Source organism: Aphidius gifuensis, linkage group LG1 (assembly GCF_014905175.1).
Source record: "Aphidius gifuensis isolate YNYX2018 linkage group LG1, ASM1490517v1, whole genome shotgun sequence".
Taxonomy (NCBI): Eukaryota; Metazoa; Arthropoda; class Insecta; order Hymenoptera; family Braconidae; genus Aphidius; species Aphidius gifuensis.
This window is the reverse complement of record NC_057788.1, coordinates 17,704,549-17,823,185: the sequence shown is the minus strand read 5'-3', so window position 1 is coordinate 17,823,185 and position 118,637 is coordinate 17,704,549. Positions and strand designations below refer to the sequence as shown.

Below are 118,637 nucleotides of genomic sequence, written 5' to 3'. Positions count from 1 at the left end.
AAAACAATCAAAATAATATTATGAACTCATTTTGTTATTACTACTGATGTGCATATACCGGTATTTTATTTTTGATACCAAATACGGTACAAAATACGGTATTGATACGGTAATTTACCATTCAATACCGTATCAATAATCTGTATGTAAAAATACGGTATCAGTGAAATTTTCGATACCAATACCGTATTTACAACTATAGAGATGTTACTCATGGTATTGAAAAATAAAAAATATATGAACATAACTTGATTTTATTGTATAAATAAAAATAAATACATACGAAGTTATAGATGATAAATAAATTCAATAAATAAATTCAGTAAATAAATTATATAGCAAAATTAAAATATAAAAAAAAAAAAATATTTGTCCTTAAAAAAATAAGGTTTTTTTAAATAAAAAAAGTTAGTATTATTGGAAGAAGTATTTATATTAATAAATTTTCATTACACTTAAAAAGTTTCTTTGTTATTATATCGGCTTTTAAAATAATAATGTCAATGTGGAATGTGCAATATAATAAAAACAGCTGAGCAATTGACATTTGACAATAAAACAAAATATCAAATATGGCCGCTATTAATGACCAGTGCCACGGTTGATAATTTAGAAATTATATGAAAAAAAAAAAAAAAAAAAAAAAAATTTTTTTTTGCTGGTACCAAAAACAGAAAATACCGTATTTTCACCTATATAGTTGTAAAAATACCGTATCGAAAATTTTACTCGTATTTTACGGTATTTACATGGAAAAATCGGTAAAAGGCATATTGGTATATGGTATTTCAATTTGATACCAAATACCGTATTTTACCGTATTTAATACCGGTAAAATACCAAATACCGTATCAGTCGACATCACTAGTTATTACAAAATTAAAGTTTTAATAAATAACAATAAATTTTGAAACGACAACGAACAACAACAACAATCGTCATTTCGTCAATCAACAATATTTATTGGGGCATTGATACAGTGATGATATAGATAGGCACCTGTATTGAGATTTTGTGCCTTTGTAGTTCTTTAAACAACCGTACGTCGCTAGCGCCATAAGTGAGCCGTAAGTGAGACCAAGTGAGACGGAACTGAGCCGAGACGACCATCGAACACAGCTACATATCCAGTTTTATTATATTTCAGCACCCGCAGTCCAACTCACAGGGCAAATTTTTTACAATTTAGGGCTTTTTTTTGCCGGTGATGGCGCTTGTCACATTTTTTTTATATAGATTTCACATACAAAAGCTCTGCAAGCGCCGCCAGTAGAGAAAAAAAGCCCTAATTTGTAATGCCCTGTGAATTGGACTGCCGTATTCACAGGGCAAATTTTATACAATTTAGGGCGTTTTTTTCCCACTGATGGCGCTTATAAAATTTTTTTTATATGGATTTTACATATAAAAGCTCCACAAGCGCCACCGGTGGATGAAAAAAGCCCTAAATTGTAATGCCCCGTGAATACGGGTGCAGTGGTGCTGGTAAGCTCCGCCTTTTTTGGTTAAAAATGATTTTTTACCGGTTAAAAATCTGGTTAAAAATGCTAAAAAAAATAAAACAACGGTAAATTAACAATCCTATATCAGTCATAAAAAAAATAGCCACGCTTGAAAAATAATCCTTTGAATTGATTGACAATCCTTTGAAGCAGGAAGCTGATAATCAGTAATAACATTGATTTAAACCGCATTATAGCTTTGAAAGGTTGATATCAGTTGATATACTTGTATTACCAAAAATCAGTGTTGGGTAGGTAAGATACCTTGGTATCTTACATGTGTAAAATACCATGTAAGATACCGTATCTTACATCATCGGTTTCATACATCGAGGTATCTTACATCGCGTTCCCAGCGCCTCTTACGAATAAAAGTGGAACCTTTTCTTTTTATTCGATAAATACATGTAATTCATTTATTAAATAAATAAAAATTCCAAATGCTAGAAGTTATATGAAAGATGTAGCAGGAATTAATGTTGCTCAAGAAAGAATTCTTTGGCAACTGTAATTTCTTAGCTCCATCTTTTCCTTAGCTACTATTTGTCCTTGGGATTTTTGTTTTTTTAAAAAATTAAAATTAAAAACATTACCCTTACATAATTTTTTGGCAACATTAATTTCTTAGCTACATCTTTTTCTTAGCTACTGCTTTTCCTTGGACATTTTAATTTATTTAATAAATAAAATTACATGCATTTTATTTTTTAAATAAATAAAAATCCCAAGGAAAAATAGTAGCTAAGGAAAAGATGGAGCTAAGGAATTACAGTTGCCAAAGAAATTCTTTTTCAAGCAACATTAATTCCTTAGCTACATCTTTCCCTTAGCTACTGTTTTTTCTTGGACATTTCTATCTTTTAAAAATAAACTGACATGTATATTATTTATTTAATAAATAGAAAATGTCCGAGGAAAAGCAGTCGCTAAGAAAAAGATGGAGCTAAGGAATTAATGTTGCCAAAAAATTATGTTTCAAGCAACATTAATTCCTTAAAACTGGTTTTCCTTGATTTTATATATATTTATATAACAAATAAATTACATGTACCAATATATATCGAGCAATAAGAACTAATTGTCGAGTTGACAGTCAATAAGAATGTTCAAAATGGCGTCAGAGGTATCTTACAGTTTCTTACAGTATCTTACAGTATCTTACTGTAAGTGTATGAAATCTCAAAAATTGACCATTTACCCATCACTGCCAAAAATAAGTATACAGAATAAGAAAGCAGACAACGTGTTTATATACACGCACCTTACGATTATTAAAATAATAATAATTTCCAATTATAATTGTAATAAGTTTTGGTAATGCTGATTCGTATCTATATCAATTTTAAATTCCATGTACTTAAAATTTCATGTATAGAAAAAAACATCTTATAATATATAGAAAAATATATATAGATATATATTAAATTTTGCTATTTAGTTTACGTAATGGCTGCATTCGGTGGATTTGTTGAATTTTTCCAAAAAGGAAAAGTCAATGTAAGAGAAATCAATTTTATAAAGCTATTTTTCTTTTATGGAATATGAAATTTTTTTTATGAATTTAACAATTTTTTACAAATCTTTTGGCAGACTTTCAGACCGAACAAAAAGTTTGCCCATGGAACATTGCGTTATTCATTGTACAAACAAGCCCAGGCATCACTCAATTCTGGTATTAATTTACGTGATGCAGTAAAATTGCCACCCGGTGAAGACCTCAATGATTGGATTGCAGTGCATGGTATATTCTTCGTTTTATTTTAATCTGGATTCATTTGAAAAAAAAAAAAAAAATTGACTATATATATAATATTTAGTTGTAGATTTCTTCAACCGAATAAATCTTATTTGTGGCACAATTTCTGAATACTGTGACTCGACGAGTTGCCCAACAATGAGTGGAGGAGCTAGGTTTGAGTACCTTTGGGCTGACGGTGCCAAGTACAAAAAACCAACAGCTTTACCAGCACCGCAATATGTCAGTTTACTTCTTGATTGGATCGAGTCACAAATTAACAATGAGAATATTTTTCCAGTGTCAACAAATGTACCATTTCCAAAGACATTCATACCATTGAGTAGAAAAATATTGACACGGTTATTTCGTGTGTTTGTTCATGTTTATATTCATCATTTCGATCGAATAGTTGCTATTGGAGCAGTAAGTTTTGATAAACTCAATAACAAATGATTAGTTTTTTTAAACTCATGTACTTTATGTAGAATTTACTAATGACTTTTTCGTATTTTTGATAGGAAGCTCATGTCAACACCTGTTACAAACATTTTTACTATTTTGTAACGGAATTCGAGTTAATTAACATAAAGGAATTAGAACCACTGAAAGAAATGACACTACGAGTATGCAAAGACAATCCAACAAGTAATTCGCAACAGGGATCTAATGGCCAGAGGTAGTTGGCATCGACCTATCATTTTTCATCTTAGATTATAAAAAACTTAATAGCTGTTGCAACATTTTCATTGTTTTTTTTTTTTAATTTTAAATATAGTTTCGCTTATTTATTGTTCTCCCGTTACCTTAAATTGTCTCATCTTTTTTTCTAGTCATCTGGATTATCTACTCGCTACATTTAAAAAAAGAATAAACACATAAGCATTATTATATACCTATATAATTTATATTTACAGAAAAATTTGTGTAAACGAGATATACTTATACCTATATTTTTTCTTTTATTTTAAATGAATTCTTTTTTCCTGACTTTTTAAATCTTTAACTTTTCGAAGAAATGTAATTTTTTGGATTATTTAACCATCGAGTCTGAATTTTATAAATTTTGAGTGATTAGTAATTGAATTAGTCCTAATTTAAATTTCAAATAGAAGAATAACGAAAGACAAATATTCGTTTTATATGTTGAGGTTTTATTGACTAATTTATTATATTTCATGTGGATACTTAAACACGTATCCAATACATTCCGCTTCGGATTAGATTGTAATCAGGAAGATTTTCAACTGGTCCAACAGCAGCAACAACTGGACAATGATCGTAAATGTATTTCATACCAACATCGTGAATTGTTTTAGCTGTGACACTCTGAAAATTAAAAAAAATGTACATTGTTATTAAATCTGTCATTTCATCCTTAAAATAATAACTTCATGTGAAATTGTTTGTGAACATAAATGACATGTTAAATCTTACTTCTATTCTAGCTTCAAGTTCATGGAGTGGAATTCTTCTATCATAACATAACATTTGTCTACCAATATCTTCACAAATGGCTGTGGTACCATCAAGCTGTAAGAGCATATTTGTTTTCAGGATATTTTTAGCTCTGTTCACTTCTTTTTCAGTAACTGATGTACATAATTTCATCCATTCATTTTGAATAACGGCAACCATGTCTTCAAGTTGCATTGGATCACTAACAAAGTAAACACCCCAAAGACCAGTGTCTTTATAACATGTGTTAAAACTTTGATAACTATGGCAAAGGCCAGCATCAGCAGATGCTCTAGCAAGGTTTGTGGCATTGTTGGCACCACCACCTTGGCTACGATCCCAAGCACCCATCAATGTATTAGCAATCATGAGTGGTATGTTATCAGCGCTTGTCCAACCAGCACCTTCAACAGCAAGTGCAACATGTGCGAGTGGAATCGAATCATCACGTACACGTATTTCAGATCCAGTATAACGACAAGGTTGTACAAGGGGTGGAATTTCATCGTAATGTGGTCCTTTCATTTTACCAAAGTGTTTATCAGCGAGTTCAACAAGTTGATTGTGATCAACACCTCCAGCGCCAGCCAGGACAAATCTCGGTGGACCATAATTTGATTTAACATAATCAACAAGGTGGTTCTTTGTAATTGATTTAATATTTTTTGTTGGTCCAAGAATTGTACGACCAAGTGGTGTGCCTTGATATGCAATTGAATGAAGATGATCAAATACAACTTCTTGAAGATTTGTTTCTACTTCTTGCATTTCACGTAATATTACGCCACGTTCTCTCTCAATTTCGGATTCACCAAGTTTTGAATTTTGTATAATATCACTCAAAATTTCAATGGCTTTTGGGACATCTTGTGATAAACATTTTGCATAAAAAACTGTTTGTTCTCGACTTGTGTAAGCATTTAAATGAGCACCTATATTTTCGATTTCCAATTCAAGATCAGTTTGAGAACGTTTTGCAGTTCCCTGAAATTGAATAACAATAATAATAATAATAATAATTTTGAATACAATAGCTTGCAGATGAAGAAAATCTAGATTTTAATTATTATTTACCTTAAATGCCATGTGTTCCATAAAGTGGGCGACACCATTGTTGTCATCATTTTCACAACGGCTCCCAGCATCAATCCACAGGCCAACAGTTGCTGTCGCAGCACCACTATCTTCACTTGCAATTCTCATTCCGCAGTCGAGGGTTGATGTCTTGGTTGGTGGTTGATTTATGAGTGTCTCTTTTAAAGATGTTACAGTGGCAAAACATTCTCGACGTGACTACAAATAATATATACTCCAAATTGATTAATAAATTTATTAATTTGATCAGTAGAGTTTAACAAGTACCATATCAACTAAAATTGATGAGTATTACGTAAGAATTGAATAATATTTATTCATCATAAGAATCATGATAACTTAATAAATTATAAAACTTTAGATTACTAATTAATTTTATGAATTATTAAATACCTTTAAAAGATTTGTTTTGTTAGTATATAAACGCAATGCAGCACCAAACTTCAACAGTCGAGTCGCCATTTTAAATGAACTGAGATTATTGCTCTCAACCAGTTAGCCACCATTAACCACTCAATCAGCTACATATATAAGGTTGCCTCAGCACCCGTATTCAGAGGATGTTCTCATTAGGGCTTTTTTTTTCCGATGGCGGCGCTTGTGAACTTTTTATATAGATTTTACTGGATTTTACATAGAAAAGCTTCACAAGTGCCACCATCGGAAACTGCTAACAGAGCATCCTCTGAAACTCAACACCATATTCACAGGGCATTACAATTTAGGGCTTTTTTCATCCAGCGGTGGCGCTTGTGGAGCTTTTATATTGTTTTATATGTAAAATCTATATAAAAAAAATTTTATAAGCGCCATCAGTGGCAAAAAAAAGCCCTAAATTGTATAAAATTTGCCCTGTGAATACGGGTGCAGGTGCAGGCCTCAGCAGTCAGTGATGGGTAATTCGACGATTTTCGGGGTATCATACAATCATACGTATGATACGTATCATACTACATCAAACCATATATTTAATACTACTCTACTACTACTCTACTACTACTACTCAACCGGTAAAAAATCATTTTTAACCAAAAAAGGCGGAGCTTACCAGCACCACTGAAATATAATAAAACTGGAAGGTGAACTCCTAGCAGTGTTGGGTAGGTAAGATACCTTGGTATCTTACATGTGTAAGATACCATGTAAAATACTGTATCTTACATCATTGGTTTCATACATCGAGGTATCTTACATTGCGTTCCCAGCGCCTTCTACGATAAAAGTGGAACCTTCGTGCTACAATTTTTTTTTATTCGATAAATACATGTAATTCATTTATAAAATAAATAAAAAATTTAAAAACAAGCAGTAGCTAAGGAAAAGATGTAGCTAAGGAATTAATGTTGCTTAAAAAAGAATTTCTTTGGCAACTGTAGCTCCATCTTTTCCTTAGCTACTATTTTTCCTTGGGATTTTTATTTATTTAAAAAATTAGTTATTTAAAATTAAAGCAACATTAATTCCTTAAAACATAATTTTTTGGCAACATTAATTTCTTAGCTACATCTTTTTCTTAGCTACTGCTTTTCCTTGGACATTGTAATTTATTTAATAAATAAAATCACATGCATTTTATTTATTAAATAAATAAAAATCCCAAAGAAAAATAGTAGCTAAGGAAAAGTTGGAGCTAAGGAATTACAGTTGCCCAAGAAATTCTTTTATAAGCAACATTAATTCCTTAGCTACATCTTTCCCTTAGCTACTGCTTTTTCTTGGACATTTCCATCTTTTAAAAATAAAATGACATGTATATTATTTATTTAATAAATAGAAAATGTCCGAGGAAAAGCAGTAGCTAAGGAAAGGATGGAGCTAAGAAATTAATGTTGCCAAAAAATCATGTTTCAAGCAACATTAATTCCTTAAAACTGGTTTTCCTTGATATTATATATATTTATATAACAAATAAATTACATGTACCAATATATATCGAGCAATAAGAACTAATTGTCGAGTCGACAGTCAATAAGAATGTTCAAAATGGCGTCAGAGGTATCTTACAGTTTCTTACAGTATCTTACAGTATCTTACTGTAAGTGTATGAAACCTCAAAAATCGACCATTTACCCATCACTGACTCCTAGCTTAGCCATTAGGTGCGTTCTTTCACTTGCGGGAGCCTGCGGGTATTGCCACCTCTAGCGATCCCTCTCTACTCTTTTTCCCTTTCTTTTTCTAACTTGCGTGAAATTTCGTTATTGCGCTTCCAATTCCACGCAAATCAGAAGAAAAAAGGGAAAAAAAGTAGAGAGGGATCGTTAGAGGTGGGGATACCCGCAGGCTCCCGCTAGCGAAAGAACGCACCTAATAGGTGTGTTCGTTCACTATTCACATCGAGCGTATGCACGGAGCGTACGCAAGGAAGCGCTAGAGTTTTGCGGTCATTTGAAGAAACTTTAGTAACTAAAATTTACTAAAACATTCGTTATTTTCAGTCATTGTGTTTATTTTGTTAATTTAATAATTTTTTCTCAGACGCAAGAACAAATTACCAATTAATAATAATGAAAGAGAGCGAAAGAACTGGAAAAAACGAATAGCAATAAATAAATAGTAAATTTTAGTTGCTAAAGTTTCTTCAAATGACCGCAAAACGCTAGCGCTTCCTTGCATACGCTCCGTGCATACGCTCGGTGTGAAAAGTGAACGAACACACCTAATTTAGGTCTTTTTTTTGCCACTGATGGCGCTTATAAAATTTTTTTTTATATAGATCATGGAGGTAAATATTCACCATATATTTAATAGTACAATATAATCGCCTATGCTTTCCCATAAGTGGAACGCTGGTTCCTCAAACGGTGCAGACAATCTCTCTGTCGCAGTCCTTGGAAGATTTAGGCAATGACAAGAGTGGGGATTCGGCAGAACGCGGCTTGCATGCATGCGCAATGAATTTGTGTGCGTATTATTTCTGAGTTTAAACATATGATGCATATAATATTACTATTAACATGTTTCCTTATTTTTAAAATATTCCTTTAAAATATTGATAAATAAACGTAATTAATAAAAATGAATTCGGTCAGACTATTGTTTATACACAGCTAATCTCGCGTATGAGAAAACCTGTATATGTGTTGAGCTATTCCGAGTTCTGCCGAATCCCCACTCTTGTCATTGCTTAAATCTTCCAAGGACTGAGACAGAGAGATTGTCTGCACGGTTTGAAGAACCAGCAATCCAATTCACAGGGCAAACTTTTTACAATTTAGGGTTTTTTTTTGCCGGTGATGGCGCTTGTCAAATTTTTTTTATATTGATTTCACATACAAAAGCTGTACAAGCGCCGCCAGTGGAGGAAAAAAGCCCTAAATTGTAATGCCCTGTGAATTGGACTGCTGCAAAATCGAGCTCCATGCGCAATATAGTAGTATTAAATATATGATATTCACCTCCATGATATAGATCAAGAAGACTAGAAATACAGGACAAACTTGCCTCAAAAAACCGTATCGCTATGTGATCGCCGCATAATAATTGAGGGGCGCTAGTAGTACCCCAGTAACGTGCGCGGCTTGTATCTCTTTTTTTTTACAATGCGCATAATCAACTTATTACAACATAATTGGGTTTGAATAAAACGTTAAAACCAACATTTTTTTAATGTTTTTTAAAATCAAACTATTGTGTCGAATGGTTGATGAATTATTTAGACCGTGATTTATAATTTACTTGGGTTTATCGTTCTCTTAGATACATTTGCCATAATTAATAAATTAAAAAGCTGTTGGCAAATGGTTCTTAAGAAAGGATGTTGACAAATAAATTAATTCGTAGTTTTTTCGCATAATTTCCTTCAATTAATTAGTAATTTTTAATAATCCTGAGAGCTGTATAATGCTCTATTTAGAGTTGATACCAGAGTATGTTTGTATTATGCGCATTGTAAAAAAAAAGAGATACAAGTGACGCACGTTACCGGGGTGCTACCATATATTTAATACTACTATATTGCGCATCGCCTATGCTTTCCCATAAGTGGAACGCTGGTTCCTCAAACGGTGTGCAGACAATCTCTCTGTCGCAGTCCTTGGAAGATTTAGGCAATGGCAAGAGTGGGGATTCGGCTTCCATACATGCGCAATGAATTTGTGTGCGTATTATTTCTGTATATGTGTTGAGCTATTCCGAGTTCTGCCGAATCCCCACTCTTGTCATTGCCTAAATCTTCCAAGGACTGCGACAGAGAGATTGTCTGCACCGTTTGAGGAACCAGCAAAATCGAGCCCCATGCGCAATATAGTAGTATTAAATATATGGGTGCTACTAGCGCCCCTCAATTATGCGGCGATCACATAGCGATACGGTTTTCATATACAGGCGAGATAGGGAGTAAGTCCTCCTGCAGTCCAATTCACAGGGCAAATTTTTTACAATTTAGGGCTTCTTTTTGCCGGTAATGGCGCTTGTCAAATTTTTTTTATATAGATTTCACATACAAAAGCTCTACAAGCGCCACCAGTAGAGGAAAAAAGCCCTAAATTGTAATGCCCTGTGAATTGGACTGCTGTATATCTAGTCTTCTTGATATAGATTTTACATATAAAAGCTTCACAAGCGCCGCCAGTGGAAGAAAAGAGCCCTGAATTACAATTTAGGGCTTTTTTCATCCACCAGTGGTGCTTGTGGAGCTTTTATATGTAAAATCTATATAAAAAAGATTTTATAAGCGCCGTCAGTGGCAAAAAAAAGACCTAAATTGTATAAAATTTGCCCTGTGAATACGGCAGCTGGGTATCTTCAAGATTTTTTCCCGGAGTATTATAATAATTATTGTTAATTATAATTAATTATCACATGCAATTTTGGTACTGACTCATAAATCATAAAAAGATGAAAGAATATCTTACAACATTTTGTTTCATTTAGCAAAAAATATTAGTTAAATTCTATTTAGTTTAGTGTGGATAAAAAAAAAAAAAATAAAGTACTCGGTACTCGATAGTCGATATACCGGGGGTGCATTCCTTTAATAAAAAATTTTTTTTTGTTTTGCAATTTCGCTCTGTAATACCGACTCAAAACAAGAAGCAGAAACAACGACAAAAGTGATAAATTTCTCTATGCAATATTCCAGGCTTTACAGTTTACGATAATGTGTGGTACGAGCTATGTGACAAAAACAAACAATCACAACAAGTCAATTTTCTATTTATTTCAGTTTGATATAAACATTGAACAGTTATCCATCTAATAATTGGAAGCCAAAAAAAATAATGTCATGTGCCAGTACTGCCACTACAAGAAACAGCCTTTTCCTATAAAATTTTGGCCGGTATTACAGGGCGAAATGGCAAAACGAAAAAAAATTCTTTATTAAAGGAATGCACCCCGGTAGTTTTTTGAGCCGATATACCGAGTACCCGGTATTCTCGCAAAACCACGCGAAACTATTCGATTCATTTTATACCGAGTACTTTTCGTTGAATATCGAAGACCACTAGTCTAGGGGTGCGTTCCGTGGCTATCCAGTCCGTACGAACTTCAAAATGGCGACGAAAAAAATTAAAATCCTAATAATGTTAAAAGTTACTATGATACATCACTATAGCCAGAGAGAAGGCCAGAGATTTATAAAAATTTAAAATATTAAGTATTACTGTTACGTACCAAGTTGAAAAATTAAAATTTAACTATGAAATAACAAGAAAAAGAAAGAATATGTAAAATCAAAATTAAATAACCAAATAATCATAGAATAATTAAAATAAATCAACTTGGTATTTCACGTTAAAATTAAAAATCCTCTTATTTTGTTATTCCCTACAGGGTAACGGGTTAGGAGGGAATGTGTATGATTGTAGATGTACCTTGATGTAAGAATAATCCGAAACAATTGTTGAGAGCGTGTCAATTTGGATGGTCGCCTGTTGATGTTTGTAGTCTCGAATAATCCAAACGGTAAAATAAACTCGAAGCACAGAAAACAACACCCCGGAGAAATGTCACAGTCAATAATTTTTATATAGGATTAGGGAAGGTTAAATAACACAGGAAATAATAATTTATCACAAATATTAATTAATTTTAAATTCACTCGAAAAATGTTATTTATTTAAAACGTAAAAGTTCAATTGATTTAATTTTAATTTTAATTTTTAATTTTTAATTTAGTTTCAATGATTTGAATAGAACGAAAGTTGTCACAAGAGTGACGCTCCTTAATATTAAAAATAAAATTATTCCCATAAAATTTAATTATTAGGTAGGGATGAAAAGTGGTACCATAGTTGAACCAATGAAATGCAATGGTTCCCATGGTAGTCAGCATATTCAATTTGTTTAAACATTTAATAAATAATTATTTAGCAACTTCAACGGATGTGGCATCTCGCGTTGCAGAGGTGACTTTGAAAACTGCTTACCGAAATTTGTATAAAAAGAAAGAAAAAATAAATTGTTTGTAAAAATGCAAAATTTGAATTTAATTCCGTGTGAAATTATAAGAAAAATAAAAAGAAAAATTTTATTGCTTGCTCGGCATCCGTTGAATTTAATAAATTATTATTTATTATTGGTTATTAATTATAACTTATACCAAGACGTAACAATTACTATTTTTTTTAGGTTTAAGTTGGCAAAGTTTCTATTTAGTTATTTCAAATCTGTCAAATAAATTTGCTAATGTCAAATTTGATCAGGGGTACGTTCCAAAACCTCCGTTCTGTTCGGTATATCAAGATGGCGGACTTTTGTACCTATCTTAATTGCTGGGTAGAATCGCCGCCATCTTGATATACCGAACCGAACGGAGCCCTGGTGAAAATATTTCTCCGAATTTTTCTGAATTTCTCTGTGATTACTCCGAATTTCTCCGCGGTAACTCCGAATTTCTCCGCGATTACTCCGAATTTCTCCCGAATTGACCCATGCGGAGAAATGAGTGGAAAAATTTTCTCCTCGTTGTTGATTTCGGAAGAATTTCTCTGTGATAATTTTTTTTTTTTCACACGTTTCTCCGCGTACTCTTATCGCGGAAAAATATTTCCGAACGTTTCTCCGCGTATTCTCATCGTGGAAAAATATTTCCGAACGTTCCCAAGTCGATTCGGAGAAAATTCGGAAAAAAATTTTGATACCTTTCTCCACTCATTTCTCCGCATGGGTCAATTTGGGAGAAATTCGGAGTAATCGCGGAGAAATTCAGGAGAAATCGCGGAGAAATATTTTCACTAGGGAGGTTTTGGAACGTACCCCAGATTGTTTTTAAATAAAAAAAATCAGATCTACCACAACAAATGATCAAGAGATTTCCAAACTCCGCCATTTTGAAGTTTGTACGGACTGGATAGCCACGGAACGCACACTAGAGGTCAAGGCGTTTGCCCGGTATTAGAGATGTGAGTCGATACGGTACCGTATTTAATACGGTATTAAATACCGTATTAATACCGTATTAATACCGAGCGTCAAATACGATACAGATACCGAAATACCGATGTTCCCATGTAAAAATACGGTATCTGTCATTTGATACTAAAATACACCTCTCTAGATGTAAAAATACGGTATCAATACGGTATCAAAAATTTGTACATCTTGGCGCTAATGGGCAGTGGGCAGTGGCGCATGGCATCAGCCACTTTGGAAACAATTATTATTATTTATTTTTTTTTTTTTTGATGAAAAAACCCAAAGAAATAGGATAAATGATACAATATAGGTAATAACTTAATTAAATAATTTATAAATATAATTGTTCATAAATTACACTAGTAATTTTTATTATAAAATTTATTCGTATATTTGATTAATTTTAGGACACTGAATTATTTAATTTCCAATAATTAAATCTAAATTAAAAATATACTGTGGCATAAGCAAGCGAGGTTAGTTTATATTTTTTTGTTTGTTTATTGTCTGTAAATAATTATGTTATTAATTTTAATAATTAATTATTTAGACTTGATAATTAAATAATTAATTCGCTTCATTTATTTTGATACTAAAAATGTTTGAAGTTCGGTACAAAAAAGATGGCGGACAGTAAAATTGACACTAGCGCCACTCAATGTTGAACTTTTGATACCGTATTTTTGACATCTATAGGGGTGTATTTGGTATTAATACGGTATCGTATCAAAAATTCAGTTTGATACCGTATTTTAACATACAGAAGCAGAACACCCATTTGGTATTAAATACGGTGATACCGTATCAATACCGTATTGAACCGTGTTTCTGGTTTTTTTCATAATAGGCATATATGTAATACTATAATATATGTAGTATTACAGGGATGTGCGATATCGATATTATCGGATATCGCGATATCAAAATACGATATCGTTATCGAACCGATATTTTGGCGAAGTAATATCGGATATTCGATAATATCGAGGTAAATTGATTTTACCAACTGTTAACAAAAAAATGGTCCGTCCATTTTTAAATTCAAAATTGATTACTAATAATTATAGAAACTATTGAAATTAAATCGTAAGTTAATTAATAAATTGATACGTTTACTTGGTTTTTCATGAAATAACTCGGATATTGCTATTACTTATTATTGAATTATTCATTTATTCATTTAATCATTGCAGATAAATTGGCGCATTAATAACAAATTATGGAAAAATTATAATAAAATTTTTTACAATGTAATTTTTTTTATTAATTATAAGACCAGAAAAGAATAATTAGATTTTCTATTTATTAATAATATTTTATCATACGATACTCAGAAAATATAATAATGAAAATGTGTAATTATTAATCAACATTTTATTGAACCATGACTATGCAATAATGAATACACGATTCCTCAATTTTTTTACTACTGATTATAGTTTCCAATGATTTTAGTTTTCAATTGTCAACTGTTTATTTAAAACTCATAAGTCCAAACTCATAAATTCACAGCTAATTAAATTAATATGTTTGAATATTCTTCGATCTTTGATTGGCTGTGGTCATTCAAGCCGCCATTAAAATTTGTTGGTAAGTAGTTTTCCAGTCGGTATATCAACCGATATTTTCGTGACGATATTCCGAAAGTGATATCGAATATCCGATATTTGACGCTTATCCATATCGAATAAATATATCGTCGATATCGGGTACAAATATCGGGTCCTCCGATATATCGTCTGATATCGCACATCCCTAGTATTACATATATGATAATAGGTGACTGGGCACACTTTGACATCGATAAGTTTGAAATTTCCAATCATTTTGTCAATTATTTCTGATGTAATAATTTTCATTGGTCAATTTATTTTATTTCTAAATGTAACCTGGTTTTGATCTTGCATAATTGCATATTATGAAATGTTTTGAAGTATGTATACAAGGCTACAGAAATTTAATTCCTTTCACTTTTATTCAGAATAATAATTAAAATATTTATGTTTTGACATATTGGTTATTTTTATTGTGAGACTTCTTGTTTCTAATTGAGTTTATAAAAATTACCACATAAACTATACCTATACCTATTTTTTTTTTTACTCTTTACCAGTAGTTAACGTAGTTAATCAATGAGATTATAATTTATTATAGCAAAAATACTTTGTAAAGTAGTTGAATAATTTGCTATAGAATCTTTGCTTCTTTTCACCGTAGATAAATATTTGGCAACTTTAAAAATTATATCCGCGCGTTACTACTTCAATTATCTAATAAAGTGATATCGAAAATATCTTATCACCTTCTGTGCCTTATCAATGCTTATCAATAAACACTAGTGTGATTTTTTCCAAGACAATTATTTTTAAGACTTATAAATTTTATTGTCTTCAATTTACTCTGAAAAAAATTAAGAAATAATAATTATAAAGACTAGCTCAGAAATGGGTGGGAAAAACTGTAAATCGTACTCTATTAAAGATAGAAGACACAAAAATGAAGCTAATATATCGAGTGAGTAACCAACAATTTTTTTGAATAACTTATGAATTGATAAAAATAGTTTGATTATTAATTGATTATTAATCAAATGTTTTTTCAAACATATGTTTTTTTTTTTTTTTTTTTCTATATAAACAATTTGGATTAAAATTACATGTTTTATGTACAGTACCCAGTGCGATTGCGCGTAACCAACCTGTTGTCAAAGCTTGTTATGTTCATCTGTATAGACTCTTTAAGAGTAATTAAATAAAATTAAAAAAATGACGGGATAAATTTATGGAATAAAATATTCTGAAACCTAAAAAGCTGTATTTGTTTTAAATAGAAATAACAAGTAATCATCTTTATTAAAATAATATGTTTGATATTAAAAATATATTTGTAATTAATCAATAATATATTCCAGGTAAACAAGAAAAAATGGAGGAAGTTATAGTCGAGGGTGTAGTGTGTAAAGTAGAGGACATTAACGAGAACGAAATGAAGCTTCTTCCTATAGGTGATCAAGGTCAAAAGATTCTGCTCATCAAACAAAACGGAGAACTTCATGCAATAGGAACAAAATGTACTCATTATGGTGCTCTTTTACACACTGGTGCTCTTGGTGAAGGACGTGTACGTTGTCCTTGGCATGGAGCATGTTTCAATATAAAAACTGGTGATATTGAAGATTTTCCAGGTCTTGACTCTCTTCCTTGTTACAAGGTATCAGTTGATAATGGTCAAGTCAAGGTTCAGGCTAAGCAAAAAGATTTAGCTGCCAATAAAAAAATCAAAGAATTTGTCACCTGTCAAATAGATAATTCCAAAGTCGCTGTTGTTGTTGGTGGTGGACCAGCTGGTGCAACATGTGTTGATAATCTTCGCCAAGAAGGGTTCACTGGTCGAATTGTTTTAATTTGTAAAGAACCAGTGTTGCCTTATGACCGAGTCAAGGTATCAAAAATTATGGATTTTGATATTGAAAAAAGTCTTTTAAGACCACAGTTTTTTTATGATGAGCGTAAAATTGAAACAAAGCTTAATGTTGAAGCCACTGAATTAATACCATCTAAAAAAATAATTAAATTAAGCAATGGAGAAAACTTAAAATATGATCATGTTTTTTTGGCAACTGGAAGCAAAGCAAGAACTTTGTCAATACCTGGGTCAAATTTACAAAATATATTTGTCTCAAGAAATTATGATGATGCACAAACAACATTTAAAAAACTATCTAAAGATAAAAATGTTGTTATTTTAGGTTTGAGTTTCATTGGAATGGAAGTTGCTGCTTATTGTGTCGGCAAGGTTAAATCTGTCACAATTGTTGGAAATGACAGTGTTCCATTAAAACCAGTTTTTGGTTTAGAAATTGGTGAAAGAGCAAAACAAGGACACGAAGCTAAAGGTGTTCAATTTATTTTTAATCAGACTATCGCAAAATTACTTTCAAGTGATGAAAAACAAGTCAGCCATGTCGAGCTTACTGATGGAACAGTTTTGCCAGCTGATATTGTTGTTTTGGGTATTGGTGCAATATTTTATACTGATTGGTTAAAGAGTTCTGGTATCGAGATGTTAGAAAACGGTGCCATTGTCGTCGACAAGTATTTAAAGACAAATATTGACAATGTGTATGCGGGAGGAGACATTGCTTATGCTCCAGTTTTCTCATCAAACAATGAAAGTAAGACAATCGGGCACTTTGCCCTTGCTCAATATCATGGTCAAATCGCAGCATCGAATATTTGTGGAAAAAATACAGAACTGAGAACAGTACCATTCTTTTGGTCAGCATTATTAGGAAATAATTATAGATACGCGGGTAAATCGAACAAAATTTTTTTTAAAAAGTCGATCATCAATAAATTTGTTTCCGGATAATTAAAAAGCTTGTTTTTTTTTTAGGTTCTGGACAAGCTGAAAAAATAAAAATATATGGATCCCTCGAAAGTTTTAAGTTTTTTGCTTATCACATCAATAACGGAAAAGTGGTTGCAATGAGCAGTGTTGGAACTGATCCAATTGTGTCTGACTTTGCTAACTATCTTTACGAAGGAAAAACTTTGACTGAAAAAGAAATTGAACATAATCCAATCGGCTGGATGAAGAACAAACCTTTGGCTGTTCTCAAGATAATTTCTAAAAACGAGTAAAAGTTATCAAGTTTTCATAATTTCAAGTTGAAACTTCAATATATTTATTTTGATATGATTTCTTTTTCTTTTTGTTGCCCTGGATAAAAAACCATAGACAACTTCTAACAAAAATAATTTTGATCATTTTTCTTAATTTTATATGTTATTATTGAATACTCTAAGAGCCAGCCATAAGCGTTCAACATTCGGGCCAGGTCAACAATTATTGTAAGTCCATCAAACGATTAGACAAGAAACGGATGTATTTAAATTTTCCAAAAAATCAGTCAAATATGTCCAGGATTGTTGAAATGTTCGTATTATGTCCGTCCTTAAATCCAACATATAGTATTTATTTCAACACTAATATATTATTGCGTTTGTATAATTGATAAAAATTAGTTATTATTTTTTCACTATTGTTGATAATGTCTATTGAAACTATAGTATAAAAGAGAGAATTCATTTATTATGGCGTTATTTATAAAAAAATTTTATTTGTTAATTAAATTTTACTTTATAACTGAAAATAATCGAATAAAAACTTACAAGATTAATTTTTATTATCGATATATAATTTTCTAAATAGTCGATACATAAGCTTGAAGTTATTTTATATAAAAAAATTTTTCATCAATAAACAGGAGTGCCGAAAGTATGGAATTTATTTGTTTTTCTGTATATACATATGTATGACTGACTATAAATTTTTTTTTTTTATCCTCCACAACAAAGTTAATTTAAAAATCATAGCTTGGTAGCTTGACCAGACCAAGTCTTTATCAGTCTTTATGACCACGACAAAAACAAAAGTCACGAAATGAGAATGTTTCTGAACGGACTCCAAGGGTGAATATTTAAATAGCATGAGACATGTACTTGCCTTGAACGATTTCCGAGCGTGTTTTCTTTACATAATCGTTGTCATGGTTACTAGTTCTTGACATTTATTATTATTTATATAAAAATATACCTATTCTTCATTATATTATTCTTCCAATTTAAATTTATTCTTGATATTTGTCAAATAATTATATCATTTTGGAATAATCATGTTTAGTCGAAGTCAGTCAGTTGAAAAGTATCACAATAATAGTGAAGAAGAAATTCGAAATGAAGATGATAATTACTCATATAGTGACGAGTCAATCTGGAACGATGACTTTGATGAACAATCAGCGATGACAAATATTACAGCGAGATCATCACTGATCACTGATGTAACTTCCTCTTTTGTCTCTGATCAATCAACGAAAATACCGGAAAGACCAGTAAGATGTTTTTTGTCCCCTGTATCTCGAGATAGCTCTAGTTGTAATCAACGTCGAAAAAATATGAGCTTTACAAACACAGAAACTATGAGAATTGAAAGGGACAATCAATTACTTTTGAGAAAAATAATGGAACAGCAAAAAAATTCTAAATGTGTGTTAAGTCAAACGAATCTTAGACCCAGTAGTTCGGGAATTAATAGAAGTAGGCTGCAGAAAAAAATTGAAGAAGACAATTTGGTATTTGAGAATAATTATTAATCATATGTTAACATTCATCGTTAATTTTAATTGCTTAATTTTTTTTTTTTTTAAGGATCTGCTGAGGAGAATTCAAAATGTTAAATCTAGTTCACTGTCAGGAAAAAAAAAAAAAAGATCTGTTGGACAAATGTTAAATGTATAAAAACAATAAATCTGATAAAAATATTGACAAAAAAATTCACTTGGCGTTTTAAAATCAATAAATAATTTATTTATTTATCAGCTTTTGGGTTTTATTTTAACACAAGAAATAACAGTCTTACACAGTAGGTACATAACTACGAGTAATCAAGATCAATAGTTTCGGGTGGATAACTTGTTCACATTTTATTTTTGTGTTATTTCAAACAATGCATCAGTAGCAGTTAAAATTGTTTGCACATTTTAAATTCCAATTTATTACAATTTCTTTATAGGCTGTACTTTTAAATTAATAAAACCAATTATCAATATTTTTATACAATGTATGAAAAAATAACAACTTGAATAAATATTCAAAAAAATTATTAAATAGATTTGAACAATAAAATTTATTAATCAATGTGATTTAAATAATTAAGAAGAAAAAAAAAATTCATTATACGTGTGTGCGGAAAACTAAATAACTTTTTTTAAAAAAAAAAATTCAAGAAATAATTCATTCTTTATTAAAATTATGTTACGAACATAATTTATTTTGTCATTTACGTATATAATTTTAAATTTAAATACTTTTTTTTTTGCCTTTTTTTACTTCTGCTTTGTAATACATCAAGTACCTAAAATCAAATATGTGATTATCACAACCGTCACTTTTTTTTTTTTTTGTTAAGAAAAAAAAACAAAAAAAAATTATTCTTATCACAATCATTTAATTATTACTTTTTGATAAAAAAAAATATTTTTATTGTTTTTGCGATGTATCAACTGGATTCCATATACTGCTGAGTGATTTGAATGGATCAAAACCAGATGGTTCCTGGGTATTTTCATCAGTTTGTTGCATTAATGATGTTTGTAATGGCGTTATGGGTTGGGACGGTGTTTCCCAAGGGGCAGCTGCCCAAACTCCACCAGTATTGACACCCCAAACACCACTGCGTTCTTCGCCAACAGCCCCTCTAGCATAAGAGCTGTCCCAATTTGTCTCAGCCCAATTATTATCCTTGAACGTATCCGATGAGTCAAGCAGTTTATCAACAACTTTATACGTCGTTTGTTCATGAAGGTAATCTTTTTTTTCTGGTAAATAATTCGTATTTGATACCTTATCATTCAAACATTGGCAGTTTATTTGATCATCAAAAGTCTCAAGTTCAATCATCGGTTCATTTGTTTCGAGCAAATCATCATACGGTACTAACTCCCGCTCATAATTTGACTCAAATGAATTTGCAAAAAAACTTGGCGACATTTGATGATGATGATACTGACGTTGATAATTATTAGGATATTGATTCTGATGCCTGTGAGCCAATGCCATGCTATCATGTTGTTTATAAACATCTAGTGTATCTTGTGAATGATTAGCAAATTGTTGAGCAGTAAATTTTGTTGATAAACTTGAATATTCAACAATTGGTTTATAAATTATTGGAGTTTTATTATCGTTGTCAGAGAACTGATTTGTATCATGATATATTTGGTGATCTTGACTTGTGTCCTGTTTGATTAATGATGAACAAGCTGTCAGTGAAAATGGTGGTGATGTATTATCTGAATTTCGAGCAACAACGTCACTGAACTTTGCACGACTCTCACTCCAACGCGATGATGAAGATGATGATGATGATGATGATGATGATGATGATGATGATGATGATGATGATGATGATGATGATGATGATGATGATGATGATGATGATGATGATGATGATGATGATGATGATGATGATGATGATGGTGGTGGTGGAAGTGGAGGTGGTGGTGGAGGTGGTGGAAAAAGCAATGTATGAGATAATAAAGATGATACTCTTGTAGTTGGTTTTAAAATTCCTGGTTTTTGTTCAATTCCAATTGATTTTATGGGAGTTTTATCGATTTTTATTAATTTTTTATACTCTACTTTATCTTTTTTTGGTGAATTTTTTGTTTTGGGTGATTTTGTTGTCACAAAATTCTCGGAATTTTTTATTTTAGTTATTGGTGATGACATTGTTATTGTTGTTGTTGGTGATGTTGATGTTCTTGATATTGTCGTTATTTGATATAATTTATTTGTATTTCTTTTCCATCTATATAAATTTTCATGTCGTTCTTTTTGATCCTCATCATCATCGCTATCACTCTCATAAATATCGCGAAAATCAATTGTATTGTCAACTGCTTTTATTTGTTTGTTTCCAGATAACTTAATATTCATTTTTGTATCAACTTTTAAATGATCATAATCTTTGCTATTTAGTTGGTCTTTATAATTTGATGATGATTCAGTTGTTGTTGATTTATCTTCTTCAGAATATTGCAGTTTTTGACTAGTATTATCATATTTTTTGTAAGATGAGTTATTATTAATATTACTATTATTATCATTATTATTATTATTATTATTATTATTACTTTGTTGTAATGTTAATTTACGGATCTTGTCTTTTGTTATATCAATTACAATATTACTTCCATTGTCATCTTTTTTATTATGTGTATTGTTATTTTTACATACAATTAGACTAGATTTTATTATTGAGTTTGTCATTTTATTATCAAACTCATGACTATCATTTTTATCATAATCTATTTGTTTTTTCTTTTTTTTTTGTATTATTTCATTCGTATAATCAAAACAATTATTATCAATTTGTTTAATAATATTAAAATTTTTTATTTCCATATCAATTTTAAATTTTTTTTCTTCTTCAATTGTCCAATCAGGTATTATAGTGTTCTTATGATCTTTATCATTTTTATTAATTTTTTTAACATTCAATAAATTCCAATCCGGTTCATCTTTTTTCTTTATTTTTTCATCAAGATTATTTTTATTGCTATCTTTAACTGTATTAACTTGCATTGCTAGTTGTCTCAAGTCCAATTGTTGTACTGGACTTGATCGTGGATCAAGTGCTATTTTTAAGACTTGATTTGTGTCTGTTAATGACATCATAATTAGTATTATACCTAATAAAGCAATGATTGCTATTGAAAATAATTTTATATTAGCTTCCCATGGATGTTTATTTAATATAACTGAACATTTTTCAATAATCTTTGGTGGTATTATTGTTAATAATGTCATTTTTACGAGACCATTATCATCAAAATCTGTTTCTGTTTTATTTAGTTTTAAACTAGTCGATATCCAAAGTTCACGTGTAACTTGTGACATAGTAAAATCTGGAGTAAATGCAATATATATATTTTTCGTTGCATTTGGATTTAGTTTAAATGAGTCACAATTAATAATATGAAAACCATATCCTTCACACAATAATCCATTTATATAAAAATTATTAAAATCAATTGGTAATTCACCAGTATTTTTAGCAATAAATGATTTTTTAACAGTTAAGTTTGTATTTTTTATTTTACGTAATTTATTATTACGTTCACAATTTTTCAAATTTTTTTCTGTTAATTCAAATGATAATGGCACTGGTGAGCCTGGATTTTTATCGTCAAATTCAAATTTGGCATAAACACCACGACCTTCAAGACCTACAACTTCAAGAATTGTTAAATTATTACGAATATATAGAACTCCAGATGATGATAATGGCTTAAATGGTGTATAAAGTAATTTAACAATTTTAGTTTCACCAGGTTTTAAAAATATTGGCAATGAATCAACTGCTGTCACAGTATCCCATATTTTATCAAATAATTTTCTTTCTTCATCATCATCTAGTTGAATTTTAAATTCACTATCAACTGTTGCCGAACAATCATTACACATTAATTTAAATCTATCTGGTAGTGATTGATAAAGACGTTGACCTTGGGGATAGTTTATATCCATAACAAGTTGTATCAATAATGGCTTTGTACTTGGATTGAATAATTTTATATTTTTAACTGATGTATTTCCAACTTGTGTCAATGGAAATTTTATCAATGTGCGATTTTTTTTATTGTTCGATATTAATGATGGCCAGTATGGTTTTATGTTGACTGAAAATTTATGTCCTCGTACTTCAGTTGTATCAAGTCGCATTGTGATGTTCCATACAATGCCCCCAGCTGTTGAATTAAGAAATGTTGAGTATCTTGCGTTTAAAAGATTTAAGTCAGAATCACGTGTGTGAGAAGGTAAATTGAATGTATGTAGCCATTGATTGCCGGATGAATCATTTAAAGAAAGGCCAAGATAGCAGTGTTCATTGCAAGTAACAGAAGGATCGATTCTGATTGAGCCGATGATATTATCACCTTTGGAAATTCTTGGTAATGCTAATTCATCAGCAGGTATATACGTTATTCTTTTGTCTTGATTAACAGGTGATACAAATTTAACTTCCATTGAACGTGAAAATGTCGAATGTATTTTAATTTGTTGCATGCATATTGAACCAGGGAAACAATCCGTAAATATCAATTTTTTTAAAGATATTTTACCATGTGCAACACGCATATAAACTGGAACAATTAAACGTTCATAATTCGTACGCACAAATACATCACCAACAATTGTATCATCTTCAATAATTTGTGTTTTAACTTTAATTTTAAATATTGCTAAATAACCTGGTTTTATACTTTGATTACCAGAATAACTGCATATAGTTATGTTTTTAATTTCTTTCTCAATGTATTTTGATGGTGTATTTTGACATCCCATTAATTCAATAACAGCACCAGGCATATTAACACCCCAACCATGCAATTCAATATTTATTGGATTCGTATTTTCAAGAGCAAATATTGCTTCATTTTCAGTACCACTACTTACTGTACCAAAATTCATTGTACCGCGGTTATTCTCATATTCATCGGGTATTATTTTTTTAACTTTACCATCATAACGTAATAATGGTATATCTGTTGTTGATATGTTTGTATGAATTAAAATTGATGACTGTAATTTACTATTATCATTTAATTTATCTGAATTAATATGAAGTGTAAATATTGTTAAATCTTCATTTGGCTTTAGTACTTTTGGAATAAAATTTTTTATTGTAAAAAATTCTATAGCATTATCAGATAGTGTTACATTTGTTAATGCAAGTGATTGTTTAAAACGATTTTTAACTGTAAAATTACGTGGTTCATTTGAGTGAGGTGAACAATAGTGAGCGAATGTTGTATTAATTTCAAGACCACCTTGTATAACTTGAACAATCCAAGGAATTGATAATTTTTGACTTGAACCACCTGGACCAATTCCTTTAATTAATAATTTTCCTTTAAAATGTTGAAGATCAAGACCCTCTTTCCAATCATAAATCAATGTGCCAACTGAAATTGGTTTTTCTGTATCACCTGCTATTGATATTGTTTGAAATTCAATTTTTAATGCTTTTGATACAGGTGTACTTATTATATTGACAATTTTAATTGGTTTTTTTGCTGAATTTCGCATGAGGATTGGATAACGAAGTGGTGGCTGAAGAGAACCACCCATACCAAGATTTATCGATGCTGAATTACCACCCCAATGTAATCCAGCATTGTGACTAACTTCAACTTCAACAGCAACAACCATTAATTCATCACTGTTGTTAACTTTAAATCTTACATATGCTGTGTGATTTTTTTCAGCGTGTGCATTTAAGTGTAATTTTATTATTGGCTTTGTTTGATAAGGAGGTATTTCCCATAATTCACGTGAGCCTTCAGCTTCACCTGATGGTAACTCTAAATGAAATTCACCACCACTGCTGTAAACTTCTGTCACCTACACCAAAATAATAATAATAATAATTTTAAATTAAATAAAAGCATACGAAAATATACATAAATAAATTAATGTCATTTTAATTTTAAATCCAATTCATGAGACAAAATAATTTTTTATTATGAACTTGTTTTTTTACCTGCATTGATTCAGGGTGAGGATTGTGAATGTAAATGAGAGGTGTAAATGATGCATTAAGAGGCAGCTTAACTCCAACAACGGGATGAAGTCTATAAGGACTATTTACACTGGATCCTTTGACCTGAAAGAATCAATTTAAAAATATATTATTAAAGTTCAAGTTTACGTATAAAAATATACAATCCAATGAAATGGAATCCTATGTGATCCAAATTATTATATCAAAGTAAATTTATGAATAAATGTATATTACCAAAATTCATTTCAGAAATTTAATAATGATTCAAAACAAATTTCATTTTTAATTTTTACATAATAATAACATTAGCGACAATAACAAATTGGAAAAAAAAAACAAAAAATTATTGATCAAATTTTGAATTTAATTATTATAAAAACTTCTATCGTATTTTAGTAAATATTTAAAAAATAAATCTAAATGAGTTTTTTAGATGAAAAATTGTTGACATCAAAAACTTTTTGTTTGACGAGTGATGTGTCTTACAATACATTTGTTATCAGTATATGACATGATAGCAAGTATTTTCAAATTAAAAAAAAAACCAGTGGTTTATTTATCTGACTTTTTTACCTGATACTTAAGTATTCCATCTGAAGTATGAATAAAAAGATGACTGTTGATTTCACCTTCATCTCTGCCAAGGAAAACAACGGTAAACGTTGTGTTTCCGAGTGGTGGAATGACCTTGAACCAAGGTATTAAATTAAATTATCAAAAAATGTTTTTTTTTTTTTTAACTCAAATAATTTATAAACTTATACTTTGTCTTGAAAAAATGATGAATGAAAGTGTTGAGTACTTCCTGATATCGATGTCAAATGCACAGTTCGGTTTCTATCATTATTAATCAGTGTTACTATTTCCTGATGAGGAACTCCGAGTTGTCTGATGTTAAAAAAAAAAAATAATAAATTGTAAAGAAATATGAAATATATCAAAATAAAAAAATGTATAATTTATTTATTACCTTTCTTTGAAGTCTAAAATACGTGGTTCAAAATGTATGTAAGATATTGAATCTCGGATATTTTTATCGTCTAATATTGAATCCCTTGAATACAATAGCAAAAAATTTGAATTATATAATACAATTATTAATATTTGAAATATATTTAGTCATTATATTTTAAGTTTAAAAATAGGAAAGGTAAAAAAAGATGATTATAAAGTTAAGATTAAAAAAAAACTGTATGTATTAGTTAAAAGCAAAGAAAAAAAAATGATAAAAATAAATTTTAAAGCAAATACCCTGAAGCAGTTTATCATTAGACAACAATCAAAAAAAAAAATTTATATTATATTACTTCGTCACCAACTGATTAGAAAATACGCAGTTTCAGCTTAAATAAACGAAATTATTAATTTGTTTTCAAAAAAGAATAACGAAAAAATTAACTTTCCTATTTTTAAAACTCACCCATGGTGTTTATTTATTATGTTCTTACCCAGTTCTATGCACTGAACTGCTAAAATCCTATTTAAAAAAAATATAAATTCATCAATAATGTTTTGGATCAAGAATTTTTTTTTTAATTATTCATTAAAAATCAACTGACCTTGTGCATTGTTATTGGCATGTTTTCTAGTAGATACTGCACCTCGCTATCATCCTGAACAAAAACTAAAAAATAATAATAATAACAAATAATTAAAACTCATTGCCAAATAACAAATAATTTAGATTTTATTTTTGACCTTCAAATTCACAATTTATAAGTCCGAAAAAAAAAAAAAGTAAAAAAAGTCACGGAGTGAAATCTTGATTATGACATAATCTGTTATTTATTTATTTTATTAGAAAAATATATATATATATATATATTGTCTTTCAATACAAAGGACAAAATGTATCTAGAAAATAAAAAAAACACTCTAAAACCACATGATTATGCAAAATAAATAAAAAAAAAATGGAGCATTAACTTGTAAAATAAGTCGAATAAAATAAAAAGTACTTATTTGAATATTTAAAAAAAAATAAAAAACTTACCATTGTTATGACCGTGAAAGGATGGTCTACTTTGCATAGGTGAATCAAAAAATATTAACAAAAACAAGTAACAGCATATTCTGGTTCCAATCATAATATTATTGCTTATTATCTTGAATAAGTTGAATAACTGAAAACATTTAAAATATAATTTTTTTAGTCAAGAACTTATCATTTAATCCCCGTGAAAAAATATAATGTTTAAGCAGTATTTGGCCATTGCTTAAGTTATAACTGGAGGTTTGTAGTAGTGGTAAAGATGGTAATGTGAAGAGGTTTCGGGAGGGAGGTAGATGATAAAAAAAATATAAATATACCATATATATATACCTATATATATCTATATCTATGACGTGACATGTGGGGTTAAAGAGGATGAGGGGAATGATTAATGATTATTATATGTATATTGATATTATGTGTATCAGAATTTTTGCAATATCGATTATTTTTCTATTGAACAATCCATAATAGTTTTTAAATCATTGAAGAACAACACCAGATGTTATTAATTAATAATTTTTCAAACTAACCACAATACGTCATTATTTGAATGTCTAATTAATTCACATAATAAATATACACATTTTTCAACTTTTCATCACAATATTTTGATGCATGATAATTTTCAATGATTTTTTTGTACACGTACATACATAAATACATGCATACATACGTCATAAGGTGTATTCTTTCATGGCGGATTTTCTGGCGGATTTCCACCTCCACTGCATGTCCCTTCTTTTTTTTATCCCTTCTTTGAACGTTGAACGTTAAGAAGGGGAGCTCAAGCGCTCAAAGTAGGAGTAAAAAAAAGAAGGGACATGTAGTGGAGGTGGGAATCCGCCAGAAAATCCGCCATGAAAAAATATCCCTACGGCTTACTCAAGAAGACTATCAAAGACTATGTAGAAACCATATATGTAATACTACATATATGGTAGAAACATTAGGTGCGTTCTTTGACTTGCGGGAGCCTGCGGGTATCCCCACCTCTAGCGATCCCTCTCTACTCTTTTTCCCTTTCTTTTTCTAACTTGCGTGAAATTTCGTTACTGCGCTTCCAATTCCACGCAAATCAGAAGAAAAAAGGGAAAAAAAGTAGAGAGGGATCGTTAGAGGTGGGGATACCCGCAGGCTCCCGCTAGCGAAAGAACGCACCTCTAGTCTTTTTGGGCCTACTACTACGTTATTATTATTATATTTTTGTTCTCATTTGTTCTCTCTCTCGAGTCTCGCTGTCTCTCGCGCGCCATTGGTAATGCTGGTGTTTATATTACTGACGTATGTTGCTGACTAACCTGCGACGCGCGCACATTTGGAGGGAACTCTAACAGGAAGTTTCTTTGTAGGATATATGTAAAATTTTTTTTTTTTTCTTTCTCTAAATCTCTATTGTGCCCGTGCCCGTCTGTGCCCGACTGCCCGTCGTATCAACTATCAGCACTTATTTTGCACAACATTCCTGTTTGGTATCGACGAACGTTAGTCGGAAGAATTAAAATTTATAATAAAATACTACTTAATTTGAAATAATAAGGTAAATTATTAATTTTATATTTTGATACTTATACATTATGAAATTTTATTTGGGATTAACAAATGTTTGTCGTGATATTAACATTAATTTATTAGAGCTTAACATGTTAAAAAACGTGACTGAAGTATTCTCCATGTGCATGAAAAGTCAGGTTATAAAATTTTTTTTTCTTTTGTATTATTTGTTTCTTGATTTTTTTATTTATCTTTTTACAAGTCTACTTTTATTTTTGAATTGATTGTCTAAATTACACAGATTTATAAATAATTCATGTTCAACTTTTAAAATATTACAATTTTTCGTGTACAAAAAAAAGAGCTTTGAAGTGGCTTTAATATTTTTTAAAATGAGATGAAAAAAACATAGTTTCGCGTTTATAATTACCTTTTTCAAGCTCTTCTACCTTCCAAAGTATTCATTATTTATTTATGTTTGTTTTTTAATTGGTTTTTTTTTTTTTTCGGTTTATTTCTGTTCGATTTGCCCTTGTTGTTTCTTTACCCTGATGGTCAAATAGTGCCATGACAGATCCAGAAAGAGCAGACAGCAGTGACATGGAATCAATTGAAGATGATGATTCAAAGGTTCCCATGTACAATCCATCAGAAGTACTTGCTGCTTTGCGAAATCGTTTTCGTATGGCTGCAGAAATGGAGGTAATTGAAAATTTAATGTAAAAAATAGTATATTCAAATATTATCTAATTATTAAAAAAAAATGAATTAATATTTTTTATTTAATTTACAGAATCTTTCAGAACCAGTAAAACGCAAAATTAAAGCATTAAAGCAACTTCAACTCGTCTCTGTTAATCTCGAGGCAAAATTCTACGAAGAAGTACATGCATTGGAGGCAAAATATCATCAAATGAATGCAAGTGTTTACGATAAAAGAAGTAAAATAGTTGCTGGTGTCTATGAGCCAACAGATGAAGAGTGCGAATGGAAGAGCGATGATGAAGATGAGGAGGAAAAACTCACTGATGATCTCCAAAAAAAAGTCAAGGTTACAGATGGTAAAGTTGAAGAACAAAACAAAGATACTAAGGGTATTCCCGATTTCTGGTTAACCATATTCAGAAATGTTGGTATGCTTGCTGAAATGATTCAGGAACATGATGAACCAATTCTTAAACATCTTTATGATATCCAAGTAATATTCTTGGAAGGCTTAAACCCAATGGTAATTTTACTTTTATCAATTCTTGATAATGCTTTTGTGTATAAATATTTAAATGTAATTATTATTTTTTAATTAACGGATTGCGTTTTTTTTTTTTGAAGGGCTTTGTTCTTGAGTTTCACTTTGAGCCAAATGAATATTTTTCAAACTCAGTTCTTACCAAGGAATATTTTATGAAATGTACACCCGAGGAAGATGATCCGTTTGGTTTTGAGGGACCTGAAATATACAAGAGTGTTGGTTGTACAATTGATTGGAAAAAAGGGAAAAATGTAACAGTTAAAACAATCAAGAAAAATCAAAAACACAAGTCACGTGGTGCAATGCGTTCAGTTACCAAGGTTGTACAAAATGACTCATTCTTCAACTTTTTTACTCCACCAGTTGGTAAGTATTTTATTATTAACAATTTGATTTTAGAATTGACTTGAGCAATATTTTTAGCATGTCACTAATGATATTATTTAAAATTGATCGGATGTTAAATGCCAAATGAGATCGTTAAACTTTGGGTATAATCTGAATGTTGATTATATAATTAACCTATTTTTTTCAAATCTATATCTTCCAATCAATAACGCCTGATTTAAAAGAGTATTTTTTTTTTTTTTTTCTACTTTCAATTTTTAAAATTTACACTTTTTTAAATTTTCAGTTCCAGAAGACCCAGAAGCTGAACTTGATGAAGATCTCCAGGCTTTAATGACAAGTGACTTCGAAATTGGTCATTATATTCGTGAACGAATCGTTCCACGTGCTGTCTTGTACTTTACTGGTAATTATTGTTATTTTAAATATCAATTCGAAAAATAAATTAAATTCATTGAAAACTGTACCATTGATGTTTAATTTTTCTGGTTACTTCAGGTGAAGGTCTCGAAGATGAAGGTGACGAATTCGAAGATGAAGAGGATGATGAAGATGAGGAAAATTCTGATGAAGACATCGATGAAGAAGATAATGAAGTTCCAACTGGTGGACAAAAAAAAAATGTACAAAAAAAAATATCTGCTGATGGGCAAGAGTGTAAACAACAGTAAAACGAACAAATAAACTGCATTTATCTCCAATTTCAATCAACACAAGAGAATTATATGAAAAAATTATCATTCTGAAAATCCAATTTTAACATGACTTACATAATATTTTATTCATATTAAAAACTATTGAATAAAAATCAATTAAAAAAAAATTAGAAAAAAAAAAAATTATGGCAGCCAGCCTAAGCATCGTTACAAATTATCTTTATTCTTATGATCAGGTTCAGTCAAGAAACACCAACTATTTCTTGCATGTTTTTTCTAATGAATTGCTTATCAAAATATTTTGTTGATTTGTTTCTTACAATAAATTATCAGTTTTATCATTTGTACTATTGGCTTTTATTTGAAGATTTATTAAGAAATATCTAACGGAGCACTAAAATGCAGAGAAAGTTATAAGGTTCATATCTAATTAGCCTAGGTTTGGTGAATCTAGAATAAACTATTATACTTATTCTATAGAAGTTTTTTTGGAGAATATTGGAGTAAAGTTGAAGTTCTTTTAGAGTTGATGGTTTAATTATCACCAATTAATTAAAATTTATAGGTGCAGGCAGTTCAGACTTTTTTAATTGAATTTTTTTTTTTTTTTTGGAGTCAAGGTAATTTGAAAAATTAGAATAAACAATAAAATCTCATTGAGGGTTGTCCAATTGAGGTACAATTCGGCTAAATTAAAAATGGTGTCAATGCTATGAAATTTATAAAATAGATAATTGAGATAGTAATACACCTTTTTATTAAAAAAAACGTTTTTTTGTGATAATGCTTTCTTTTTTTTAATTAATATTTCAAGTTGCCGTTATTTTTAGATGTTAAGCATATACTCTTGCTGATCGAACCTGATCGAATTGTTCCTTAAGGGATTACCATCACCAATCAAAAACGCAGATAGAGCCTTGAAATTTTTTGAGCAGATTAATGAAATAATAATACATACGCTCAAATTTTTTGATAATTTTCTTGTAGCTAATTACTTAGTAATTAATTACTAAAGTAGGCTACTTTTTTGAAGGTTATACATAGGTTCTTATGGAGAGTCCGGTTTAGTTTTTAGAAACCTGGTTAGCAATTTTATGGAAAACGCAGATAGCTTTTTCAAAAACTACAGATAGATAGAGGAAACAATAAGGAAAGTTTTGATATAAAAATTAATAGGGCTTTGAGACCTTTTTATTTTACAATAAATAAAAATAAATTTTTGTCTTTGTCTAAATACTCAAGTTGAAGTGAGAAACAAGATTTTCTCTTTCTTTTTTATCTCGTTCGCACTCATAGAAATATTATGTTTCTAAATTTCATACGCAAGAGGTCGACCTAGAGATCTCTAGATATGCGGGGGTAATCCCTTAATAGGTGCTTTCTTTTGTGTTTTTATTTTTTTTCACTTTAATGCGCATGAACATGCACATGCGCATATTATGCAAACATGAGAAGAGAACAGTGGCGTCGAACAAATAATTCTTAAAAAATAAGAATTAAAACATGGTTGATCCAGCTCCTTATGTCCTACGCTGTTGCAATCTGACTTTTTGCCGACTGCGCATTCAACTGCGCATGCGCGAAAATAAACAGGAAAAAAAATAAACACCCAAAAGAAAGCACCTAATATTGAGAGTAGGAATGCGCAATGGTCAGGAATCATAATCGGCGTGTAGCAATAATTTAAAGGCATGTGGCCATTAGGTGCTTTCTTTTGTGTATTTATTTTTTTTATCCTAATGCGCATGACCATGCACATGCGCAAGTGGTGCAAACTTAAGGAGAGAACAGTAGCGTCGAGCAAATAATTCTTAAAAAATAAGAATTAAAACATAGCCGATCCAACCCCTCATGTCTTACGCAGTTGCAAACTGACTTTTTGCTGATTGCGCATTCAACTGCGCATGCCAAAAATAAATAGGAAAAAAAATAAAAGGTGCTTTCTTTTGTGTATTTATTTTTTTTCACTTCAATGCGCATGACCATGCACATGCGCATATTATGCAAACATGAGAAGAGAACAGTGGCGTCGAACAAATAATTTTCAAAAAATAAGAATTAAAACATAGCGGATCCAGCCTCTTATGTCCTACGCTGTTGCAAACTGACTTTTTGCTGACTGCGCATTCAATTGCGCATGCGCAAAAATAAACACGAAAAGAAATAAATACACAAAAGAAAGCACCTACTAGCATAGTTTTACGACCAAGTTCTATGCCATAGCACTTGTGTCACTATATCTCACTAGAAATTTACCAGAAAATGGCCGCCGAGGACTATGTTGAAAAAATGCTGCAGCATTTTCAGCATAGAACTGCTAACTTCACACTAGTTTTTTTTTTTGATACAGCCAACATTAAAACAATACAACAACAATAGTTAGCGTTGTTAATAAATTTGTTTGTTTATATTTACACATGTATAGTACATACCTATATATAATGATTGACTGTCAAAATATCAAATTGTCAACAAATAAGAAAGGTTATATTTTTATTTATCTATTATGTGTTTGTAAGCAAGTTGGTACAGCTGAAACAATTTCCAGAAACGATAAAAACGCCGCCCTATAGCCGTTATATGTGAATTTTTTCTTCCATAGTACTATGGCATAGAACTTGGTCGAAAAACTATGCTAGTGGTCACAAGCCTTAAAAGTTAATAGCTGTGTTCGATGGTCGTCTCGGCTCAGTTCCGTCTCACTTACGGCAGTCCAATTCACAGGGCATTACAATTTAGGGCTTTTTTCCTCCACTGGCGGCGCTTGTGGAGCTTTTGTATGTGAAATCTATATAAAAAAAATTTAACAAGCGCCATCAGCGGCCAAAAAAAGCCCTAAATTGTATAAAATTTGCCCTGTGAATTGGACTGCAGCTCACTTATGGCGCTAGCGACGTACGGTTGTTTGAAGAACTACAAAGGAACAAAATCTCAATACAGGTGCCTATCTATATCATCACTGTAAATAAACAATATTTATTGGGGCATTAATACAGTGATGATATAGATAAGCACCTGTATTGAGATTTTGTGCCTTTGTAGTTCTTCAAACAACCGTACGTCGCTAGCGCCATAAGTGAGCCGTAAGTGAGACGGAACTGAGCCGAGACGACCATCGAACACAGCTAATGTTATCAGTGTCTCGCGCGCGATCTGTAGTCTTCTATGAATGCTTCGACCACTAGATGACGCTTTATAACTATTCTCCTGTTGAGTTAATGCCTCTTATTGATACAAACCGAGGTCTATTAATTTTGTCGACCAAGGAAGCATTGAAGGCCTGAAGCAGTCACAATCTCTTTCATTTCACGTGTTGTCATCGTACAGGATACTATGGTGTGTATTATTTTTTCTCAATTTTTAATCCAAATTTTGAAATTAAATCCTAACTACTGTGCATTTAATACTTATTATTTTGAGTTTGTAATTGTTTCTAATTAACATTTAATAATTTCAGGCCGCTCACAAGACGTTGATTATTAAACGTAAGCTTGCTAAAAAGCTTAAGCAAAATCGTCCGATACCACAATGGGTTAGAATGAGAACAGGCAATACTATCAGGTACGATAATCACTATTAATTTAATATATTAATATTTTATAAAAAAAACAATGAATTTTCTTTGTTTTACTCTTTAATATTACTGCTACAAGTGTGGTCATTTTTCCAAAACTATATTGTTTATTTTGAGGTTATGTTTGTGTTATTTTTTTAAAATTGTATCTAGTGCAAAGACTGGAAATACTTTATTTCTTAATTCGGTGATATCAATACTAACTAATATTTCCGTGTCCTTCAGGTATAACGCCAAAAGACGTCACTGGAGAAGAACCAAGTTGAAGTTGTAAGGAGTAAAAACATTTCACAACCGAACATGCGGTCACCATCATCCTGATGCTGCTCAATTGTCGAATAATTTGAACAATGTTTGATATCTTACTTCTAATAAAAAAAAACTCAGAATGAATATAAAATTTGTTTTACATTTATTTATTTAAGATATTTATTAATAGTGTACAATTTATTAATTAACAGTAAATAAGTCTTATATTGAATTAGCAATTTTTCGTTCTCGCTGTTTGGTAATCCAATCTTCGAGCAGTTGATCTTTCGTCTTGGGTTCAGGACCAAAGTAGTGCTTGGGTGGCTGGCCTTCTTCCAAACGAACAAAATAATGAACATAACGATAACTAATTCGTCCCATTCTACCTTTAGCATGTTTTCTTATTCCTTTTACTACTTTTCCTTTGCCAACAAATGATTCAGCTGTAACAGTTATTTGTTTTAAAATCATCTAATTATTTTATCAGGAATTTTGAATTTAAAATCAGGATTTGCTTTCCAAAGATGAGTGACGTACAAACGTTTTAGAGAGTACTTTATGGCGGTTCAAAAAACCAAATTCATAATTAATTTTTCTGGGGCTTATTGGTTAACAAGTTAATTATATAAACAATGATGTTTTACTTACCAACCCAGAGATTGCTTTTGAATTCAACATTGTGCTGTTCTACAGCCATTTTTTGAGCTTCCAGAATTGTTTCTTTAGCAGCAACGGCACCTTTTTTTAAACAATGACTCAATTGTTTAATAGCTTCATCAACTGAAAGTCCACGAACCAGCACTGAGACGTACCACATTGTTTTTGGACTGTATTTGATGTTTGTCTTCATGTGACATACAAACTGAAATAAAAATTAATTTAAATTAATATTCGCAATTCAAAACATAGAAAATAATTATGTATATTGGATGAATATAGAATATTTTTCATCTACTAACTGCTGGTCTAGGCTTTTCACTAAGTTCTTGAGGTGGATAAATTTTTTCATTATATGTAAGCCATTTAGAAGGACCTTCTTTTTTCTCTTCTTCTAGATCTGAAAGCTTTGAAGATGTATGGAAATTTGCTCCAGGTATTGAAAATCTTGTCAGATTTGTTGGATTTGAACTAAAGCTGCACCCTGTCAATACACTTTGCCAACATCTTCTGATACACTGCATTTTTATTTATGAGTAGACTAAAAAAAAACAAAAAAATGTTAATTTCACTTTAATATACAAGCTAGAACTTTCCTTCTAAATCACTAATTACCCAATGAGTTTTATCAATATGAACCTCGGTTGGCGAAATTTGTTTATATTTGTATTTCTTCAATTCTGTCTTATGTTATGTCAATGAACGTACAATTAATCAATGTAAAATTTTATAACCTCAAGTTTCAGCCTGCACTGGCCTCCACTGTAGTGGTCTTCGATTTTTGCCGATGTATCGACAAGCCGATTTTAAATCGGAAAGTATCGAGTACTTTTACTCGATACTTTTTTTGGACCGATGTATCTATACTCGATACTTTTTTTCAAGAATCGGATAAAAAAATCAGGTGTATTGAGCCAAGAAAAATTATGGAATCACACAGTTAATTTTTTTTATTTTGGATTTCTTTTTCTATTTTTATTTGTTTGTAAACCATGGTTCTATTATATTAGAAAAAAAAATTTGTGTTTTCACCATTTTTCACTAGAGTGATGATGTCTTTACCTACCGAGTAACGTATGGCCTACCGCAGCCTACCATAAGATGGCATTTTTTTAATTTGATAAACAAATCAATAAATAATTATATAAATAAATAAAATTCTTTTATTTTTTCAAATATTCCTTATTTTCCAATAAATAAATAGTTTTAAAAAAAAATATATATTATGATCAAATAATAATTTATTCAGAAAAAAAAAAAAATTTAGGGCCGCAGACAGAGTCTGGATTTTTTGAATTTTCAACTTTTTCAAGTTTTTTTTTTTTAATGGGTAGAAATATTTCTTTGAAGAATTATAATATGCAAAAAAATCCTATTGGGAGTTCTTCAATTTATTATTAAAAAATATTATAACTTTTTAATTGTTGCTATGCGCTGATTAATCATTTCGGTCCATTGCGCATCCCTACTCCCAAATTCTCCCCCCATGCACTCTATCATCTTTTATGTTCTCTATCGTATTCCTGGTTTTTAAAGATTAAATTATAAAACAATAAATTTATATTCAAAAACTTTTTTTATTCTAAATCAAAATTTTGGAGTAATTTGGAGTAATTGTAAAAATAATGCTGTCACTTTTTCAACCCAGTTTAAAAAATCTCATAGAAACCACGAAAAAGCGTCAAATACACATCAAATGCTCATAGAATAATAATAATATCTATGAGCATTTGATGTGTATTTGACCCTTTTTCGCGGTTTCTATGAATTTTTTTTAACTGGGAATGTATTTACGTTGGGATTTGAGAGTGGGGATGCGCAATGGACCGGAATGATTAATCAGCGCATAGCAACAATTGAAAAGTTATATTTTTTAATAATAAATTGAAGAACTCTCAGTGGGATTTTTTTGCATATTATAATTCTCCAAAGAAATATCTACCAATTAAAAAAAAAAAACTTGAAAAAGTTGAAAATTAAAAAAATCCAGGCTGCCTGCGTCCCTAAATCCTAATTATTTGATATATTCATTAAACTATCAACTCCCAAAGAAAATTAACTTCACTCCAATATTCTCCAATAAAACTCCAAAAGAATCCATATAATAGTTTATTCTGATTCCATCAACCCCAGGCTCATTAGATGTGAACCTATAAATGATTAAATTATTATTGCGATAAAATGGCAAATAAAACACTGAAGTTCGCCATCTTGAAATACCTAACAGATTTTGATCGTACCCATGAATCGTACCCCTGTTGGTATGTAAGTTTTTCAGTCAGTTATTCAGATTTCAGAATAATATTCAGAATGATCGTTACCTTGAAAATGATATCGAATATCCGATATTTGACGTCTACTGATATCGAATAAAAATATATCGGTTAAGAATATCGGGTCCTCCGATATACCAGCTGATATGGATACCAATGGATACCGCACATCCCAAGACCCAAACTCTGCTGCTACCGTATACCTATACTTTATTACTTTTCGATTACGAAAAATGATACGCTTGGTGAATCATTTGGAAAAAATTCTAGATGTATCTAAAGTGTTCAAGCGATACATCAGCAAAAATTTTGAATACCATGAGGAAGTTGTTATGGCAATGAAAACTAAAAAACCTATTGTAGCTCTGGAATCAACTATCATAACACATGGTATGCCATATCCTGACAATCTTAATACTGCCATTGAAGTCGAAAACATTGTGAGAACACGGGTAATAACAATAAATTTTCTACATTAATTTCACAAGTATTTTGATTTAACAATTTATGATTCAGGGAGCAGTTCCAGCAACGATAGGAATTATAAATGGTCAAATTCACGTAGGATTGAATAAAACACAAATACAAAATTTAGCTGAAGAGTCTTGTGGTCCAAAGAGTGCAATAAAATGTTCACAGAGAGATATTTGCAGTCTAGTTGCTGGAAAATTACATGGAGGTACAACTGTTGGAGGAACAGTGACAATAGCACATTTGGCTGGAATATCGGTGATGGCCACAGGTGGAATTGGCGGAGTTCATCGAGGTGTAGAACAAACATTTGATATTAGCTCTGATCTAGTGGTTTTGGGAAAAACGCCAGTTGCTGTTATCTGTGCTGGAGTCAAGGCAATTCTCGATATTCCTAAGACTCTCGAATTTTTGGTAAATGCCAATTTAGTACATTGGGAACACACATCAATTCAAACACAATTTTATTAATTGGATTTGGAATTTATTTTTTGTTTATTGTCTGGTACCAATATCCCTAAAATTTATTATATTTTTTTCGACTTATATATTACAAAAAATCCCATCATTTTGAAAATGTCAAATAAAACCAAGACATTGACCATCATAATTTCACAGAGTTATGTCAATGACTGTTATTTAACTTGTATGTGTATGATATATTTTTTTATCAATTTCTGTTTATTTGATAAAAGATATTTATATGTATTATACATAGGAAACTCTGAGTGTTCCTGTGATATCAATTGGCGAAGATGACACATTTCCAGCATTTTATAGTCGTAGAACATCAGATTCAATTAAATCACCAAGCAGCATACTGACAACAGATGAAGCTGCTGAATGTATTCGAGCTCAAAGAAGTTTAGGAATTAATTCTGGCCTTATTTTTGCTGTTCCACTCCCAGAATCCGTAGCACTTGATTCAAGTGAAATTGAAAAATTTATTGACATGGCTATTCGAGAGTGTGATGATAAATGTATTCGAGGAAAAAGTGTCACACCTTATTTACTTAAAAGACTTACTGACTTGACTGAAGGAAGATCCTTAACAGCAAGTAAATATCACAATGTTTTAGTTATCATTTTTAATTTTGTTTATCTTTATGATATTCAAAAGTATAATAACGATGTGAACTGAATTATTCAATTTATTTTTTTTAACTTTTCTAGATAAGGTTTTAATAAAAAATAATGCTGCTGTGGCTGCTGATATTGCTGTGAAATTATCAAAACTATCTGAAGAAAAATTTACAAATGTTTTGACGTCATCCAGAGAAGAACAATTATTGGGTTTTCCAGTTGTTATTGGCGGGGTGACAGAAGACACAACATTGGCTGTTGAGGAGCCAGCAATCCAGGTAATGTTAATAAAAAAATTTCTTTTCTTTCAAATTTTTTCGTATTAATGTCGTAATAATATGGATAATAATGACGATCATAATGAACTAAATTTTTTTAAGATGAGAGTAATTTTAATACTAAATCTCATTTGCACTCATTATATACGTATTAAATAGGTGTTTATTTTTTTGAATGCTTTTTTTTTTTCAATTACATTCGTCTTATTTTAAGTAAATATTTATGCATATTTTTTTTTTTCACATGATACTTAAAGTAAGCGCTTTAGCAAAGTACATTGTTTTAATTTTTATTATGTCTTTTATCGTGGCTGAATTTTTTACTTTTCAATTCTTCAGTATATTTTTTTCATTTCGGTTTTTTTAATACATCTTATTGATGACCATTTTATTATAATTTTCATGATTTCTAAATATCTATTTTTTATATCTTACAAAAAGCAAAGCAATAAGGATATAGGAAAACAGTCTCGATAGTTTCTATTATTGGTTTTATTCATTTCTCTTTTTTTGTTTATTCCATTTTTGTATTCTTATATATTTTTCTTTTTTTTTTTTATCGTTATTAAATTATTTTTAATTATGTCACAAAAATACACGAACCAGCATGACGTTATTTGATTATAATTTTTTTATCGTTTACTTTATGCCCTAGATGGAAATATTTTCTTGTATTTCTCTAGTTTTTTTTAATAACTAATCCGCCTTTTTCGTATTTTTCCGCAATTGACTGAATTTGAAACTTCTCAGATAGATCAATTTCGGTGTAATACGAAATATCAAAAAAATTCAGATAAATAAAGCAAAAAAAGCGGAAAACGAAGTAAATACGGAGAAATATTTCCATTAGGGACGTTGAATTTTGTTTTTTATTGATTTTTTTATTCTTCGCGACAGTATTTTTTCTTTATTTTTCTTTTTAAGCAGGCACTATTCAAAGCTTCTATTTTATTTTCATCATTTTACCAAAGTTTTCATCATTATTATCTTATTGTAATATATCTATATATATATTGTTTTTTTCTTTCTTTTGTATACATTATACAATATTACTTATTATTTCTACAAAGTTAATTACAAATATTGTCTAAAACGACTTAATTTTTTTTCTTTCATAATGATTTACATTTTCATTTATTTCTAATAACTTATTTTATGAATCGGCGATTTTTCTATCTATATTTATTTCATTTTCAAAATGGTGTTTTTATTTATTAATAAATTTGTCAATATTTATATTTTATTGAAGATAAGGAGTTTCAAAAAAATGCCTTATAAACTTGTCTGATTTTTTCAAAGATTATCTGTTAGAACTGCAGATGATCGTTCATGTGAAATGACGATGACAACAATAAATATGCACACAATTTCTTTTATTAATAATATTTTCGTTCTTTTAATTCTTAAAAATTAGGGCATGCTGTTAGATCGACACATTTAAAATTGACACGGGCTAGTTAAACACATAAAATTTTCACGAATAAAAAAGACACAAATTAATTAGATACAATTTAAAACGACACAAATTAAATTCACACGTATTAATCGGACACATAATATTTTAAATATTTTATAAGACACACAAAAATATTACTCTTATAATTAGACACAAAATAATTCGACACAAAATAATTAATAAAAAATATAATAGACACATATAAATTATTATTAGACACATAAAAATACGACAATAATAAATTAGACACATTAAAAATAGAAACATTGAAGATAGACACATAATTAATCGACACGTAATAATCGGACACATTAAAATAAAAAACTTCAAAGAACGACACAATAAATTAGACACTATTTAAAACGACACAAATTAAATTGACATGTATTAATCGGACACATAATATTTTAATTATTTTATAAGACACATAAAAATATTATACTCATAGTTAGACACAAAATAATTCGACATGTATAATTAATAAAAAATATAATAGACACATATTAATTAATATTTGACACATAAAAATACGACAAAAATTAATTAGACACATAAATATAAAAATATCAAAGTTAGACACATAATATATTGACATGTTTTAATCGGACACATTAAAATAAAAGAACGACACAAATAAAATAAAATTTTAATAGTCGGACACATAGATTAGTTTGAGTCCCACATAGACAAATTCGTCTATTACAGTGTGTCGATAATACAGAAAAAAAATGAGAGATGGCACTGAATGTGTTTTTCTCTTTTTAAATGGTCAACGTTTTAAAAATTGAATTGATTTAATTAGATTACATAATTAATTGCAAAAATAATTAAATAACATAATTGAAAGACAAAGAATATGTGATATTTAATTATGTTATCTAATTAAATCAATTCAATTTTTAAAACGTTGACCATTTAAAAAGAGAAAAACACATTCAGTGCCATCTCTCATTTTTTTTCTGTATTATCGACACACTGTAATAGACGAATTTGTCTATGTGGGACTCAAACTAATCTATGTGTCCGACTATTACAATTTTATTTTATTTGTGTCGTTCTTTTATTTTAATGTGTCCGATTAAAACATGTCAATATATTATGTGTCTAACTTTGATATTTTTATATTTATGTGTCTAATTAATTTTTGTCGTATTTTTATGTGTCAAATATTAATTAATATGTGTCTATTATATTTTTTATTAATTATTTTGTGTCGAATTATTTTGTGTCTAACTATGAGTATAATATTTTTATGTGTCTTATAAAAATAATATTATGTGTCCGATTAATACATGTAAATTTAATTTGTGTCGTTTTAAATAGTGTCTAATTTATTGTGTCGTTCTTTGAAGTTTTTTATTTTAATGTGTCCGATTATTACGTGTCGATTTATTTTGTGTCTATCTTCAATGTTTCTATTTTTAATGTGTCTAATTTATTTTTGTCGTATTTTTATGTGTCTAATATTAATTAATATGTGTCTATTATATTTGTTATAAATTATTTTGTGTCGAATTAATTTGTGTCTAATTATGAGTTCAATATTTTTATGTGTCTAATAAAATAATTAAAATATTATGTGTCCGATTAATACGTGTGAATTTAATTTGTGTCGTTCTAAATTGTATCTAATTAATTTGTGTCTTTTTTATTTGTGAAAATTTTATGTGTCTAACTAGCCCGTGTCAATTTTAAATGTGTCGATCTAACAGCATGCCAAAATTAGTTTGCTTTATTTTTTGTAGAAATTTTTTGTCATGATAAATCACATCTTCCCTGTTGACCGAAATTCGTTGACTCATTTTTTTCATATTATTTTTACGCGTTTTTTGTGCGTTTTTTATACCAATTTTTATCATTTTGCATTGTCATAATTATTTATTTTTTTCGATATACATTGTTTATATTTTTTCAAAAATATTATCGAGCTACACTTATTAATTTGCATCAACTTACAATATTTATATTATGTAAAGTTAATAAAAAAAAAAAAGCCTATAGTTAGAAATATAATAACTCCATTTATTATTTGTTCATTTTGTCAAACTGGGCCCCAAGTTATATATAAAAAACTTAATTTTGCCTGACCTTTTATCGTACGAAACACAAGTTATTATTATTGAATTTCATAAAAACCCAGTTTGCATATTTTCAAGTTATAATATGAGGTCAAATGTGTTGCGTGAGCCGAAATAAATTGTTTTTTTTTTCACCTCATTTCTTTAGTTTTAAGTTATTGTAGTTTTTAAATTCTGATCGTAGAAAATTAATGTAAGATCAAATTTGACCACAACAAAAAAAAGTATATAATTTACTCTAAGTATCCTGATGGCAAAAATAATAACAATATAATTTTATTATTTTTTTCTTTGTTCTCGATAATTGTTTGCAGCACAGACTATAGAGAGGTGCGTGTTGAAGATAACAGCAAAATCATGAATTTTAAATAATAATAAATATAATATTATCATTGTATTGGAAATGAACACACAACTATAGTTCACTCAAGTTTGACAACAAAAGTTAATGAATATTTATGATTTATTGTTATAGTCATGATGTCTCGACATGAAAAAATTTTCATGATAATATTTTATTAGTAATGTTTTATTTAGTGTTCTAAATTGTTTTCTGAACAAGCGAGTGGTAATTAGTCTGTATGACGTTTGACAGTTACTGGCTTCTTCAAGTTTTTTTTTTTTCAATGTTAATGTTTTGCATGTTGAGTTAATTTGGACAATAATAAGAGCAATTAAGTTTTAAATATTACAAACAAACGGCACTTAACATCCATTTTGAGGATCACCCAAATTATTTACATTTTTTTTAACTGGCTTTTAATCACAATTCTGTAACTTCAATATATTTCTTAATTTTTTTTTGTTACTCTGACTTGACAATAACATTGGCATAGATCTTAATGACTTAAGTTATTTTCTGCTTACGGAGTTATTAACTATCAAGTATATATTTATGTAATATATACTTTAGAATTTAGATATTTTTCATACTACAATAATAAAAATAATAATATATAGGTATATATATATATATTTGTAAATTGTAAATATATATATTTACAATTAAAAAATAAAAAACTATAAATTGAAATAAATGCAGGAAAAAAAAGCCGACATATTCAGTCTTTATCTTTCAATCTTACTAGTTTTACAGATAAATTATCATTATTTGTTTACTTATAACCAGAGAAAAATTCATACCATAATAAGCTTACTTATAAAACACAGCAACCCCGACTGGTTTATTAGATTTGTATAAAAAACGACTCGACCTTCGTCGCCACGTTCTCCATAGTCAGGTTCGCCTATTTTGTGGAATGATTTTAATTCCTGCTGGTGGACTACCACCATTTGACATCAAATAACGTCGATTAAATTCACGCATTTCATAATTATTGTTGCCAGCATTTTTCTCATTTTGTGAATTTATTGTATAGTTACGTTGAATTGATGGTGGTGTTGTTGTTGATTCTTCGAGGATTAGTGCACAATGGCTATTTGTATCACTGTCAGCACCTGCATCTTGTTGGAGATTGCTCGTGAACAAAAGAGGATGTTTTCCATTGTAATCTTGTTCGTATGGCTGTGCCAACACTGGCATATTATTTCCTGTAAATGACAAAATTATAAGTACAAATAATATAAATTATTATTATTTTTTATTTATCAGTTATTAATCATGCTCTAATGAAGAAAATAATTTTTGACTAAAAAAAAATGGTTCTTTTTTTAAATTGTATTACTGTAATGAATATTGTCGTCGCGTTTCATGCTCAAAATATATAAAAATTCTACTTAAAAAAAAATTAAAAAATGTATCAATTTTATACTTTAACGGTACATAATAAATAGTTTTTATCGTCCAAGTTCAAATTTTTCACAACTAAAAATTTATAATAGTTTATTATAACTTAGAGTGTTATCATTTATCACAGATAAATCATAATTAAAGTGGTAAAATGAAATAAACATTACTCTAGAAATAAAAAAAAAAAGTTATTGATAAAAAATTGATAAAAAAAAATCCTCTGGTGAAAATATTTCTCTATATTACTTCAGAAAATCCGTTCCAGGTCAATTTCTAAAAAATACGGACGAAAGCGCATTTATTATAGCCTATTAATAGAGTTATACGAAATAATACAAAGCTAATATAGAGAAAACATTTTCACCTCAGTCAAAAAGGATCAGAAAGAAGGATATGTTGTTAACTAACCAGCGTAAAAAAAAAAATACACACAGTTACGATGATACCATTTTTTATAATTGAAAAAAAAAATCATTGTTTTTTTTATATAAAAAGAAAAATAAAAAACCGGAAAAATGTTTTTTTTTAGGCCTTTAAAGGCAGTGATTTGTTGTTACTGTGTCGCGGAATGATCTGCGGTGTGGTGCTTGAATAAGCTGTGCAGCAGGCAGACGTCGTTACTGGAATAAAATTAGTCCTACCAAAACCTGATGGATTGTTATTAACAATCGATGACGATACGACAATAGGCAGTGTTGTACGTCTTGTTCCACTATAATTAATATGACTGTGTCCAGTGGTATCAGATGATGTTATTGTTGCTGTTGCAGTGCCCATAGATAATCCACAGCTTGATGTAACAGCTGTTTGTGCTGCCAGTGGTGGTTGACAAAATGATTGTATAAATGTTGCTGATGCTGGTGGTGGTGGATCTTTAAGTAATTGAATTTTTTGTATCATTTCACGTATTTCATATCTCAATATACCAAGGAAGCATAATTTACTAAATGCCATAACACAAAAACCAATTACGAATAATAAATCAGCTGTTTTTCTCATCCATAAGATGAGATTTTCTTCACAACCATGTAAATAAGGATGATGACAACCAGCATTAGTCTCATTATGATTGGCACTTTGATATTTCATATCAATTGGACAACATGTTTCTGGATAGTTATGTGTTAAATAATCATTTGGTCCAGTAACACCACAACATGAAAAATCTCTTTGTAATCTATCCCAATCATCACTAAATTTTAAATCATTTCCATAATCCAATTGTAATTTTAATCTCAATGTTGGTCTTAGTTCAGCTCTTATTCTTTCAAACTTAAAAACCCAAGCAACACCAATTATTGCATCACCGAATAATAATGCAAGTAATAATACCCAATAAGCATTTAATAATTTTGCACTGAGTCTTCTTGCTGCAATACAGCCAAGCAATTGAACAAGACCTAATTGTGTTGCTAATGCCAAGTATGCATAAAGTGCTGTTGGATCAAGTACTCTTGGTACACCTGGAACTAAATAACGACGGGGATCACGTGTGAATACAAGTGATCTTAGAAGAGCAAATGCTAATCCAAGTGCACTACCGAGTAGTACTACGTTACAAGCGTATATCCATAATCTATAATATCGCATCGCGACTCCTTGATTATAATATCGGCTTTGAGATGCCGATGTACCAAATGTTCCCGTTGTACCTGCTGTTATTGTTGTTGTACGGGATGTTACTGTCTCTTGTCGTATGTTTTGCTTGTCACGTGTAAGGAAGTCGTCTTCTTCTATTTCCTCTTCACCGTTATTACTATTATTATTATTATTATTATTATTATTATTATTGTTGTTATTATTATTAATATTACAATTATTGTTATGGTTGTTGTTGCAATTGTTACTGTTACTATTTGACTTATTAATATTAATATTTGCCAGTGTTCTATTGTATAAACACAAAGAACTTGTATAACAAACTTTTTCTTTTTTACAACAGTTTTCTGTATTTTTTACATTTTTATTGATGTTATCATTATTATTATTAATGTTAACATTACTATTATAATCACGATTACTATTATTATTGTGGTTGTTGTGATTAACATTGGCGTTTATGTTATTAAGGGTATTATTGGTAGCTAGTTTGTCTTGATGTTCTTGATAATTTTTTGACGTTTCTTGTATATTTTGATATTTATTTTCAGAATAATGTTTGTAATGTGGCTGTTGGCCCGTATGGCCACTACTTCCAATGTCTTTATCACAATAATTTTGGATTTTTTTTTGGACCAACGTAGATTGCGGGGCTGAAAAACGTTGCAGTAGCATCACCGTCATACTATCTAGTTTACTTTTATCACCCGTAACACTGCTGCAATGATGATTATTTGACCGGTATTTGGCTCGCGACGACGGCAATATGCCTTGTCACGCGAGCCCTACCGATACCTTTTGTAATGAACCTTCCATGGCACGGCTCTGTAAATATACAATGAGCAAAATCACATTATTTATATAATAAATTGAGAACTATATATATATAAAGTAATGAAATAAGTAAGGATACGAATGTGATCGCTTGGTAGAGAAATATAAGAAAGTCACACGGAGAAAAATTTTCAGCAAATTTTGCTATGGCGCCATATCATTGAGGGTCTATCTTCTGACTATAAAAATATTTACTATCATGTTAACAAAAGAAAACAATTTTTGCTTTGAAAAATTAAAATGTACCATAGCAATTTATATAATGTTTTTTTTTTGCTATGTTCAGAAAAAAAATTACAACGCATTAAGAAATTTTTACCGAGGCCAAATTTATAAGTTAAAATAATCTAGCCTAAAAATTACATTGTACCATAGCAAAATATATTTATTTTTTTTTTTGCTTTGTTATTCATAAAATTTTGCGTTGTTGCTGTGGACAAAATTAAAATGATCCTCTGAAAATTTACAATGTGCCATAGTAAAAATTTAATTCTCTTAGAAATCCTATAGGTGTCACCAAGGTCTGTAGATTAATAGACGGCTGGGATAAGGTCGTCGCACAAGCATCAAACATGGCCGACTTTTAGGCGCGCATTATTTAAACCATCTTTATAGCTTACATCTGGTCTATTACAGAAACAGTATACAACAAGAAGTTAACACTTAATTTTTTTCAATTAATAATTAATTAAATATTCTGAAAAATTGACAAAGTTATCAGACAGTTTAATATAAATAGTTGTAAAAAAGTGAAACAAAAGAAGAAGAATAATATAATTTTTTCTTTTTCAATATAAAAATAAAATAATCGAATACAATTTTTTATCTGACAACAAAATATATTTTTCTGGCTTTAGTAGGCTTTTGCCTGTCGCATACTATAAATAAATGAATAAAATAACTCAATTAAAAGGTTTTTCAAAAATGGACAATTTTCCGAATACATTAAGAAGCTTGTTAAACTTGTTTTTAATTTTTTCTCGTTGTCTGTCTGACAGTATCCTTTTTTCTTATTCAACTCGTAATTCGCAGTCTAAACTAATATTTATTTTTTTAAGCTTTCTACTTCCTAGTTTAAACTCGAAATTTCGTGGTGATAAAGACAATGTTGATTTTGAAGCATGAAATTAAATTTAATAACTCCTTCATTATATTTTTTTATTATTTCTGCTTGTAATTCATCAGCAAGAATTGATACTAAATGATCCTTATCCAAGTTTACTAGTGGCAATTCAATCTGCTGCTCATCACTTGGTAAACATTTGGTATTATTAGACTTTGGTAACTTGAATAAACTCTTTTTATTGTCAGTGGTATATTTATCTATGATTACATCAAGCAATGGTCTGGAAAAGGATTCACCTAAGTTTGTTGTTGACAACTGCTTTAGTGATTCACATGAAGTCTAATTAACATCATGTTCTGAAAAAAAAATAACTATTAATATTTTTTTATCAAGACAACTTTAATATAAGTTAAAATTCAATGTTTATTCTTACTCACGTCACTTGTATTTTGGTGAATTTTACTTAAAAAATCTATCAAAACATCACCAAACAAAGTTGGTACTGCATTTGGTTTTAATTTTTTTTGAGCCATCCTGACGATGTTGTTCATATTGAGATTCATTATGTTAGATCTTTATAAATATATCTGTAAATATCAATATTTTTTAACTAGTAAACTAATAATTTTGATCAGGAAAAAGAAAATCATGTGAAGAAATAATCTTACCTCACATAACGTTGAGCTTGGTTTTATTTGGCTCACACCAGCACCAGTAGATCATTTTCGACGATGATCTGAATCTCTGGGGGAAGCAACCGATCGCACAACGTTGACGTACAATATTTATTCAATAAATAAATGATTAAATTTTGATGTTGAAATTTTTTTGACATGCCATACACTGTTTGTTTACATTGTGTGGTGAACATTAGGAGTGGGGAATAGCATCAAACATGGCTGACCGCGCATGCGCACTGAGTCATGCGACGACCTTATCCCAGCCGTCTATTAATCTACAGACCTTGGGTGTCACTGATAAATACAAAGCAACATGGTTAAAATTACAATGGGCCATAGCAAAAGCAATGACAGACTCAGAAATGTCAACCACCCCCACTTTTTAGCCGACTGCGCAGGCGTGTCTTTGCTTATGTTTAAGTTGTTAATGTAAAACAAATAAATGTTAGCGTTTGTAAATGTTGCTGTGGCGCAGCGGATAACGCGTAGGAATTCTGTTCGGAAGGTTTGGGGTTCAAACCATGGTTTGGGTTAATAAAATAAAATAAAATAAAAAAAAAACAAATAAATAAATTATAGATATTGACAATAAAAAAAAAAATTTTTATAATATTTTCAATAAATGGAATAAATTTTGCGTTTGACCATAACAAAAATTACTATGGTACACAAAAAAAAAATAGCCACGCCCACACGATATTTTGCTATGGCCCATATGAAAATATCATGAAACCGATAGATGGCGCAGCTCAGCTATGGGCCATTGTAAAATTTGCTATGTTTTTTTCGTAAAAAAAAATAAAAAATTCTCTCCGTGCATGAATCGCTACATTTATTTAAAATTGTAAAACTACTATTTACTATTATAATAATTTATAAATAATCAAGAGGTATCTATTATTGTTATTCATTATAATTCATTGGTGGTAATAGAAATTTTCGATAATGGATCTCAATTTTATATTCGTCAAACACGCCATGTCATTAGAATTTACCTCTTTTGTCTCAACTGTATAGAAACCCGGAGAAATCGGGAACATTTCTTCCGGAAAAATCCGGAGTTTTTTTCCACCAGGGAATTATGCAATAAAATTAATTGACTGATAAGAACAACATAGTAATGAAGAAAAAATTTTTTCAACAACAGCAATTTTTTTTTCTTTGCAACCTGAAGGTTTCCGAAGCGTTTGGAAGACTACGGAAACGTTGAAAATTGTGGAAAATACACTAAAATAAATAATTTTTTTAATAAAATAATTTCTTGATTTAAAAAAGTAGTTGATTAAATATTTCAATCGTCAGAAGTATTGAATAAAAAATTATTGTTTCATTGTTAATTTAAGATTTAAATTAGTTTTTTTTATTTTTAATATTTTATTTCATTTAAAAATTTGTTCTGAGACAGTTGAAAATCATTTATATTCATTGGTATTGATTTGCAGCTTAACTGAAATTACAAAAAGATCTGGTAACGTTTGTTAGGGCATGTGGCCCGCGTTACCGTTGAAAATTAAAAATTTTAATACTCCGGCTAGGGCCGTGTTAAATTTTATCTGTTAAATGATTTTTGAAAGTAACAATACAATAATAGTACATTTTTTTTTATTTTTCTCAAAATCAATTTTTTTTTTTTTTTTTTTCGCTCAAATTACGCATGGTAGAAGTACTACAGGTATGGCAGTAGTCCATGCTTTTTTCGTCGCGTTCTGCGCAGCCTTATTTTTTCAACCAATCAACAACGCGCCATCGAGCTGTTTTGCTTTTCTTTCTAACACGCAATCTCTATTATAAGAGCCTCTCTCTCTAACATACTGTTTTGACAACTATTTTTTATATTGTTGTAAATACTAATAAATATATGTGGAGCATGTTTATAAAAAATCAGAAAAATAAAAAAACCAAGACAGTTTAACAAATAAATTATAATATTTTCATTATTGTTGTTTTTTTTATGCCACAAACAATGGAGGTTGTGTTGTATTTATTATACTTGGATTTATTTATTTAATATAAATAATTAATTTTTATTTTTGATGTATGTGAATCATTATAAAATATACCAAATCTAGTTGAATAAGTATGATAACTTTTGAAAAATTTAAAAAAAACTTGAAAATTTTCTTAACAAATTTGTATCGCGCGCATAAAGTCTTCCATTTTTGTGGCGAGAAGGCGATCTTTTGATTGGTTGATTCACAGCGGCCAAACCAGGCTGCGCACTGCCTTACCTGTAGTATTTCTACCATGAAATTACGTAGAGTTAAGGCAAGCTATAACTTTGGAATGACTTCAAATTAGGCTCAAAAAACGTGGTTTTCAAAACTCTAGCGCCCTTCAAGGGGTTTATCCTGATTTCAATGGTTAATTTTTTCTATTTTTGAAAAAAAAATTACGAAAATATTTCAAAAATTCTATTTTTTACAATTTTATAAAAACTATAATTTTTTTTGAAAAAAGTTTCGAGTAAAAGTTGTAGGATTTTACCACATATGCGTTTTAAGTTTTATACAAAGTATCTAGGACGATTTTGTCGAAAGTTAGAGCGTTTTTCAGAAATTACTCGAAAACTAGGAAAGCAATAACTTTTGATAAAATTGTAGTAGAGACTTCGTATTAGGCTAAAACAACGCGTCTTCTGAAACTCCATCGCCCATCTTAAGAAAGAGCATTATGTGTTCAGTCACTTTTTTTTTTTTTAAAAAAAAACTAAATTAAAAAAAAAAAAAAAATCGATTTTTTACAATTTTTTATGAAAAATGTGATTCATAGATCAAAATTTTCTCGGAGAGGCGATAGATTTCTCGAGTACGCATGTTTTAAGCCTAATATGAAGTCTTTAACACCATTCTATCACGAGTTATTGTTTGCCTAAAAAATGAAAACGGCACAAGCTATAACTCAAAATAGAGTAGTCGCAGAGGTTTCATATTAGGCTTAAAATAATCATTTTTCAAAATTCTATAAATTTTTTAAATAAATTTTTCCCGTACGAATAGTATTTTTCGTGAAAAAAAAAAAATAAATGGCCGAATAGATAATGTTTTTTTTTATTAGGGGCGATAGAATTTCTAAATCCGCGTCTTTTGAGCCAAATCCGAAGTCTTTACGACAATTAGTTTAAAAGTTATAAACGTTTTTTTTTTTTTGGGGGATAAATCCAACACTGCGGCTGAGCCTTTCGGCTCTTAGCCTCCGTAAAAATTTTCTCAGATTTCAACTTGTACAATTAGACTCGCGGTAAAAGCTTAGGTAGTTTAGGTATTTTAGGTAATCGCAGGTTCGAATCCTGATCGGAACACAAATTTATTAACGACATATAGGCAGCTAAAAAATAGAATATGTTATAAAATCCAAATAAAAAAACAAACATTATAGATAAATAAATACACATTTCTTTTTTTATAATTAAAAAATTTATTTTATACCTTATGATTTGAATCATGACATAGAGTTATCGTATCGCGAAGTGAGTTGGTTTTATTCGAGAAGACAACTTCTCAAATTAAAGTAGAATTGATTTGAATCATGACATAAAGTTATCGTATCGAGAAGTGAGTTGATTTTCTTCAAGAAGACAACTTCTAAAATTAAGGTTGAATTGATTTGAATCATGAATTTAGTCGTTTGGATTGTTTCAAAACATTTATTTTTTAATACAATACTTCCAGAGTAATTTATTCAAGAAGTTTTTCTTTGATACAAGAACAGTATCATCAAATATTTAATAATTAGTTATTTCATCATAATTATTTATTTTTTATTACTTTATTAATTATTTTAATCACAGGAATTGAGGACTAAGGAAAGGATATATATTTTTTTTTTCTAAATTAACCGATAACGGATTTATAATAATTTTTAATACGTGAAAACTTATCAAGAAAGTCAGGTACCACATTTTCGGGTCTAGTGGTAACTTCCTTAATGGTGGAGGTAGATGATGGTAAAGTTGGAATAAAGAATCATTCATCATGTACAATAAGTTAATTTTTTTTTAGGTTAGTTAAATATTATTAACTAACTCACTATTTAAAACAAACACCTTTTTTTTATCATTTAATATAAAAATCAACCAGGACATGAACTATGCTCTGATTTTCGACCATTTTTAGTTTGTGTCCGATGTTTCCAACCTCACTTTAAGTCTTATTTAATAATAAGATGTATATTTTTACTGATATTTTTTTTCAATTTTAAATTAAAAAAAAAAACGTAATAAAGTTAGTTTACTAAAGAACAATTAGGAGTCTGCCTTTTTATTCTATTTAAAAACAAAAAAAAAATTATTACCACTTTAATTGATACTTTTCTTATTATTTATTTATAAATCAAGTTTTTTTCATAGTTTCTTTAGTTAATAAAAATTGTATACTAAAATGTATTAAGGTTGTTTGTAAAAGACATCGTCGAACCAATATTTGTAGTTTGAGGGGCCTGTATATCGTAACGCTATATCTCATGCCCGGGTACCCAAAATTTTGTTGCGCTTCTGTCTCGAAAACCGGCTTTTAAGTGTGTCCGTGCATATACAGACAGACACTAACACTACTGCTAGCAAGCAAGTACAGTACACAGCTACATTATATGCTTGTGTGTGTCACGTCTGTGCGCATCACTTGCCGCGAGAAAGCAAATATTTTTTTTTTTTAAACTTGAATAACTTTTAAAATCCGTGGCAAACATAACTTATATTTTCAAATTATATTCGTTTTTTTCTTATCTACAATTTGATAGAAAAAAAAAAGTTTTCGAGTAGACAACGAATCTACTATACTTATGCTGTTTAAGAAAAAAAAAATTATTTCGCACTATTCTCGTGTATAAAAGTTGTCAACTTTGACATTCATCATCTATAAAAAGCCGAGGCAAAAAAAATTGAAATAAATTGTCAAGATAGATAATTATTTCATTTAAAAAATAAGCCTAATTAAAAAAAAATCGAGTAGAAACTCAAATATTTACAAACAACCTTAACTTTTATCATCCAGAGAATAATATAAATTATTAGTTTCAATTATTAGATATAAATTTTCTTGCATTTAATGATTTTAACATTACGATTTTGAGAAAAATCAGTTGTCGACTAATTACGAGATTTTAATGAGAAACAAAAATTTATTTTGAATTATTATCTTTTTAACGATTAGAAATAATGAAAAATTTGTGTCCGGCCATTTTAAATGTTGTATAAATTAACAATTCAAATGGCCAGGCACCAAATTTTATTGATCCTAACCGAATTCATGTGCGTAGTCATGGTGTAATCACCGAAAATGTTTGTCCAATGAATTATCATTATGACGAAAAAAAATGTTTAACATTTATCATTGTCTCATTAACACAGCAATTATTTATTACTTTGTTATAGGTAGTTATTATTTTTATTAAATTTCTTCGATTACGCTGAAGTGTAGTCAAAACGTAGTCACAGAAATTTTCAACTACATTCGTAGTCGTGGTGTCACGGTGTCACTAAATCAGGGCATGATTAGCCCCTCGTCCTAACTAGTTTAAATCTTAAATTGAATAAAAATATTTTCACTTCAGCAGCATTGTATTTTTCGCATCATTTCATCGACGAAGCCGGACGCTTATTAAGACAACCACCCCAAGACAACATGAGTACGTGTGCGCGTTGAATTATACCGATGAGGATAAAAACCTACATCGCTGTAGTACACACAGAGAAGGATATCCTGTTTATTGTTAACATATGCCATGTTAAAATGGGTGGTGGCTGATAAGTTTACATCAAAGATATATATATTAACATTAAACATACGTATCTTAATAGTTAATATGCGTATGTTAACTATTAAGATATCTGTAATTGACACAATTTGAAGGTTAGGCTGATAGTTGAAGACATTAATGTAAATTTACGTATGTAAATATGAAAATTGAATGTAAAATTAAGAATGAATTTACAAAAAAACTAAATTTAAATAAATTTATGACAACACGAGTACATATTATATTATATTACGATTAAAATAGTATCACAATATAATGTCAAAAAAAAAAGATTACAAGAAGTAGACTGGCGCATCAAAATATTTAGCCGCGTAAAGATACGTATGTTAACTATAAACTTATATCTTAACATTAAACTTTTGTATGTTTAATGTAAACATATTGGTATGTTAACTGTTAACTTATCCTTCTCTGAGTGTATGCGTCAATTGTAGTAGTGGAAAAGTTGTTTTTCTGCACTAGAGCAGGAAAAAATCAGTCGATGTAGAGAAGAGAGTAGGAAAAAGGAAGTTAGTTGAAGAAGAAAGATGAAATTCTTTTTCTGTCATCTTGTTTCGAGATGGTTGCTTTGATAAGCGGCTGACTTCATCGAAGAAATAAGACGAAATATGGTGTTTCCAATACTGCTAAAGTAAAAAATATATTTTACTGGACGGGCATATATGACTGGAATGAAATACCACAAGAAGTTATAACTCGTCATCGTCAGCATGAAATACAAACGTAATTTACTTGATATTTGTATTTCCCTAAATGACGCTAAAGCTGACAGCCGAGTTAGCGGCCAAGTTAGGGCCGGCTGGGGTTTCGGGGCCCTAGGCTTAATAATTGAAAAAAAATGATTAAGAAATAAATTAAATTTTATAAAAATATTACTATTAGATAGTTGCATGAACTACACCACCTAACTCGAGTTATCTCACTCCCCAGTCACGGATTTTTTAGTTTTTTTCGTTATTTATTTTTTGCCTGGAATAACCACGAACTATTACCTACTTTTTATTACAAATATTATTTATACTAATGACAACTCACCCTAAAAATTTTGAACCCCCGCGAACGTCAAACGACCCCCCCCCCTCCCTGTCGCGGTTTTTGAAGTGAAACTTTTTTCCTGAGGGTAGCGACAAAAAATTTACATTGACCCGAACATCACGGTCGGGGTTACGTTCGTTGTAACGACATAGCCGGTTGAATTCAATAGAGAAAGAGAGAGCATCATTTTTTTTTTTTTTTCCGTCTGCACGTTAGTCAGACAGCTGTTGTTATTTATTTGTATGATTTAGTTGATAGTGTTATTTATTTATGTAATACTAAAAACAATTATTATTGGTGTGAATTTTTAATTTATTTTCGTTTAATAATTATTACGTGAATAATGGTTAACTCAAAAAATACTGTATCTTTATTTTAATAAGGACTTTTGTTAGGGGTTTTAAATTTTTAGGACACATAAATATTATTTTTTGTTGATTGAATTCGTGCTAAAAAGTAGGTTATAGTGAAGTCTTCGTAGATAAAAAAAATTAAAACTGAGAAAAAACCCTGGTAGAATTTTGTCCATTTTCGTGAGATTGAATCTCGTGACTAGCTATTTGTACTAGCCAAAAAATGTATACAGTTTCGATGGATAATAACTGGCCAGTGAATATCTATTTTACCTACAAATTATAATGTAGAATTTTTATAAAAACAAAGTCAGATCAATCATAATTTTTTCATACAAATTTTATAATAATATATAATATGAACAGAAGCAAAAATACTTTGCGTATTGAACAGCATCTGACATTAAAAGAAATCCGAGATTATTGGTAGAGTTCCGTCTATAGTTCGGTTATATTGAATCTTGTAACTAGCTATTGATAAGCTATAAAATGTATACTAGAAAAAAGGATTTGTTGCCAAAAAATAATTAAACAATAAACGCTTCAAAATAAAAACAATAAAATTTTTAAATTAACAATAAAGAAAATTATTATTATTTTTATTTTTTGAAAGATTTTTAATTTTTAATTTTTAATTTTTTTGATGGTTTTTTTTTTTGTACAACTTAAGGTACATTCTCAGCTACCTTCCGAATATAAGAATTTGTTTAAATTTATACAGTATGTAATTGAAATATTGATAAATCATTTCGTGAAATAATATATTATGTTACAGACTTATTTTTTTTATAATAATTAATTAAAGTTGGCTACTTTTAGAGAGGTTAAACATGGGCTCTTATGGGAGGGGATGTTTGAAATTTTTTTGATCATAACTAAATTACATTTCTAAATATAAGATTTTATTGAAAAACTAATAGATAATAGTAAAAATAATAAGGAATTTTTTAATACCTGGTTCATATGGAGTTACAGCACTGATTTTGTTATTTTAATTAAAAATATGTGGTAAAAAGTTGTTTTTTTACTGATTTTCTAACGAAGAGCCATGATATTGAAAAAGCGGGAAAATTTAAAATTGCATAAAAGAAATTTGATTACAAAATAATGGAGCATCATAAATGCAAACATTAATAAAAATATTATTAAAAATAGTTTTATTAACTATATAAAATTGAAATTGATAATAAATATTAATATTATAATCCTAATATAAAAAGGACAAACATCATCGGTCTTCCGGACATTTGATTGGTCATTGTTTTTTTCTCACTTACTCTCATACAAATTTCTTTCTGTTTGCCTTTTTCTATTATTTTTTTATCTATTTCGTTAGCAACGAAAAAACAACAATAAAAAGCGAGTAAACAAAATTTTTTTTGATATTTTTTATATTTTTTTTTTTAAAATTGACATATTAAGCTAGCACAACTTTTTTATTAATTATTAGATCTTGATGCAATTGAGCTTGAAATTTTGTGCGAATTATGTGTTTTTTATGTGTGAAGAAATAAATTTGAAAAAAAATTTTTTCAAATATTTTTTATATTTTTTTAAAAAATTGACATATTAAGCTAGCACAACTTTTTCAATAATCATTGGATCTCGATGCAATTGGGCTTGAAATTTTGTGCAAATTATGTGTTTTTTCTGTGTGAAGAAATAAATTTAAAAGAAAATTTTTTTAATATTTTTTATATTTTTTTAAAAATTGGCATATTAAGCTAACACAACTTTTTTAATAATCATCGGATCTCGATGCAATTGGGCTTGAAATTTTGTGCAAATTATGTGTTTTTTATGTGTGAAGAAATAATTCAAAAACAAAATTTTTTCAAATATTTTTTATATTTTTTTTTAAAATTGACATATTAAGGTAGCACAACTTTTTCAGTAAACATTCAATCTTGATGTTATTAGACTAAAAATTACGTGTGAATTATGTGTGATTTATGTGTAAATAAATAAATTAAAAAAATTTTTCGTCAATTTATTTATTCTTCTTTTTTTTTATGATAATACTTGTGTTTATAAAATCAATGAACAATGAACCTTTTAGAAGGTATAGATACAGGCGCGCGTAGCGCGCCAATGTGCTCGTTGGATATAAATAAAAAACTTCATACTGATACAAATCAGTGATGCATACTAACAAAAAAAAATTTTTGTGTGCAATATTGAAATGAATAAATATTATAGAATAATTGTTTTTATCAATATATAGTTGGTTTTTATTGAAATATATTGCATAACATGAATTAATAATGGAAAAAATAAATTGTTAACTCAAAAAAAATGATCACGAAAAGTTCAAACTTTTGGTTTTTTGGGGTTGGTATGACAAAATCTTCAATGTAAAAAGCATAGGATTTTATTTAAGACACGCCCACAAAATCTAGCTGAGAATGTACCTTAACATGGAAGTTAGAAATTTTTTTTCTTTATTAATGAAGACCTTCCAAAAAAATCTAAAAAAATACATATTTCTATAAATAAGTTAAATGAATCTCAAAATATAAATCTAGATAAAAAATAAAAACAAAATTAATTAATAATTTTTTTTTTTTAAAACCAAGTATTAAATGAAAAATAAAATCGTGACTGTATTTTATTGACAATAAAATTTAAATATTATTAATTTATTCTTGGTTTAGATTTTTAACTTTATAAAAAAAAAAAAAATAAAAATAAATAAGTTATCTTTTTATTTTTTATAATTATTTAATTTATTCATAAAAATAACGTTTTTTTTAATGCATTGAAGGTATTTCTTAATAATGACAATAATTTTCCAACATTCACGTTGACGCGCGTTGGCTTCGGGGTAATACACTCGCATTGAGAAACTAAGTTCAGGTAGGTAGCTAGGTACATAGGTTCGATCCCGGTCAGTTGTACAAAAAAAAAATTAAGGAAACTCAACGTTATTATAATAATAATTTTTTTTTTTCTGTAACTAGTGAACTACACGGAGAGAATTTTTTATTTTTTTTTACGAAAAAAACATAGCAAATTTTACAATGGCCCATAGCTGAGCTGCGCCATCTTTCGGTTTCATGATATTTTCATATGGGCCATAGCAAAATATCGTGTGGGCGTGGCTATTTTTTTTTTTGTGTACCATAGTAATTTTTGTTATGGTCAAACGCAAAATTTATTCCATTTATTGAAAATATTATAAAAATTTTTTTTTTTATTGTCAATATCTATATAATTTATTTATTTGTTTTTTTTTTATTTCTTTTTATTTTATTTTATTTTTTTAATTTATTAACCTAAACCAGGATTTGAACCCCAAACCTTCCGAACAGAATGCCTACGCGTTATCCGCTGCGCCACAACAACATTTACAAAAGCTAACATTTGTTTGTTTTTCATTAAACATAAGCAAAGACACGCCTGCGCGGTCGGCTAAAAAGTGGGGGTGGTTGACATTGCTTTTGCTATGGCCCATTGTAATTTTAACCATGTTGCTTTGTATTTATCAGTGACACCTATAGGATTTCTAAGAGAATTAACTTTTTACTATGGCACATTGTAAATTTTCAGAGGATCATTTTAATTTTGTCCACAGCAACAACGTAAAATTTTATGAATAACAAAGCAAAAAAAAATATATATATATTTTGCTATGGTACAATGTAATTTTTAGGCTGGATTATTTTAACTTTTAAATTTGGCCTTCGTAAAAATTTCTTTATGCATTGTAATTTTTAATCTGAACATAGCAAAAAAAAAACATTATATAAATTGCTATGGTACATTTTAATTTTTCAAGACAAAAATTGTTTTTTTTTGTTAACATAATAGTAAATATTTGAATAGTCAGAAGATAGACCCTCAATGATATGGCGCCATAGCAAAATTTGCTGAAAATTTTTCTCCGTGTAGGCATAGACTAGCCAATTGTCCATTTCTATAGAAATCGTAAACGTCTAGTTTTGAATCTACAAACTATCTACAACTGAGTTTGAATCTAGTAAAAATAGCTAGTATTTAGACGGTTATGAGACTGAATTTCTACCAGGGAAGTTGGAAAAAATAAAAAAAACCCAAAGAACCGCGACGGGGGGGAGGTGTTCGATGTTCACGAGGGCTTTGTAATTGTCAGAGTAAGTTAAAACTAGTATTTCTCAAAGAATCAGTCGTTTTTATAAAAAAAAAAAATAATTTCAAATAATTGAGCAGGTTCTCAGTCTACCCTATGAATCTCTGACTGCGGGCCAGTTGGCAGCTCGGCAGCTCGGCTGCCAGCTTCAGCGTCATTTCCTGAATGTCAAGTAAATTGCTATTTACGAGACGTTTGTATTCCCCGCCTCCTCGACTCGTCACCAACTGCACATAGCGTTTCCTTCCTCATATTTGCCTTTGCAGATAAATGTACCGTTTTTGTTATATAAAAATCGTGTGATAGTTTAAGATTAAAATTTATAAATAAACAATTCATTTTCCTTAAAATCTCAACGCTTTCCGGACTTTGTTAATTGATTTGAACAATTTAAATGGCTAGACACAAAATTTCATTATTCCCAATCGATTGAAAAGATTATAAATTGAATAAAAATATTTTTTTTGTTTATAAAAATCGCGTGATTAGTTTAAAAATTATCAACAAAGAAAAAAAAAACGTTAGAAACTATATAATAACTATATAATCTTCTATACGGAGAAAATAAAAAATTGCAGAGAAAACAGGAGAAAAATTGTTGTAGCGCACAGCAAAGTAGAGGCCAAATTAAAACTCAACAATATCTGTTCTACCGGTTATATAGTTTTTGTTTATCACGTAGAGTAAAGATTGCCGTGCTGTTCAACAAAATTTGTTATGCTCCACACAAAAATTGATAAACATAAATTAATAGACAACTTTTTGATCTTTAATGGCCTTTATACTAGACTTAATAAGAAAAAATTTTAACAAGGAATTTTCTCTTAAATATACAGCTTCAGGAATTAATCAATAAGCAAATAAATAAAACATAATAATAAACAAGTCGAAAGTTTGATAAGTCGAAAAAATTTATTATAAACTTTTATGATTTTGATTAAACGAGAATTACATAAACTTATAATTTTTATTTCAAACTATATATTCTTATTAGAATTAATATTTCAAGAATAATTAGGTAATTTGAGATTTTTTTCTTTCTATCATTATTTTTTTTTTCATCAATTAATGATGAAAATTCACAAGAAAAAAAATTTTACCAGATAAAACTTTCATTTGTAATATCAAAAAAAAGTTTTTGAAGTGTAAGCATGTATGTATCGGAAAATGGTTGATGCTCCTATATAGCCGCTGGTATAGGCAAAATTTTTTTATAATAAAAAAACAAAAAGTATCGATGAACTATTGAAAATAACACGGTATATATAAAGACTGAATTTCCATAGAAATATAGAATTTAAGTTATGCAATAATGTATATTTGGACCTCTCATGTCATTCGAGAGTGCATCAAATAATATCCTGTATTTGTATAGGCACAAGCTTCTGCTCAACAACCACCCTCTGGCCTCGGAGGTTGGATTCTATCAGTAAAAAAACAAAACGATCGAAAAAGCGCATGAAAAACAGAGAAGAAAATTAACCTCGTCATTCGAAGAAGGTCTATTGTAGATAAGCTTCGATCGATTTTGCTCTTATAATGAGTAGATAGTAACCTGAATAAAATGGGTAATTAGGTACTAAGTGTTTTGAATGAATAAATTATGGCAGTTACCAATAATTGTATATGTATTGAATAACGAAATTATTATCAATTTTTATGATTGGATATTGTTTGAAATCAATATTTTTTAAATAATTGAAATGATCACACATATATTTATAAAACCTTGTGAAGCTCCACGCCTAGCGTTTGTTGAAATTGCAGATATCTCAATTATCCCGGTTTTCTTACAATCATTTTCTAGTAATTTATTAAGTTGTGAAATGTTCCAGCAGTTGCTCATCAATCAAACAAACACTTCAATTAACATAAGTTTGCTCAATTTAAATAACAAATAACAAATGAATAAATCAATCACTTTGAACTCAAAAGTATATATTTCTTATATCATTCAATGTATGATTGGTTACTTTTTCTAAAAACCATAAAAAAAAAAACTAACTATTCAAGTTTCCAGTAGCACAGTGATACCTTTTTTTATATCAGCTGACAAGCTCTCATCCCACATCAACTTCACTTTTTTCATCACCACTTTTCCTACATTTATCCCTCCAGCACATGACTCAAGTGTCAAGCAAAAATTAAAACTCATCCAGGTTTTTTTCCCAGTTGATTATCAAGTCATCAATTTTCTTCTTTCCAAAATAACAAAAACAATCTATTCCCCTTATATTTTATATTCACTTAAAAATTTGTTGAACACATTGAATTCACTTTTCATTTGTTAATAAAAAAAAATCTGTATTGAGATTAAAAACAATCTTAGATTATGACAACTATTAAACTCTTCCTAAATTTTAGCCACTCGAAAAAAATAAATAAATAAATAAATGAAAGTCAATAACTTTGATTACTTTTCATAAATTTATCATTGGAAGATTCTACTTAAAATTTTTATAGCACGATCTTTGTAATCATTTTCAAGGCAACATTTGTAGTTCCTTTTCGGATATATTTTTTTCTATTATCAAAGTGATTCACGTCGCTGGCAGTTACATTGAAAACTCCGAGGTCTCTGATATGTACATACATATAGAAATGTTCTACAAGAGTCGATACGTGATTCGTATTGAAAGAGAGAATTACATTTTTTACTGGCCGGCGCAGGTACAGTAGCGCTTTCAAGCTTTTTTTCTCAGTGAGACACAGTCATCAGATTGTGTATATGTATGCGTTGGTGTCAAGGACGCAAGAGTGGGAAAGCTGAGCTTGCGCATGCCATTTTTAAAAAAACCTTATGTTTTGTATTCCTACTCCTAACTTCAGCGAAATGTGAGATGAGCTTCCAAAAAAAAAAAAACAACAGGCTTCTCGAACAGAGAGCGTTAGGAGAGACTCTTTAGTCCGTAAGATAATGTCAAAAAAAGTAAACAGAACCGAATTGAACAAATACCTGTTAAATAGTAGTTCTTGAGACCCAGAACACGGTTCACCTAATGCCAAGCAATTTTTTTTTGCCCCTGTCCACAGGTAAGCCAGGTAAAAATTGATAATTTAAACAATTCAAAATTGATTGGTGTTTGTTCAATACTTTTAATTTTATTATATTAAGTTAATTTTAAAATCTCAATCAAATTAATTCTATCCCGGCCAAGATATTAATTTTTGAAAATTAAAAAAAATGCCAATTATAAAGTACGTTAAAACTGATTGGCGAGCTATTGTATTTTTTTTTAATGTATTTTAAATATAAAAAAAAAATCTCAATCAAAAAAAAAATGGCTAAAGGGGTTAAAAAAATTATTAAAAATTAAATTACAAAAGGAAGTATTCAGGCCCGTGGCACCCCGAGGTGCCCCCCATGGCGGCTTATTGGCGGTTATGGATTTTTCTACTATTCGTAATTTTATTTTATTTTATGCAGTTTTGGCTTCAAAATAAGGGACTTAGTTTTTTTTCGTGAACTTTCTGGAATTAGGAAAAAAACTAAGTTTAACTATGGAATTTCCCTTCACATTTTACTTGAAGACTTTTTTTCCGTGAAGAGCAAAATTTTTTACTTATCCGCGAGATTTTTTACTTAGCTGTAATTGTAGTTAAACAATCAATATCTACATTATTTTATTTAGCTAGACTTTTTACTCAGCTAGGTTTTTTACTTAGCTAAATTTTTTTACTGAGCTAAATTTTTTACTTAGCTGTAATTGTAGCGAAACAATCAATATCTACATTATTTTAATTAGCTAGATTTTTTACTTGGCTAGATTTTTTACGTAGCTGTAATTGTAGCCAAACAATCAATATCTACATTTTTAGCTAAATTTTTGCTAGATTTTTTACTTAATTGTAGCTAAACAATCAATTTTTTACATATTTAAATTTTTTTCACTACTAGCTAATTATTTTACTTAGCTGTAATTGTGAACAATTAAACTAATCAATTTTATTCTACTATTATTTTTCAGCTAAATTTTTTACTTACTTACTACTTAGCTAATTGTAGCCAAACAATCAATATCTACATGATTTTACTTAGCTAAATTTTTTACTTAGCTAAAATTTTTACTTAGCTGTAATTAAGCCAAACAATCAATATTATTTCATTAGCTACTTAGCTAGATTTTTTTACTTAGCAAAATTTTTTTACTTAGCTGTAATTGTAGCCAAACAATCAATATCTACATCTTTTCCTTAGCTAGATTTTTTGCTTAGCTCAATTTTTTATTTAGCTGTAGTTGTAGCTAAACAATCAATATCTACATTATTTTACTTATAGCTACATTTTTTCGAATCGAAAAAATACGAATAGTAGAAAAGGCAATAATACACAATAAGCCGCCATGGGGTGCGTTCCGTAGGGGACGCTACATTTTTCGAATCTACGAATTCATAATACACAATAAGCCGCATAATCGTTCCGTAGAATCCATAATCAGAGTGAATCCATAAAAATTAAAAATCTCCCTAGGAATCCCTAAAAAATAACCAGTCTCATGTATACTTTTTTTTACACTTTTCTATGTATGTATTGTTAATGTTGTGGATGTGGTGCTTACTGAATTTTGTACTGAATAAAATTATTGAAACAATAAATTTGTTAATAACAGTTAACAAAATGAAAAGAAAAATTCCACTTCAAACACATTATCTATTGACTGATTTAGGTAGTAATTGTTGTTTTTGTTGAAAATGAACAGCAACATCAGCCAGTTTAAGATCTTGAAAGATAACAAAAATATAAGTGCTGTCCTAACCTTACATTTGAGTTATGATAGGTTTTGAAGCATTAACTTTGAAAAGAAATACAATTTACAGGCTAAATAATTGAGATAACAACAATATACACCTACTATTTTAATTGACAATTTTTTTTTTCATGCCAAATTATTTTTTTCTTTATAATACATTAATCATATTTTTCGGTGTTTACGTTTTCTAATACATAGCAGTGCTGACACTACAATGAAATTAAATTCACCATGGTAAACCACGCCTATTTTTGGTAGACCGCGGTCCTCTACGGAATTCACGGGCCTGAATTCCGGTGCGTCCTTATAAAATTTAAATTGTAGAGCAATGCGGGGGCTTAGCGGTATGGGGATTACAGAGGGGCGCGGAAAAAATAGAGTAGTGGGAAGTTTTTATCTTTTTTCTCTCTATAGTTTTCCTCTTCTAATATAAACTCCAAGCTGACTGCCAAACTCCCCACCACTCTATTATTTTCGCGCCGCTCTGTAATCCCCATACCGCTCAGCCCCCGCATTGCTCTATAATTCAAATTTTATAATTTAATTTTTAATAATTTTTTTAACCCCTTTAGCCATTTTTTTTTTGATTGAGATTTTTTTTTTATATTTAAAATACATTAAAAAAAAATACAATAGCTCGCCAATCAGTTTTAACGTACTTTATAATTGGCATTTTTTTTAATTTTCAAAAATTAATATCTTGGCCGGGATAGAATTAATTTGATTGAGATTTTAAAATTAACTTAATATAATAAAATTAAAAGTATTGAACAAACACCAATCAATTTTGAATTGTTTAAATTATCAATTTTTACCTGGCTTACCTGTGGACAGGGGCAAAAAAAAATTGCTTGGCATTAGGTGAACCGTGTTCTGGGTCTCAAGAACTACCATTTAACAGGTATTTGTTCAATTCGGTTCTGTTTACGTTTTTTGACATTATCTTACCGTCTACTTCTAATGGCAATCATGACAAAAAGTGGAGTAGCATTCAAATTTATATATATACATTTATCGACATACTAATAATCACACAGCAATTTTTTGTTAAGGCGTTTTTAGAGCAAATTTAGTCATTTTTTCAAATATATATGTAACCAGGTCTACCAGCTACGACTGTTGATTTGGGCCTCACTTTTTTAGATCTCGTAACTTTGTGTGTCGATACGCTTTATTTTTTTTAGATTTTTTCGTTCATTATTCTGGCAGTTATTGTGATGAGTAATCGATCACATTCAAGTTGTTTTAATTTTTCAATTAAATTTTTAGTTTTATCGAAAAATAAAAAAATTATTTTATCTAAAAAGCTGAAAATTTCACACAGAAAAGTATGTCCAGTTTTTCTTAGAACGTATAAAAAACTTTGAAAGTTTTACACTTTAAAGTATTTTTGATCATATTTTTATTTTCGAAGAAAACCAAAAAAATTAATTGAAAAAATAAAAAGTCATAAAATGTGATGTAATTATTACTCATATATAACTATTAAACTAAAAAATCGTTTGTTCCGTGAGGCCTATTCACACTCAAAGTTACGGGAAGATCTGAAAGATTGAGGTTCACGTTCCTAATTGGTAGATCTGCTCAATATATATTCGGAAATACTTATTTCTTATAGGATATTAACGAAATTTATATAGGAATGATATTCTTCGATTAGTAAGCCCTAATGAGAACATCCTCTGAATACGGGTGCCGAGCGCGTGAGAGTAAGATAATAATAATAATCAAAAATAAAAACCGGTTCTTTCTTCGTCCTTCTTCAACACACAGCAATAAAGTAGTTCGACCGAATCCCGGGAACGACCGAAGCCTACCGAAACGCGTGCCATATACTATACGAGTGCGTGAGACTTGACGATTTTCTTTCCTTCTCATTTCTCCTCTTCCTGCTGTTTCCCCACTACTTTATGACTTTCCTGAACTTTGACCTTAATTTACTCCTAAACTATTGAATTAAAAAAAAAAAACATGAAGACCAAAAATTTTCTACATTTTTTCCCCTACAACTTTTATCTGAACTTTTTTTCCCTATTACCCTTTCCCTCCGAGATATCGCGATAATATATTAATTTATTTTCATAATATCTTTAACTTGATGAAGTCTGGATCAAGTTAAGGGATTACCTCGGCCAGTCACTAATAATGAGAATGCTTTGAAATTTTTACAGTAGATTCTTGAAATACTGATACATTTTATGTAATTTTTTGGTAATTGTTTGGAAGCTCGTTATTTTTTTATTAATTTTCAAAGTTGACAACTTTTAACATGGGCTCTTATGGAGAATACGATTTTTGTCAAAAAAAAGTCCATTAAAATACCGATATCTTTAATCGAAATAATGACATCGTGAAAAAAAACCTATTGGGCTATGAAGTGAAACAAAACAAAACGTATGGAAAAAAATTGAAGAGGTTTGGAGCTTAGTTTTTTTATAATTAATAATTAAAGTATGAAAAAATTCATCTAATCGAGCAGTATATATGACGTCTACTATATTCTAATGTACGCTTGGCAACACCGAATAGTGATCCGCCATGTTGTGGCGCGTAGGTTTAAAAACGCTAGTAATAAATCCCACATTGATACACACATACTGCCACAGCAGCTATATCATACACTAACACAACCGCACTCTCAGTACAACCAACTGTTTTTTTTTTTTTGCGGTGTTTCACGATTTACACATTTTTTTTAACTATTGAATAAATGTTTAAAAGAATAAAAAGTTGATCAATTATATTTCAGGGACTAATAATATTAGGTTATTATACAATATTATTTCAACAAACTATTGTTTTATCAAAAATAAAAAATAAAAAGTTCATCTTTTTGAGGTTGGCAATGGCTCTCAGACCAATGTATTAAACATAGGCTTTATCCCCTCTCCTATACCGCAAAATTTGGCCGAGGTAATTCCTTAAGAATAAGTTAAGGATGTCCTGATGTTTTCCGGATCAAGCAACTGGTGTTAAAAAAATTAAATTATTTGACAACTATCATTTGATCAAGTCTGGATCCAGGTTGGATCAAGATATCCCTATTGAGGATAAGTTAAGGTTATCCTGACGCTATCCGGATCAGGCAAATGCTATTTAAAAAAATAAATTATTTGATAATTTTTACTTGATCAAGTCTGGATCCAGGTTGGATCAAGATATCGTTACTCAGGATCATATAAGGTTATCCTGACGCTATCCGGATCAGGCAAATGGTGTTTTAAAAAATAAATTATTTGATAATAGAGATGCACACGAGACGAGACGAGACGAGACGAGATTTGATCGAGTCTCGTCTCGGTCTCGAAAAATAACCAAAACAACAGTCTCGTCTCGGTATCGTCTCGGCTGAAAAAATCAGAGTCTCGTCTCGAGTAAAAAAAATTGGAGTCTCGTCTAGTCTCGGCTGTATAAATATAAAGTGAACAAAAGTAAACTTTTTTTTTTTATTATCAATACAACATTTTTAAATATATACATTCTTGTAATATATGCATATAAAATATTTTTTGTTTCTTTTTTATTCTTTTATAACGTATGAGTACTTTATTAGTTTTCTTTCAATTATTAATTAACAATGAATATTGCATTTATTTTAACTCAAAAATTACGTATCGATTGTACTGAACAACAAACAAAAAAATGAATATAAATTAATAATAAATAAATCAAGTTTAAATTTAAAAAAAAAATGCTTATTTATACTTTGATTTAACATATATAATGAAGATGTTCTTTATTTATTTCGTACGTCTAAATCAAAATATAATTTACCATCATTTTTTTAAATTAAGCTGGATTTCAATTGAATTTTTATTCATTTTATATATTTTTTTGTTTGTTTATAGTTATTATATAGATGCAATATGTATAAGAACTTAATACTAAAAAAGGCACCACAAAAAAAAAAAAAAAAAAATTAAGAAAACCAAATTTGATATTTATTGATGATACGGTGAGACTCTCGCGAGAAGTCTCGGACTTATGCTAGTATCGTCTCAGCCTCGTCTTGTCTGAAAAATTGTCAGTCTCGTCTCGAGTTCGCGAGACGAGACGAGAAAGTGCCGAGACTGGTCTCGTCTCGTGTGCATCTCTATTTGATAATTTTTACTTGATCAAGTCTGGATCTAGATTGGATCAAGATATCCCTATTAAGGGATTTGGATGATTTTTTTCGGAATATGAGAAAGAAATAAAATTTATACAGTAGATTTTTGAAATACTAATACATTTTATGTGATTTTTTGGTAATTGTTTGGAAGCTCGTTTTTTTTTTATTAATTTTTAAATTTGACAACTTTTAACATTGGCTCTTATGGAGAATGCGATTTTTGTCAAAAAAAAATCCATTAAAATACCAATATCTCCAATCGACAATATGACATCATGAAAAAAAAACTATCGGGTTATAAAATGAAACAAAAGAAAACGTATAGAAAAAAAGTAAAAGAGGTTTGGAGCATAGTTTTTTTACAATTAATAATTAAAGTATGAAAAAATGGATTTTTATGAGGAATTATTGAAAAATCACTAGAGACCTCTTGCGGATGACTTCTAGAAACACAATATTTCTATGAGTGCGAAAAAGACAAAAAACAGAAAAAATGTTGTCTCACTCTTCGTTTTAAAAAATCGTCCAAATCCCTTAAGGATAAGTTAAGGATATCCTGATGTTATCCGGATCATGCAAATAGTATTTGATCAAGTGAAAATTATCAAATAATTTATTTTTTAAATACTATTTGCATGATCCGGATAACATCAGGATATCCTTAACTTATCAAGATATCCCCATTAAAAATAAGTTAAGGTTATCCTGATCCAGAATGAATCAGGATTTGATAATGATACCTGACTAAGGATATCTTTACGATCTCCTGATCCGATTCGGATCAGTGTTCAGGCTATCCTGATCAAATTTCTACTCGGATACATAACATATAAAAATTACCAAGCTGTAAACTCAAAGTGTCAGACGCTATTCATCATTGAATTATTAATTTCAGTTGAATGAGGTGCTTCACTAAAGACTGAGCTATAAAAAAAATTTAGTAAATAAAGTAAAATTTGTTTAATTTTCACAGATTTAGATTTTCATATTCTCTATACAGTATCATATTTTTTAATAAAAATTCACATAATAATTGTAAGCCAATAATTGATTTTCAGTTGGATTTTTTTTTTCACTTACCATCTTTGTAAAACTTGATATTTATATACATATATACTAAATAAAAATACATTAAATGGATATTTTTATTTATTTATTCTAGTTTGATGGACGAACACACAAAGGAAAAAGACGACAGAGTTTTGGTGGTGTTGGTAGAAATATTGCAGCTGCATTGATTGCAATTGGAATTGAAAAAGCTCAATTTTTATCTGTTGTTGGTGATGATAATGCTGGTGTAGATATTATACGAAGCCTTCCAAGTGCTGAAGAAACTATTGACAAATTGTCGGATAAAATTACGGCCAGGTATAAATATAAATTATTGGCTATTATCTAATTTGCTTACATTTTCAATGATCATCAGTTTTATTTATTATTTGAAACTCTCAAATTTTTTGTTTAAAAAAAAAAATGAGTTTTTTTGACTTTCAGGTATACAGGAGTAACTGATAAAAATGGCGAATGTAAATTTGGATTTGGAGAGATGGATATTTTTAAATCAATAGACGCGGATTTTGTGAAAAAAAACTATTCTAGAATTGAAGCAGCCAGACTAGTAGTTCTAGATGGAAATTTGCCGACTGAATCGATTAGCGAGGTCATTAACATTGCTGTTCAATGCCAGGTGCCAAGTAAGTTTAATTTTGTTAATACCAAAAGAGAATTGAAACCGTTTCGGTTTATATAAGAAATCAGTGTTTCAAAACATTTGAAACGATTCCCGTTATGTACTTATTTGTATTATACATACCATGGCTCGTGATTTTTTTTTTTTTTCTTATCTCTGTAATTAAAAGTTCCACTAAAAGTGAATTCAGCTAAAGAAAATACTAAAAAATCCATATTTTTGTGATTCATTCAACAATAACTTTTACCTAAAAAAGGCGTCAAAAAAATTCTAGTTGAATTTACATCATATAAATTTCCGTAAATATAGTAATTTTAGTTAAAAAAATATATAATAGAATAAAAACGCAAATTACTATTACACAATCGACCATATTCCATGTTTTCCTAATCTATTCCACCAAAATATGGTCGATTTACATGAAAAATATTAAGAAGCGACATAGCTTCTCCATGTCCCCGAGTGGAAATTGAAATCAAGTCTTGATCAAAATTTGATCAGGCAACATTGATTTCAAATCCATTCTTGATCAAGATGCTTGATCCAAACTTGATCAAGAACGTAACGCCAAACGTGATCAAGATTTGATCAAGATGCTTGATCAAAACTGGATCATGTTTACTTGATCAATATTTGATCACGTTTGGCGTTACGTTTTTAATCAAGTTTTGATCAAGCATCTTGATCAAAACTTGATGTTTACTTGATCAAAAGACGAAAATTATATTATTATTTTTAATAATTAGAATTTTTTTTTAATAAACGGTCGGAAAACAATGGCCCAGGGGGTAACCATGGGGTACCACGGAACTGAATTCACCTAGGTCCACTCAGCGAAGGAAGAGAGCGAGAGAATTAAAAAGACAATTTTTTTTTTTTTTTCTAATAAGCGCACCTACCGGGATTCGAACCAACGGAGTTTAGATTGTACGTACTAAAGGAAATTCATTTTCAAAAAATGAATTGACGAATAGAAGAACGTCGGAGTTAACTCGATGAAACTTAGAAAAAATAAGAAGCCCTGTTAGTCCGTGAGTAGGTTGCAAAAAACCTGAACAGAACCATATATTACAAAAATACGTTCAATGGTAGTCCTCGAGACCCAGAACACGTTGCATCTATTGGCTTCCGTTTTAATGACCTGCCGTCCACAGGTAAGCCAGGTAAAAATTTGATAATTTATTTAAACAACTCTTCCGCACGAAATTCTTTATCAAGTACTTTAAATTTTATTGTATTAAATTAATTTTAAAATGGCTGCCTTATCAATTACCATCCGGTCGAGATATTAATTTTTGAAAATTGAAAAAAACATGAATTTTAAAACACGTTATAAATGGCAGCAGAGCTAGGTTATTTTTTTTCAATGTATTTTAAATATAAAAAAAACTTGGCTGCCAAAAAAATAATTCTTAAAGTGGTTAAAAAAATTATTAAAAATTAAATTATAAAATTTAAATTGTAGAGTAATGCGGTGGCTGAGCGGTATGGGGATTACAGAGTGGCGCGAGAATAATAGAGTGGTGGGAAGTTTGGCAGTCAGCTTGGAGTTTATATTAGAAAAAGAAAACTATAGAGAAAAGAAAGATACAAAACTCCCCACCACTCTATTATTTTCCCCGCATTACTCTACAATTCAATTTAATTTTTAATAATTTTTTTAACCACTTTAACAATTATTTTTTTGGCAGCCAAGTTTTTTTTTATATTTAAAATACATTGAAAAAAAATAACCTAGCTCGGCTGCCATTTATAACGTGTTTTAAAATTCATGTTTTTTTCAATTTTCAAAAATTAATATCTCGGCCGGATGGTAATTGATAAGGCAGCCATTTTAAAATTAAGTTAATACAATAAAATTAAAAGTACTTGATAAAAAATTATGTGTGGAAGAGTTGTTTAAATTATGCCTGGCAACCTGTGAACGGCCAGGACTACCATTGAACGTATTTTTGTAATATATGGTTCTGTTCAGGTTTTTTGCAACCTACTCACCGTCTATGTGAGAACAAAAGACCCGGGTTCGATTCCCGGCGGGGGAACTTCGTTATTTTTTATAAGTTTCTGGTTTTTTGCTGGAGCGTTGGACCGCTCGGCCACGGAGGGAATAGATACACAAAATAGTTTTAAGGAGTTTATATATTTAGACCAGTCTTGAAACATAACTAGGCCATAGCGTCGTTGTTATTAGGAATAATCATTTTATCAGTGAAAGAATAAGATAATTGAAACAATGAATGGATTAAACAATAAAAAAATGCAAGTACCGAAATATGTAATAACTGATCAATTCTTGATCAAGTTTGGATCAAGCCGGCCTTATTAAGGATAAGTTAGGGTTACCTTGATCCAATCTTGATCAAGATGAGCCCTGGAGAATATACAAGTAACGAGATATATATTAATTGATCAATTCTTGATCAGGCTGACCTTAATAAGGATGAGTTAAGGTTACCTTGATCCAATCTTGATCAAGGTGATCTTGAAAAAAATGCAAGTACTAAAATGTATATTAATTGATCAATTCTTGATCAAGTTTGGGCCAGGCTGGTCTTATTAGGATAAATTAAGGTTTCCTTAATCAATTCTTGATCAGGCTGGCCTTATTAAGGATGAGTTAAGGTTTCCTTGATCAATTCCTGATCAGGCTGGCCTTATTAAGGATAAGTTAAGGTTTCCTTGATTAATCTTGATCAAGATGCTCTTGAAAAAAATACAAGTACCGGAATGTATAATAATTTAACCACACGGAGAGAAATCCGCAGCATATATTACTGTAGTGGTATCGTAAAAATCATGGCCAACGTCATTTCAGCGACTAATTCCCACTTATTATAATGATTATTATTATATTTCATCTAAATTTTTTACTGTAGTCTGCCGGAATTTTCGAGATCTTGAGTTATTGGTATATTTTAGACCAGAAATTACTGTAGTGTACAGCAGGTTTTCCCGCCAGATGACACGAATATTTATTGTAAATCAAGTGTGTCCTAACCTCCCGGGGAAAAATCCCGAAGATACCCGCAGATACCCGATTTGATAATATCTGTGAACACATACACAGATCGCTACAGATCTTTGAAGATACCCCTGGTGAAAATAATTTCGTCAAATAATTATGAGAAATTTTGTCAAATTTAGTCAAAATTTGGCAAATTTTGAGAGGAAATTGGGACTCCTCAATTGACGACAATTACGGACAAACTAATTTTGTCAAATTTTGGCAAAATTAGAAAACTTGACAAAATTTGACAAAATTATTTGACAAATTTTGTCAAATTAAGGGCAATTTTGTCAAAATTTGACAAATTTTGCTAAAATTATTTGAATTAAAAAAAAAAAAAAAAACCTAGTTATGTTGTCTGCATTATTATATTATGTACGCAATTTCCGACAGTTATGTATCATTTGAATAAGTTTAACACATCATCTATATATAAATCTGTCTATCTGTTCAATATTACCATATGAGTGATGGATATATGATTTTCTTTATATACTAACAGAACATTACATGCCTGCATGCGAGAAACATTCATCAATATATTATTTTCTATTTTCTATACTAATTGATTAATATCATCAGTAGCAAAGATGGTAACAATTCGACGATATCTTCCGGTTTATAGATAAATTTTAAAAAATTATCAAATTCATATAGTTTCCTCTAAATTAACGATTTAAAAAAAATTTGGCAAAGTTCGAAAAAATTTGTCTAATTTAGACAAATTTTTTCGTCAAATGTATTCAAAATTTTTCAAAAAAAAATAAATTATTATAATTGACAAACGTTGCCAACATTAGATAAATATTTTCAAAATTTATCAAAAAAAAAAAATTATTATATTTGACAAACGTTGCCAAAATTAGATAAAATTTGACAAATATTGCCAAAATTTGACAGAATTTGTCAACATTAGACAAATTTTGTCAAATGTTTCCAAAATTTATCAAAAGAAAAAATTTGTTGAAATTGACAAAATTTGACAAATATTGACAAAAAAAATTTGACAAAATTTGCCAAAATAAGATGAATTTTGTCAAAATTATTTTCACTAGGGACTCAGGGAAAAATTTAGAAGATACCTGCAGGTACCTTGCTCGATTATGTTTGTGCAGACATCTACAGATTTTTTCAGATCTTCGAAGATATTTAAAGATACCCAGCGATCGTAACCGTGAACTTGATGTACACCGCTGGGTATCTTCAAAGGTATACCAAGACATTGGAGGATCTGCGCATGTCTTTGAAGATATAATCAAATGGGGTATCTGCGTGTATCTTTTCCGCGTATCTCTGGGTATCTAAGATTTTTTCCCGGGCTCTTCTAAAAAAGTTTATTATTTTTATTTTATTAATGAATCTAAATATAAATGCAGTGAAACACATGATGGTTTATTTTTTAAAAATTAATAAACACGTTACATTTTTATTTTGATGTTAAAACAATAAGGTTTTATTTAATTTTTTGTTGTTTTTTTTTTTGTATTGATCAAAATTACTGTAGTGTAATAGGAAATTCTAGTTGATATTGGTGGCCTCCCCATGCAACTTCAAAATTTCCAGTAGACTACAGTAAAATTTGTTTGATATACTCTACAGCATTTTTTGCTGCGGATTTCTCTCCGTGTAGTAATTTCAATTTATTTTATAGATCTATTCGCCAAAATAAATTAATATAATTGTGGTAAGTGGCTGAGGAATTAATTTATTTAACAACACAATTCATTCAGCTCAATCTTTTCTTTAGCTACATTTGTCATAATAAATTAAAATACTATTGGCAAATGTGTAAGAAAATTATGATACTAAATAAATTGTATTTTCATTTTTATTAATTACTAAGCCATTCGTCACAAGTTCATAACAATAAAAATTTTATACGTAAGCTTTCAGCATAAAGTCAATTAAAGTAGAATATATAATAATCTTTTTGTCTCAACTTGCGTTCGTGGTTAAGTCGGTTAGAGCACGGTTTTCGTATTAGATAGTGCCAGACTCAGAAATGTCAAGTGCCACCACTTATTTTCAAATGGTTGATGTAAAACAAACCAAATCTTATTTTCGAATCCCATGTCGTGGCGCAGTGAATACCACGAAGGATTTTCTTCCGGAAGATATGGGTTCAAGTCCTGGTCTGGGTCAGTTTTTTTATGTCAAAGTATTTATCGTAGGAAAAAAAAACCAACAAATAAATTACAAATTTCTTTTACAATATTTTTTTACGAGCTATATAAACAAAGTGAATTTTGCGTTTGACCATAGTAAAAATTACCATGGCACTGCGCGGAAACCACTGGAATATAATACAACTGGCAGCTGAACTCCTATGCTTAGCCAATGTGCACGGGAGTGTCGCCAGAGATAGCAATATATTGGTGAATTTCACTCTCAGTCACGCATGCGCACGTTAAATCTTGTACAGTCAACGTCACAACAAACTAGTACTACACGATATAAAAGTTACACTGCATTTCAGTAGTCTCAACCAATTTTAGGTGACGTGACTGTACTGACAAGGACAAGAATTCACCAATTTCGTTTCTCTCTCGGCGACACTTTTGACGAGAGATGTCGGCTTCCAGTTTTATTATATTTCAGTGGCGGAAACTCGCAACAACCCCCACGGAAATATTTTATAAAATTTTTATAAAATTTGGGCAAACTTGTTAAGAAGTTTTGATATAAAAATTTGATAAAAATTTTCGAATTTTTATCACCCCCCCCCCTCCCGTGAGTTGATTTTTTTTAAAAATTAATTCAAATTTTAATGAAATAAAAAACAAAAAATAAATCATTCGTCGGGATTTAAACCCGGGTTTTTCTGGTTGTGAAGCAAGTACTTTACTTCGAGGCCAGAAGTCTTATGATTGATATCTATTAAAATATACACTGAGAGAAATATTAACTAAGAATTACAAACGTAAAAGAAAAAAATACAAAATAAATAGTAAAAACTGCGTTCCCCCGTCATTTATAAGAATTATTCGTATATTGATAGATAATTTTTACAATAAAATTATGTAAAAAATCTGGCCATTGACTATATACACTACTAAGCCATAAAATTTACACAATTTTATTGTAATTTCTGTTTAAAAAAATGACTAAATTCACGCACGGAAAAAAATTTTTAGCTGCAGCAACGAGCTGGATAGCTGTCTCTCCTATCCACGGCTAACTAACCTTTGGATAGTTAGCAGAGGATTGTTATTTTGGCAATCCACATTTGACAGGTTACTATTCTTGTGAAAACAGCGTGCCTACTCGTTACATTAGCTACACTTTGGATAGCTGTGGTAGCTATCCAAAGCCTGACAAGCTGGTATCGCTGTAGTAGCTATTTAGGATTGCGTATATGCATAACTATAAGTATATAGACATACGAAGTACAAACAATATATTAATGTACATTTACTAATTTTTAAAATTATTATCTAATTAATTTTATACTAAATTTGATGCACCAAATAAACGCCAACTTGAATACAAAATCTTATGCTAAATTTTTAATAACTATATGGATTATTTTAGTCATTGTTAATAATAATTTGGTGGATCTGTCAAAAAAGAGAGGTTATGAACACAACAGCTGTTGACATTGAGATTATGTCGAATCTGACGAGTTGGTTAGCCACGCTAGCTATCCAGTCGGCTGGAATAACTAACCGATTGTCTTTTTAATATATCGGGCTTGATTATTAAATCAACTATCCTTTTTTAACTATCCAAACGCCTCGTGACTGCAGCTAAAAATTTTTTTCCGTGCGACACTCACAAGTAAATTCTAGCAGACTGAGAATTTACCCACTACCGGTTTTAGAATTTACTAAATTTTATTATAAATTTTATTTAAAAGTTGGACATTTTTTGTGTTAAGTTGGGCAGTTTGTGCTAGATTCACGGAGAATAGCAATCAATTCCCGGCAACATTTTTTCTTTTCTGTTTACACGCTCAAAACTCGAAAACTAATTGTTAAATAGAAAAAAGTTATTCTTGATAAATTGTTTAGAAATAAATAACCAACAATAAACCTCGCTTAACCCCATACCTAGCTTCAATAGATAAGGCTATAGAAATGCTTGAAATTACATGACAGTTCAATCATTTGTTCAATCGGTCGGCCATCTTTGTGTTATTTCGTCCCACAAACAGAATTTTTACAAAGCTATATAGTAAAAAATATTTAAGTCTATGCTAACTTTTATATGTCTACATGATAATTTTTATTATATATATAAGAATATTTATTAAATTGTGCAGTATTTTTTATTCAACCATATAATAATTTTTATTGTTTTCACAAAACATGTATGTCTTTATTTTAATTAACTCATAACTCATTATCTAAGAGATTAATCAAAAAAAGTAATTCTTTATAAATTGTTTAGAATTGAATTTTCAATAATAAACTTCACTCAACCCCATGTCCATCTGCAATAGATAACGATGTATAGAGGCTTGAAGTAACCCAACAATTTTTTGACATTTTACACATTTTACATAATTTTATTGTAGTAATTCCGACTCTCGCGGCCAGTCCCAGAATTAAAACAAAAATTACAAAGTACTATAGTAATTTCTATCCAACCATGATTTTAATTTTTAGTTAAAATTTCTCTCAGTGTACATAAGAATATGACTATTCTAAATTTTTTTAATTTACTGTTTAATCAGAATTCTATTATTGACTCTCATTCAAATATAAAAAATTTTAATTTTATCAACTCTTTGTCCATATTTGTATGAGAAAGAAAGATAAAATCGGGAATAAAACAGCCAAGTATAATTTAGAATAGTCATATTCTTATGTATATTTTAATAGATATCTATCATAAGAATTCTGGCTTCGAGGTAAAGTACTTGCTTCGCACCCAGAAAGACCCGGGTTCAAATCCCGACGAAAGATTTATTTTTTGTTTTTTATTTCGTTAAAATTTAAATTAATTTTAAAAAAAAATCAACTCATGGGGGGGGGGGGGGGTTTCATAAAAATTCTATAAAAACTTCTTAACAAGTTTGCCCAAATTTTATATTTCCGTGGGGGATAACCAGTAGGTGGGGTTCTCCAATGAACATTGCTATGGTCTATCTCAATTTTTAATATGATGCTCTTATGTTCCCAGCTTACTGTAAAACACAGCAAAAATTGCTATCGTATTATAGTAAAAAAAAATGCAAAATTTTCTTCGTGCAGCGTTATCCCCCACCACAAGGAGTTGACTCTCCTGGTCTCTAGTCTTCTTGGAGTTCGTCTTCCTGGATAGCTATTCTTGACATAATTATTTCATGTATACGGGATAACAATGTTATCATAACATGTTATCCTAACATGAAAACGCTTGAAAGCAGTTTAGTCGTTTGATGAAAACCATTGAGAAAGATACAAATAAAGCCATAAATTAGAGTGAATTCCTACGAAATAGTTATCCCAATCGCTCGGGATGACTTGCGCATAATTATGTCAAGAATAGCTATCCTGTTTTTTATTTTTCATGGTGTGAGTGTTGCCGTTTCATACTTATAGACACTAATACTGTACCAATGAAAATTCAGATTTTTAATAGGTGAATTCTTTTATGCCGGATTTTCACGTCCACAATTTACTCCTTTTTTTTTTACCCTCTCTTTGCTCGTTATGCTTAAACTTACCAGCGCAGAAACTAAAATTATGTGCATTGAGCAGTTTACTTAGTAAAGAGAGGGCAAAAAAAAGAAGGGATAAGTTGTGGAAGTCAAAACCCGACAAAACATCTGGCGTGAAAGAACGTACATATATATACTTACTGTAATTCAGCCGGCTGACAATCATAAATTTCGGAAGCAATTAGCGAATATGTTTCAAACGGCACTGAGGATATAAATAATTTTTTTTCCAGTAATTTTCTATTTTTATACGGTTCGAATCTATTGAAAAAAATTCGAAATTTTGATCGCGAATTTAGAAAAATACAATCGCAAAAATGCCTCTATAGAGTATACTCTTTATGCTTATATGTTAAAATTGTCAACTTTGACACTAATTATCTGGAATCTAACGCAGAAGAGAAGTATAAAAAAAATTCATCAAATCGAAGGGAAGTCACTTCAAGATTTAGTTCACCAGGTTACAGATTAATTTCCTTGAAATCATATACAAGATTCTTTGTGATTTCACTGACAAGGTTTCACTGACAAGATATCATAAATTATTGAACTTTATTTATTGTTAAGAAACCGACAGAAAATAAGTCACATATTGCGCTAAAATGTAAAAAAAAAAAATTCACTGAATATGCGAACGCATGCGTGATCCGGACAAGGAGTTGGAAAGATTACTGAAATTTTCTATAATCATATCAAGATTACAAATATACGACTCAAGACTATTGCTGATTACATGCGATTTTTCAAGGTTATTGTTGATTACAGAAGATTACAAGAATACCGAAGATTGCGGTATAGTTACACGATTTTTTCGAAATCATTTTGGTAAGATTACAAGAGATTATTGAAGATTTCTTTCTCTATGTACACCAGATTACACAAGTGACTTCCCCCTCGCACCAAGTTGATAATTATTTCATTTATAAAAATTTAAAAAAAAAAAAATATCAAAAATTAAGTTACGGGAAAGTTTAGTTAAAAACAACCTCAATTTCTAAATTGAGCAAACTGATAAAATAGAAATTTATAAAATAGAAAATAGTTATTTGTAAATTCTAAGATTACAAAATGCATGTATGCCATAGATTTTATTTTCAAAAGTAAAACTCAAGATTACTATTATGTCAGCCACACCCTCTGAATCATCAGGCTGTATGCGTACAAATTATTCAAGAGGCTTGTCTCTCATTATGCGGTGATAGTTTACGTTATTTAAGAATTTTTTTGTCATTAGTTTTTCATATTATTATTTTGACGTCTTACTAACTTATAATAAATAGTATATCAAAAAGTTTTTATTATTCTTATAAGAGCACTGACCACTACTTGAGCGTACTTATTGTGTCTTTTTCTTATAAAGTATTAAATAAAGGTAAAAAATAAATTAAATAGTTATCGAATAAAGTAATATTATACTTGATGTATTTTTTAACTAAAAAATAGCCGAGTCATTTGACAATATTAAAAAAATATTTATATACATTTTATGAATAAACGCCTTTTAAATTAAAATTAGTCATAAAAATACAAAATTTACATGAGATAATACTTATATCAACAGTTTTTTAAATTGAAGGTACTTATTTCATAGTTTTACAAAATATGATGTTGTACTTGAGGACGGATTAAATAACAATTAAATGTCTATTGAGTAGGTGAATCTCGAAACTTATTTTAATTATAGAAAATTAATAACCATATGATTATATGGTTGGTGCAAAAAAATTTTGAGATAAATTTTAGTTTGTCTCAAAAACATGAGATTCATGACTTAAATATATTTATTATATATAATAAAAATTAATAGCTTCTTTTGTTGTTTATTATGTTCGGAACTTTTCAAGTTCTCGATTCCATTTGAAAACGAGTCTGAGATTCTTTTAAATATTTACGTTTTTTTTCTTGTATATTTGCTTCTACAAGAAATAAACTAGCAGCTATTAACGTCATGACACTGCCAATAATTCCCACAACAAAAGACCAGCCGAAAAAATTATTTTTTTGTCCTGGCATCCATCCTTCAGTATTACCGAATGATGCAAAAACTATAAGAGCAATACATCCGCAAACACCTCCAAATAATAATGTGTAACCAATGACCTGAATTAGTTTAACGTATTTTTTTTGTTCTGGATCACAGCATTGTGTAAACAATGAAATTAAACCAAATGAGATCAAGACCGAAAGAAGGCAGAGTGTAAAAAAAAACTCAGTCACAATCATAAAAGCTGAAAAATAAAATATAAAAATATCAATTATTTTATTAAAATTTTAATACTTATCAAAGTAGTATAGTAATAATTACTATACTTACGAGGGAAAAGAAAGCCTTTTATATCAGAATATCCAGCTGTGAATTTATCAAATACCCATCGACAACCAACAAAGTATCTTTTTGGATCATCTCTTCTCGATGGATCAGGCAATGATCTAAAGCAATGTGTCCAAATGCCCAATGATTCTAAAGTAGCTCCGGACAATCTACTATCACTGACAAGCCATGAAGACGTACAAAATGCAACACAAACACACACTAAACCAATAATAAATACTCCAACTCCAATATTGCCAGAGAGGCTTCTTTTCTTCATCTCGTTGAGTTTTTTTTTTTTTTTCTGAATATTACTTTTTTTGGTTGTTAGTTTTTGGAGCTAGATGAGACAATTTGATTTAATAATATCTAAAAACGTAGAGTCGATCTTACGCTATATGTAACCACACCCAGAATCAAACTGTGTGACAAAACTTTTTAGTACTGTACATAGTACGAAAAAAAAACACATTGACTGGACGTTGCGAGATTGCATACAAGAAGACTTAACAGTTAAAAAAAATTAAAAATGAACTATTAATTTAAGCCAACAAGAGTAATAGACCTTACTCTCATGGTCTTTGAATGCAGGGCTGGGCACACTCTATACTTATTCGATTAACGTACGGTTCGCGCCGAGTGCTTGACTCACTTCGGCTGAACTCGGATTACATCAACTCGTAGTTTTTTTTTATGAGTATAATATGTATCTCTTTATGTTGCGCACCTGTTTTATAACAAACCAATATGTGTTTGGGGTATATGGGATGTTTCATGCTAAAATGACTAGTTAATTTTTTTAAATTTTACTATCCTACTTCTTTTTCCAATTTACGGAATAAAAGAGATAAAAGTGCAGTAAGTCGGAGCAAATTAAGGAAAAATCAAAAAAAAATTCATTTCAAAAATATTTTTGAAGACCGTCCCGAGTGGAAATCTGGTCAGGCTCGACGGATTTGATATCCGATCCTGATCAAAAATTGATCAAGTTACCTCATTTCAGAAAGCTTGATTGAATCCTGATCAAGATTTGATCAAGATATTTTTTGCTTTCAATTTCAATTATGGTGTAATCCGGGCTCTACATCATACAAAACATAATAATTAATCTACTTAAATTGAGAAAAAAATTAACTATGTTTTTATCACATTAATAGAGCGTGATTCGATGTCATTTCTTAATAATCATAGCAAAAAATGATGTTAAATTTTTTTAGATTATGGCCAAGCTGTCATTTCTTGTTATCTCAGTTTTGGTAATTTATGAAAAGTTACCGCGAGAATAAAATGAGATGAAACATCCACTCAATAGCTAGTTATTAGTAACAAAATAAAAGTCCAAAATACATTATTTAACATTGTTATTGTTTATTGCTGTTGTTTAATTGTTTATTATACTGTTTTTATTCAACCACTCTCAAATCAGGACATGATAAATTTCAGCATATGGTAACTCTGTTTGGAGTCTAAAATACACTTTTAGTAAATATAAATTACTTGTAATACTTTATTAACCTTTCGTTCTTGGAGAAAAAGAAAACCTTACAAGATTTTTCAGTACATTTATCTACAAAAAAAATTATTTTCTTGGTGAAAAAGTTATAGTTGAAAATCTGTAAAAACTATAAGCGTTTTTTTGGTTCCCAGAGAACGGAAAAAGTAGTTTGATGAAGTTAAAAAAAGACTCACTGCTTTGGCGTAGAATATCCCATATCTATTATTTTACCTTGCTTGCTTATTATTATTCCATTTCTTGACTATTCTTTATGCATCGGTTGATTCTCACGATCTTAACAGTATGCGGTCATTTTTTGTGTGCTATTTGAGGACACAGGCTTTTCTTATAATTAAAAAAAAAATTCTGTTATTATTTCATACATTTAAACTTTTATTATTTCAATAGCCATAATAATCATTGTCAAAGACGGAACAAGTAGTCTCTTGGTATGGGTTGCATGAAAAAAAAAAAAAAGATGTGTGTTATTGTACGCACAGGGAAGTGAAACTTCTTTAGTAATTCTGATAAATAGTAATTGAAAGATCTCTCGTTGCATTAATATATTTTTGACTAGTTGTCTTTTTCGCTCTTATTCCAAGTGAACTATTATGTTCATTCAGTCATTAAAAATTATGATAGAAATTTTTAAATTTATTGATTAGTTATAATATCAAGGTTCTATGTAAATGAAATTCTAATTTGAAAACTGAACACAGAATATAATTTTATATAAATATTTATCTATTAAACAACTAGTCAGCCAAACACTTCTATTACTATTTTATGTATACTTTTTAGTGTTCCGTAGGACACTTATGTTTTCGCTTTTCTGTGACTTTTTGTTATTTCGAGATAAAACGTGAAGTCTTGAATCGAATTGGCTTGTAAGATGCTCATTTTCTTTATTTTTTTTGGCCGAAAGGAATCGTCATATTTATTTCCAATTTTGGGGCCGCATTAGATTTAATATGCCCATTTTTGGACATGGCCCAATATTGACCAATCAATTCCGGCAACGTTTTAATCGACGACGCTTCATCTGTGGACTCTACGATATTTTTTTCAAATTTTTTGGTCGTTTATTTTTTATTTCATCCAACGATATGTAGTGTCACAAACTGTTTTTTTACAATATTTTTGTAAACAGCAAGAAAAAAAATAAAAAATCCTACGGAACACTTAGGGTGCACCTTGGGGAACTTGACTATCTTTTTTTTTATTTTATGTATATATATTCATGAAATACTGAGTTTTTTCAGTTGTTTATCGTCAGGATTTTTGTCGGGGTGATATCTTTAAATATTTTCCCGATATATCAACTTCAGATGACTTAAGCTTTCAATATTATTGAATATTGAACCAATTTCAGTCTCGTAATCTGACAGGTTAAAGCCTGGAAAATATAAATAAAATTAATACAAATTATAATCGAAATAAATCTGATTTTAATTAAGTAGCTATCTCTTCAATATTCGAATAAAAAAAAAAGACCTGGTAACATTTGTTGGGGCATGTGGCCAGCGTTACCCGTTGAGAATTAAAAATTTTTAATACTCCGGCTAGGGCCATTGTTATTTTTATTGCTTAGACATATTTTAACCGTTAATTAACGAAATTATTATTCATATTTAAAAGAAAGGCAATAGAGTTTTTTAAAGCTTTTTTTGGAACCTTATAAACATTTTATTTCAACTCTATGATGACATTTTTTGGTCCGTTTTTTTTATTTTTTTTTCGGCGAGCCATAAAACTTTTGTTATAATCAAGATAGGGAGTTCGTATTAGGCTCAAATTATGCGCCTAAGAAAAATCTAGTGACGGCATTACGGATTTTTTTTCTCTTAATAACAGTTTTCGCGCAAAAAAATTAAATATCCGAATTTTTTTTCAAATTTTGAAGGTTTTTTTTTTCAAAAACTATTATAAATGGAAAAGAATTTTTCAAAGCGGGCGATAGAGTTTTTTGAGACACATAAATTGAGCCTAATCCCGAGTGGAAATTTAGTTAAGGTTCTGATCAGAACCGGATCAGGGAACCTGATTTCAAATCAGAACCGGATCAGGAATCCTGTTCAGAAACGGATCAGAATGTAACGCTCTTTTTTAGGATTCTGATCAGAATCAGATCAGGAAACCTGACCAGATATTAGGGTTAGAGCCAGGATACCTGAACAGGCATGGATCAGAATGTAACGCATTTTTTTAGGATTCTGATCAGAATTGGATCAGGAAAACTGACCAGGATAACTGATCAGGAATGGAACAGGATTCCTGATCTGAAACGGATCAAGTAATTCTAAAAAAAAATAAATTTTCATTATTTGATGTTTTGTAAATCGGCTAACTAATTTACTATAGCAATGTTAATGATAAAACAGGTTGAAAATCATATGTTAAGATTTTATATACCTAACATAACTTAAATTACCTAACCACTAGTGGGACGCAAACTCGGATCGTCCAGATTACAACTACGGGCCTTAACACGCGCAGCCATGCCGTCTATCGATGATCGGATGTGATTTCTTGCTTTCATAAATTACATCAGCTAAAAAAAACTTAAATTAGAATTTGCGACGTAAATATAAAATATAACAATTTGTTAAATTGTCCCTAGTCATTTTGTTTTAGAATTAGAATTGAAATTAAAATTAAATCCAAAAAATATTTTTCCTGATAATATTCTTGTCAGAATCTGTTCAGGAAACCTTATTCAGGATATGTTCAGGTTTCCTGTTCCTTACCTGAACAGAAAAACTGAATAAAAAAAATTAATTTATTTGATAAATTTTTCCTTTTTTTGAGCTTGGTACAAATTCTCCAGGTTACTTAGTTCGTAAGTTATGAGCGTTTTTTTTTTTTGCCGATGAATTCAAGACTGCGGCTAAGCCTATGGCCTCCGTAAAAAAAAAAAAAAAACAAAACGAACTATTTGATGTTAAAAAAATTTAATGTCAAATATTGATCGATTTTTTCAACATCTTTTTTATGAGCGAATTAACCACAAACACATGATGGTGCATCATCGCCGCCACTATCACTACCATGTATTTGTTCTATTATGATTGCTGCTGTTTATATATGATCAATATTGTATTTGATTTAAAATATTATTAAAACTACCAGTACAAGTCTCATGAAAATTACCAGACATTGTATAGGATCTAGTCGTATTTTAAATTTTACAGATTTAGGATTACCAGTACATTCATCAGATGTCTTTGATAATATTTCAGTCTCATTAATTGTCTCTTGAAATCCTATACAATCTCAATAACCATCTTTGCTATCTTTACGTTCACGTGGTACCACATTTTATCCACATATTATTAATTGTTGTTTGGTATTGTGATTATGATGTTGCTGTCGTATTAGGTCAAGCACTTAAATAACCACTATCTTGTGTATTAATTGTTTATTTAACAGATTTATTTTAGATACTTATTATTTGTTTAAAAATATCATTATAACCACCATTACAAGTCTCATCAAAATTATCAGACATTGGTATAGCACCTCGTCATATTTAAATTTTTACTGATTTAGGATTACCAGTACATTTGTCACATTTTTCTGCTAATATTTCAATGTCATTAATTGTTTCTTGAAATCCTATACAATCTAAAATACGATCTTTACTATCTTTACGTTCACGTGGTACCACATTTTATCCACATATTATTTATTGTTGTTTGGTATTGTGATTATGATGTTGCTGTCGTATTATGTCAAGCACTTGAATAAATATTATTTTGTGTATTATTTGTTTATTCAACAGATTCATTTTAAATACTCATTATTTGATCAAAAGTAACATAATAAATTATATATTGTATATAATAAAAGTTTTAACCTTAATATTCACCTTTGTCTCTTGAATCTTTCATGGAACTAAAATTTTGAAACAAATTTTAAACAAATTTTTTCGTATCGTTGTCAAGGGAATAAATAAATAAAACAAGATAAAAAATAATTTAAAATTACTTACCTTCATACCGTTACTTTCGTTGCATCCATCTTTTGTTTTTTTTTTTTACTGCCCATTCTAAAGAAGTTTCACTTCAAAAAATATAAAATTTAATTAAATAAAAAACTTCTGTAATCATGATACTTTTTTCTTTATTCAGCTTTTTAAACACAAGTGATACACATGTTCATTCGATATTTATCCTGAAAAATTTTCAAGTCAATTATATTGAAAATTTTGCATTTACCTTGACACAATAAGGATTCTATATAAAATATAAATATGTACTCAAGTTTTAAATATATAAAAAAAATTTAAAAAAAAAAAAATCAATTATAAATTATGAGTTGAATACAACTATCTTGATGAAAATCTTTTTTTTTTTTAGTTTTTTGGTCACTATCAAGGCCACCAAAAAGTTTAACATATCATTCATACATGAAATGACTTGTCTCTTACTTTCTTAAATTTTTAACTTTACATTTAAAAATATATTGACTATCTCAATTTATTTCATGGACGGAATTGTTTGTTATTTTGTTCAATATTATAATACTCTATTTTATATCTAATCTAGAAGATATACGTAATATGTTAGTATCGTATAAATAATTTTTTGATGTAAAATAATGTTTGGAATCATCGCGAGAAATTTTTTTAGTCAGATTTTTTATAAGCATCGTAAGAAATTATATTGCCTAAAATTTGTTGTTTCTTACTTAGATTGGCAATACTGACACTTAGCTATTCGTACAAAATTATGGTAAAAAATGATAAAACATTAATGTTAATAAGAAATTATTAATTCTAAATATTTGAATGCGTTTTTGGGTCTTCTCCGTGCATTCTTGCAGCTTGTTTTTTATGTCTTCTTCCTTCTATGAGAAAAAGAACTCCAGCAGGAAGGATTAAAAGACTCCCAAAACAAGCAAGTATATAAGAATACCCAAGACTGTTGTGTTCCCAATCCGGCATCCAGTATCTAACATCACCGCCAAATCCAAATATCAATCCAGAAATAACCCCACAAATTCCAGATAATGTCAAAATTGATCCAAGTGCCCAGAGTAGTTCTTGATATCTTGTATGATGACGTGAACAACAAGTATAAAGTGCTGTCATTAGGCCACCAATTAAAAGCAATGTCAAACAAAATGTAAAGAAAAATTCAGTGAAATAAAGGGGTTTTTTCAATAAAAAATTATGAATTATATATAATTCTTCTTGAAACATCCACCAGCATCCAGCAAATTTAGTGTCATAGAAGCGATTTTCATCTTGAAAATCTTTGAAACAAACTTCCCAAAGTCCTAAATATACAAAACATTGAAATTATAAATTTAAAAATAAAAGATTCAATGAAAACTCGATGTTTTGGAATGCTTGATTATTTATCAAATGAAAATATAATTATAACATTTATTTACCCAGTTTATCGAAACGTGGATTTTCTGTTTGCCCATCATTAACCAGCCAGTTGGGTGTGGTAAATGCAATAATAATAAATATACTGCCAAGAGCAGTACAAGCTGTTGCTATTTTTCCAGTCTTTGATTTTCCCATTTTGTAATTGTAAGTATATTCTTACTCTAGTTCTTAATCTAGTTCAGATGTTTTTTTTCAGTTTTAATAATGATCTTTTTATATTCTAAGCATTGAAGTTTAATTCGGAGTTATCGAGATTTTTTTTGTATAAGTCACTTATCACTTTTTTCGGAGAACAAAAATGACAACGAGAAAACTACGGGATTACCACATATTTACTGGTAGAGGCGCATGAAATTTTCACCTTTTCAAGTGAGAAGCTTTAATGTAGATACATACTAGGGCTATGAGCAGGGATGGGCAGGTATGAAACATAGTGTCTTAAACCATGGTAGAAATACTACAGGTATGGCAGTAGTGCCATTAGATTTTGTTTATTAGCGTTTGATGGTGGCGCTTGTGAAGCTTTTCTATGTAAAATCTATATAAAAAGTTCACAAGCGCCGCCATCAGAAAAAAAAAGCCCTAATGAGAACATCCTCTGAATACGGGTGCTGGTTTGGCCGCTGTGAATCGACCAATCAAAATTCAAAAGGTCGCCTTCTCGCCGCAAAAATGGGAGACTTTATGCGTGCGCGATACAAATTTGTTAAGAAAATTTTCAAGTTTTTTTTTAAATTTTTCAAAAGTTATCATATTTATTCAACTAGATTTGGTATATTTTATAATGATTCACATACATCAATAATAAAAATTAATTATTTATATTAAATAAATGAATCCAAGTATAATAAATACAACACAACCTCTATTGTTTGTGGCATCAAAAAAAACAACAACAATGAAAATATTATAATTTATTTGTTAAACTGTCTTGGTTTTTTTATTTTTTTGATTTTTTATAAACATGCTCCACATATATTTATTAGTATTTACAGCAATATAAAAAATAGTTGTCAAAACAGTATGTTAGAGAGAGAGGATCTTATAATAGAGATTGCGTGTTAGAAAGAAGAGCAAAACAGCTCGATGGCGCGTTGTTGATTGGTTGAAAAAATAAGGCTGCGCAGAACGCGACGAAAAAAGCATGGACTACTAACATACCTGCAGTCCAATTCACAGGGCATTACAATTTAGGGCTTTTTTCCTCTACTGGCGGCGCTTGTAGAGCTTTTGTATGTGAAATCTATATAAAAAAAATTTGACAAGCGCCATCACCGGTAAAAAAAGCCCTAAATTGTAAAAAATTTGCCCTGTGAATTGGACTGCAGGAGGAGTTTGAATGTGTGGTCTCTTGGTGCTATTCTTGGTCCCGGTTACTTTCATGTGAAGCTGCCATAGTGGTATGCAAATGCAAAAATAAGGTAAAATTTACATGAAAGCAACAAAAAGCGCTTTCATGTTTTTCTATCGCGACTAATATTTCTTGTCGGCGAATCGTTATTGTGGGACCCGCAAAAACTCCCGCAATATGGGACCAAGAATAGCATCCCGGATGAATAATGAAACTATAAATGACAAAAGAAAATTTGATAAAAATATTCGAAAGGAAATATTCAGAAAACTAAGCAAAAATCACGGATGCAAAAATTTGACAGAATGAAGTACGAAACAAAATTTTTTACATTTTCTAAATTTAATTAATTTTTATTTATATTTGTTAAATTTGTTTATTTATCCAACGATTCGTCGGCAACGAAAACCAATATATTTTTGTTTTATACCTTACACAACTTTTTCAAAAATCAACTTACATGTTTTTTCCCAGTTTTAATGAATTACTCATGCCAAAATCTACAACCAAAGCTATACTCTGAATTTTATCAACAATTAGTTCACTTATAATCAGCAATTGTTTATAAAAAAAAACCAAGTGCTTTATACAATGAAATAAAAAACAAGAGAGTTATTTCTTGAGTGATTTCAACTATGTAACTTGTCGAAAATGTTTCAATGAATTTTTGACGATACTTGTATTTGATTTTAATTGATTAGTTAATTTTAATTGATTAGTTAATTAATAAATAAAGATTTAAACAATTACGATAGTCCTTATTCAAAATTTTTTTTAATAGTCATCGAAATCCATCGGCAGATAGCGGAACGAAATTCTAGGGATTTTCCTACAATTCCCTAATGTTCCCTATACAAAGGCATATCAGTGTAAAAACCGAATGACAGATGGAAGCACTTTTTATTGACAATAAAAGCATTATCTTTTTTATCATAAATGATTGTGAGGTTAAGAATTTAATTGTTATACATATTAATTTTTAACATTGATTTTTTTTTATGAATTTCAAGATGATGATATCTTTAGTGATAGTCAACAATTTTGCATAATAATTGTTATTAATAATTTTTTATAATAACTGTAATTTGCAATATTTTTATTATTATTATTATTATTATTATTATTTTTTGTATTTCCAACTAAAATTGTTACAACTTTTGAACATGATTGTTAGAAAGAAAAATTACAATTATCTTGTATATTCTACCAAAAATGATCTACCCAAACACGCCATCCTACCGGAGTTTGCTACATTTCTCAGCTACATCTTTTCTTTAGCATTTTATTTATTTATATAATAAAATACATGCAATTTCTTTTAATCAAATTAAATTAATAAGGACAAGCCGTAACTGGTAAGAAAAATGTGGCTAAGGAAGTAATGTAGATAACCATATAATTCGAATAGCTACATCAATTCCTGAGCTATATCTTTTCCTTAGCTATTGCTTATATTAATTTATTAAAATAAATGGATTGTATATAATTTTTTAATAAATAGAATACTAAGGACCAGCAGTAGCTGAGAGATCACGTGGTTTTTATCCTTTATATCCTGTTTCATACGTTTTAAACGTTTCATCGATGGATAATTGTAAATAACTACCCCCGCACTCGTATTCACAGGGCATTACAATTTAGGGCTTTTTTCCTCCACTGGTAGCGCTTGTGGAGCTTTTGTATTTAAAATCTATATGAAAAAATTTTTATAAGCGCCATCAGTGGCAAAAGAAAACCCTAAATTGTATAAAATTTGCCGTGTGAATACGGGTGCCGTAAAAAATTAACAAGTAACATCAGAAATATTACTGTGATAAAATCATATCAACTTGATCACTCAACAATAAATTTTATTTGTCAACAATACAAAAATTGAAGATGCTAAAAGATATTGCTCAAATTTCAAGTATTGAACTCAACTTTTTATTAAGTAACCTAGCTTATGTTTTAAATTATATCCAATAATATTGTGTACATTTTTACCAAATCAATTATATAAATAAAAAAAAAAAACCAATGATCTTAAAAGAATACCTCCACCGATCAGTTTTCTTACCGTCTTTCTAATTTTTGGATATATAAATCTTGAAATTCTCCTGCATCTAATGAACCTAATTTTGTAGTTATGTCCCATCTAGTTTTTGAGATAATTAGTTCTAGGTAAACTTTCCAAGCAGTTTAACATTGCGTGTATAGGAATTTTTTTTAATTTTTTTATACTTTCGGTTCTAACAAAAAAAACGGTTCTTACCAATTTGATGAAAAATTAATATGTTAAAATTGATATAGTTTAGAAAATATGGAAAAAAAAATCAAACGTTCGTCCAATCCCGATTCAGAGATATTGTTAATTAAAGTGTAAAAAATGTATTAATATTTGACATAAACAGTGAAGCCGAGTGGCAATGATGCCTCGTGCGCAGGTATACACCTATCAGGTGCTTTCTTTTGTGTATTTAGTTTTTTTCACTTCCATGCGCATGATCATGCAAACTTGATGAGAGAACAGTGACGTCGAACAAATAATTCTTAAAAAATAAAAATTAAAACATGGCTGATCCAGCCCTTCATGTCCTACGCTGTTGCAAACTGACTTTTTTCTGACTGCGCAATCGATTGAAAAAAATAAATACAAAAAATAAAGCACCTATCATATATATCACACATTCATACATACATACTGATAAAAATAATCTTATCTATGGAAATAAATAAATAATCAAATTTTCCTCTTATTTCTAAACACATTAATTATTTCAACGAATCTATTTTCAATATTTTCAACCTTTTATTAAAGTCCAATTCGACAGCTGTCACAACAACAAGCATCATACATTTGCACACACCAAGTATATATTTAATTATATTTAATTATATATGCTCATAGATAATCAAATCGCGCCTCTTCTGGATCTAACTATATCTATTTGATAACATTAAATAACATTTATTCATCATGAAAAAGAAAAATAGTATGTATAATAATTGTAAGTAGCCAAATGAGTAAAAATAAATACATATCTAATAAACATGTATATTAAAAAATTAGAATAAAATGCTCTATAATATTGATTAAAATATTAATCAATGCTGTTGCGTGAATATTAAAAGCATGATTACCAAGATTATTATTTATAGTTTGAAATGATAGTTAATTGAGAATTGAAAAAAAAAAATTATTAAAAGGTTAGAGGCATTCATTGCGATGAGAAAAAACATAGATAACAACAGGGGTGCTATTGTTGGTCCCGTATTGCGGGAGTTATTGCGGGTCCCGCAATAACGATTCGCCGACAAGAAATGTTGGTCGCGATAGAAAAACACGAAGGCGCTTGCTGTAGCTTTCATGTAAATTCTACCTTATTTTTGCATTTGCATACGACTTTGCAGCTTCACATGAAAGCAGGGATGGGCATGTATAAAACATAATGTTTTAAACCATGTTTAAAACATAGTTTTAAACCATGTTTAAAACATAGTTTTAAACCATGTTTAAAACATAGTTTTAAACCATGTTTAAAACATAGTTTTAAACATCCTTAGTTTTATCCATTTGTATAAAACATCTCCCTCTGGCGGTAAAACTTGGAACTATCATCAAAAGTAACCTAAATGAATTACAATCCCGAAAAAAAGCTCAGGATCGGATGTGAAATATTTAGGACAAGCAGTAGCTAAGGAAAAAATGTAGCTAAGAAAAAGATGTAGCTAAGGAATTGATGTTGCTTAAAGCATAATTTTTTTGGCAACTGTAATTCCTTAGCTACATCTTTTCCTTAGCCACTGCTTGTCCTTGGGATTTTTTATTCATTCAATAAATAAAATACATAATGTAACTTATTTTTTAAAAAGAAAAAGGTCCAAGGAAAAACAGTAGCTAAGGAAAAGATGTTGCTATGGAATTAATATTGCTTAAAACATAATTTTTCCGGCAACATTAAATCCTTAGCTACATCTTTTCCTTAGCTACTGCTTTTCATGGGATTTTTTATTCATTTAATAAATGAAATACATGTAACTTATTTTTTAAAAAGAAAAAGGTCTCAGGGAAAGCAGTAGCCAAGGAAAAAATGTTGCCAAAAAATTACGTTTTAAGCAACATTAATTCCTTAGCTACATCTTTTCCTTAGCTACTGCTTTTCCTTGAACATTTCTATTTTTTAAAAATGAATTACATGTATTTTAATAATAATGTATTTAAATAAATTAATGACTAAGGACAAGCAGTAGTTAATGAATGGCTGTAGCTAAAAAAAATTATATGGTAAAAATTTGAGCTACTGAGAGATCACGTGGGTTTTATCCGTTTTATCCATGGATAATTGTAAACAACTCAAAAACTCACAATATGCCCATCTCTGCATGAAAGCAACGACAAGCGCCTTCATATTTTTCTATCGCGACAAACATTTCTTGTCGGCGAATCGTTATTGCGGGACCCGCAATAACTCCCGCAATACGGGACCAAGAATAGCACTCCAGCAGTCCAATTCACAGGGCAAATTTTTTACAATTTAGGGCCTTTTTTTGCCGCTGATGGCGCTTGTAAAATTTTTTTTATATAGATTTTACATACAAAAGCTCCACAAGCGCCGCCAGTGGAGGAAAAAAGCCCTAAATTGTAATGCCCTGTGAATTGGACTGCAGAGGTGTGTTCGTTCACTATTCACACCGAGCGTATGCACCGTATGCACGGAGCGTATGCATGGAAGCGCTAGCGTTTTGCGGTCATTTGAAGAAACTTTAGTGACTAAAATTTACTAAAACATGCGTTATTTTCAGTCATTGTGTTTATTTTGTTAATTTAATAATTTTTTCTCAGACGCAAGAACAAATTACCAATTAATAATAATGAAAGAGAGTGAAAGAACTGGAAAGAACGAATAGCAATAAATAAATAGTAAATTTTCTTACTAAAGTTTCTTCAAATGACCACTAGCTACTAACGCTCCTTACATACACTCCATCATATGAAAGTGAACGAACACATCTCAGCAGTCCAATTCACAGGGCATTACAATTTAGGGCTTTTTTCCACCACTCACGGCGCTTGTGAAGCTTTTGTATGTAAAATCTATATAAAAGCGCACAGCACCGGCAAAGGCAAAATTGTAAAAATTGCCAATGAACTGCAGTGTTCGTTCACTATTCACACCGAGCGTATGCAAGGAAGCGCTTGAGTCGTGCGGTCATTTGAAGAAACTTTAGTAACTAAAGTTTACTTATTATTTCTTGTTATTTTTTTTTCCAGTTCTTTCGCTCTCTTTCGTCATTATTCATTGGTAATTTGTATCTTGAAAAAAATTATTAGTTGCTTTCTTTCACAAAAACCTTGTATCGGAGCTCCAGATAAACGCCATCTGTTGGAGTGACGAGCGTCATCTGTCAGCAAATGTACTAATGTGATTTTTAAAATAGAAAATGACTGAGCATTGGCGTCAACTCTGTTATTTATTTGTTATTGTTGTCAGTCGGCTAGGATCAACTGGAATAAGAGAGTTGACGCCAATGTTCAGCCATTTTCTATTTTAAAAATCATATTTGTAAATTCGCTGACGGATGACGCTCTTCAATCCAACAGATGGCGGTTATCCGGAGCTCTGGTACAAGAATTTTGTGAAATAAAGCAACTATTAAGCAGTGTCTTCACGCTATAGAAATGCTTGCAAGATCTATCATCGCTAGATAATTACTAGAATTTTGGTGGAAATGAGCCTTTAAAAGCCTTGCAAGACTATTGCAGCTAGGGTTACCATGCGTCCTGATTTAGCAGGACATGTCCTGATTTTGATTGGCTTGTCCTGATACGGTCCTGATTTGTCAAATGTCCTGATTTTTGAGACTTGTTCACAATTTTAAAAATTTTTTTTTTATTGTAATTTTTTTTTTTAGTAAATAGGTATAATATAGAATTTATCATTTACGCTAACTATGATAGACTCTTGAATACCTCTAATTATTGAAATTAAAATGGCGTGCAGAATATGTACCTCGTCCTATCGAGTATAGAGGGCCCGATGCAAAATTTCTATAGCGTAGGCAACCCTTCTTTTATTTTTGTAAATTTTGTGGCTTGCCACTTAATTTCTTTAGCTAAATTAATTTTTTAAAAATGAATAAGTAAGCCACATCCTTCCCTTAGCCATTTTTTTTACAGCTTATAATTTGTTTAAATAAATAAAAAGCTATTAACAAATGGCTAAAGAAAGAATGTGGCTTGCCAGTTAAATTTTTTAGCTAAATTGATTCTTCAAAAATTAATTGGTAAGCAACATCCTTTCCTTAGCCATTTTTTCTATAGCTTTCAATTTCCCTGGTAGAAATAATTTATCCGGATTTTTTCCGGATTTCTCAGAATTTTCTACGCAATTCACAATTGAGACTACCGGAGATATTAATCCGGAATTTATTCGGATTTTCTCCGGATTATCTTGGAAGAAAATTCGGTTTTTATATTTCGGATGTAAACTCTTATTTCTGGTTCTTTTATTAATTTTTCTATTTTTTTTTGTTGGTCTTTTTTAAGCGAAAATTCCGGAAAAAATCCGGAGATATTATGAAAATAGTCTGGAGATTACTCTGTAAATATCTCTGGAAGTCTCAATTACGTCGAAATCCTATTGACAATCAATTGGTAAGCAACATCTATTTCTTAGCCATTTTTCCTATAGCTTTCAATTTGTTTGAATAAATAAAAAGCTATATTGTCAAGTTGCTAAGAAAAGGATGTAGCTCGCTAATTATTTTCTTTAGCCAAAGTAATTCTTCAAAAATTAATTGGTAAGCAACTTACTTCCTTAGCCATTTTTCTCATAGCTTTCAGTTTGTTTAAATAATTATCAATTTAACAACTTAAAAGCTATAACAAAAAAGCCTAACGAAAGGATTTCGCTTACCAATTAATTTTTGATGGATTAATTTAGACAAAAAAATTAACTACTGTAAAAAATTTTTCTATCGTTTGTGTAATTTTGATGAATAATTATTGAATAATTAAAAGAAAACAAATGAATAAGTAACATATAATCAAAATAAATGAATTGTTATGATTATCTACTTGAAACATAAATTTATAGGTGGAGGGGGTAAAATTTTGGAGTGGGAGGAAAATGTCCTGATTTGGCTTTTTCGAGATATGGTAACCCTAATTGCAGCCAATGGTACATGTTCCATTTTTTTGTGCAAGAACTTGCATGAGATTTCTATACGTGGAGACACCGCTTGAAATTAAGGCATGTCCAACGCGAAACGGAAATACAGAGAAGTTTTTGAAATTTTGACAGTAGATTATTTATGTAATAATACACAATCTCTAATTTTTTTATAATTTTTTTGTCGGTGGTTTTTTTTAAATTAATTAATAAAGTTAACATTTTTCAAGGAGGTTATACATAGGCTCTTATGGCCAGCCGAGTACACTTCACACAAACCTGGTTAGAAACTATATGAAAAAATACAGAGACTATTTTGAAAAACTGATATATTATAAAATGAAAAAAGACAAAAATTTTGAGCCGTATATGAAAAAAGTTTTGTCGGTGGGTTTTTTTTAATAAATAAAAATAGACGCGAAAATTAGGAACTTTGACATATTATTGTCGGCATAGTTTAAACATAGAGTAAAACTGACAGAAGAAGTTTGCATGTGTGGTCACAGAGACACAATCAATTGTCGTGATTTCTTCTGCCAGTCTCACTCTATATTCAAGTTGGCCAACATTAAATTTCAACATAATTTTTAATTTATAGTAAATGATATTTTGGATAAATAAATTTAAATGAAAAAAAAATCACTTGTGACGAAAATTAAAATTTTCAATACTCCGGTGGGTCATGTGCAATTATTAATTGGTTCATTTTTTTTTTTTTTTTTAAATAAATGTCATATTGCTCATAGGTTATGTCGTTTTATTTACTACGGAATATTATTATAAACATATGTTCATCTGTGTGAGTGCGTTTTACTGAGCAGGGCTGCCAACTTCGTGCGACTAATCTGCCTCAATATAATTTTGACAGATTCCAATGTTAATCAGTTCCGTGACTCCGAAAATAAAATTTTGTAATTAATCATCAATATCTTTGTCAATTTTTAAAATATCGCGTTCATATTTGCGGCAAATTGTAGATAAAAATGAAATGAAACTTTAAATTAGTCGGTGGAAGTTAATCGGATGGATAGTTTAAGGTTGAATGTAAGTCCCATCGTCGAATAACTTTTTTGTGCCAAAGGGGCTCGCCCCAGCCCATGCCTTTTTAAAATAAATTGGTGCCCTCTATGCCTAAAATCTGTGTCCGCTACTATCACTTCTGTAGTAGTATGAGTGTACCCGGCCTACACGAACACACACAACTACGACTGCAGCAGTAAAGTGAAGTAAATCTCGGACTTAATTAATCATTTGCGATTGAATATCTTCTAAAAAACACGGTCGAAATTGATGATTTTTTTTTTTAAATTTTCGTAATTAAAAAAACTACAAATCTAAATCAAATTTAGTAATTTCGAGTAGAGGGGTTTTTAGATACAGATCAAAACGTGGGTTTTTCCGTTTACGGCCGTGTTAAATCGGTCAAGTTTATTTCACGGTCGAAAAATTTGAAAAAAATTCTATAAAATAGACAAAAGTTTTAGCTAGCGATTAAAAAAAAAATTAGCAAAATCGAGTAGAGGGAATTCGTTTTTACATTCAACCTTAAGAGTTATTAATTTTTTTAAAAAAAAGACAAAATGACAAATTTGATATTTCTAGCATTTACTGCTTTAATAATTACTTTTCAAAAAAACGAATCTATACGAATTGTAGGTATTAAAAATACGCTTCTTTTGATCATAATATGAAGTCTTTAGGTCTATTGGCTAAGGAGCTACGACACTTTTTTTTTTTTCTTAGACAAATTCAATACGTAGGTAACGCGAAGCGTCCCACTTACGTAATAAGACAATAAACATTTTTTTATTATGAAATAAGGTCAAATATGGTAAAAATTAAGTGTTATGATCGATTTAAAAAAAAAAAAATTTTTTTTTTGGGGTTGGCAGTGCATTTCTTGTAATGTAAATCAGATAGGACATTCTCCTCTCCACAACCACTGAAATATAATAAAACTGGAAGGTGAACTCCTATGCTTATCCAATGCACGGAGTGTCGCTAGAGATACCAATATATTGGTTGGGATGCCCTCTCACTCACGCATGCGCACATTAAATCTTGTACAGTCAACGTCAAATCAAACTAGTACAACACACGGTATAAAAGTTACATTATATTTCAGTAGTCTCAACCAATTATAGTTGACATGACTGTACCGACAAGAACAACATACCAACCATTGAGTTTCTCTCTCGGCGACACGAAGTTATTAGCTTGATATCGTCTCTCGTTCAGTTCTGGCCACTTTGGCGCTAGCGACGTACGGTTGTTTGAAGAACTACAAAGGCACAAAATCTCAATACAGGTGCCTATCTATATCATCACTGTAAATAAACAATATTTATTGGGGCATTAAACAATATTTATTGGGGCATTAATACAGTGATGATATAGATAAGCACCTGTATTGAGATTTTGTGCCTTTGTAGTTCTTCAAACAACCGTACGTCGCTAGCGCCATAAGTGAGCCGTAAGTGAGACGGAACTGAGCCGAGACGACCATCGAACACAGCTTATATTTATTATATTTCAGTGTCCACAACACTCTAAAACCTGCACCCGTATTCACGGGGCAAAATTGTTCTCGTTAAAGGGCTTTTTTTTCCGCTGATGGCACTTGACAAAATTTTTTTCATATAGATTTCATCAGCACCCGTATTCAGAGGATGTTCTCATTAGGACTTTTTTTTCCGATGGCGGCGCTTGTGAACTTTTTATATAGATTTTACATAGAAAAGCTTCACAAGCGCCACCATCGGAAAAAAAACGCCCTAATGAGAACATCCTCTGAATACGGGTGCAGATTTCATTGGATTTCATATAGAAAAGCTTCACAAACGCCACCATCGGAAAAAAGACGCCCTAATGAGAACATCCTCTGAATACGGGTGCGGCGTTGGACATGCCTTAACGAAGTAAACACAATGCGTTGGTAAATTTTAAGGGTTGTGGCCACTAGCATAGTTTTTCGACCAAGTTTTACGCCATAGCACTATGGAAGAAAAAGTTCACATATAACGGCTATAAGGCAGCGTTTTAATCGTTTTTTGAAATTGTTTCAGCTGTACCAACTTGCTTACAAACACATAAAAGATAAATAAAAATATAACCTTTCTTATTTGTTGACAATTTGATATATTGACAGTCAATCATTATATATATGTACTATAGATGTGTAAATATAAACAAATTTATTAACAATGCTAAGCATTGTTGTTGTATTGTTTGAATGTTGGCTGTATCAAAAAAAACTAGTGTAAAGTTAGCGGTTCTATGCTTTTTCAACATAGTCCTCAGCGGCCATTTTCTAGTAAATTTTGAGTGAGATATAGTGACACAAGTGCGATGGCATAGAACTTGGTCGAAAAACTATGCTAGTGGCCACATGTCTTTAGTTGCTTAAGTTTCTTCAAATGCCCGCGCAACCATAGCGCTTCCTTGCATACGCTCGGTGGGGGTGTCCCTTTTTCGGTTTTCAAAAGTGAACACAGCCAAAAGTGAACACATAAAAAGCGTACACATCCAAAAGTGGCTCGTTTAGGGGTGCATTCCTTTAATAAAAAATTTTTTTTCGTTTTGCAATTTCGCCCTGTAATACCGTCTAAAAACTAGAAACAGAAACAACGACAAAAGTGATAAATTTCTCTATGCAATATTCCAGGCTTTACAGTTTACGATAATGTGTGGTACGAGCTATGTGACAATAACAAACAATCACAACAAGTCAATTTTCTATTTATTTCAGTTTGATATAAACATTGAACAGTAATCCATCTAATAATTGGAAGCCAAAAAAAATAATGTCATGTGCCAGTACTGCCACTACAAGAAACAGCTTTTTCCTATAAAATTTTGGCCGGTATTACAGGGCGAAATTGCAATACGAAAAAAAATTTTTTATTAAAGGAATGCACCCTAGGGCCGGTTTTGTAATCCGCAGTTACAGTTTTTTGGTATAGTCAAACGTTTCGCTTCCCTATACTATACCATGTTGACTTAACTGTAGATTACAAAACCGCCCCTGCACCCGTATTCAGAGGATGTTCTCATTAGGGCTTTTTTTTTCCGATGGTGGCGCTTCTGAAGCTTTTCTATGTGAAATCTATATAAAAAAAATTTTGTCAAGCGCCAACAGCGGAAAAAAAAAGCCTTAATGAGAAGAATTTTGCCCCGTGACTACGTGTGCAGCACCCGTATTCACAGGGCATTACAATTTAGGGCTTTTTTAATCCACCGGTGGCGCTTGTGGAGCTTTTATATGTAAAATCTATATAAAATAAAATTTATAAGCGCCATCAGTGGCAAAAAAAAGCCCTAATAAGAACATCCTCTGGGGTACGTTCCAAAACCCTCGTTCTGTTCGGTACATCAAGATGGCGGACTTTTGTACCTATCTTAATTGCTGCAGTCCAATTCACAGGGCAAATTTTTTACAATTTAGGGCTTTTTTTTGCCGCTAATGGCGCTTGTAAAGATTTTTTTTATATATATTTTACATACAAAAGCTTCACAAGCGCCGTGAGTGGTGAAAAAAAGCCTTAAATTGTAATGCCCTGTGAATTGGACTGCCGGGTACAAGAAGACTAGAAATACAGCACCCGTATTCACGGGGCAAAATTGTTCTCATTAGGGCTTTTTTTTTCCGCTGATGGCGCTTGACAAAATTTTTTTTATATAGATTTCATATAGAAAGGCTTCACAAACGCCACCATCGGAAAAAAACGCCCTAATGAGAACATCCTCTGAATACGGGTGCTGGAGGACGAACTTGCCTCAAAAAACCGTTCTGCAGTCCAATTCACAGGGCATTACAATTTAGGGCTTTTTTCCTCCACTAGCGGCGCTTGTGAAGTTTTTGTATATAAAATCTATATAAAAAAAATTTTACAAGCGCCATCAGCGGCAAAAAATAGCCCTAAATTGTAAAAATTTGCCCCTGATTGATTGCTGTTATCGCCGCATAATTGAGGGCGCTAGTAGTATAATGTAACGTACTAGCTTTTACAATGCGCACAATAAAAACATACTCTGACAAACATCATGTGTATAATGCTCCATTAGTGTTTGTCAGAGTATGTTTGTATTGTGCGCATTGTAAAAAAAAAGCGATACAAGTCGCGCACGTTACCGTGGTACTACTAGCGCCCCTCAATTATGCGGCGATCACATAGCGGAACGGTTTTTATATACAGGCGAGATAGGGAGTAAGTCCTCCTGTATTTCTAGTCTTCTTGGCTGGGTAGAATCGCCGCCATCTTGATATACCGAACCGAACGGAGGTTTTTGAACGTACCCCTGAGGATGTTCCCATTAGGGCTTTTTTTTCCGATGGCGGCGCTTCAAAAACTTTTTGTCAGAGTTCTGTATGAATCGTATTCTATGACAAGAGAGCTCATTTCCATGCTGCCGAACTAGGGTTTTTATCAATATATATATATTAGACCGTTTAAAAAAAAAAAAAAAAAATTTTTTGGCTTGCGGCCCGGAGCGCTAGTTTCGGTTACACCGTTCAGGGTGAACATCCAAAAAATAAAGTCTCTTTCAGCTCATTTAGTCCGTAATAGGGATATTGAATGTTGGTAAATATCCAGTTGGCACTATGTCCGACTTGAATACTTTACGTAAATCAACTTTTCCTAATTACATATTAAACTATTTTGCTTTTATCCGATATAATGTTATGCCACAAGATGAATGATAAATAAGATATATTTATTATGTTTAAGAGTTATAATTTTCGATGATATATTTTTTTTTATTTTCTCGTATTTTGTAATAATAAATTTATGACACTATGTATTTCTATTAATTAGCATATTTTAATTTTTTAATTTTTTAAATTCATGTTATTACGATATTTATCATAATATATGAGTCACCTTTTAACGAAAAATAATATTCAATAATTATACCGAATACGATAAAAATCACTAGTAATTTTTTACGAGTTTGTGTCTATGAGTTTGTGTCTATTCATCGTCTGAAAAATAATCCGTCTTATATTTATATGTAGAAATAGATTACAGACAACAAATAATCAACGGTAAAATCTATCGTAAAAAAATTGGTTCATCCATATACATAGAGTACTCTTATTATCAAATTCCGCTAGTACGAATGAGCCAAAAACGATTTTATTCAAATGTATATATAGCTAATTCTACTTTTCTATATTAAAGTTATTGTCCGTTTGATTGATATAGCCGAATAATAATCTATGTATATTATTTTACAACCTCTTTCTGTTTTCAGATTCAATCAGCTAAGCCGCTCAATAGCTTTCTGAAGTTGTATCTTTATTGTCTAATCATATATTCATTTGTTCTATATTTTTCGCAATGTATTTTCTCCGTTCGAATATATTAACCATTATAGAGTTTCTGAAATTTAATAAAACTCTAGTGATGATTCCATCATAATTATGTAACACTAGATTTTTACAATGCTCAGATTTGCATTTGTTATTAAAACGAAATACTAGAAATCCTGATTCATCCGCAAAATTAATCGATAAATAGGGCCCTGTTTTACTAACTCTTTTGGCACAAGATGGCGACACCATTCACATTTATTTAAAATTTATGTTTGTTATTATTTATAACATAAAAAATTTTTTATTTACAATTTAAGGCTATGTATAATAATAATAACAACAACAACAATAATAATAATAATAATAATAATCGTAGAAAAACTGTACGCCTAAAATTTCTGCCTCATCGACGGTATTTTTTGGGTGATAAATCATACGGCGGATGAATCAGGATTTTCACACTTTGGATTTTGTAGAGAACCGTTTAATGAAAAACCATTATGTACATATTTGTATTAACGTTGCATGCACACAAGCGGTCAATAATCTGATTATATTATTTTCACTTTTGACTATTGTTTATTCTTAAGATTGAAAACTTTAACGACTCAGGGTGAGAGATGATTTTCAGTGTCGTATGGCTATAAAATTGGTGTAACAATACAATAGGCCTAAGGTACAATTATACGATGCTTAAAAAGTTCCATAGCATTTTTATAGAATTGTTTATTCGGATTAACTTTTTTTGATTGTGCACAAAAATAACAGCTTCCTATTTTCGAAAATTGGTGTAGAAATAGAATATTAATTTTATTGAAACAATATTTGCGGACACATAACTATTTGGTTGTTAAGTGCAAATTCAGAATTCTATTTTATTATCGTTTAAAAAGTGGCATTTAATTCTTCATCAATATTTATTAAAATGATAAAAAGTTGTAGAATAAAATTCGCTTTTATCACCAACTCGTATTAAGAGAATCAAAAGTTTAGTGTGATAATATCATATATTTTCCAAATATATGAACAAAAAAAAATTATACTTTTATCTAATAATATTTTTAGTAAATATTATCAACTCACATGAAACATAATTTTTTTTTAGTAGAATTCAGTAAACGGCAAAAAAATGTTTATCATTTTCAATATAATGCAAACAACAATATTCGAAATCTTTAAATTCGTCCTAATCTAATTTATGAATGATAATTATATACGTTAATTAATAATTTCTATTTTTAAGAGTTCGGCCCAACTTAAGAAAAGTTCATTTACGAAGCTTACACTTCAGAATTTGGAAAGATCCGCTAGTCGGCTAAAACATTACGGCGGCAACTTGTTCTAGCTCACAATAGATGGAATCGCAATATTATGTCAGAAGGACTTTTTCATTTACGGTGTTTTCTGATTCCCGAGGATTGAGACATGGCGCTGCAGGCCGCAAGCCAATTTTTTTTTCTCTCCCACCCCCTAAAATCTTAGTATTCAACAAGACGAACAATCTACTATTTTTAATTTTTTTAATCAATATATTTAAATTCAAGATGATTATTTAGAAAGCTGTATTAAAAAGCTTTAGACAATATATCTTATATGCCGAATTTTTATTTTTTAATGAATGCTCAGAGGTCTTCGAATAAATAAATTATCGTTTTTTTAGAAATAAACGTTTACAAAGTTTTCTAGCCGCGAAACAGTTGATTGAAAATTTTTTTTTCAATATGTATTTTAAAGCTTTTTTTTTACGCTTTCGAATGGTCGTATTTCCGAGTCTCTAGCTTGAAAATTGATGAAGTTATGAACAAAAGTATAAAATGAACACTCTGCTTACATGTATTTTAAATGGAAAATATTCAAAGTCGATGAGCGACATTAAAAAAAAAAAAAAAAAAAAAATTAAAAATAGTAGATTGTTTGTCTTGTTGAATACTAAGATTTTAGGGGGTGGGAGAGAAAAAAAAATTTTTTTTTTTTTTTTTTTGAAACGGTTTAATATATATCCCGGGAAAAAAGTAGACGATCGTCAACGATCGTCAGCGATCGTTCACCGTCGATCGTTGAAGATGTCAAATTTGTCCACATCTCTGTCGATCGCCGTCGATCACCGTCGATCACCGTCGATCGATATCGAACGCTGTCGATCAATGTCGATCGCTATCGATATACAAAAATCTTTAGAAAAATATACACATTATAACAATTATTAACTTATGCCGGACAATTTATCAAAACCATAACATACTCAGGAATATTTTTTTTTTTTTTTTTTATTCTTTAAGTTACAAAGATATTTTAAGGTACATAATTTTTTTTATTAGATTTTATTATAACAAACCAGTTGTCTTTTTTTTTTTTTTTCGTGTTTTCAATATTTTCATTTTTTGGAATATTCAGTTTTCAACTGCCAGAGTATTTTTGACATTACCCGTTCATGAGCTTTAATGCTCTGGGATTTATGCCAGTGCAAACAGTATGTGATTTTCATACCATTTCAAGAGATTTTATATTCAAAGTTGCTTATGAAGTTTAGTTCAATTAAAAAAAAAAAAAAAAAAGACAACTGGTTTGTTATAATAAAATCTAATAAAAAAAATTATGTACCTTAAAATATCTTTGTAACTTAAAGAATAAAAAAAAAAAAAAAATATTCCTGAGTATGTTATGGTTTTGATAAATTGTCCGGCATAACCCGAGTGGAAAAATTTTCAGGATGCCCTATTTGATCTCAAACCCTGATCAGTAACGGATCAGGATTCCTTATTCAGGGAACCTGACTCATTCCTGACCCGAACCTGGTCAGGACACCTTACGATTTCCTTAAGTCAGGTAACCTTATCCAATCCTGTTCAGGAAAAGAACAGGAAACCTTGACGTATCCTGAATAAGGTTTCCTGAACAGATTCTGACCAGGATATTATCAGGAAAAATTTATCAAATAAATTAATTTTTTTTATTCAGTTTTCCTGTTCAGGAAAGGAACAGGAAACCTGAACGTATATCCTGAATAAGGTTTCCTGAACAGATTCTGACCAGGATATTATCAGGAAAAATTTATCAAATAATTTAATTTTTTTTATTCAGTTTTCCTGTTCAGGAAAGGAACAGGAAACCTAAACGTATCCTGAATAAGGTTTCCTGAACAGATTCTGACCAGGATACTATCAGGAAAAATTTATCAAATAAATTAATTTTTTTTATTCAGTTTTCCTGTTCAGGAAAGGAACAGGAAACCTGAACGTATCCTGAATAAGGTTTCCTGAACAGATTCTGACCAGAATATTATCAGGAAAAATATTTTTTGGATTTAATTTTAATTTTAATTCTAAAACAAAATGACAAGGGACAATTTAACAAATTGTTATAATTTATTTTTACGTCAAATTTACGTCGCAAATTCTAATTTAAGTTTTTTTTAGCTGATGTAATTTATGAAAGCAAAAAATCACATCCGATCATCGATAGACGGCATGGCCGCGCGTGTTAAGGCCCGTAGTTGTAATCTGAATGATCCGAGTTCGCGTCCCGCTAGTGGTTAGGTAATTTAAGTTATGTTAGGTATATAAAATCTTATCATTCAACCTGTTTCATCATTAACATTGTTATAGTAAATTAGTTAGCCGATTTACAAAACATCAAATAATAAAAATTAATTTTTTTTTAGAATTACTTGATCCGTTTCAGATCAGGATTCCTGTTCCATTCCTGATCAGGTATCCTGGTCAGGTTTCCTGATCCGATTCTGATCGGAATCCTAAAAAAAAGCGTTACATTCTGATCCGTTCCTGAACAGGATTCCTGGTTATATTCTAGTCAGGAATCCTGATCCATTCCTGTTCAGGTATCCTGGCTCTAACCCTACAATCTGGCCAGGTTTCCTGATCCGGTTCTGATCAGAATCCTAAAAAAGAGCGTTACATTCTGATCCGTTCCTGAACAGGATTCCTGATCCAGTTCTGATTTGAAATCAGGTTCCCTGATCCGGTTCTGATCAGGACCTTAACTAAATTTCCACTCAGGAAGTTCATAATTGTTATAATGTGTATATTTTTCTAAAGATTTTTGTATATCGATAGCGATCGACATTGATCGACAGCGTTCGATATCGATCGATGTCGATCGACAGTGATCGACAGAGATGTGGACAAATTTGACATCTTCAACGATCGTTGACGATCGTCTACTTTTTTCCCGGGTATATATATTGATAAGAACCCTAGTTCGGCAGCATGAAAATGAGCTCTCTTGTCATAGAATACGATTCATACAGAACTCTGACAAAAAGTTTTTGAAGCGCCATCGGCAAAAAAACGCCCTAATGAGGACATCCTCTGAATACGGGTGCAGGGAGTGCCTAAAGTCACTTGTTAGGTGACTTAATTACACTGTTTTATTATGTTTTTTACATGCAATTGTTATTAACAATTAATTTAAAAATTATAAACAAAAAAAAAAATTTTTTTTTTTAAATTTTACAAGTTTTTTTATATTCTCTATTATTTTTTTATAGAAAAATACTAATCTATCGTAAATAAAGTCCATTATAATGTTTAAACAATTTAAAACAATAAAAAATGAGCAAATTAGGCACCTCTCAATTCGGTGTCGAAAGCTTGTCGAAATGCTGTCGAAACGCGATCGAAACGGTGTCGAAACAGAGTCAACCGGCAAGTAGTGATATAAAATTGAAAAAAAATTATTTTGGCAATTGTTTATACTCTAAATGCTTAATTATACTGTTTTATTATGTTTTTTACATGCAATTGTTATTAACAATTAATTTAAAAATTATAAATAAAAAAAAAAATTTTTTTTTTTTAAATTTTACAAGTTTTTTTATATTTTTTATTAATTTTTTTATAAAAAAAATGCAAATTTATCATTAATAAAGTCCATTATACTGTTTAAACAATTTAAAACAATGAAAAATGAATAAATTAGACAGCTCTCAATTCGGTGTCGAAAGCCTGTCGATTTAGTGACAAAATATCTTGGTAATAATGACCGAGTCAATTACCGATGAATGGTCTGAGGCTCGACAGCTTTCTGACTCCAGTAGAAATGCGAATCATATCAATCTAACCTCTCTACCGTGTATAATTTAATCTCTTATTTGATATTAAATACATATACTAGTCAAGGTTTCAGTCAGTTTAAGTTATTGTCATTATAATCTCATATTTATTTCATATTTTTCCAACTCATTTTGAGTATCCGGTGCTCGTGAATTACGTTTTATATATGCTGTCGAATGGCTGTCAAATCGCTGTCGACTGAGTGCTACATTGGAGAGTCGAGCCATCCGCTAGGGTATTTAGTTTAATCAAACTTTTTTTCATTTAAATTTTATTTTACTTCATAATCACTGTCGTCTGCTAATGTTATTGTTCTTTATTTTAATAACCGTCCTGACATTGCATATATAAATTCCACTTTATTTATTGCTATTATGATTGCGATGATATCTAAATAATGTCATCATTACTATTGAATAGTTTTCTTTTTTTTTTTTTTTTTGCTAAAATTATTTTGCCTGCAAATGAATTAATTGGTAGATGTACAATTTCTTGTATTTTTTTGAACTCAAAATTAATGTTTGGTATATTTTCATTTTCCTCATCGTCATCGAATTTTATATTAGCTTCTACTGGTATCATTATTTCTTTATTATTAATTGATGGGTATTGTTCATTAATTTTTCTCACTAATCCTCCAGTGATCGTATATATTTTGTTTAAATTGAATATTTAATAATTTATCATGTTAATAATTTTTTTTAAAATCTTTTTGTTGAAAAATATGATTTTTCCATGATATTTTGCTATACTATTCTTTTTTGTTTACTGATATTTTCCTAATATTTTCCTATAATTATCGTATTTTTCTTTATATTCAGTGATTTTTCTATATTTTTGTTTATTCGTTTATATATTCTTTATTTTCCTATATTTCTCTTCATTTTCCATATTCATCGTGTTTAGATTAATTAAGGGACTTAGAAAATTTTCGGGGGGCGGGGGCATAATTGATATGTTCCCTTATTTATCGTTTTTTTCTTTATATTCAGTCACTTTTCTATATTTTCCTTTATATTCACTGATAATTTCCCATATTTATCGTTTTTTTCTTTATATTCACTGATTTTTCTTCGATATTTTTCTATTTTTTTCTACATTTTTCTTTACATTTACTGATATTTTCCCATATGTATCGTATTTTTCTTCATATTCAGCAATTTTTTCTTTATACTCAGTAATTTTTCTTCTATATTTGCTGATATTTTCCCATATTTATCGTATTTAGATTAAGGGACTTAGAAAATTTTCGGGGCGGGGGGGGGGTCTACCATGGTTAGGGGGGGGGGCAGATGAAAAGCGAAAACAATAGGAAATTAAAATTCCCTAAAAAAATATTAATTATTTTCGACCCGGCAATTGCCGAGTTCGTTCTCGGTTTCACGAAATACCCGGATTAATTTCGTAGGGCAGGGTATGTTCATTCGAGATCGTTCCTGAAAAAAAAACCGAGTCCGTTCCAATCGTTTCCCTTACCGTGTTCACTCCCTCCACTTTGCCAGTCCGCTATTCCCATTGTTATACTTAAGGGATTACCTCGGCCAAATTTTGGGGTATAGGAGAGGGGATAAAGCCTATGTTTAATACATTGGTCCGAGAGCCACTGCCAACCTCAAGAAGATGAATTTTTTATTTTTTATTTTTGATAAAACAATAGTTTGTTGAAATAATATTGTATAATAACCTAATATTATTAATCCCTGAAATATAATTGATCAACTTTTTATTTTTTTGAACATTTATTCAATAGTTTAAAAAAATGTGTAAATCGTGAGACACAACAAAAAAAAAAAACAGTTGGTTGTACTGAGAGTGCGGTTGTGTTAGTGTATGATATAGCTGCTGTGGCAGTATGTGTATATCAATGTGGGATTTATTACTCGCGTTTTTAAACCTGCGCGCCACAACATGGCGGATCACCATTCGGTGTTGCCAAGCGTACATTAGAATATAGTAGACGTCATATATACTGCTCGATTAGATGAATTTTTTCATACTCTAATTATTAATTATAAAAAAACTAAGCTCCAAACCTCTTTAATTTTTTTTCCATACGTTTCGTTTTGTCTCACTTTATAATCCAATAGTTTTTTTTTCACGATGTCATTATTTCGATTAAAGATATCGGTATTTTAATGGACTTTTTTTTGACAAAAATCGTATTCTCCATAAGAGCCCATGTTAAAAGTTGTCAACTTTGAAAATTAATAAAAAAATGACGAGCTTCCAAACAATTACCAAAAAATTACATGAAATGTATCAGTATTTCAAGAATCTACTGTAAAAATTTCAAAGCATTCTCATTATTAGTGACTGGCCGAGGTAATCCCTTAAGACCAAACCCAGCACAGTGAAATGGTTTTGCTCTAACAGCATCATATTAGCCGTTATGATTTTCTAAAAGAACTTTTATCAAAGTTCTTGCCAGCTTTTTATAAAAAAAATAGTATATTGTGTATGATCATCTGTGTGTGTGCTTTGTGCGGGCGACAATCATACTATTTTTTGGCCGAGCGGGCGGGAAACACCCGTTTGTCGCCCGCAATGTGTAGGGCGACAAAGATATGCTTCGCGCCACAAATTTAGGGCGACAAACGAGCAATTCCCGCCCGCTAGGCCAAAAAAAGTATTCCACAAAAAAGATAACACAACATGATTTAGTTTTTTTTTTTATTATTTAGATATTATTTATTAATATTAAATATTAATACCGATGTTATTTGAATTATTAATTATAATACCAATTTATTAATTAGTAGTATTAATAGTATTGAATTTATACTTACATGTAAAAGTTATCATTCATTTTATAATCAAAAATTTATTTAGTAGCGGCAGTTTTAGTAAGTAAAAATTACTAATTTTTGATGTTATAAAAGCAAAATCTATAATTAAGACCAGAACATGATATTTTCGATTTTTTTTTTGTCAATTCTGGCAACGACTAAGACTCGATTCCTCACACCCTAGACCCTACCCAATTCTACCTAACACTGTGCTCTAATCGGCTTAACCACGAACGCAAGTTTACAAAAGAAGATTTTTATTCTAGTTGACTTTATCACGGAGAAAAATTATTGGTAAAAATTGTTTTTTTTAATTGGAACTGAGGGATTTATCAAGACAAATCAGTAAAAGTTACTTAAATTTTTTGTAATTTCCAGTTTTTTTCTTTTATAATGAATAGTGAAATTGTGTTAAAAACCTAAGTTGAGTCCTATAAATTAATCACCAAAAAACTTTAGGCAAATAATTCAGGAATTAATTTGGACATCAACAGAATTTCACGAGTTTTATTTTTTCTTTAGCCACTTGCCGATAGTTTCTTTATTTTTTTTTTGGTAAGTATTTTAGATTTCAACACAATTCTACAGGTTTCATTATTTCCTTATCTACATTTGCCATAATAAATGAAAAAACTATTGGCAAATTGCTAAGGAAAGAATGAAACTCGTGAAATTGCGTTGGAGTCTGAATTAATTTCTAAATTTTTTTCCCAAAATAATTTAATTTTTTTTTGCAAATATCCTAGAACTCCATTAAAATTTCAACGAAATTTTACGAGTTTCATCTTTTCCTTAGCTATATTTGCCATAATAAATAAAAAAACGATTGGCAAAATTTATTTTCTTAACAAATAAAACATATGTAATTTATATTTGTAAATTAAAATGTCTAAGGACGAGCAATAGCTCAGGAATTTATGTAGGTTACCACATAATTTCTTTGCGGCTACATCAATTCCTTAACTACATATTTTCCTGAGCTACTGCTTGTCCTTAGACATTTTAATTTATGAAATTTATTTATCAAATAAAATACATTCAGTTTATTTTTTTCATAGATTTGTGTGGTTAATTCTACCCACAAAAAATGTGAACTGAATAAACTACATCATCATGTTAAACTTACAACTTTCGTAAGTAATTTTTACCTTTTTTTAAATAAAATTCACTTCACTTTTTAGCAAAAAATTAAAATAATATATAACAAATGAATCAGGTAAAGTTTACCCTCAAAAAATGTATATTTTACTTGATAAAAGTGCTCCATTTGATTTAAATTTTCTGTGAGTACATTTCACCTGATTAATTTTTTTACCTTTAGGTAAAAACCTGATTAGCTTTTCTTCTTATTATTGTAGTATGGTACGAGCCAACCGATGCGAAAAAAGCCTGCAAGATTTTCGAGTCACATTCCGAATGGCAAACTGTTCTTCATTTTATTTCACCAAATATTAAAGAATTATTTACTATAGGAGAATATTTTTCAATAAAAAGTTGCATTGATGAATCAAAGAATTCAGAAATCGACATCATCAAAGATATTTCCGAAAAATTGGGCAGATATGTGCCGGTTATTATGACGACATTAGGATCAAACGGTCTTTTGGTAAGTATCGAATATTTTAAAATATACTAAATATTTGGAAATTATGCTGGTTAGAATTGATTCTTGCTTTTTTACATTACTAAGGTGGTGCGAAAATCCTGGAGAGAAGATTTGTTTTATCTCAGAGGTGAAAAAAACAAAATATCATTAATTGAAAATGATGTCAAAGTCCAAAGTAGAATTTATTCTCCGCTTTCGACAATCAGTGTAGAATCGAAAAGAACATATAGTGTTAGTGGTTGTGGTGATTGCCTTGCAGCTGGTGTCATCAGTGGTATAATGAAAGGCATGGACGAAGCATCTTGTGTCAATCTAGGACTTAAAGCAGCTGGAATTTGCTTGGAGTCTTTGGAAACTGTTCCTAAAACGCTTATTAATTTGCGATGAAAAAGATAAACTCTGTACAGTTGGCAACATATCGTATTGTGAACCGCTATGTTGTGGCGCGTAAATTCAAAAGTGTCAACATTTATTACTGAATTCAAGCATATTGTTTATTTATAATTATGATACATCCGTAACGCATACATGGGAAAAATAAATTCTACAGCTTTCTTGTAATGAATATGCTTGATAAATTGAATTACTGTGGGCAAGTTCAGCTAAGGGAAGAATGTAGCTTACAAATTAGTTTATATCATGCGTACTCGAAAAATCTATCGCCTCTCCGAGAAAATTTTGATCTATGAATCACATTTTTCATAAAAAATTTTAAAAAATCGATTTTTTTTTTTTTTAATTTAGTTTTTTTTAAAAAAAAAAAAAGTGACTGAACACATAATGCTCTTTCTTAGAATGGGCAATGGAGTTTCAGAAGACGCGTTGTTTTAGCCTAATACGAAGTCTCTACTACAATTTTATCAAAAGTTATTGCTTTCCTAGTTTTCGAGTAATTTCTGAAAAACGCTCTAACTTTCGACAAAATCGTCCTAGATACTTTGTATAAGACTTAAAACGCCTGTGTGATAAAATCCTACAACTTTTACTCGAAACTTTTTTCAAAAAAAATTAAAGTTTTTATAAAATTGTAAATAATGATCATACAGTTGCTGAAGCAACTGTGCCTTCCCTGCGGGGGGAATTTTAATTTCTTCTTTAATATATATTAAAATTCGTGACTACAAATTTACTTCATTCTCTAATGTTACAATGATTATTGTTACAGCTAAAATTTATTTAATTTTCATTCATTTTGCTTGTTCCTTCTAATGGGTCATCTCCATGTCCAGAATCGCTTTCTTCTAACCTTTTAAACTCTCTGTTTTTATTCATTTTGTTGTACTATGAATTTAGCCTGTCAATGTTAAATATTTATTACAAACTTGTCGAGTTCGATTGTATTTATTCTATTTACTTTTTTCTCTCGGTTGAATCAGGATTTAACGTTTTAGTTGTTGCTGAAGTCGTCATTATATTTTTAATTTTTTTATATTCATTTATTTTCAATTCCTTTAATACTATCACATCACCCTTTTTTCCCTAGAAATTTTCTGTTTTTTTATTCCATATAGTTAGTTCAATCTAAAATATATTTTCTTTGGTAAATTTATTATCTTTATTTAGTTTAATCAAACTTTTTTTCATTTAAATTTTATTTTACTTCATAATCACTGTCGTCTGCTAATGTTATTGTTCTTTATTTTAATAACTGTCCTGACATTGCATATATAAATTCCACTTTATTTATTGCTTTTATGATTGCGATGATATCTAAATAATGTCATTATTACTATTGAATAGTTTTCTTTTTTTTTTTTTTTTGCTAAAATTATTTTGCCTGCAAATGAATTAATTGGTAGATGTACAATTTCTTGTATTTTTTTGAACTCGAAATTAATGTTTGGTATATTTTCATTTTCCTCATCGTCATCGAATTTTATATTAGCTTCTACTGGTATCATTATTTCTTTATTATTAATTGATGGGTATTGTTCATTAATTTTTCTTACTAATCCTCCAGTGATCGTATATATTTTGTTTAAATTGAATATTTAATAATTTATCATGTTAATAATTTTTTTTTAAATCTTTTTGTTGAAAAATATGATTTTTCCATGATATTTTGCTATACTTTTCTTTTTTGTTTACTGATATTTCCTAATATGTTCCTATAATTATCGTTTTTTTCTTTATATTCAGTCACTTTTCTATATTTTCCTTTATATTCACTGATATTTTTCCATATTTATCGTTTTTTTCTTTATATTCACTGATTTTTCTTCCATATTTTCTTATTTTTTTCTACATTTTTCTCTACATTTACTGATATTTTCCCATATGTATCGTATTTTTCTTCATATTCAGCGATTTTTTCTTTATATTTACTGATATTTTCCATATTTATCGTATTTTTCTTTATATTCAGTAAGTTTTCCTGGATATTCACTGATATTTCCCTGATATTTTCCCATAATTATGAGAGTTTTCTTTATATTTACCCCTTTTTTTTATATTTACTAACATTTTTCCATATTCATCGGTTTTTTCTTCATATTCAGCAAATTTTTCTTTATATTCAGTAATTTTTCCTCTATATTTGCTGATATTTTCCCATATTTATTCCCTTTTTTTTCTTTATATTCACTGATTTTTCTTTGATATTTTTCTATTTTTTTCTACATTGTTCTTTACATTTACTGATATTTTCCCATATGTATCGTATTTTTCTTCATATTCAGTGATTTTTCCTTCATATTTACTGGTATTTCCCTGATATTTTTCCATAATTATAAGACTTTTCTTTATATTTAGCGCTTTTTTCTTTATATTTACTGATAATTTCCCATATTTATCGTTTTTTTTTCTTTATATTCAGTGATTTTTCTATATTTTCCTTCATATTTAATGATGTTCCCCATTTTTATCGTATTTAGACTAAGGGACTTAGAAAATTTTCGGGGGGTGGGGGGGGGGGGGGCAGATGAAAAGCGAAAACAATAGGAAATTAAAATTCCCTAAAAATAGAATTCTTGAAATATTTTCGTAATTTTTTTTTTCAAAAATAGAAAAAAATTGACGATTGGAATCAGGCCCCTTGAGGGCCGATAGAATTTTGAAAACCACGTTTTTTGAGCCTAATTTGAAGTCATTTCGTTGATTCTAACAAAAGTTATAGCTTGCCTTAACTCTACGTAATTTGAGCGAAAAAAAAAAAAAAAATTGATTTTGAGAAAAAGAAAAAAAAATGTACTATTATTATATTGTTACTTTCAAAAATCATTTAACAGATAAAATTTAACACGGCCCTAGCCGGAGTATTGAAAATTTTTAATTTTCAACGGTAACGCGGGCCACATGCCCCAACAAACGTTACCAGATCTTTTTCATAAAGTAAAATGCTGTTAGCAAGTGTAGCTAAAGAAAAGATAGAGCTAAGGAATTAATGTAGATATAGAAAGTCTTTTTTAGCCTAGCGGGCGGGAATTGCCCGTTTGTCGCCCTAAATTTGTGGCGCGAAGCATATCTTTGTCGCCCTACAAATTGCGGGCGACAAACGAGTGTTTCCCGCCCGCTCGGCCAAAAAATTCGGCCGCCCTCGTCTACGTTTCCCGTCGACTCTGCATCATCTGTGTGTGTGCTTCGTGCGGGCGACAATCACTCACATTGCGCCCTTGATACACAATATACTATAACACCATTTCATCACGAGTTATTGTGTGCCTAAAAAATGATGGCGCTGAAATTGGCGTCTAAGCTAGCGTCTCGAATCTCCTGATCCAGGGATGATTCGGGTCCCAAGGCCTCAACTTGAATAAATAATTAAAAATGATATAAAATTTAATAAAATTAATTAGAAATTATTAATTAAGTATTAAAATACCCCAAAGAAGTCACAAATATAAAAAAACAACTCTCTGGAATAAGTTACATCGTATTTAAAGAGAACAAATTCAGGGGTTTTTAGCTAAATAATTTTTTTAACTATGATAGAGTTGAGGTTGAGTCGTTATTTTTTTTTTATTAAATTGTCTAGGATCTAAGCTAGTTCAGGAAAAAAAATGGGAATTTTTGAAATAGTCAAAAGGGGGTAGGGGATGGATTTTAATTGTTTTTATTTTTTTTAACTATGATAGAGTTGAGGTTGGGTCGTAATTTTTTTTTTATTAAATTGTCTAGGATCTAAGATAGTTTAGAAAAAAAAATGGGAATTTTTGAAACGGTCAAAAGGGGGTAGGGGGTGGATTTAAACTATTTTTATTTTTTTTGTCTATGATAGGGTTGAGGTTGGGTCGTTATTTTTTTTCTATTAAATTGTCTAGGATCTAAGCTAGTCTAGGAAAAAAAATGGGAACTTTTGAAATGGTCAAAAGGGGGTAGGGGGTGGATTTTAATTCTTTTTAATTTTTTTAACTATGATAGAGTTGAGGTTGGGTCGTTATTTTTTTTTTATTGAATTGTCTAGGATCTAAGCTAGTTTAGGAAAAAAAATGGAAATTTTTGAAATGGTCAAAAGGGAATATTTTAATTGTTTTTTGATTGCGATAATTACGAATTTGAATTTTTTTTGTCTCTGTCTTTTGCCGCAGAGGGCGTCAGTTTCTGATATTAAAAAAAATAGAAACAATTAAAATCCACCCCCTACCCCCCTTCAACCATTTCAAAAATTCCCATTTTTTTTCCTAAACTAGCTTAGATCCTAGACAATTTAATAAAAAAAAAATTACGACCCAAGCTCAACTCTATTATAGTTAAAAAAATTAAAAACAATTAAAATCCACCCCCTACCCCCTTTTGACCATTTCAAAAATTCCCATTTTTTTTCCTAGACTAGCTTAGATCCTAGACAATTTAATAAAAAAAAAATTACGACCCAACCTCGACTCTATCATAGTTAAAAAAAATAAAAATAATTAGAATCCACCCCCTACCCCTTTTTGACCATTTCAAAAATTCCCATTTTTTTTCCTGAACTAGCTTAGATCCTAGATAGTTTAATAAAAAAAAAAAATTACGACCCAACCTCGACTCTATCATAGTTAAAAAAATTAAAAATAGTTAAAATCCACCCCCTACCCCCTTTTGACTATTTCAAAAATTCCCATTTTTTTTCCTAAACTACCTTAGATCCTAGAAAAATGATTTAAAAAAAAATTACGAGGATAGCTCTATTTTTATTAATAATTTATTATAAAAGTTAAGGGCTGGGCCCAAGAAAACCCCTATGTTCCCTGTACTTTAAATTTCTGGACGCTAGCTTAGACGCCAATTTCAGCGCCATTAAAAAATGAAAACGGCACAAGCTATAACTCAAAATGGAGTAGTCGCAGAGGTTTCATATTAGGCTTAAAATAATCGTTTTTCGAAATTCTATAACTTTTTAAAATAAATTTTTCCCGTACACGGAGAGAAAAAAATATTAGGTTTTACTAAAAAAAAACACTGGATTTTACTATGTTTTATAGTACTGGTGGATGTTTTGGGAAATTTAGCAACATTTATCATGTAAACAGTGAGTTTTACTATGTTTGAGAATTTTAATCAGACGTAGTAAGTATCATAATACTCAATCGTAAAAATGGCCATGTTTAAAATAAAAAGTACTATGTTGTATAGTCAAAAATATATTTGATTAAAAAAATATTTTACAAATTTGTCAATTTTTTTTCTGTTGTATTATTAACGCAGAAGC

General features: G+C 29.9%; 12 protein-coding genes across 18 annotated transcripts; 6 read left to right on the top strand and 6 right to left on the bottom strand.

The window, feature by feature from the left end:
- Window positions 1–2,709: 2,709 nt before the first annotated feature.
- On the top strand, window positions 2,710–4,255 carry LOC122850231 (MOB kinase activator-like 3). Of its 2 annotated transcripts, XM_044149333.1 has the most exons (5): window positions 2,710–2,816; window positions 2,941–2,999; window positions 3,093–3,243; window positions 3,320–3,663; window positions 3,759–4,255. In XM_044149333.1, exons 2-5 carry the CDS (start codon window positions 2,949–2,951, stop codon window positions 3,918–3,920), a joined length of 708 nt encoding a protein of 235 aa, XP_044005268.1. In that variant the 5' UTR covers window positions 2,710–2,816; window positions 2,941–2,948; the 3' UTR covers window positions 3,921–4,255. The 2 variants fall into 2 exon arrangements, with proteins under 2 accessions (XP_044005268.1, XP_044005278.1); XM_044149343.1 differs by having other exon boundaries at window positions 2,716–2,999; window positions 3,326–3,663; window positions 3,759–4,178.
- Window positions 4,256–4,370: 115 nt separating this feature from the next.
- Window positions 4,371–6,361, bottom strand: LOC122850138 (mitochondrial-processing peptidase subunit beta). The gene is made up of 4 exons (XM_044149192.1): window positions 6,184–6,361; window positions 5,770–5,988; window positions 4,675–5,679; window positions 4,371–4,566 (listed from the first exon to the last, which is right to left on the bottom strand). Exons 1-4 carry the CDS (start codon window positions 6,250–6,252, stop codon window positions 4,426–4,428), a joined length of 1,434 nt encoding a protein of 477 aa, XP_044005127.1. The 5' UTR covers window positions 6,253–6,361; the 3' UTR covers window positions 4,371–4,425.
- Window positions 6,362–14,891: 8,530 nt separating this feature from the next.
- LOC122850137 (apoptosis-inducing factor 3) lies at window positions 14,892–17,997 on the top strand. The gene is made up of 3 exons (XM_044149176.1): window positions 14,892–15,663; window positions 16,061–17,461; window positions 17,545–17,997. The coding sequence occupies exons 1-3, from the start codon at window positions 15,594–15,596 to the stop codon at window positions 17,790–17,792; spliced, it is 1,719 nt and encodes a 572-aa protein (XP_044005111.1). The 5' UTR covers window positions 14,892–15,593; the 3' UTR covers window positions 17,793–17,997.
- Window positions 17,998–18,235: 238 nt separating this feature from the next.
- On the top strand, window positions 18,236–19,749 carry LOC122850261. The gene is made up of 2 exons (XM_044149395.1): window positions 18,236–19,285; window positions 19,362–19,749. Exons 1-2 carry the CDS (start codon window positions 18,827–18,829, stop codon window positions 19,449–19,451), a joined length of 549 nt encoding a protein of 182 aa, XP_044005330.1. The 5' UTR covers window positions 18,236–18,826; the 3' UTR covers window positions 19,452–19,749.
- On the bottom strand, window positions 19,606–27,966 carry LOC122850042 (transmembrane protein 131). Of its 3 annotated transcripts, none has more exons than XM_044149029.1 (9): window positions 27,951–27,966; window positions 27,275–27,404; window positions 26,841–26,905; window positions 26,730–26,758; window positions 26,252–26,335; window positions 26,046–26,169; window positions 25,855–25,968; window positions 25,261–25,383; window positions 19,606–25,121 (listed from the first exon to the last, which is right to left on the bottom strand). In XM_044149029.1, the coding sequence occupies exons 2-9, from the start codon at window positions 27,366–27,368 to the stop codon at window positions 20,193–20,195; spliced, it is 5,562 nt and encodes a 1,853-aa protein (XP_044004964.1). In that variant the 5' UTR covers window positions 27,369–27,404; window positions 27,951–27,966; the 3' UTR covers window positions 19,606–20,192. The 3 variants fall into 3 exon arrangements, with proteins under 3 accessions (XP_044004964.1, XP_044004973.1, XP_044004956.1); XM_044149038.1 differs by having other exon boundaries at window positions 27,808–27,964; XM_044149021.1 differs by lacking the exon at window positions 27,951–27,966 and adding an exon at window positions 27,605–27,781.
- A 649-nt stretch (window positions 27,967–28,615) lies between these two features.
- Window positions 28,616–31,368, top strand: LOC122850193 (nucleosome assembly protein 1-like 1). Of its 2 annotated transcripts, none has more exons than XM_044149284.1 (6): window positions 28,616–28,814; window positions 29,343–29,470; window positions 29,562–29,996; window positions 30,098–30,383; window positions 30,652–30,771; window positions 30,864–31,368. In XM_044149284.1, the coding sequence occupies exons 2-6, from the start codon at window positions 29,369–29,371 to the stop codon at window positions 31,034–31,036; spliced, it is 1,116 nt and encodes a 371-aa protein (XP_044005219.1). In that variant the 5' UTR covers window positions 28,616–28,814; window positions 29,343–29,368; the 3' UTR covers window positions 31,037–31,368. The 2 variants fall into 2 exon arrangements, with proteins under 2 accessions (XP_044005219.1, XP_044005211.1); XM_044149276.1 differs by having other exon boundaries at window positions 28,624–28,814; window positions 29,332–29,470.
- Window positions 31,369–34,224: 2,856 nt separating this feature from the next.
- LOC122850294 (60S ribosomal protein L39) lies at window positions 34,225–34,873 on the top strand. The gene is made up of 3 exons (XM_044149456.1): window positions 34,225–34,357; window positions 34,479–34,582; window positions 34,821–34,873. Exons 1-3 carry the CDS (start codon window positions 34,355–34,357, stop codon window positions 34,867–34,869), a joined length of 156 nt encoding a protein of 51 aa, XP_044005391.1. The 5' UTR covers window positions 34,225–34,354; the 3' UTR covers window positions 34,870–34,873.
- Window positions 34,874–34,990: 117 nt separating this feature from the next.
- LOC122850246 (39S ribosomal protein L22, mitochondrial) lies at window positions 34,991–36,488 on the bottom strand. Its single transcript, XM_044149370.1, has 4 exons — window positions 36,117–36,488; window positions 35,804–36,042; window positions 35,493–35,706; window positions 34,991–35,287 (listed from the first exon to the last, which is right to left on the bottom strand). The coding sequence occupies exons 2-4, from the start codon at window positions 36,023–36,025 to the stop codon at window positions 35,067–35,069; spliced, it is 657 nt and encodes a 218-aa protein (XP_044005305.1). The 5' UTR covers window positions 36,026–36,042; window positions 36,117–36,488; the 3' UTR covers window positions 34,991–35,066.
- A 1,054-nt stretch (window positions 36,489–37,542) lies between these two features.
- LOC122850099 (pseudouridine-5'-phosphate glycosidase) lies at window positions 37,543–113,573 on the top strand. Of its 2 annotated transcripts, XM_044149122.1 has the most exons (8): window positions 37,543–38,226; window positions 38,291–38,659; window positions 38,964–39,303; window positions 39,419–39,606; window positions 70,344–70,549; window positions 70,676–70,875; window positions 112,761–113,008; window positions 113,093–113,573. In XM_044149122.1, the coding sequence occupies exons 1-8, from the start codon at window positions 37,921–37,923 to the stop codon at window positions 113,393–113,395; spliced, it is 2,160 nt and encodes a 719-aa protein (XP_044005057.1). In that variant the 5' UTR covers window positions 37,543–37,920; the 3' UTR covers window positions 113,396–113,573. The 2 variants fall into 2 exon arrangements, with proteins under 2 accessions (XP_044005057.1, XP_044005065.1); XM_044149130.1 differs by lacking the exons at window positions 112,761–113,008; window positions 113,093–113,573 and adding an exon at window positions 97,154–97,593.
- LOC122850114 lies at window positions 43,750–63,022 on the bottom strand. Of its 2 annotated transcripts, none has more exons than XM_044149143.1 (3): window positions 62,048–63,022; window positions 45,532–47,314; window positions 43,750–44,691 (listed from the first exon to the last, which is right to left on the bottom strand). In XM_044149143.1, exons 2-3 carry the CDS (start codon window positions 47,171–47,173, stop codon window positions 44,378–44,380), a joined length of 1,956 nt encoding a protein of 651 aa, XP_044005078.1. In that variant the 5' UTR covers window positions 47,174–47,314; window positions 62,048–63,022; the 3' UTR covers window positions 43,750–44,377. The 2 variants fall into 2 exon arrangements, with proteins under 2 accessions (XP_044005078.1, XP_044005086.1); XM_044149151.1 differs by having other exon boundaries at window positions 62,354–63,007.
- On the bottom strand, window positions 79,864–82,503 carry LOC122850239. Its single transcript, XM_044149357.1, has 2 exons — window positions 81,837–82,503; window positions 79,864–81,750 (listed from the first exon to the last, which is right to left on the bottom strand). Exons 1-2 carry the CDS (start codon window positions 82,111–82,113, stop codon window positions 81,362–81,364), a joined length of 666 nt encoding a protein of 221 aa, XP_044005292.1. The 5' UTR covers window positions 82,114–82,503; the 3' UTR covers window positions 79,864–81,361.
- On the bottom strand, window positions 87,460–89,112 carry LOC122850253. The gene is made up of 2 exons (XM_044149383.1): window positions 88,726–89,112; window positions 87,460–88,608 (listed from the first exon to the last, which is right to left on the bottom strand). Exons 1-2 carry the CDS (start codon window positions 88,859–88,861, stop codon window positions 88,106–88,108), a joined length of 639 nt encoding a protein of 212 aa, XP_044005318.1. The 5' UTR covers window positions 88,862–89,112; the 3' UTR covers window positions 87,460–88,105.
- Window positions 113,574–118,637: the final 5,064 nt, after the last annotated feature.

What these genes read in the sequence shown, in the direction of transcription:
- LOC122850114 (XM_044149143.1), bottom strand. Translation starts at nt 47,173, where the DNA reads ATGACGGTGATGCTACTGCAACGTTTTTCAGCCCCGCAATCTACGTTG. An exon ending in TAACAATCCATCAGGTTTTG is followed by an intron (nt 44,692 to 45,531) that starts GTAGGACTAATT and finishes TGTCATTTACAG; the next exon opens with GAAATAATATGCCAGTGTTG.
- LOC122850246 (XM_044149370.1), bottom strand. Translation starts at nt 36,025, where the DNA reads ATGCAGTGTATCAGAAGATGTTGGCAAAGTGTATTGACAGGGTGCAGC. An exon ending in GTGAAAAGCCTAGACCAGCA is followed by an intron (nt 35,707 to 35,803) that starts GTTAGTAGATGA and finishes TTTTTATTTCAG; the next exon opens with TTTGTATGTCACATGAAGAC. An exon ending in CAAAAGCAATCTCTGGGTTG is followed by an intron (nt 35,288 to 35,492) that starts GTAAGTAAAACA and finishes TAACTGTTACAG; the next exon opens with CTGAATCATTTGTTGGCAAA.
- LOC122850099 (XM_044149122.1), top strand. Translation starts at nt 37,921, where the DNA reads ATGGATACCAATGGATACCGCACATCCCAAGACCCAAACTCTGCTGCT. An exon ending in CTAAGACTCTCGAATTTTTG is followed by an intron (nt 38,660 to 38,963) that starts GTAAATGCCAAT and finishes TATTATACATAG; the next exon opens with GAAACTCTGAGTGTTCCTGT. An exon ending in TCGGATAAAATTACGGCCAG is followed by an intron (nt 70,550 to 70,675) that starts GTATAAATATAA and finishes TTTGACTTTCAG; the next exon opens with GTATACAGGAGTAACTGATA.
- LOC122850137 (XM_044149176.1), top strand. Translation starts at nt 15,594, where the DNA reads ATGGGTGGGAAAAACTGTAAATCGTACTCTATTAAAGATAGAAGACAC. An exon ending in AAATGAAGCTAATATATCGA is followed by an intron (nt 15,664 to 16,060) that starts GTGAGTAACCAA and finishes AATATATTCCAG; the next exon opens with GTAAACAAGAAAAAATGGAG. An exon ending in AAATAATTATAGATACGCGG is followed by an intron (nt 17,462 to 17,544) that starts GTAAATCGAACA and finishes TTTTTTTTTTAG; the next exon opens with GTTCTGGACAAGCTGAAAAA.
- LOC122850253 (XM_044149383.1), bottom strand. Translation starts at nt 88,861, where the DNA reads ATGGGAAAATCAAAGACTGGAAAAATAGCAACAGCTTGTACTGCTCTT. An exon ending in TCCACGTTTCGATAAACTGG is followed by an intron (nt 88,609 to 88,725) that starts GTAAATAAATGT and finishes TTGTATATTTAG; the next exon opens with GACTTTGGGAAGTTTGTTTC.
- LOC122850193 (XM_044149276.1), top strand. Translation starts at nt 29,336, where the DNA reads ATGACAGATCCAGAAAGAGCAGACAGCAGTGACATGGAATCAATTGAA. An exon ending in TGGAAGGCTTAAACCCAATG is followed by an intron (nt 29,997 to 30,097) that starts GTAATTTTACTT and finishes TTTTTTTTGAAG; the next exon opens with GGCTTTGTTCTTGAGTTTCA. An exon ending in CTTTTTTACTCCACCAGTTG is followed by an intron (nt 30,384 to 30,651) that starts GTAAGTATTTTA and finishes TTAAATTTTCAG; the next exon opens with TTCCAGAAGACCCAGAAGCT.
- LOC122850294 (XM_044149456.1), top strand. An exon ending in AGAACAGGCAATACTATCAG is followed by an intron (nt 34,583 to 34,820) that starts GTACGATAATCA and finishes CGTGTCCTTCAG; the next exon opens with GTATAACGCCAAAAGACGTC.
- LOC122850138 (XM_044149192.1), bottom strand. Translation starts at nt 6,252, where the DNA reads ATGGCGACTCGACTGTTGAAGTTTGGTGCTGCATTGCGTTTATATACT. An exon ending in ACAAAACAAATCTTTTAAAG is followed by an intron (nt 5,989 to 6,183) that starts GTATTTAATAAT and finishes TATTATTTGTAG; the next exon opens with TCACGTCGAGAATGTTTTGC. An exon ending in AACTTGAAGCTAGAATAGAA is followed by an intron (nt 4,567 to 4,674) that starts GTAAGATTTAAC and finishes TTTAATTTTCAG; the next exon opens with AGTGTCACAGCTAAAACAAT.
- LOC122850239 (XM_044149357.1), bottom strand. Translation starts at nt 82,113, where the DNA reads ATGAAGAAAAGAAGCCTCTCTGGCAATATTGGAGTTGGAGTATTTATT. An exon ending in AAAAGGCTTTCTTTTCCCTC is followed by an intron (nt 81,751 to 81,836) that starts GTAAGTATAGTA and finishes TTTATTTTTCAG; the next exon opens with CTTTTATGATTGTGACTGAG.
- LOC122850231 (XM_044149333.1), top strand. Translation starts at nt 2,949, where the DNA reads ATGGCTGCATTCGGTGGATTTGTTGAATTTTTCCAAAAAGGAAAAGTC. An exon ending in TCCAAAAAGGAAAAGTCAAT is followed by an intron (nt 3,000 to 3,092) that starts GTAAGAGAAATC and finishes ATCTTTTGGCAG; the next exon opens with ACTTTCAGACCGAACAAAAA. An exon ending in TGATTGGATTGCAGTGCATG is followed by an intron (nt 3,244 to 3,319) that starts GTATATTCTTCG and finishes TATAATATTTAG; the next exon opens with TTGTAGATTTCTTCAACCGA.
- LOC122850261 (XM_044149395.1), top strand. Translation starts at nt 18,827, where the DNA reads ATGTTTAGTCGAAGTCAGTCAGTTGAAAAGTATCACAATAATAGTGAA. An exon ending in AAATTGAAGAAGACAATTTG is followed by an intron (nt 19,286 to 19,361) that starts GTATTTGAGAAT and finishes TTTTTTTTTAAG; the next exon opens with GATCTGCTGAGGAGAATTCA.
- LOC122850042 (XM_044149029.1), bottom strand. Translation starts at nt 27,368, where the DNA reads ATGATTGGAACCAGAATATGCTGTTACTTGTTTTTGTTAATATTTTTT. An exon ending in AGTTCAGTGCATAGAACTGG is followed by an intron (nt 26,336 to 26,729) that starts GTAAGAACATAA and finishes ATTGTATTCAAG; the next exon opens with GGATTCAATATTAGACGATA. An exon ending in ATGGAATACTTAAGTATCAG is followed by an intron (nt 25,384 to 25,854) that starts GTAAAAAAGTCA and finishes TGATTCTTTCAG; the next exon opens with GTCAAAGGATCCAGTGTAAA.